Source organism: Ursus americanus, chromosome 23 (assembly GCF_024610735.1).
Source record: "Ursus americanus isolate L20-20 chromosome 23, mUrsAme1.1.p, whole genome shotgun sequence".
In the NCBI taxonomy this organism is placed as follows: Eukaryota; Metazoa; Chordata; class Mammalia; order Carnivora; family Ursidae; genus Ursus; species Ursus americanus.
In genome coordinates, this window is record NC_142149.1 from 4774341 (window position 1) to 4887821 (window position 113481).

Below are 113481 nucleotides of genomic sequence, written 5' to 3' on the forward strand. Positions count from 1 at the left end.
AGATCAGTGGCTGGATAATTATATACTACCTATCTCCGCAGTCTCGAACATTCTGTCTCTTATACCTTCTTAAAAATTATTGAAGATCCCAAGGAGCTTTTGTTGATACGCATGGTATAGATCAATATTCACTGTATTATTTTTAAAAATGGGGAAATTGTGAATTTTTGTTTAACTCACTTCAAAATAATAAATGCAATGCCATAAACTATTGCATGGAACCATAAGTCACATTCTTTAGTGAAAAAAATTCTAGTTTCCAAAACCACACAATCCTAGAGAAAAGAAAGGTACTGTGCTGCATTAGTGCGATTCTCTTCGATGTCTGGCTTCATCGAAGCCAGCTGGATTCTGGTGTCTGCATTTGTGGCCAGTTTCGACCGAAGTGTGTGAAGAACTCCTGCAGCCTCACAGGGCCCCCAGGTTGAGAAGTGCTGGCGCGTGCTCGCTCTGGCACCCCGGGCCCAGCATGAACAGGAGCTGTGAACCTGGCCGGGAGTGTGGGCGCGCCTGGTTTGAGCCCCCCAGGGACATTGTCAGGAGCACAGGGGTGGCCTTATACCGGGTCCCAGAGACAAAAGGAAGTGACAAGATGAGAGACAACAGGTCGGAAGGTTGATGAGAGAGGACAGAATCGACCCAGAAAAGCAAACTTTGATTTGCTAAAAATATCCATCAGCTAGGCAGCTGCCCCCACCCCCGCAACTGCCCCTCCCACTTCAAATCCACAAAAAGCCAAATGCAAGGCGCCAAGCCAGGATTGAGATGGCGCAATTAGATCATTTAAGACAAGCTTTCAAAGCTCAGACTCGCAGACATCTCAGGCACACAAAGAAAATGTGCACTCTGTGGACACAATGAGAAAAAATCCTTTTCCCTTTTTTTGTTCCCCTTCCCTGTCCCTGCTCAGAGGCCAGCGAAGGAAAAAAATAAGCATAATTCAGCACAGACAAAAGTTTAACCAGAAAGAGACCATCTTCTAGGAAAGTGATTCAGCCGCATGGGGGTGGGGAACAACATCCCCTGGGAACTGTATACTGGGGTGCCATCTGGCCCCCAAGTCCACAGAGGCCATGGGATGACAGGGGCCAGGTTGGAGGCAGACCTGAAGACCACCAACGGAAATCCAACCACTCTCTGGGAGGGATCCTTGCTGAAGCTGCAGGGATTGGTGGGGGCAGCCCCCCAAAGCTGGAGAGGACCTCTTTTCGGTCAGGGATGGGTGACTGTCCTCCCTGATTAAGCCTCCAAGAGGCCCTCAGGGTCTCCACAAGAACAGAATTTGCAATTGGCTATTGGAAGAATATGATCCAACCACGGTCCAAAGACACTTAGAATGGATCTGGCTCAGAACGGACCCAGTGCCTTGCTCTCCGTCCTAAGAGGCCACCAAATGTCAATCAGTTACTGACCCTCCCCCACCTCCAACCTCTGCTAAACAACAAGCAACGTCTTCCTAAGAGGGTGCTTCCTGGGGCGCCTGGGTGGCTCAGCTGATTAAGCATCTGCCTTCGGCTCAGTTCACGATCCCAGGGCCCTGGGATCCAGCCCTGCATCGGGCTCCCTGCTCAGCAGGGAGCCTGCTTCTCCCTCTGCCCGCTGCTCCCCCTGCTTGTGCTCTCTCTCACACTCTCACATGCTCTCTGTCAAATAAATAAATAAAATCTTTAAAAAAACAACAACAAAAAAAGAAGGGTGCCTCTCTTCCACGCAAGGGTTCTGGGCCCCAGCCTCCAACAGAAAGGGACGTCCTGTAACTACGCTGGATGGTTGCTCCCCCCATGCAAGGCAGAAGCTTCCAGAGGGACAGTTTGGAAGGCTCTCTGCTCAGCTGTCATGACAAAATACCACACACTGCGTGACTTAAACAGAAATTTACTGTGTCACGGCTCTGGAGGCTGGAAGTCTGAGCTCAGGGTAGCAGCGTGGTCAGGTTCTGATGAGAGTCCTGCCCTGGCTTCTCACTGTCCTCCCATGATACAGACAGAAAGCAAGCGCTCTGGTGTCTCTTTCACAAGGACATTAATCCCATCATAGGGGGCTCCATTGTCACGACCTCATCCAACCTGATTACCTCCCAAAGCTCCATCTCCAAACACCATCACACTGGGGGGTAGCACTTCCCTATGAATTTAGGGGGCCACAAACAGTCCATATCACTCTGTAAGGCTCCCTCTCCGCTAAACCCCCACAAGGGACCAGGGAGGCTGCTCCTCCATCAAACTCACTGCAGAGAAACAGACCAGGCTGTCCCTGGGGGGGGGCTCTATCAGCGCAGCAGGCCCCCCGCCAACAGGAGGTCCGGAGCGTCCACAGCACCACCACTTACTGGGAGATGCTCCAGGAGTAAAATGCTAAGCAGAGGACTTTGTTTTGGGGGGATGGGGAAAAGAGAAGAGAGAATTGACATTTCATGTGACCCTAATGTGTCTGTAATCCTGCCAGGCTCTGCATAAATTATTTAATCATCACACGACCTCATTAGTAGATGGTATTATCCCTATTTTACAGACAGGAAAACACAGTTCTTACAGCTGGGAAGGCATGAGGCCAGGATCCTAAAGGGTCTGTCCTATCCTAAAGCCATGTACTTTCTACCACATCACACTCCCAGAAGAACCAGAGACTTCCCCAGGTTGAGTGGGGCTCCCCCAGGGGGCAACAGATTATTGGAGTGGGGGGGAAGAGAAATAGAGTCTGACTGATGGTCCCAATCAGAAGTGGTCATTCTTGGGAGGTCCCCTTTTGCTGAATTGAATTTAGCATGCGCTGTGAATTCCCCGGATGCTGAGTTGCTTTAAATGTGTTCTTGTGGGGCACCTGGGGGGCTCAGTCGGAGAAGCATCTGCCTTTGGCTCAGGTCATGATCCCTGGGTCCTGGGATTGAGCCCCACGTCAGGCTCCTTTCTCGGCAGGAAGCCTCTGTCTCTGCTGCTCCCCCTGCTTGTGCTCTTTTACTCTCTCTGTCAAATAAATAAATAAAATCTTTAAAAAAATAAATACATAAACTAAAATGTGTACTTGTTCAGGAAAGAGAAGAGAGTGGCCCGATTCCTGCTCACCCTCCCTCGGTGGCCTAAGGAACTGGCGTGCTCTGCTCAGTGAGGGTGGCCCCTCTAGCCAGAGCTGAGGCTCGCCACATCATTTTCATCGGCGGTGAAAGTGGAGGGCATGCAAGGACCTTGACTCCACTCGGGTGAGCGGGATCGTGAGGATGTGTTCGAGCAGGTCTGGCCCAGCTGCCCTGGAGGACAGTCTCACTCAGCTGCCTCTCAGGCAGAGCCCCGTCTGCAAACTACAACCACTGGCAAAACACCTTTTCCTGCTGACATGTTACAGCTGGCATTTTCATATACACGCTGCTACCTGCTGCTATATATAGCGGTACTCTGTGGATTTTAACTGGGTGCTCTATCATAGACAGAAGCAAGTTGTTTGCAAAGTGTAAAATCTGATAAAGTCAAATAAATTAATAGACTGCAGAGGAGGCCTATCCCTTCCAGATAGCCAGAAAGAAAACGTTCCTGATCCATAAATGTATGGGTGTTAATAGCTCTCCCAACACATGTTGATTCCCACAGACAGTGCAGACTGTAGGAAGGCTCCAAGGTGGCCCCAGCAATCGTCACCTCTGTGTCCTTGTGGAATCTCCTTTGCTTGAGTGTAGGCTGGACCTAGTGACCTGCTTCTAACATCTGGAATAAAAGAAAGTGGTGGGGTGTCACTTCCAAAATTAGGTTATAAAAAAATCTGTGGCTTCTATCTTGCCTGATCCTTTCTTGCTGTCTGAGGGAGGCCAGCTGCTATGCTGTGAGCTGCTCTCTGAAGGGGCCCGTACGTCAGAAAACTGCGGGCAGCTTCTGACCAGTAGCCAGCAAGGAACTGAATCTTGCAGACAACCTTGTAAGGGAGCTTGGAAGTGGATCCTCCCCCAGCCTAGCTGTCGGATGAGAATCCAGCCCGCGCCAGCACCTTGACTGCAGGTTTCATGAGCTACGCTGTGCCTGCATTCCTGGCCCACGGAAACTGTGACACAGTGTTTGTCGTTTTAGACCTCTACATTTTGGGGTAATCTGTTATACAGCCATAGCTAACTAATACACAGATATCTGTACACGTACATGATATACGGTTAAGTACCGAGTCACAAGCAAGACCTACATCCAAAAAAAAACCCACATATGAGTACAGATGTTTACATCAAATCTTCAGGGTTAATTGTCATCTTGTTGTTAATATTAAAACTTTCCAAATTCTTCCAAAGTCAGAGGAATCATTTGACCTGAAGCAAGAGGAAAGGAGGAGTAAAGGCAGATATCACCTCTGATGACTCTCTCCCTCTCCTCCCCAAAATGTAGCCTGTCTGGGAGAACTTTAAGTGGCAGCCAAAGAGGTCTCTACCCTGCTTACCGTAGGACACATCACTTCTATTTCTAATTCTAGCTTTTAAGGATAATTTGAATTTGAATATCTTAAATGCATGAGAAGAATCAGCCTGCAAAACAGTCTCCTCAATATTTCATTAACTCAGATCCAAGGCAAATGACCCTGGACAATGCTCGCCTCCCCTTGGCCAGGCAGTTACAGGCATCAACACAGAGAGGGGAAAGCTGGCCTCACCCGCCCTGCCCAGACCCAAAGCGATTACCCTGCACCAGGTCCCACCAGCTCTGGGATTAACTCCATACCCCTGGCGGTGCATATAAGTGTTCATCATCCCGAAAGTAATTTTAAAAAAGAGAGAGAGAGAAGAGCATTAACATAACTACAGTCTCTTAAAAAGAGCTCCACCATCCAAGGAAAAGCCCATGGGGCGCTCGTTCACACATATGTACCTGGGCTCACCTTGGCTAAGTGTGGATCTCAGACACAGCTTGGAAACTAGCCCAAGGGGATGGGAAAGTAAGTGTGACAACAGTAGACCACGGAAGGGAAGACAAGCAGCCTTTAAAGAGAAACTGGACTCAGCAGGACTAAGGATCTGAATGCCCTGGGAGAAGCGAAAGGGCTGAATGAAGAGGGCACATGAGAGGGGGCTGGTCAGGAGCTAGCCACATAGGGGAGGACAGCCCAGCTCATCTCGAGAATCAGTTTTGGGACTGAAGGGCCATCCTAAGGATTCAGAACAGTGTCCCTGGCCTTTGAAGGTAGACAGCATTGCTCGGGAGGGGCTGCACAGCAGAGAAGCACTCCGTGAACGTGCACACAGACAACAGTCATAAAAACTCCCGCCGATCCTCCGCAGTCAGACAACCGAGCAACCCACAAATAACCCTGAGAGCCCAGGCACATACTGCCCAGAAGCCCATGGAGACCCGCACCTGCACCCAGACCTCCACCACACCCAGTGAATCACTGCCCCAGAGCATGGCTGGGGTGACAGCTGAGCTTGGGGGGGGGAGGCTACCTGGAAAAGGTGGGCCCTCTCCGAATAAAAAAGAAAGGAAGATGAGGCTCCGTGGGAGGGACTTTCTAAAGAGCTCCCTTGAGGACTGTCCCCATGAAGGGCATTTCCCTTCCAGCGTTAAAGATGAAGCTCACCTCTGATGGTACAAATGAGAATCGCTGAGGCTTCCTGAAATGAAGCTGTTCAAAGCCACAGAAGGGACCAGCTCCCCGCCTCCACCTCCCTCCCTGCCGGCCCGACCCCAAGCCCCAGGCTTGGAGCAGCACCCCCAAAAGAGAGGCTCTGGCACATCAATAATAAGACGCCGCAATGACTGTTTGCTCCCCTGGAAGCTGGTAAATAATTCAGGAGAAATGCTTTCTCCCGTTTTAATTAATCCACACAGAATTTCATCAGCAGACATGCACATTCACCCCGGTCAGGAAACAGCAGGTGCTGAGCCTCATTACCCAGCGCTTGATGCCCGGGTTGCAAATAGACTTCACAGGAAGAAACCCTCAATCGCACTGGAAGGATGCAGCTGCCCTGAGCCGGAGATCCGGGGGCTTCAGAAACACTGGGCTGCATCCGCCCCCCGCCCCCTACTGTCTCACCCTCAGAGCAGAGTGGGGAGAGAAGGAACATCCTGCTCACCTTCAGCTGGAGGACACCCCACCTGCAGAAGAGGCTCAGTGCACCTGCCGGTACACTGTCCCGTTCAACGCCTCCACTCTGTGATCGTGGCGCAGCTGAGCCTGCCAAGGCCCAGAGAAGACATGCCTCACTCAGCGTCGGTAGGCAGCTGGTGAGGGGTAGAGCCGAAACCCACCCAGGTCTGTTTACCATCGCAGATGTGAGAAAGGATGCCAGGCCCTCGGACGGACCACCTTTTAGGGAGTGCTGGTGATGTTGGAAACAAAGGCAGAAGAAAAATAAATGTCCTGACTACCTATAGCTCATTGACAAGTCCTTGAAACAGTCAGAGTGACCTTCCTCTAGGGACTCAGCTGCCTCGATGTTGATACTTTGCTAAAGGCAAAAGGCGATCTTATCCCAACTCCCAGGATCGTGTAAGTCTACTTTACCATATAAAAATTCCTTTGGAAACTTCCTTTATCTCTGCCCCCACAACCAAGATATATGTTGGCAATCACCCCCCAAGCATATGACCCACTGATATACATCTGAATGGTCTCATGACTAAGGTTTTATTAGACGGTAATAAAGGACCTTTTCCCCACATAGCTAGCCCCTCAAGGTCCTCGAAACCTTGCTTCCAAAATTCCTTAGACAGTCATGCTATTCCTAACCTCCTCCCAACTTGAAAGTATATAATAGGCCTCTCATCACCACAGCGCAGCTCTTTCTGCCCACCGGTCCTGTCCCCGTGCTTTAATAAAACCACCTTTTTGCACCAAAGGCGTCTCAAGAATTCTTTCTTGGCCGTTGGCTTCAAACCCTAATGTCTTTTCCTACACCACTGAGAAGGTGCTGGGAAAGGTCATCAAAAAAAAGTGACTGCCGATTAACCCTTGAACTGAACCCAGGCACTCAGAAGCTCCTCATCGCCACTCCTGTCCTTGGAATGTGGGTTCTGCTTGCCTTTCCCGCTCCCAGAGGCTGCTCCAAGGACATAGTCTCGAGATCGTGATGTGGTGCTGAGTACATCTGCACACTGTATTATAACTGAACCCAGTTAAGTATGGCAGGTGGGTACAGGGACCCATTCATCTTGCTGCCGCCCCAGATAAACCTCTTATGAAGCTCCCTTTGCTTACTAAAACTGCCACCTACCAACCAGGAGCAGCCTGCCTCCCTCTTCACTCTCCCTGCCCTCCACTTATGGGGCGGCTTCAGATTACATCCAGCAAGCTCCCTGGAGGACTTCAGATCAACAGAGGGAAGGGCAGCTCAGAAACAGCAGTGCCTACTCACCAAGCACGCCCACTCTGCGGATGGTGACCTCCCCCAAATTTGTCCACTCCCTGGAACCTGTGCATGTGTCCTCATCTGGAAAAAGTCTTTGCAGTTGTCATTAGGTCAGGGTCTCAAGATAATCCTAAATTATCCCACTGGGCTTAGATCCAAGGACAAGTCTCCTTATAAGAGAAAGGCCGGGGTAGATTTGGGAGGGAGGAGAAGAGGCCATGTGAAGACGGAGGCAGAGACTGGAGGGACTCAGCCGCAGGCCAAAGACCCCTGGAGCCACCAGAGGCTGGAAGAGGAAGGAAAGATGCCCCCCTGGAGTCTTCGGATGGAGCGTGGCTCTACTGGCATGTTGATTTTGATGGCTGCCTTCCAGAGCTGTGAGAAAATAAATTGCTGTTGCTTTAGGCCACGCAGTTTAAAGTACATTTTGTTATTGCAGCCCCAGGACACTAACGCACCTCCCAGGCTCAGCCACGTGAGAGGCCAGGAATGGCTGGACGGATGGCCATGCAATGGCACGGAGAAGCCCCCCTCCTCTGGCCAGCACCGAGAGAGAGGAGCCCACGAAGAGAAGGCAGGCTGGTGCTGGGCTGGGGAAACAAGAGGAGGGGAGGACCCCTTCGAGGGGGAGCCAGAAGGCTAGAGGCAATGCTGTGGGGAACCGACAGGATCCCAGGGGAGCCGGCGTGGTGGAAGGCCTGCAAGGCTGGGTAAAATTTAGATGAGGTGGGAGCAAATCAGCTCTATTTCGGGACCCACGGTAGCCACACCGGATCTTCTGGAAGCCATAGTGAGGGAAGAGCGGCGACAAGAAGGTGTGCGCATGCGTGTGTGCGTGCGCGCGTCCCGTGCGACTACGTGCGTGCGCGTGCGTGTGTGCACACGCAGGAAGGGCGGGGTACAGAATATCAAGGGTATCAGGGGAAAGTCTCGAAAAGAATAATTTGATCTTTTTCTGGAACTTTGCTGTACAGACTTTATTTTTCTCATATATTTTTGCTGTAAAATTTCAGTCTGTGGGAAATATTATGACAGTTCACCCCTAAATATAACAGCTTAAGTCTTCAAAATATTAGAACAATTTCATATATATAATCAATTAATAAAGACAATTTCGTATATAATCAAAAAACTGTAATCATGCATTAGACAGTTAACAATAATTTCATGATGTCATATAATGATCTACCTAATCATCTAATATCTAGTCCATAGCCAAATGTTTACAATTTTCCATAAATAGAAAATTTCTTTTTTTCTTTCTTTCTTTCTTTTTTTTTAATATGGGGCGCCTGGGTGGCTCAGTCGGTTAAGCGTCTGCCTTCGGCTCAGGTCATGATTTCAGGGTTCTCGGATCAAGTCCCTCATTGGGCTCCCTGCTCAGCGGGGAGTCTGCTTCTCCCTCTGCCTCTGCAGCTCCCCCTGCTTGTACACTCTCTCTCTGTCAAATAAATAAGATCTTTAAAAAACAAAAAACTGAGGACCCCAAAAGTTAAACCACTTGCCCAGGATGTCATCTAGGAAGTGGTAGAGTATAATTTGAAGCCAGGTTTGCCCCTGAGACCCTCCAACCAAGTAGAAGTCAACAACCTCCATTCCGACTTCCATCTATACTTTTTTGAAGATTTTATTTATTTATTTGACAGAGAGAGAAAGAGCGCGTGTGCACAAGCCAGGCGAGGGGCAAAGAAGCAGACTCCCCACTGAGCAGGGAGCCCAATGGGGCTCAATCCCAGGACCCTGAGATCATGACCTGAGCCAAAGGCAGACAGACACTCAGACTGATCACCCAGGCGCCCAGTCTGTACTTTCTAATTAAGTTCTCCTTTCTAGCTTCTCTCCTAACTTGGGCAAAAGACCCTGTGGGTAAAGTATCCAGTGGTGGGAACCAAAACTCAAGCCGCAAGGACTGCCCTGAGCCAGGAAGCCCCCGAGTGATTGACTCCTAAGACAATGATCAACCTGACCTTTGCTGCCCACCTGCACATACCCACTCACCTTTGTCCCACACTGTCCTTATGTAAACCTAGAAATGTATTCAGCACTTTGGAGACAGTCTTCGAGATGCTGTCTTCCCGGTACTGGCCTCACTGAAATAAATTCCTTTCTCATTTCCCACCACTCGTCTCTCTACCTTTGGATTTTGTCAGCGGCCAGAGGCCGAGCCTGGTCTGTTTGGGACCCTGGAGCCGGGTGCTCGTGCACCCCTGTGCCCCACTACAGTGGTGCAGGGTAAGGATCATCCCCTCAGCAGCCCCAAGTGGCCACACGGTGTATCTTCCTGCCCTCCTCCTGAACAAGGGGCCCTCTGCCACCTGCTCCCAGCAGATGCCCCAAAAGGCGGCTAGGCTCCCTGGGTGCCCCAGAGACTAAAGGCAGAATGGTTTCTGCTGGAGAAGCAGCCCTGGAGCCATTGCGATGGATGTGAGCAAGCTGATTTTCTCAGCTTATCGTTGATTGTGTCCTGTCCTTATATCCTCCCAGATGCCCCATGGCTGCACGCGTGTCAGGGACCCGCCCTCCCCCTAATAAAACCAATCCCAGTCCTACCAAGTGAGAAGTTAGAGACCATATCCATGGGGAGAGTCAATCTTGGAATCTTGGGTAAGAAGAGGCCACTGCAAGGTCAGTGTCCTTACTCCCCCACCCACCCACCTAAGTGCAGACACTGGATTTTGTTCAGGGAGTGAGCAGTTTCCTCTCACTGCAGAGAGGAGGAAGAAAGAGACTTCCAGGCACCTTCATCCTTCCCACGTGGAGCTCCCAGAGGAAGCTTGGGAGACAAGGGGAGGGTGTAAACTTCCCAAGACCCCTGCCCGGGGCTTTTCAGTCCCCTCCATTCAGCCTGTCATTTTCCACCCAGAGGAGGCATCTCAGAGCAGAAGGGATCCCTGTTGGCTCAGAACTCAGCCCCAGGTTAGAGCAGAAGGACAGAAGTCTCTCCTTCAGAGTGGGGCTCATCTGTGCCAGGGGACCCCCAGCCGGAAGCCAGCCCCCCTGGGATGAAGCTGCAGTAGTCACCCTCTACCACAGGAGGAATTAGCAGCTCCCGGCCCCTCTCCCTAACAGTCTGGGACCAAGCAGTTATGCAATTATGGCAGGCTGAGAAGTTATCCAAAGATAAGTCTATTTTCAGGAAATCAACAGAGAACTGAAGACAAGACAGGAGAAAACAACACAGACCCTCAGGGACTCTGCAGCTAATGACATATGCCATCAGCCCTCTGGGCATAAGCAGCCCACCCCGGTGACGGCGGGAGGAAGGGTGCACAGTGGGCCCCAGGGGCATTCCCTGGAACAAAGCCAGTGGACAGGCCCACTATAGGGCTCGGGGTGTATTCGTTTTTCCAGGTCTACCGTAACAAAATGCCACAAACTAGGGGGGTTAAAACAACTGAAATGTGTTCTCCCACCGTTCCGAGGCCAGCGGTCTGAGGTCAAAGTGCCACCAGGACTGGTTCCTCTGGAATCTCCGAGGGAGAATCTGTCCCAGCCTCTTGCCTGGTTCCTCAGAGTCACTGGCAATCCTTGGCGTTCTGTGGCTTGTAGCTACATCCCTCCCGTCCCTGCCTCTGTCTTCGCACACCTTTCCCTCTGTGGCTCTGTGTCTCAGATTCCCCTCCTCTCTCTTAGAAGAAACCAGCCATCGGATTCAGGGCCCTAAATCCACAGGGACCTCAACTTGAGAAACTTAAGTTCATCTGCCAAGACCCTATTTCCAAGTAAGGTCACGTTCACAGCTTCCAGGGGCTGGGATATGGAATATCTTTGGGAGGGGGACAACACTATTCACCCCACTACAGAAGGGTCACTGGCTCATCCTGGAAAAAGAAAAGAACAGGGAGATTCGCCTAAGTCCCAGTAAGGGCAGCTCAAGCTGGTTGGCAGCTGAGTCTTCCTGCGGCCAAGTGTTGGGGGGTGCCATCACTGTGGATGGGGGGGTGGGGTGACAAACTACCTCCGAATAAGCCTATGGGTTCCTGGGCTGTGTTCATGGAAGAAAGCCCAGAGGGCCTCAGAGAGCACTGAGGGCCAGAAAAAGCCACTGAATTCCTCCTCGGGGGAAAAGCACTCTGCCATAGGGGGGTGACAGTGGACCAGGACCCTTCCTTTGAGCCCACGTTTAGCCCTGTAGCCCCCTCGCGGCAATGTGCAGCAACATTAAACATTCCGAGGCAAAATACACATATTCCTATTCTCCTGTACTTTCTAGGAATTGTAGACCTGGCGGGGGGGGAACCAGACCCTTGGTTTAAAATGAGCTCATATATTGGTTTCAACTGTTACTTTCCAGCTTTCCCGTTTGTGTTTTCTTCTTAGGTCAAGGGCAACAAGAGCTAAATGAATCACCCCTACTGGAGCTTGTACGTTATTATGTTCTTAGGCAAAACCACTTTCAAAAGAGTAATATCTGGAAAGGTTTTCAATTTTCCACAAATTGAGTTACCAGCTCCTTCCAAGGAGGGAATGAAAGATACGGACAATCTGTGAACTCGGGCACTTAAATGGGAACATCAGAAAACGGCCACAAGCCGCAGGCTAATGAGGGATGCCTCACACCGACCCCGAGGAGATCGTGCAGAGGGAGCCCGGCAGAATCTTCGCGTGAAGGCCCAGTGGAAGCTCACAGCACATTTGCGTCTCCTACACCAGCTCAAGTCGTCTTCCTTCCCGGCCCTCCGTGTTAGCCACACCAAAGGAGACACGCGCCTCCAGGTGCACACAAGCCAAAGACAAGAGCAGGCCATCCAACGCAGGGCACCAAAGGAGCCCCATTTCTGCACCTGCAGATTTTTCTTTCCTGCAAGATTGCCAACCAGCACAGCAACCCCTCCACGCCCCCTGGCTGGAAAGAGACTAGGTCCACCCTCCACCCAGCACTTGTTAATTTTGCAGGTAGTGTAGTATTTGAGGGCTGGGGGGGGGGGGGTCTCAGCTGAAACTTTTGCACTGGGAATTAATCTGAAGCTACTAGCTAAGGGCTGGTGGTATTTGGTGACCAGGGATATGGAAACAAACAGAGGTGGACCTGGTCCAGTGGGGGCCTCCACCTGCGTACGAATCAGACTGTGTCTCAGCTCACAGAAACCCTCTGTGCCATCGTGTTCATGCCCTATTTTCAGATGAGGAAATTCGGTCTCAGAGTGTCCATGAGCTGCTTCCAGGCCCCCGGTAGGGACCAGAACCCCAGTTCCCTCATCTGCCCAGAAGAGTAAGCAACAATCTCAGGAGGAAGGAAGGGACTCGGGAAGGGAGACCCTGGCCCATGCTCCAGCATCTGGAGCTTCATCTGGGCTTGGGTGATACAGGACCTGCTAGGTAGCGCCTGCACCCCAACTCTATCCTCTCCTAAATCCTCGTGGGTTATTAGCCAGATGCCCCCTTATTCCAGCTGAGCAGAACTCATTTGTGTCCAACACTTGCCAAGCTCCCTAAAGTTCCAGGAGGGCAGAGCTCTATCACCTTTGCTCCCCACGTATGGCAGCTGCTTGGTGTTTGCTGAATTTATCCCACAAGTGGGCATGCCATAAACGTATATTCATAAAGTTGGGCAGATTTTCCGCTGACCTGGTTGCACCCCCTCACCTGTTCCTCCTTATAACAAACAATATAAATTTAACAGGTAAGTGTCCAGAGCTGCAGGTGCCGGGCGAGGCTGCCTGGGAATGACACCAAGTATCTACCTTCAGCACGTCAGGTGTGCAGTCCGCATTACAAAGGAACCGCACAATCCCCTAGTGATGGATATGGGCTATTGTGTGTTTGTCCAGACCCGAAGATTCCGAAGCACCCAGGGAACCCTAATGCTAACTGTGGGCTTCCTGCCCTGGTGACATGTCAGCTCCTGTTCACCAATTGTAGCAAATGCACCCCTGGTGGGGATGTTGATTGTGGGGAAAGCTGGGCATTGCTGGGGGGGGGGTATACAAGAACTCTCTGTACCTTCCACTCGATTTTGCTATCAACCTAAAACTGCTCTAAAAAATTAAGACTTATTAAAACATTTTTAATTTTTTAAAAAATTTTATTTATTCATTTGAGAGAGAGAGAGAGAGCACAAGCAGGGGGAGCCGCTAAGGGAGAGGGAAAACCAAACTTCCTGCTGAGCAGGGAGCCCAACGCAGGGCTCGATCCCAGGACCCTGAGATCATGACCTGAGCCGAAGGCAGACGCTTAACCGACTGAGCCACTCAGGCACCCCTATTTTTTTAATTTTAAAGTAAAACTTAATGAATTTATGAAATCAGGGAGTTTTTGCCCAACCCGATTCCCATGGTAGATGGGAGAAAGACCCCCACATTTATGCTGTCCAACCTGCAGTTAACAGACCCCTGTGGTGCTGATTCTCAGGAAAAAAAGCCCAAGGGACTCCAAGAGAAATGCTGGCTAATGGACACTTATGGCCAAGGCGCCACGAAGGGGAAGAGTGTCCAAGGCGGACCGTAGGCCCCAGGCAAGTCGTGCATTACTTTGCAGCCTGACTTCCGGTACCACAATCCTATCAGCCAACGGATTAGAGGTTACATCAAAATCCAAAACGTGAGCCCCTCCAGGAAAGAGTTTGTGGAAAGCTCTGGCTCGTCGGGACATAAGTACCCTCGCGAACAAACAAATGGGAGGGGTGCAGAAAACCAGGGTGCGCTCCCACCCTCAGAAGCACAGGCCAGCCAAGGAAGAACCAGGAATAACCCACTGGATTCATGTCTCGGGCTGCTGTGACAAATTGCCCAAACAACACACATTCATTCTCTTAGAGCTCCGGTGGTCACAAGTCCAAAACGGGTCTCCGTGGGCTCACATCAAGGTGTTGGCTGGGCTGCGCTCCTTCTGGAGGCTCTGAGGAGAGGGTCTGCTTCCTTGCCGTCTCCAGCTTCCAGGGGCGTTTCTTGGCTCAGGATCAGCAGTCTCCCTCTCTCACCTCTGCTTCTGACACCCCTCTCTCCTTCCCTGTCTCTGAGCCTCCTGCCTCCCTCTTACAAGGACCCTGTGATTACGTGGAGCCCACCCAGATCACCCAGGACAATCTTCCCATCTCAAGATCCTTCACTTCATGACAGCTACGGATTCCCTTTCGCCATATGAGTGACACGTTCACAGGTTCCGGGCATTAGGACCGTGGACATGTTGGGGGCCGTGATTCTGTGTGCCACATCCACCAAACTGTTAAGTGACAAGTTAAACGGAGATGACTTTACTCAAAGAGATGCATTTGACCCATTCTCAGCAAGGCAGCCCCTCTCAACGCCAAAATGCCTCACAAGCCTTCAGCCTCAGCCAATTTTGCCACCTCCGAGAACAGGGGCTCTCAGTGGGAGGGGTTAGGGACCACTTTGCCACACAGGGGACATTTGGCAATGTCTAGAGATATTTTTGGTTGTCACAACTTGCAGGGGAGGGGCGGGTGGTGGTGCTACTGTGAGGTCTGGCTGGAGGGTTCCAGAACACAGAATGATCCAGCCCAGATGTCAAAGGGGCCAGGGCTGAGAAACCCTGCTCTGGGCAAGGCTCTGGGCCATGAGAGGGCAAGAGGCATCCCACAGCTCTGGGCAGAATGGAAGAGATGCGCCTTCAGATCTGCCAGGAGACTGAAGACGCAGGGGCAGGGACAGCCCAGACCCGGCTCCCAGCACTCCCCTACCCTAAAGGCACATGGCGTCTCTCTGTGACTCTCACCTCACCAGCGCCCTGGGCACTGAACCCCCACACCGCACAGACCGTGCTCCTCCCTCTCATTTCCCTCCCGACACCTGTGACTGCTGTTTCCCTTGCCCAGTGCAGACACTTGAAGGTACATCGTTGCCGTGAGGTATTTGTAATCTCATTTTTCTTTGCATGAAATGAAAGCCACTCTGCAGGCCAACCCACCCCCACCCCCACCCCCCACCCCAGGGCCCGGGGTCATTTGTCATCCTCACCCCCAGGGACATTGGCAAAGAGCGTAGTGAGCTCTTCCTTCAGCAGCCTCTCTCATTTTTTTTCCTATTTCCAAGCCTGAGTGTTAATACTTGCAGGCTTGACTGGGTTTAAATTGGCTTTACTGTGGATAGCTTGCAGTTTCCAATAACGCAGAGAGACAAGTGGTAAAAAATCTGCACAGAAGAGCATAATTTGGGAGACGAAGCTGAACACAACTGACTCAGCAAATGCCGGACCCATGGACCCTCTGCACCTGCTCGGCCCCTCAGCCCTACGCTTCATTTCAGAGGCCCCTGGGAACTTTAAACCATTTACTCCTTCCCCAGTGCTTCTGAGATCTTCCTAGCCCACATTCCTCATTTGATGATTAATATGAATCCCAAACTCCACTGGACCTTCAATAAAACTGGGCCGCGGGGCGCTTGGGTGGCACAGCGGTTAAGCATCTGCCTTCAGCTCAGGGCGTGATCCCGGCGTTCTGGGATCGAGCCCCACATCAGGCTCCTCCGCTATGAGCCTGCTTCTTCCTCTCCCACTCCCCCTGCTTCTGTTCCCTCTCTCGCTGGCTGTCTCTATCTCTCTCGAATAAATAAATAAAATCTTTAAAAACAAATTAAATAAATAAATAAATAAACAAATAAATAAAACTGGGCCTCACGTGGGGCTATACTCCCCACATCCTGATAAGGCAATGTTTCCACAGGCTTCTCTGAGGTGCTAAGTAACTAAATTCTCCTGGACTGGATGGAAGAAAAGAGATGCCAAATGCTCTGAATTCAGCTTCTAGAATTCTAGTTAACCCAACAACGGGGTGGGCACCCGGGCCAAGCCCAGTGGAGAGAAGCCTGTCTTGAGCGGGCGGTACCACCTCCCTGCCCTCCTGGGCCGGCCCCCACCTCTCTGCGCTCAGTTCTGAGCCCTACTATGGGAATTCCTAGCCCTCTCTCCAAACGTCGGTGCTGAGTTCTTGGGAGGCTCAGGTCAGAATGTACTTGAAAGGGTTCTACGAAGTCAGGTGGTGTAAATGGGAAGTGTTATTCCACAGAGAAGGCAAGGGCAACAGAAAGGGCCCCGCGGCCTGACCCACACCAGATTCTAAGGAGAAAATGCAACCCAAACCTGAACTTGACGGCGGAGCTGGCGAGTCCTGACTGCGATTTTGTGACTTGCTCTTGACCTGGTCTACGACTTAACCTACACCATTTTGCATGTTCACATGATAGCAGGAATAAGCTTTGCTCCCTGTGATGAGGGAAACAAGGCAGAAGAAGAATTATTATATTTGCTTATGACCTACAGCCCATTCATTGATGGACAAGTCCTTCAAATAGGCAGAGTGACATTCCTCTAGGAACGCAGCTGCCTCAAAGTTAATACTTTGCTAAGGGCAAAAGGCAATCTTAGCCTGACCCCCAGGACCCTGTAAGTCTACTTCGACATATAAAAATTCCTTTGGAAACTTCCTTTATCTCTAAACCCCCCAAGATACATGTTAGCGATCATCCCCCAAGCATATGACCCACTGATAGACATCTGAAGAGTCTCATGACTTGAGTTTTTACAACCTTTTCTTAACACTAGCTGGCCCCCTCAGGATCCTGGAAACCTTGTCAAAATACCTGGGAGCCTTACGCTCTCCCTAACCCCCTCCCAACTTGAAAGCGTATAATGGGCCACTGCTCATGACCCCAGTGCAGCTCTTTCTGCCCATGGGTCTTGTTCCCCATGCTTTAACAAAACTACCTTTTTGTACCAAAGACGTCTCAAGATTTCTTTCATGACCATCGACTTTGAACCCTCACGTCTTTCCCACGTCACTTGCAGTTGGAGTAAGACGCGTGTGTTTTAGCAAGGATAACGCACGATACCAACGTAAGTAGGAGTGTCGCTTATATCTAACTCAGTCAAAACCTAAGTCCTGCTACCCTACCCTGTGGGTGTGTGGCACTCACCCTGTAACTGGGAGGAATGCCTTACTATCCCTCCATTACCAATATCGACATGAGTCAGGGGGGATGTCCAAATTTTCCCCCAGGTTACTCTTGGTTAGGATCAGGAAATGATGCATGTTTACAGGTCTGGGTTTAAACAGGCCAAAGAAAAGAAAAACAAACCTGAGGATAGGAACAAAGCCTGGAGAGGCCCACCATCTTGAAAACAAGTCCCATCTGTATTCATAGATACATACTCAATGGCCCAGCGTGAATTCCATCAATAAATGTCTGTGCATTCACTCCCCACTGTGCTCCAGGGAATAGATCTTCTCTTGGGGTCCTGAATTCCATTTCCCATAAACATTCTAACTCCAAAGACAGAGGAGAGTTTGCGTAGAACAATCTGCCAGTGGCAGTCATGAAAGTATCTCATATCTAAGTTCATTTCTTTTGCTCGTGGCTGTCCGACTGTCCCAGCGCCACTTGTGGAAAAGACTATCCTTCCCCCACTTGAATTATCTTGGTACCTTTGTCAATTGACCATAAATGTAAGGATTTGGGGGCTCTCAATTATTTTATATGAATCCATCCTTATGCCAGCACTGAACCGTCTTGGTAACACTTTCTTCAGAGTGAGTCTGCAATAAAAAAGTGAAAACACCTCCAACTTTGTTCTTTTTCAAAATTGTTTTGCCAATTCCAGGTTCTTTGTATTTCCCTACAAATCTTAAATTCAACATGTTGATTTCTATAAAAAATGTCCAGCTGGGATTTTGAGAGTGATTGCATTGAATTTATAGATCAACGTGGCGAGAGTTGACTTCTTGAATGAGACTGAATCTTCCAACCCATGAACATGGGGATTTTCTCCATTTACTTATGTCTTTAATTCCTCTCAGCAATGCATAGTTTTCAGCAAATAAGAATTGCATTTTTTGTTAAATTTATTACCATTTTATTCCTTTTGATGCTATTATGAATGAAATTGTATATGTTTCATTTGCAGATTGTCCAGTATTTGTATATAAAATACAATTGGTTTCTGTATAGTGATTTCGTATCCCAACCTTACCAGATATGTTAGTTATAATAGGTTTACTTGTCTGTATGTGTATTCTTGGGATTATTTACATATAAGATTATGTTATCTGTGATTGACAGTTTTCTTTGACAACCTGGGTGTCTTTTTCTTTTTTTTTTTTTTTTTTTGGCTTATTGCAGAAATGGCAAAAATGTACATTTGGCCTTGACCCTGTTGTTAGGAAAAGAGCATCAATCTTTCAGCATTAAGCATGATGTTAGCTGTGGATTTTTCCATTGATGCCTCTACTTGGTTGAAGAACCTCTCTATTCCTGCTTTAATGAAAGGTGCTTAGTATTTGTTTAAGCATGGTATTGGATTTTGTCAAGTGCTTTTTCTTTTCTTTTCTTTTTTTTTAAGATTTTATTTATTTATTTGACAGAGAGAGAAACAGCCAGCGGGAGAGGGAACACCAGCAGGGGGAGTGGGAGAGGAAGAAGCAGGCTCCCAGCAGAGCGGGGAGCCCGATGCAGGGCTCAATCCCAGGACTCTGGGATCACGCCCTGAGCCGAAGGCAGACGCTTAACGACTGAGCCAGCCAGGCGCCCCGTCAAGTGCTTTTTCTGCAATGTGAATGATCACACATTTTTTGCCCTTTATTTTATTTATATGGTGTACCACTGTGGTATAATAAGAAATACACATGGCAGGGGCACCTGGCTGTCTCATTCGGTGGAGTATGTGACTCTTGACCTTGGGGTTGTGAGTTCAAGCCCCACATTAGGTGTAGAGATTACTTAAAAAAAAAAAATCTTACCAAAAAAAAAAACAACTATACATACATATATATATATATATATATATATATATATATATATATATATATATATATATATATATAGACACACACACACACATATAGCCTTTGTCCCTCGTTCCTGACACAGAGCTCCTAAAACCCTTGGAATTTCCTGAGTGCTAAGAGCGTCTGTCATTACCATAATGGGCCTCTTCAGATCAGACCTGAGTTTATGCTAATGAGGTGACACTGGGTGGGCTCTTACATAGCTTCAAGATGGGGGCTATTGCCAAAAGAACCAACCACGTGATTAGACAATTGGAACTTCAGTCCTACCTCCTCCACCTCCAACGGGGGGAGAGGAGCTGGAGGCTGCATTAATCACCAACACCAGTGACTTATCAGTCATGCCTATGTAATAAAATCTTGATAAAAATTCTTGAACTTCAGGGAGCTTCAGGTTGGTGAACACATGGCTATGCTAGGAGGGTAGCATGCCCAGATAGGACACGGGAGCTCCATGCCTTCTACCCCACCTGGCCCTTGAGCATCTCTTCTATTTGGCTGTTCCTAAGCTGGGTCCTTTATAGTAAAACTGCAATATTAAGTATAGCATTTTCCTGATTTTGTGAGTTGCTCTAGTGAATTATCAAATCTGAGGGAAGGGCTGTAGGAACCCCTGAATTTGTGCTCAGTGTGGCAGCCTTGGGGACAGACACGACTTGTGGCTGGGATCTGAAGTGGGGGCTGTCTGGGACTGAGCCCTCAACTTATAGGGTCTGTGCTAACTCTGGGTACTTAGAGTCAGAACTGAAATGACTTGTATGACCTCCGGTTGATGTCAGAAAATTATTAGTATTGGGAAATGACACAATCATATTGATTTTTGGATGTGAAACTTATCTTGCATTCCTGAGATAAATCCCGCTGGGTCATGGTGTATAATCTTTGCTATATGTTTGTTTTACCTGGATTCAGTTTGTTAGTATGTTGGCCTTTATGTTCATGAGGAATGTGAATATTTGACTGTAGTTTTTCCTGTGATGTCTTTGGCTTTGGTATCAGGGATATACTGGGTTCATGGAATCAGCTGGATTCCCCTCTTCCTCTATGTTCTGAAATAATTTGATAATTTAAATATTTGATACAATTCACAAATGAAGCCATCTGGGCCTGGAGATTTCTTTGTGGGAAGAGTTTTAATTATTAATTAAATTTCTTTATTTGTTATAGGTCTTTCCAGATTTCCTAATTCTTCTTGAGTCTGTTACAGTGTCTTTCTAGGAGTTTGTCCATTTCAGCTGAGTGGTCAAATTCTCCTTCTCCTCCTGAAGTTAACTTTCATCAATAGGCCATGTATTTCATGCTGGAAGTTGCAACATTTCCTCTTTGACTCTCGCTCACCACTACATTTACACCTACAATTATCGATGCAGAGCCTGACCCTCCCATGTCAAGGAGGGAGACATGTCCTCTTCCCTTCTTAGTCCTTCTAACTAGACTAAGAACCAGATTGACATAAGACAGATTAACAGGAGAAAACCAAATCTAGTTTGGTACATAGGGGGAATCCACACAGACATGAGACTCCAAGACAGCCAGACAACATGAGGCTTAGATGAGCTAAAGAGAAGGGTAGAGTCTGGGGATCCAAAGGGGAGGAATACCACTAGAGATGTTTAGAAAACGAAGATTGCCCCGTTACACAAGTAAGTTTCTCAGGTAAAAAGGAACCTCTGTTAGTGGCCCTCTTCCTGATACAGTCTCTCCTTTCGGGTGTGAATTTAAGCAGTTGATCAGAAGTAAGGAGTTTTTCCTGAATCTGATAGGTTTTGATTGCTTTTAAAATAATGATTGATTGCATTTCAAAATAATCTTCATGCCAAAGTGGCCCATCTTGGAGAGACCTGCCCTTGGCCCCTACATCCATCACCCTACCATGCACTTGAGATGGGAATTTATAGAGGTACAAATACAGGAAGTTCGAGGTATGCATACCTTCTGCACTGGAACATAGAACACACTTCACTGCAGCTGATCAGCTCTGCAGTAATAAGAAACGTTTATAGACAGCTGTACACCGTATTCATCGTTCTGCAGCCAGGAAAACAAATAATGATGTACCACTAAGGGTTTTTTTTCAAACAGGTTATTATGTGTGTAATTTTCTTAAAAAAAAAAAAAAAGATCGGGGTGCCTGGCTGGTTCAGTCAGTAAAGCACAGGACTCTTGCTCCCAGGGTCATGAGTTCAAGCCCCACACTGGGAGTAGAGCTTACTTAAAAAAAAATTAATAGTGTTAAAATTAATAAAGGAAAATCTCACTAAAACGGAGTTGGGTTTACCACTGCAGAACCAACAGGAAGAGACCAACAGCGCAAGTCCTCAAGAAGGTTAGCTACTACTTTTCTGTGCCCGCAGGAGGAAGGAAGGTTTCCTCCTCACCCATCAACAACCCAGACAATGAAAGACAGTCACAGCTCAGCCAATGAGAGACAGTCACAGCCCAGCCAATGAGAGACAGTCACAGCTCAGCCAATGAGAGACAGTCACAGCCCCGCCAATGACAGACTGTCACAGCCCAGCCAATGAGAAGCCCCCATACGTCCAACTCCCAGTTTACTCCAATGGACTTTCTGGTTACAACAGCCCTCCAAGCGGCTGCTCTGCTCCATAAAAGGGCCTCCTCTTCTTTGTTCTGTGGACCTGCCTGGGGTTCTGGCACATGTCGTGTGTCCTGTAAAGCAATTCTTTACTCTTCCCAAATAAACCCATCTTTTGCTGGTGAAATGGCTGGTTGTATTTATTTTTAAGGTTAACAATAGCAGCAACAATCCATTGTGAGCTGGCTACTACCACCCACAGATGAAGAGCCCACCCAGAGACCACAGCACAAACGAGGAGGCTGCTTAATTAGAAAGGATTACATAGGTGACCATTTTATCAAGGCAATTCTTCCCTCTCTGTGCCAGAATGAGTGGTTTCCTACTGGACACTTAAAGCTCGCTTTTGACTTTTTACCTCCTTTAAGGACACGGCTCCAGTCCTTTGGCTCCAAGAAAATCCTTCTAGTCAGAAATTTGGCAAGAGAGAAAACAACAAAACTTAGGGCTGCAGGAGTGGCTCGAACAGAAAGAAGGCAGGCAAGGGAAATCATGGGCCATGGGGTGTGAAATGATGCATCTGATCAGATAATAAGGAGATGGACTGGGGTCCTGCACCCCAACAGATTTAGGTGACTTAGCTTTGGGCAGAGTTGGGGTGGGGATCAGTTTGCACCAAGATTTAGGATACAGAGGTGTGTTTCTGTGCCATAATTGGGAATTATGAGGACTTTTCCGTAACCGTGTCCTAAGTTTTAAATATTCTCTGAGGTTCCTTCCATGTCTACACTTTATGATTCCAGGGCTGCCCTCTGAATCTGCTACATTTCCATATTTTCAAAAGCATAATAGAGCAATAACTATTCAGTCGCTAACTACTTACCAAGAGTCACCTTATAGCTCAGATCTATACTAGTTGTAATATAATAAGAAATATATTTGGCCTTTGTCCCCAGATGTAGCACAGAGCTCCTAAAACCCCTGGGATTTCCTGGGTGATAGGCGTGTCTCTTGCTGTTCATATCAGCCCCTTTGAGTACTCCTGAGTTTATGGTAATGAGGATAATTAGGATGGGGCCCCTAGATAGCCTCAGGATGGGGCTGCTATCTGAAAGACCAAGTACTTACAACAGTGTCTGGTATAGTTAAAAACTAGGTATATAATAGTGAAGTCTGTAAACAAAGAAAATAGTCTTGGCAAGTCCAGTCTAGGAGGGCATGATGGTACTGTGTGAATGTGCTGGGGCTCACCTAGTATATCGGTATTTAACATGAAAGATGGATGGAATCATGCCCTGCTTTGGGTTATTTACCTTTCACTATTTACACTTCCACTTTCAATGATTATCCTGATCCAGAAAGGAATTAAATGATAAAGCTGATCTCTCAGGGAAGGAAACAGACTGTATACCAAACACAGTGCATCTGCAAAGTAACGAGATAGGCCAAAATGGTACCTAAGTCACAGGGTTTGCTGGTGCCAAGGTGATGACTGTAGAGGCTGCTTTTATGCAACAGGCTTGAGCACTGGAAAGTTGAACGAGGCAAAAGGGCCCCACAGTGACCACTGAGCTGATGCAAACAGGCTCATTAAGCCATAGGCCCTAACTGACCAATGGGCTACTTACAACCAGGCACAGTTCCTAAGGTTACCAAAAAAGGGGAAATTCCACCCATCCCTGTACTCCCTCACTCCACGCTACAACTATAGTTCCTCACCACCGCCTGGTGGCAGACAGTCTCTCCTTTGCTGTCCTGCCTGCTCCTCCCTTGCCCTGTATTCAATAAACTCCTCTCTCTTTTGTTCTGCCCTGGGGGAATTCTTTCACCTGCACCCCCATCCAATGGGGATGCCCCATGATGACCTTCAGTGTAAAGCAAGTTCTGGATGCAAAACAAATCATTTTCGCAGAAGAGCACACACATGGTGCAGATTTGGGTCCGGCCACCTTCAGGAGGAAAGGGAGCCCAGATGCTCCTGCCTGGCTCCTTCTGACAGCCACATCAATTCGACAGACTACTTACCCAACATGCCAGCTGACAGCATTTGCTGTACTCCTCTTTTATTTGAATGGTTGTAACAACATAAAAGAAGTAGAGAAAAAAACATCTGCTTGTTTCTCAATATGCTCTCACAGTATCTACAAGATGAGTCATCAAAAGACTTTGCTTTCAGTTCATGTGACAATTATCCCAAAAGATCCCTTTTAAAATGTAAAATAGAAGGGGAAAAAAATCAAACAAGCTTAGAATATAAACAAAGAAGATTGAAGAATTGGGAATATCTGACAACATTTTAAGGAAGAAAAGAAAATAAGAGGACCTATGAATTGAAATGCAGTCGGAAAGAAATGCCCAAATGAGTCTCTTTTGGATTCGGTGTCTCTAAAATGGCAATCAGTTTTTTCTTTAAATTATCTGTCTCAGTTCTCACAGAGTTAGGGCAGAACTACTCCTGATAAAAACATCAAACCTTCCAGATTTAACAACAGCTCAGAAAACCAACAGTCACAACCAAATGCACCAGTGCTCACAGACTGCAGACTATCTGTATACGAAGTTGAAAGTAACGTCAAATTTGAAAGCCACTGTAAAACATTATAGTTTCTTGGCCTACCAAATTAACAAAAAACATACTTCCTAATATTAAAATCTAATACATTATGGATCAACGACAAGAAATCACACTCAAGAGAATAATAAAATAAGCCACAGACAACTGGGAGAAAATATTTGCAAAGATACATCTGATAAAGGACTGTATTCAGAATACGAAAAAACAAAGACCCTAACAGACACTTCACCAAAGAAGTTAACAGATGGCAAATACGAAGATGAAAAAGTGCCCCACACAGTGTCTTCAGGGAGTGCAAATTAGAGCAACAACGAGATACTGGTACACACCCATCAGAATGGCCACAACCCACAACACTGACAGCACCAAATGTTGCTGAGGACGTGGAGCAACAGGAACGTCCCTGCTTGCTGGTGGAGAATGCAAAATGGTGCAGCTGCCTTGGAAAGCGGTTTGTCAGTTTCTTACAAAATGAACATACTCTTACCATACAATCCAGCGATTATGCCTGTTGGCATCTACCAAAGGAGTTGAAAACTTATGTCTATACAACAAGCTGCACAGAGATGTTTACGGAAGCTTTACTCATAATGTCAAAACCTAAGGTGTATATACTGTGCTGAAAGATAAACTGAGGCATATTAAACACGTTAAAAGTTTAACAGAAATGTGTTTGAACCGGGCAGCATCCAATCCAGCAGATAGAAAGGAGCTCCGAGGAGCTGCACAAAATGAAAGACTTTTATAGGCAGCAGGAAGCAGGAACAAGGGAGTTATACCAGGCAAAAAAAAAAAAAAGCAGGTTGGTTATTGCAAGGTTCTTTTCCTTTAGGGGATACCATGGGTCCATCAGGTGATTCCTGATCGACTGGCTTAAGATTCCATTTCTGGGAGAGCTGAAATGGTAATGGCGAAGGTGACTTGGGGCTTAGCATAAAGGAATTCATTTGGGCCTGGTCTTGTCTTGTTTTTAACAACCCAGACAAGGGAATATTATTCAGCGCTAAGAAGAAATGAGCTATCAAGCCATGAAAAGACATGGAGGAATCTTAAATGCATAGCACTAAGTGGAAGAAGCCAATAATGAAAAGGCTGCAGACTGTGTGTTTCCAACTAACTACATGACATTCTGGAAAAGGCAGAACTATGGAGACAGTAAAAAGATCAGGGGTTGCCGGGAGGAAGGATAAATAGGAGGAGCACAGAGCATCTTCAGGGCGGTGAAACTACTCCGTGTGACACTGTAATGTTGGATACATGCTACATTTGTCCAAACCCACAAATTGTACATGAAGCTCAACCCTAATGGAAACAACAGACTCTGGATGATGGTGACGCATGAGTGGACGTTCATCAATGGTAGCCAATGTACTGTGACCATAGCGGGGGACACTATGCATGAGTGGGGGCCGGATGTATGGGAAATCTCTGCACCTTCCTCTCAATTTTTTTCTGAACCCCAATTGCACTAGAAATTAAAGTCTATTTTTAAAAATCAAGCAGTTAATAATAACAGTCTATTTTTTTAATTCAATAAAGTAAAAAGGTTTTAAAGAAACAAGCAAAAAAAGAAATCACACACACTTTTAAGAGAGTATTTCCATGGAATGTGTTTCCATATTTCTTAAGAAAATACAGAGAGTTCTCTTCTTTAGAAATAAGAGTTGTAGAGAAGAGTTGTCTGTATTTTACTTGCTGGGAACTAAACCAAAAGAACCCAACCAAACAAGCCAAAGTAGTTAGAGTTTAACGAGACATTAACTTTTCAAACCCACTTATCTCTTCGCTAATTCATCAGTCCTACTCTGGCTGGAGTTTGATCCACTTTGCCCAAGACTCCTCTTTTCTTGGAGAACCAAAAGTAACAGATGTGGACACTTAGGTTCTATTGATGAGGGAGCAAAAGGCAAGCTGAGGACAAAGCACAAGGTGACACCCCACAACCTGCCCCCTCCCATTCCTGGGCAGGGGAAATGTGTTACAATTCCTCCAGGAAACTCCCAAATGTCTCAGTGCTTTGCTAGAGGGAAAAACAACCTTAGCTTGATAATAACCAGGCCTCCAGTATCCTGAGGGTCTTCTTTAGCATGGAAGTCCTTTTGGACACCTCCCTTTTTCCTTACCCCCCCCCCCAACTCTCAAGTATATAATCAGCCATTCCTCACAGCAGCTCTTTCTGCCTATGGATCCTGTCCCTGGACAGGCTCAGGACCCTGTTGGCTCAGGACCTTATCAACATTCCAAAATACTACAAAGAATATTTTTTTCAATTACAAAATGAGAGTCTCAAGGAACGTCTGGCTGGCGCTCAGTTGGTAAAGCATGTGACTCTTGATCTCAGGGTCATGAGTTTGAGCCCACACTGGGTATAGAGTTTACTTAAAAAAAAAAAAAAAGGTGTTGGGCGCCTGGGTGGCTCAGTTGGTTAAGCATCTGACTCAAGTTCTGCTCGGGTCATGTCAGGGTCCTGGGATCAAGCCCCACATCGGGCTCTGCGCTCAGTGTGGAGTCTGCTTGGGATTTTTCTCTCTTCCTCTCCTTCTGCCCCTCTCCCTGCTCATGCTCTATCGTTCTACAATAAATACAGTCTTAAAAAAATAAAATAAAATTTCAAAAAGGTGTTAAAAAAACAAAAAACCAAAACGAGTGTCTCAATTTGAGGAAATAAGGAAAGACATGCATATTCTATTTAAATGATTTATAATAAAACGATTCAAGAACAGCAGTGACAGTTTCTAGAATTGATGGGGGTTTTGGAATATAGGTGAAGTTTGGTGGGGTGAGGTCCGGAGCAGACGGCCAAGAAAGAACTCCTGAGAAGTCTCTGGTCCAAAATGGTGGTTTCTTAAAGCTCTGGGACAGGACCCCAGGGCAGAAAGAGAGGCTGCACGGGGGTGTGAGGGGTGGCTGATTATACACTATGGGGTTGGGGGAGGTGAGGAAAAAGGGAGGTTTCGGAAGAACTTTCATATGCTAAAGAGGACCTACAAGATACCTGAGGCCTTGCCATTGTCAAGTTAAGGTGGTTTTCCCCTCTAGCAAGGCATTAACATTAAGATCTTTGAGAGATTCCTGGAGGAAAGTCACACATGTCCCACCCAGGAGTGGGGGCTGGAGGGCAGGGGGCAGGGTGTCAGCTTATGCTTTGTCCTCAGCCAGCCTTCTGCTCCCTCATCAGAATCAAATCCTTACTATCCTGTTTTTGACATTTATTCAAATGAGGCATGCCTAGAAACAAGTTAAGGAGAGATCATCATTCTTGGGGAAATTCTAAAGTCCCCTGATACAAAGCCTTCCTGAGAAGTCTCAGAATGGAGGAAATTGGAGATTTTTACCTAGTAAAGTCAGGTATATAGTCAAGTACAAGCAAGGCAGAGCAATTTTTAAAAAAAAGATTTTATTTGAGAGAAAGCCCGAGAGCGAGAGAGCACGCATGTGTGCACAAGTGGGGGCGGGGCAGAGGGAGAAGCAGACTCCCTGCTGAGCCGGGAGTCTGATTTGGGGGGGGGGGGGGCTCAATCCCAGGACCCTGGGATCATGACCAGAGTCGAAGGCAGACACTTAACCCACTGAGCCACCCAGGTGCCCAAGGCAGAGCAATTCCAAGGATTGTGGCCCTAAAGGAAATGTCTGACATTAAACCCAGGGCTAATTCATTTCAAGACCTTTCCCTCTGTAGGCTTTTCTAGATCATCGGTGATGAGGAAGAACTATCCCAACCTTATTTATAAGACCCTTCTAAACACTGCTTTGGGCTTGTGCATGACAGGATTAACACAGCATGCCTGAGACCACCATCCTGGCCTGAGACCACCACCCTTGGAGGGCTGCTTGCAGACCTGGTCCTTGGCTGGCATGCAGGCTCTCAGCATTTAGTTAACCGCTAAGGGTGGCTCACTGTGCCCAGACTGTGGGGACAGACCACGTGGTTCACGCTACATAAACATCTGCTTTCTCTCCGGGCTCTGGTATCCCTGTTTGCACCAGGCAGAGAGAGCCCACTTGACCTGCGCCCAGTGCAAACCTTGGGGGCTGTGTCCCCAGTGGGCTCTCCTGCGCAGACACATCGTACACGGGTTGCTGCATTTTCCACACTGTGAATGATCCCTCAGGGTGAAAGTAGACATCAACCCCCTCCATTCTGACTTTAGTCGGAACTTTCTAATTATGTTCTCCTTTCCAGCTTATCTCCTAACTCGGGCAAAAGACCCATAGGGGAACTGGAAATACCTCCTCAAACAATAAGGATTGCCCTGAGCCAGCAAGACCTCACATGATTGACCCCAAGACATGATCAACCTGACTTTCGCTGCCCACCTGTACGTACCCACTCACCTTTGTCCCACGCTGCCCTTATATAAACCTAGAAGTGTTTTCAGCACTTTGGAGACAGTCTTTGAGACGATGTCTTGCCAGTGCTGGTCTCACTGAAAGAAATTCCTTTCTTGTCTCCCCACTACTTATTTCTCTGGCTTTGCATTTTGTCAGCAGCAAGTGGCTGAACCTGGTCTGTTTGGGGTCCCCAGGGCCAGGTGCTCATGCGCCCCAGCTATAAGGGAAGGGATTGCTTAAGGAAGCCTGTGCCTGGATTCCTCCAGACCTGCCTGGGTGTTCGTCCCCGTGACTCCTCCTTCCCATGTCACTGTAATAAACCTTAGCCGTGGGTACACTGATAAGCTAAATCCCATGACTCCTTCTAGTAAATCTTCCAATGGGTTAAGCATCTGCCTTCAGCTGGGGTCATGATCTCAGGATCCTGGGATCGAGTCCTGCATCAGGCTCCCTGCTTGATGGGGAGTCTGCTTCTCCTTCAACCCCTCCCCTCCTGCTTGTAAGCTCTCCCCCCTCCCCTGATAAATAAATAAAGTCTTTAAAGGACAAAAAACAAAATTCATCTGAGTACATTTGAAGACCCACTTGGATTTATTAAGAGATGCGTGAATCAGGCAGCATCTCATCTAGAAAGTAGAGAAGTTGTACAAAAAGAAAGATTTGCGTAGGAAGGAGGGTAGGAAAAGAAAGTTGTTAGAAAAAGGGAAAAAGAAAGGATTGTTTGAGGCAAGATCACCTTCCCTCATGGGAAGGGCAAGGGGTCTTACCACAGAGAGTCCCTCATCTTCTTTCGTGGTTCGGAGAAGGCCCATGTGACAGATAACCTCCTCGATGCTGATGAGAAAATGCCTTACTGACGGGTTCAGACTACACTGCAAGGAGCTTAGGTATCAAGTCCAGATTTGGCGACTTGGTTGAAGAGATGCCACTTTGGTTCTGTGGTTTTCTTTTTAACACCATTAAGCACACTTCCCTATTCTCCACCTACCCAGGCCCTGGCAATTACTATTCCACTTTCTATGAATTTGACCGTTTTAGGTATTTGACACACGTGGAATTGTAGAGTATTTGCCCTTCTGTGACAGGCTTATCTCGCCTAGCGCAGTGTTCTCAAGGCTCATCCGTGTTGTAGGTGTCAGCGCTTCACACCTTTGCGCGGCTGAATAACCCTCCACTGTATGGACTGGTTTTGCTTATTCATTCATCTGTCGATGGAGACTTGGGTTGTTGTCACCTATTGGCTACTGTAAACATTACTGCCATAAACGGGATAGTACAGTATCTCTTCAAGTTCCTGCCCTCGATGGTTTTGGGTATATACCCAGCAATGGAATTGTCGGATCATATGGTAATGCTAGTTTTAGTTTTTTCTGGAACCACCCTACTGTTATCCATAGAGGCTAAACTATTTTATGTTCCCACCAAAAGTTTTCAAGCCTTTGGGTACAGGAAAGCTCTTGGGGGGGGGGGGGAGAGGAGATCTTCATACTAGTGGGGAAGACATGTGTGGTTCAATCAAGGTTGTTCAAGGTTGCAACCAAATTTCAATATATACCTTATTAAATTTTCGATAAAAGAGCAGTGCACCCGTATTTACGCACACACACTCCCATGTGAAACCAAGCTAAGACTTTTACTACGCACAGATGTGAAGATAAAATTATTTGAGAGTGTATGAGACAAATATAAAAATTAAACTCTTTATTTCATTGTCACGTTTCCTTTTTAACTCAAATAGGAAAAAAAATTTAAAAGATGAGCTTAATGTTACCCGTCATCTAAAGGACCCCACCAAGATCGACACTATTTATGGACATAAAAAACCAACACCCCAGAAAACACAATGTGAGTACAGAACTTCAAGTGAGTAGGATTGCAGGTACCGGTGCAATGCAGCCCGGAAGTCACGTTCCTGCCCACGCACCACACCCTACTTCATTTCCTTCTTGACAGGGGTAACCAAGAATCCTCCCAGTGGGGATGAGACGCTATGGCTTTCTTGGAGGGAAGTATTCTGTGTCATTAACAGAAGCTCCTAACCTCCTCTGCCAGCCTCATTCTGCAGATCCATTGTGAGCAAAGAGCAAGAGCCCAGGAGAAGGTATGACGTGGGAATGCAGGGCCCAGTGTGAGCTGAAATGCAGGAGAGTTTAAGCCTGGTATGATAAGCCTCGTAAGACGGTCCAGAGGATCGCGGACTCCTGGCACTCCCCCCTTGTGGGATCCCATCCAGAACTACTAACTTGCATCCAACAAAGAGAAGACAGCACAGGACGGGATGCCACTTTTGAGATTAAGTTACAAAAGACTATGACTTCTGTCTTGCTACCATTCTCTGGCTTTTCTTACTTGCTTTCTCTGATGAAGACAGTTTCCATGTTATGAGCTGCCCCGAGGACAGCTCCACGTAACAAGGAAGAGAGAGGGTGACCTTCAGTCAACAGCCATGAGAAAAGAAGACTCTTAGCCAGCAGCCTGCAAGGAGTGACTCCTGCCAACAACCACAAGAGTGAGCCGAGCAGTGGTCCCTCCCCGGCTGAGCCCAACCCAGCCTTGTGAGAGAGCCTGAGCCGAGGACCCAGCCTGGCCACACCGATTCCTGACCCGCGGAAACTGTGAGATGGTAACTATGCGTCATTTTAAGTGGCTAAGTTTTGGGGTAATCTATGATTACACCAGGATGGAAAACTAATACACCTGGGTAAGCAGTCATGTGTTGAGAGAGACAGTAAGATCACTTATATTAATTCTGCCATAGTGTTTACAAATTATTTATACAGGATCAACAAACAACTGGGTTTATGTCAACTTCGAGAAAGAAAACCAAAAAGTTATCCGCCCTGGAACAAGAGCTTAGCGCTCCACACAAACAACATCTCTCTAAGATTCTCGCTAACTACACAGCTTCCTGACTCCCTGCAGGACGCGTGCCATCAAGTCTGAAAATCACACTCTACTGAATTTCTTCAAATCTGTAAGCCAACTATAAAAATCTACAAACTTCTAACAGGTTTAAAAAACACACACACACAATAGAAAATGAGGTATTATCTGTCCTCTTGGCTGAATTCACCTTGCCGTAAAATTCATCATTCGCACAGTTAAACTTCACAGGTAAAAGTTAGCTCTCCCATTCATAAGAAATGTCCAAACAGGCAAATCCATTGAGACAGAAAGCAGAGCGGTGCTTGCCAGCGCCAGGCCAGACAATGGGGAAGGACCGCTAAAAGGCATGGGGTTTCTTTCTGGGGGGATGAGAATGTTCTAGAATAACATCATGGTGATTAGCTGCACAACCTTGTGAATATACAAAAAGAGAAACACTAAACTGTACACTTTAGAATAGTGAGTTTCATGGTATCTGAATTATATGTCAATTAGAATTTGTAAAGCAAGCTCTTACGGAAGATTGGGAATGAGTCCATTTAAACACCCCTCAGACAGTTCTGCTGCATCCCCAGACACATGTGAGGAATGATGTTCCCTCTATGACAGACGGCTCACACGTCCCTTTCTCTTTCTTTCTTTCTTTCTTTCTTTCTTTCTTTCTTTCTTTCTTTCTTTCTTCACTGCATCTTCTAGGAAAATGCTAGCAAAAATCCTCCTCTGGTAAATGTGTATTGTTGTTGTTGAACTGTGTTTTTGGGGGCGCCTGGGTGGCTCAGTCGGTGACACGTCTGCCTTTGCTCAGATCATGATCCTCCGGGTCCCGGGATCGAGTCCTGTATCGGGCTCCCTGCTCAGAGGGGAGCCTGCTTCTCCCTCTGCCTCTGCCCCTGCTCCTGCTTGCTCTCTTACTCTCGCTCTCTCAAATAAATGAAAATAAAATCTTTAAAAAAAACCCTTTTTTTAAGATGTGTTTTTGTTCATTCACATGTTAAGATTCATTTTTAAAACTTTGGACAATTTTTACCTCATTTTATAATAATTAGCTGCTCCTTGCTACGAATGACAAGGTAGGAAAACTTACAAAACAAAACATTTAAGGAGGAAGAAAGTGCAAATCTTTTCAAAGATTCCACTTCAGCATCTCACAATTTATTTACATGTCGTTCCCAGACACATATGCGGGGTGGGGAGAGGCTCCCTGTATTACATAGTGGCACACACCCCACACCCAGCAAGAACCTTCACCTGACATACGGCCTAGTGTTCTGAATCAGGGCAGCATCGTTCAACGAGAACAGGAGGGCGAAGAAGACATTTACATTCTGTAACATGATTATAAGGAACTCGAGACAGAGGAAATGAAAAACAACATTTCTGAACGATTATAATTGACAGAACAAGTTTCCCTTATTCTGCTTGTTTTAAATAGCTAATGTCTGTAAACTTGAACACCAGCCCTGGCAGATTGAGCGGGCTTAAATCTTTGACTTTCCTTCCTGAGCATCTCCGATGCTCTGCGGGAAGGACAGGCGGCGTCCTCAGCCGAGCCGTGGTCCCGCCGTGCTGCCTGCAGCTGCGCCCCACCTCCCAGGCGCCGCGGGTCAAATACTTCGGTAGTCGGAGCCCCGCGCCACGACGGCAGCGGCGGCCCACTCCACAGAGAAAAATGAAATGGTCCCAAAGAATCCAAATATCACCATGACCAGGAGTTGCCAGTGGAGGAGAAGGTAGTTACTGTAGAAAAATGCCACGGCTGCACAAATGGACTGAGAAGAAACAGAACCGGTCAGAAGATGCGACGAGCCCACTGCTCCCCAGCGAGCCCCGCCACCCTCAGCGCTGCCCAGATGGGACTTCATCAGCCACCAGCTCACACACGTGCACCGTAAACTCCCACTGAGAGCCGGCGACCGTCAGGCAAGCGGCGATCTGCTATTTAAAATAGTATTTTGTGGGGCACCTGGGTGGCTCAGTGCGTTGAGCATTCCACTTCGGCTCAGGTCATGATCCCGGGGTCCCGAGATCGAGCCCCACATCAGGCTCCCTGCTCGGCGGGGAGTCTGCTTCTCCCTCTGGCCCCCCCTCTTTTGTGTGCCCACCTGCTCTCTCTGTCTCAAACAGAATCTTTAAATAAATAAAGTATTTTGTGAGAAACTGAGTAATAAAATAACATATACTCCAGGCCAGAAATGCGCTTGTCTATGTGATGAAGGGACTCCGGTATCTAAGGTGGGAAGCCTCTAACCTGAGCACTAAGACCAGAACGGAAAGTCTCTTACACAAGCGAGGGGGAGAAATCACAGCCCTCCCTGCTTCCTATGTCCGATCAGAAATACTTTAAAGGATGGCCCTGACTCTCATTTCACAACCATCAAGAAAACAGTGTTTAAGCACCTAAAAAAAAAAAGAGAGAGAGCCCACCTTAGCCCGGCCTGAAGGGGAGCTTACCTGCACAAACTTGAAGACTGCAAAGGCCGGTGCACTGTCTTCAGAGTAGAGAAAGCCTAAGATACTCAGCAGCTGGGTATTGAAGCAGCTGTCCCCAAGGCCCAACAGGAAACTGCAGAAAATGGCGACTTCTTTGCTGCATATAAAGGAAAATGAATTTAGAAAGAGCACTCTTTTTTTTTTTTTAATTATTTATTTATTTGACAGAGAGAGAGAGGCAGCCAGACAGAGAGGGAACACAAGCAGGGCGAGTGGGAGAGGAAGAAGCAGGCTTCCCAGTGGAGCAGGGAGCCCGATGCGGGGCTCGATCCCAGGACTCTGGGATCACGCCCTGAGCCAAAGGCAGACGCTTAACAACTGAGCCACCCAGGCGCCCCTAGAAAGAGCACCCTTAACAGTATTTGTTAGAGCCCTTTCTAATGTAAAAGCAACTCTCCTACAAGAGCATTTCGCTTTCAAGTTGTAAACACTATGAAACAAGAAGAAATAAACACTGGACTCCACAAAGTAAGAATTTATGCTCAAACGCATTCACCTTCACAGTCCAAGCAAACTCTGGTCTATGAACTATCTGGGAGCAGACACTGGGTTTGGCAGGGCCACCCCTGGATGGTGGACCTGGACATAAATGTCTACATCTATAATGGATCTGAGTTGAGCGCAAGAAAGTAAGATCCTCAAAGCGGACGTAACCGACTGTGAATGAACCGGAGAGCCTACCCTTTCCTCACTGTTCTTCACTGCTCAGAAAGCAGACCTACAAAATCACATCGGATACTTACATGCTCTTTCATAGGTCAAGAAAAGCATTTAGTGGGCTGAAAGGTTAAAACAACAATTACAAAAATAACTTGGGATTCTCTATAAGCTCCTATTTAAAATAATTCTGGCTCCATCAACATTTGACAGATGACCTTATAAAGAGAACAGACTTTCAGAAAATGATTAACTGCTCCATTCTGAGTATCTAGCCACCCGTTACCTCCCACCCTTCCTTAACTTACTAGAAAAATGACAGTCACTATACCTGGATTTGATGTAAGCACTGCTATCAGTTCCTTCCACAGGAGCAATGGGGGCGTCCCCGGGCATGTTGAGAAATATCAAATAAAAAGCTATAAAATGCACCAGGATGCCCAGCAACACAACCGGATTTCTACCAAAACGATTATTCTTGCTCAGGAGACCAAAGAGGCTTCCACCTACAGAACCAATGAAGTAGAGAACAGAAAAACACAAGGCTAGATTAATAAATCAAAACTTGGGTTCTTTGAAAAAAATAGATAAAACAGATTAACAACTAATTTAATCAAGCAGAAAGCAAGCACAAATATTAAAAATAAAAAATAACCATTGAAACAGAAGAAATCTTAAAAATCAGAATAGACTTCTAGGTCAGTGGGGTAATAGGGAGTGGATTTAGCACCTGCTTAGAAAAAAAAGTACAAAAAACATGAAGCAATAATCTTGAATACACGAGACATGAGACGACAAAGGTCAGTGATCTCCGAGACAGGAAGCAAAGGAGGGGAGCCCTGCTACTGCCCAGCTGCTGGTCTAGAGAGAGGCTTAGGCTGGGCTGCAGGGAGGGAGGGGGGGCGGGGGGGCGCCCACAGCCCCCCTGAGTGGAGGACACAGGGCTGAGAGTCTGGGGATACCTAGGTGGCTACAGAGTTCCAGAACAGGCTATCAGAAAGGAAAGCTGCAGAGAGAGACAATTCCAGAGATCTACAGAGGGTCCCTCTGAGTCTTCCCTAAGTGCTGATCAGCACATACTGTGAGTAACTAGCAGAGGCCCGAGAAAGAACTGTCCAAGAGGCTTACATGTATTAGATGTACTAGCGCCCCACCCTGGGCTGGGAATAGTGCCTCGTCCCCGCAGCCAGACAGGAAATCTTATGAGTCACAGGCACTGGGTGTGCACAGAAGGGTCTTCCCTCAAGAGCGAGGAATAATTAGCCCTCGTCTGAGCACTGCTCTGGTCCTGTCCAACAAAACTTAAAAGCAAGCCCTGAAAGAGTCATATTGTTTCCAAGTAAACGAACTGCAGCCAAGAACAAAGCTCAAGAATATTTATAAGAATACAAAGCCATCCAGCACCCCACAAGGTAAAGTTCACAAAGCCTGGTATCTCCGGCATGACCAGGCAAAGAAGCAGGAAAACAGCACCCATCATGAGGAGGAAAAGCAGCCAAATGTGGTTACCATATGACCCAGCAATTCCAGTGTTAGTTATGTACCCAAGGGAAATGAAAACATATATCCACACAATTAACTGTACACACACGTTCACAGCAGCATGAATTATAACGGCCAAAAAGTGGAAACAAACCAAATGTCCATGGAATGACAAATGGATAAATGAAATGTGATATATCCATACAATTAATTATCACCTAGTGATAAGAAAGGATGATGCCTGATACATGCTAGAATGTGGAAGAACCTTGGAAACATTATGCTAAATGAAAGAAGCCAGACCCAAGAGACCACATATTCTGTGATTCCATTTATATGAAAAGTCTAGAATAAGCAAATCTATAGAGAAAGTACATTAGCAGTTACCTGGGGAAGGGCAATAAACATGTTCTAAAATTAGACTGTAGGGCTGACTCAAAACCCTGTGAATGTACTAAAAAATACTGACCCGTACACTGTAAGTGGGTTACATATATGGCACGTGAGTTATATTTCAATAAAGCTGTAGAAAACTAAAAAAAAACCAGTACCATCATAGATATTAGAATGAGCAAAAACATTAAGACAATTACTCTAACTGTATTCCACACGTTCAAATACATATAAACACCCAGTACGGTTCCAGATGTGGGCAGCAAAGCAGGAAACAAAGCCACTGAAGTCTGCTCTCCCCATCGTGCTGACCACCGCCGGCCACTCTAAGGGTCGTATGGGTTTTTATTGCCTGTGCTCTTCCCCAAGCCAGAAGCTCCAGGTGGGCAGGGAGTCTCTTATTCATATAATGGATGCACTGTAAGTATCTGATGAACTGGAAAGTTCCTCCTATAGGACAATATTCAACACACAGCTCCAGGCATCAAACCAGCTTTGCTGACGGAGGGACACCTTGCAGGCGTTGTGCCGCGCACGGGGACGGGTATGGAAGTGTTCAATCACTACATCGTACACCTGAAACTAATATTATGCTGGAATTTGAATAAAAAAAGTTAAAAAAAAAAAAAAAAGGAATACCTAGTGTGGTACACTAAAAATACACATTGGTCTTTGCCTTGTCCATTCTCCATCCCACTTTCTGGCCCAGAGCTGCTCCTAGAACCTTGGGAATGTCCTCAGTGTCAGGCGTGTCTTCTGTTTGTTTTCCGTTACTCCCTTCTGACCACACCAGAGCTTATGCAAATGAGGTGATTCCTGAGGGGTTTTCAGGGTGGTCTAGCTAGCTTCAGGATGGGGGCTGGTTGCCAGAAGGACCAAGACTTACTTAGAGGGTTGGAACCTTCAGCCCTGGCCCCCAGGCTCGGGGCAGGGGAGAGGGGTTGGAGATTGAGTGCAATCATCATTGGCAGTGATCTCATCAACCCTGCCTCTGTAATGAAATGTCTGTATAAACCCTTAAACGGCAGGTTTGGGAGAGCGACCCTGGTTGGCTGTGAACACATCCACATACTGGGAGGGTAATGTACCCTGACTCCACGGGGACAGAGGCTCCTGTGCTCGGGACCCTTCTGGTCTTTGCCCTACGTGCTGCTTCACCTGCCTGTTCACCTGTATCCTTTATAATAAGTATTAATAGTAAGTACAGCATTTTCCTGGGGGCTCATGGGAACCTCCAAACTCACAGCCACGTCAGACAGAAGGTGGCTTGGGGACCCGGGACTTACAAGGGGCATCTGAAGTGAGGGTGTCTTTGAGGGACTGAGCCCTTGGACGTGTGGAGTCTGACACAAACTCCAGAACTTAAAGAGTTAGAAGTGGATTGTCTTGCTGGACATCCAGCTTGTGTCAGGGATTCAGAAGACACTTTCCCTAAAAATTTTTTTTTTTAAAGATTTTATTTATTTGACAGAGAGAAAGAGAGACAGCCAGTGAGAGAGAAACACAAGCAGAGGGAGTGGGAGAGGAAGAAGCAGGTTTCCCAGTGGAGCAGGGAGCCCAATGCGGGGCTCGATCCCAGGACTCTGGGATCACGCCCTGAGCCGAAGGCAGACGCTTAACGACTGAGCCACCCAGGTGCCCCACTTTCCCTAAGTATTTTAAGAGAAAAAGCTGGGAGAGACTATGTTTTCCTATTTATGGTTTTGATTGGGAATTGCATGGCAAACATCCCATGGTTATCTTAGAACGATGAGAATAAAAAAAACAAAGACATACCTGTCTGGGTAAAAATAAGCAAGGAAATTAAAATTCAAGGACAGAGAGGTGAAGTATACTTACAATATCTGTGACAACCACAACGAACTGATTTCACACAAAAACATTTTTTGAACCAACCTAAGATTTCTCCAATACCAATGAAAATGCCAGAAAGTCCAATGAGGCTTTTCTCTTCTGTTCCGAATTTATTTACAGCACCAATACACGTTCCATAGACACCAGAGAAGAACGTCAATTCCAGACCTTTAGGAAAAAAGCAGATTTAATTATACACTCACAACCTCCATTCCTGGTTTTTCTTCATGGCTGGTGATATTTGAGCTATACATACGTACACAACAGAATTCATTCAGCCTGACAGGTTACTCCCTGAAAGCAGAGCAGTTTTATGCTACGTAGCTGATGAAATGGAATTAACCACAAGATGGCAGTTGCCATGTATCTCAGACAAAAAGACAACTCAAATAAGCAAACTCTTTAACCCTTCTTTTAAAAACCGTCCTTCGGGCGCCTGGGTGGCTCAGTCAGTTGAGCATCTGAGTCTTGATTTCAGCTCAGGTCATGATCTCAGGATTGTGGGATCGAGCCCCGTGTTGGGCTCTGTGCTCAGCAGGGAGTCTGCTGGAGATTCTCTCTCTCTCTGCCCCTCCCCCTTGCTTGTGCACGTGTGCACAGGTACGCACACGCATGCACGCACACACTCTCTCAAATAAAATAATCTTAAAAACAAATAAAATGATCCTCTGTGTGGAGATGGGATGGACAGAGGACGGTACACATGTAAGTCTGTAATAGTGATTTCTAAAGTGCTTGTTACCCTTATTAATAGCTCTCCAAGGTTAACAGGAATGTAGGTTTGGAAAACCCATGCATAATCCACCTTTGCTTAAAGGCAAAATGTTTTCATTAAACTCTTTTTCCCAGAAAAAGAAGTTTTAAAAATTAGGGCTAAAAAATTAAGGTCAATCAGTAGAAGACCTCATTCCTTAATGCTACAAAAACTTAACAAATTTTAAAGATGTTTAACATTTATTCTATTTCTCAAAAAAAATGTTTATACCAATAAGGTAAATAAAGGCAAAAGTAATCACTGGCACATTATAACTTTTTTTTTTTAACATGATAGCACTTTTTTTTTTTTTTTAAGATTTTATTTATTTCTCAGGGGAGGGGGGCGCGCACACAAGCATGAGCAGGGGAAGGGGCAGAGGGAGAACCCGATTCCCCACTGAGCCTGGAGCTAGACTCAGGGCTCAATCCCAGGACCCTGGGATCATGACCTGAGCTGAAGGCAGAACCACCCAGGCACCCTGACATGACAGCACTTTTTAAAAGGAAATAGATTCCCTCATCATTCTGAAGATCTGACAGTGCTCCAGCGACTCAGGTAAGCCACAGAGCTCGTTCCATTTCAACAGAAAGTATATGAATCCGTACGAAGTCACAAGGACTTACTCAGGGTTATCTCCTGCAGAGCTCCATGCTGCCCTAAAATCACCGGCTGCAATGAACCATGCCGCCCAGGGTGCAACCCTTGTACAAAACCCTCCCACGCTGAATCGGGCCGGCCCTGTGATATGCTTTCACCAGTGAAATGCAGTCAAAGCAACACTGGGCCTAAGCCAGGCCTAAGCCTTCACAAAGTCTGGCTGTTTCCCCTTTTGCTCTTTTTGGAGGCCCTAAGCAATCTGGCCTTCCTGTTGGGTCAGAAGGAAGGGATCACTTGGGAGAGGGTCATGCAGCCACGGAGACTACTGTGAACAGAGACCCAGCCTTGCACTTGACCCCTTCAGACACACAATGGAAACTACTGAGATGTTGTGGCCCCAGCTGCCTCTAACAGGACCCAGAAGAGATCTCAACTAAGACCATCAGGAGAATCATTCAGCCAAGCCCCACCACTGCACAGAGCTGTGAGAAAGAATCACACAGTGGTTGTTTTCAGTCCTCATTGTCATTATGCAGCCACCGAACACCCAAACCGCCATTAACCCCATTACCTGTATAAGCAGTTGTAACGCTAAGGAGCAGCATCTCCTTGGTGACACATAACTTAAGAGATTTTCCTGAAAGAAAGAAAACAATGTAAGACTGCTTAATTAGATTTTAATTACCCCAAATTCTCATTTACTCAACCCAGACACCCCCTGTCAATAACACCAGTAGACAAATATAGTGGGACTGAGGTTAAGGATTCAGATGCTGAAGGGATGAGCTGAGTCTGCCCTGCAAATAAAACGTTTATTCCACCTGCTTCAATACATTCTACAGTGGTGTCTTCCCAACACACTCTCCAGCTTGAATCTAAAAAAACAACACGGAATGGAGAAAAGAAACAGGATCAAACCAAACGAGACTATGTCAACAGACCTGAGCAAAGGTTAGGCTAAGGGCGTCAATGGCTGGCACAGCGCTAACATCCCGGGGGGAAGGAGTGAGCACAGAGCGGCTTGAAGACTGGATTCCAGATGACAATTGCCACCCAGGGAGCTTGCTGACCGCACAGAAGCTGCCACACCACTTCCTGCGGTTCTCAGTTCTCTGGATCTGGGGACTGAAGCTTTAGTTCTGCGTAATTGCTTAGGACTACTTTAAAGTGTGTTTTTATGCTGTTCAATGCGGTGGCAATCTGCAATGGAAAATGCATGTCTAAAAACTGCATATTTTAACTGTCTTTCTGAACCTGCTCACATTTCATAATTTAAGGCCACTGATCTAACCTAGTCCTAAATGAATAGCTCCAGATTTTAGGTCTTACTCAACTGCTGACTACAAAAGTTACACAAGACACAAACGGTCTGTCCTGAATTTCGCCACAGGCAGAAAAGGATACTTTTTTCTCTTATCTCACTGAAACATAGTGAGAATAAATGCAGTAAGACATTTTCACCTTTTTCACGTATTTCCAGGAAAAAATATAGGATCAATATGAGGTTTAAAAAAGTATTTTTAATTTAAAAAAATGACATTAGCAAAGCATGTTTGTTTTTGAATAATCAGAAGATTAAACAAAAAGAAAATTTAAAACATAATCTGGAATGATACTATAACTGTGACTACATGTATGTCATTATACATTTGTCCAAGCACATAATACGTACACCACCAAGCGTGCACCCTCACGCAAACTGCGGACTCGGGGTGATGATGATGTGGGAATGCAGCAGGTGCGCCAGCCGTAACAGACGCGCCGCTCTGGCCGGGGACGCGGATGGTGTGGAAAGGCTGAGCATGTGGCGGTGGGGGGGCATAAGAGAACTCTCCTCCTTTTGTTGTGAACCTAAACAGCTCTAACGGGGCGCCTCCCATGGCTCAGTCAGTTAAGTGTCTGCCTTCGGCTCGGGTCACGATCCCAGAGTCCTGGGATCGGGCCCCAAGTCGGGCTCCCTGCTCAGTGGTGAGTCTGCTTCTCCCTCTCCCTCTGCCCCTCCCCCTGCCCCTTCTCTCTCGCTCACTCCCTCTCTCAAAAAAATAAATTTAAAAAGTATCTAAAACGGCTCTAAAAAAATGAAGTCTATTAAAAACAACAACACAATATCATCTATTTACAGAAATAGACAAACCGATCCTAAAATTCATATGGAAATTCAAGGGGCCACCATAGCCAAAATAATCTTGAAAAAGAACAAAGTTGGAGGGTTCACACTTTCCAACTTCAAGTCTTGACAGTCATCAGCAGAGCGCGGTACCAGCATAAGGACAGACACATGCATCTAGAAATAAACACTCACATTTACAGTCAACTGATTTCGACAAGGGTGCCAACACAATTCAGCGGGGAAGAACAGTCTTTTCACCAGGACACCTAGGTGGCCACATGCAGAGGAATGAAGTTGGACTCCTACCTCACAACATACACAACAATGAACTCAGGATAGATTCCAGACCTAAATGTCAGAACTGAAACTATAAAAGTCTTAGAAGAAAACACAGGAGCAAATCTTTGTGACCCGGGGCTAGGCAAAACCTTAGGACACCAAAAACACATGCAAAAGACAACACGGATAAATCAGCCTTCCTCAAAAATTTAGAACTTTTGTGCTTTCAGAGATACCATCAAGGAAATGAAAAGTCAACCTAAGGAATGGGAGTAAATATCTGCAAATCATATGTAAGAGACTTTTATCTAAAATATACAAAGAATTTTTACAACACAGCAATAAAAAGACAACCCATAAAAAACGGGCAAAGGACCTGAGTGGACAGTTCTCCAGAGACGTGATGCAGATGACCCCATATGTGAAAATACGCCCCGAGTCCTTAGCCATTAGGGAAATGCTGTTCAAAACCATGAGACGCCACTTTACACCCACGGGGACAGCTATCTTCAGAAAGACAGATAAGAACTCAAGGAAGTGGGGAAACTGGAACCTTCCCACACGGCTGGTGGGACCATAAAATGGTACAGCCACTCTGGAAAACATCTGTCCTCAGGTTAAACACGGCGACCACGGGACCCAGCAATCCTACGACTCCCAGGTATCTACACAGACACGTGCAGACGTACATTCACACAAAAACCCATGCACGCATGTTCACAGCAGCGTTATTCATGATGCCTACAAACAACCCCTTCTGCAGAACATGCTAGAACACGGATGAGCCTCAAAACCATGACCGTAAGTAAAACCAAAACCCTAAGTGAGAGAAACATGTCACGGAACAGCACTTACAGTACGATTCTATGTATACGAAATAATATCCAGGATAGGCAAGTCTAGAGACAGAAAGCGGATTAATGGATGTCCAGGGTGAGGGATGGGGGGTGGTGGGGAGGAAATGGGGAGTGAATGCTGACAGGTACAGAAATTCCTTCTGGGGTGAAGAATAGGTCCTATAACTGCCTGTGGTGATGGATGCCCAACCCCGTGAACGTACGGAAGGCCACTGAACTGTACACTTTAAATGGGTGATCGTACAGTGTGTGAATTATATTCAATAAACCTATTAAGACAAAAAATATCATCCAACAGCTTAATGGATCTCCTTCCAGACTTTAAACAAATTTTAATAAAAACAAGTTTCATTGTATATACTATTTTAAAATTTGTTTTCACATAATACGCCAATATTTTCTAACATCCGAGCTCATTTTAATGGCTAGGATAATCTATTGTATACATGTACTGATGCCTTGTGAAATATTTCAATTACTTTCAGTTATTCACTAATATAGACATCTTAGCCATTAAATCTTGACGAAAATTCTTAATTATTTCCTGAGGATAATCCTATTAGTGGAATTGTTGGGGTAAAGGAACAAACATTTCTAAGGCTTCTGATAACTTGCTGACAAATTGGCTCTTCAGAAAATCATACAAATATATATTCCTATGAGCAACGTGGTCTTATGCATATAAATACCTACTCCCCATAACACAGACAATTATTTTTTTATCTTTTGAAATTTGATGGAAACTTTCCAATCTGCATTTCCTATGCTTCGGCAGGTACCTTCCCTGCCATTTTAACGCTATTAGGTTGCTTTGACAGATGAAGTTCTACAGCTTAAGCAGTGAAAGGGCACTCTTTTCCCTTACTGTCTGAGTGACCTGCTTAAAAGGCTGTTCTCCACCCAGTTTCTTCAATTACTTTTCTAGTTTGATTTTTGCATTGAATCCACCTGGAATGCTAGGAGATATGGCATTTGAGTCTATTTTCCTACACACTCTACTCCCTAACTTTGCTCATTTAAGAGTCTCTTTTATTGTATTTATTGTATTGTGGACGTAGGCTTGATTCTAGAATCCAGTTCCACTGCTCTTTGTATTCCAAAGTGTTCAAATGAATTCACAATCATTTACTTTACTATTTATTAGAGCAAGTCCTTATCCTTTTCAAAAATTCTCTTGGCTATTCTCATTTATCCTTCCAGATGGACTTCAGGATTATTTAAAGACAAAGAAATAAATTTTAAAAAATTTTCTAGAGGGGCGCCTGGGTGGCACAGCGGTTAAGCGTCTGCCTTCGGCTCAGGGCGTGATCCCAGCGATCTGGGATCGAGCCCCACATCAGGCTCTTCTGCTATGAGCCTGCTTCTTCCTCTCCCACTCCCCCTGCTTGTGTTCCCTCTGTCGCTGGCTGTCTCTATCTCTATCGAATAAACAAATAAAATCTTTAAAAAAAAATTTTTTTTCTAGAAACCCATTAAACATATACATTTGGTTGAGAAATGAAGTGCTTTTCAGATAAGCAGGAGCCGGGGCACCTGGGTGGCTCAGTCGTTAAGCATCTGCCTTCGGCTCAGGTCATGATCCCAGGGTCCTGGGATCAAGCCCCGCATCAAGCCCCACATCTAGCCCTGCATTGAGTACCACATCCGGCTCCCTGCTCAGCGGGAGGCCTGCTTCTCCCTCTCCCACTCCCCCTGCTGGTGTTCCCTCTCTCGCTGTGTTTTTCTCTGTCCAATAAATAAATAAAATCTTAAAAAAAAAAAAAAAACAGATAAGCAGGAGCCTTTTCTGTACAACATGCGTCACAGCATCAACAGAGGGAAAGTGATGATTAAGAATAAAGGAAACGGGGCGCCTGGGTGGCACAGCGGTTAAGCGTCTGCCTCCGGCTCAGGGCGTGATCCCGGCATTATGGGATCGAGCCCCACATCAGGCTCCTCCGCTATGAGCCTGCTTCTTCCTCTCCCACTCCCCCTGCTTGTGTTCCCTCTGTCGCTGGCTGTCTCTATCTCTGTCCAATAAATAAATAAAATCTTTAAAAAAAAAAACAAAACAGATAAGCAGGAGCCTTTTCTGTACAACATGCGTCACAGCATCAACAGAGGGAAAGTGATGATTAAGAATAAAAGAAACGCAGCACCCCCCCTAAGACAGATTAAAGCTTGGACTGTCTTCTGCCTTCCTATCTTCTCTTTGGCTTCCTCGCTACCTCATTACCTCACGTTGCTCCCCAGGGCCCAGCACCAGCTCCGAAATCTGCCTACCACGTAGCATCTTACATGCCTTACCTTTTCGGCCGCTCCTTCTTTCCCCCCAAACTAGACAGCTCAACATCCTATTACTCCTGCAACCAACTAGTTCTGTGATGAAACTGTGCAGCCCCCATTGGGTTAGTGCCTCATTTTACAGAGAAGCTGAAGCAAGGTTTGTACATTGAGGAAGGACATCCTGAATCTGGTTACTATCAACAGGCACCCAGGGAGAGCAGGGGTTCAGTGATGGTGCAGGGAGGCTGCATCAAGCCTCACTGAGGCTGGAGGGACCATGTCATAAGCCTGGGGGTCATCAATCTTCCCTTTCCTTGACTCCAAGGCCCACCAAGTAAGCCAATGTGGCTTTCTAGGCCAAGAAGGGGACAAGAAGGGAGTATCTATGAAAGAGCTCACTCAAAAATATTAAACATCATCATAAATGGTTGAAATGAGGGGCGCCTGGGTGGCTCAGTTGGTTAAGTGATTGCCTTCTTCAGCTCAGGTCATGACCCCAGGGTGCTGAGATCAAGCCCCACATCGGGCTCTCTGCTCAGCGGGGAGCCTGTTTCTCCCTCTCCCTCTGCTGCTCCCCCTGCTTGTGCTCTCTCTCTAATAAATAAATAAAATCTGAAAAAAAAAATAAATGGTTAAATTAAGATTTCTGTGGGTTTCTTTAGCTTGAATCCTTTCCCCTTTGGTCCCTCTGATCAATAATGGGAGTTGTGACAAACGAGTTTCTAGGCCTGCAAAGCTGAAAGCCGGACCTTTAACTATGATGACCTCCCATCTTGCTGGGGCACAGTCAGGCTACATCCTTTTTAATTATAGTGTATCATTAAGAATATGTTCCTGAAACATAAGAAATACATGTAATAAAAGCCTGACTAAATAGCCCTAATGATAACATACTATATATTTGAAACTCAGGCTACCACACCCATAAGTCTTTTCTAAAAAAGAGGACCACAGGAATTCTTGGCTAGAAGTTGGGTGCTTTGTGTTATCTGACTCAGGCCATGGCTGATTAGATCAAGAATTTGCACCCTAGCCCAAGGCAACCTATAGGTTACCCACAAGCACAGAAGTGTATAAGGCCCAGGGGCCTAACTGAAACAACATGGCCCCAAAAAGGCTCCTCCCCACTAGACAGTGGTCAGATTCTCTCTCCTTGGGCGACAAAGAGGCTGAGGGAGCTATAGGCAGAAGCAAAGAACTGGCCCACATCAGGCCTTACAAGAACCGGAAGCCATGTTTGCTAGTTTCTGAAGGAACCACAAGATGGCCATTTTGGGATTCACTGGCTTTGCCTCTCACACAGTTGGGACTCGAATCCCAGCTCAGCAATATACTAGCTATCGGACCTTGGGCAAATACTTTCTCTAAGTCTCAATTCTCTCTTCCAACAAATAGAGAAAATGGTAGGTATGTGTTCTAGGATACTCACAGAGAGGTTGTGAGAATAACACAAAAATAAACACGCAGGGAGGTGTTACCAGGAAGAACCCTCCGCAGACAAGTCCAACTGTTCTTCCGAACTCGGTTCTGAGAAGATGGTGTGTGTGTCCTCACTGCCTTGTGTAAAGCACCAGTCCCTGAGCTCTCTGCACCTCCCTGTGCCTCCCTCGCACCACACCGGGCCGGGCAGTCAGGTTCGCGTGCATCCCACACACCCCTCAGTTACAGAGACACTGGCTGAAAAGACTACTGGACCTCAGAGCCACATACCTGGAAAAACGAAAACACTGGAAGATCGTCAATCCAAAGTTACCAGGGAAAGGGGGAAAGGCAAATGCTGTAGTTGTTCCCAAACAGCTCTTGCATTTCAGACACAGAAAATACTTACTGAACGCATCTACTGCTTTTCCCATAGTGCTCTGGGCAGATCTGAAAAAAATAAAATGAAATATCAACGTGCTTTCCGCTAAAAGCAGAAAAGAGGAGAAAAATGGTATCACATTTTCATTGACGTTCGTCAAAGCGCCGTCCTCTCTAGGGTCTGGCAAACATTTCCATTGGCCGAGATGCTCCTCGCTCCAGGGTGTCCCTCTGGGACCCCACCCTTGCTTCAGAGAACACGCAGAAAGCACCACCCAGGTGACCCTTTAATAACAGCCGAACCCAATCCTCTCATACTACGTTGAAAGCACACATCCCCGCATGTCCTTCTCAGAAAGGGTACGTCAGGCAGGACAGAAATCTCCACCCTTCTGTTCACATACTGTAAAATCCACTTGTAAGAACTCAATTTCCCTCCACTCTGACTCCTTCAAAACGAAGTCGTGCCGTGTGAAAACTCTGCAAAAGCAACACCAGCACCTGCGCCGCACAGCGGGGTGCAGGAGAAGCGAGGGGTCAAACACGCGGGCTTCAGAGTCTGCACTGTGCCTTGCCACTTATTCGTTGTACGGTTTTAGGCAGGTTACCTCATGCCTCCAGGTTTCACTTCCCCTTTTACAAAACAGGAGCATTACCACTTACCTGAAAGAATTTAATGAGACCATGTAGCTAAAGTATAGTTGTTCATTGTGATTATGGGAAAGACATTTTTAAAAGATTATGTTTCTTACTCTGCCGGGCAATAGGGTGATACCTACTCGTCCGCCATCTTTAAATAATAACATTTACAAAAAAAAGAAAAAAAAAAGGAACCTCATGGAGATCTAGTTGACTTACATAAATGAATTAGTGACACAAAAAAGGGAGTCTGTTCTAACCAACAGGAAAAACCTTTTTTCCTCACCATAAGGACTCATGTCTTCCCTGGAAGGAAAATCTCTTCAGACTCCAAGTAACTGATCGTCTTCTTGTAGTTGGACAGGATCAGGTATAGGATTCTAGCATTTTACATTTCAAGCCCCAAACACGTAGGAACCGATCCATCCACCCTACAGACTATTAAAGTACAATCAAGCCAGTCAGCACTCAGGTGCAAGTCATTCCCCATTCAATTCAGTGAGGTATTAAAGGGAGCCATTTCTAATAGGATTCTAAAATAAGGCGATCCCCGGGTCCTGCAAGGGTGGAGGGCGCACAGTGAGATCACGTTCAATCTCTCTCAAACCCTCCAGTACCCTCCCATCTCATTCCTAGCTTACCCAAGGTCTCGACTTTGAAGGCTAGGAGAACATGCCACCCCAAAACTTGTGTTAGTATATTGATTATGTTGAGCTGTAGGCACTCAAAAAATAGCAAATATGGGTACAGGCTTTCTCTGAACTCCCCTCATCTGCCTAAAGACAGATCCTCCAAAAGGAACTCAACTGTTATAAATCGGCTCTGGGAGTTTCATCAGACAGGGAAGATTGGTTCTTGTCACAAGAGAGCCCAGACATCAAAATATGTCCCAAACCATCCTATCTCCCATCTACTCTTCTAAGGGTCCGTTCATCTTTCCAAAAAATCATTTAGTCTCCTGTAAGAGGCCTACATCCCTCCTCCCCTTCCCCTATTTAGACAGTACATGAAGCCTAAATTCTAAGCCATCCTGGGGATTACTCATTTTCCCCTGGGTTTCCTTCATGTATACAGGAGACATATGTGTTAATAAATTTGATTGCTTTTTTTTCCTTGTTAATCTTTATTATAGGGGTCTCAACTAAGAACACAGGAGAGTGAAGGGAAAATTATTTTTCATCCCCTACTACTTATATGTTACCTTCTCAGCCTTCCCTGGCAACCCCATCTATAATTTTACGTATACAGTATACGTTACATATAAATAACTATTATAATATCAAGTTGCAAGCCAGCCCCCCACCTCCAGCCCACATTTCTGTACCTTGCTCTCCTTTAGACTTCTCCTATTCTAATATCAGATGGCTAAAAGGTACAGAATTCTTTTCGGGGGTAATAAAAATGCTCTAACATTGGTTGTGGCGATGGACACACACTTCTGTGAACACCCTGAAAGTCACTGAATTGTACACTTCTATTTTTTTTTTTTTTTTGAGAGAGAGAGAGAGAGAGAGAGAGTATGAGCATGAGTGGGGGGAGAGGGAGAAAAAAATCTTAAGCAGGTTATATGCCCAGCACAGAGCCCGATGTGAGGCTCAATCTCAGAATCCTGAGACCATGACCTGAGCCAAAATCAAGACTGAGACACTTAACCAACAGAGCCACCCAGGTGCCTCTGAACTGTACACTTTCAATGGGTAAACTGTACAGCATGTGAATTATACCTCAATAAAAACTGTTTTAAAAAAATGCCTATTTCTCTTCTCTCTCACCCACTAGAAAGCTCCATGAGTGCACGAACACCTGTGTGTTCAACGAAACACTCTCCAAACAATGCCTGGAACAGACACTCAAATATAGACCGAAGGGAGGGAGGCCAGAGAGACAACTGCCAATGAAGAAATTCCTAGAGATCGCCCAGCTCGCGGGGCCTCACACATACAAATTACACACACGGGGACCACTGAGGTAGGGCGCTGAGCTGCCTTCTCGCATCCTCAAATCATCTTCTGTAACGCCTTCAGTGGAATCCCTTAAAATTAGATCCTACTCTTTCCTTCAACGGCTTTTTTTTGAGGGGGGGGTGGGGGCAGGGGGAGAGCGAGAATCTCAAGCAGACACCTCCGCCAACCCCCCCAGCCCCGTGCCGAGAGCACAGCCCGACACTGGGCTCGATCTTAGGGCCCTGAGATCATGACCTGAGCCCAAACTCCAGAGTCGGATGCTCAACTGACTAAGCCAGCCAGACGCCTCCCCTCAGTGGCTTCTAACCCCACCAAGCACGGAACCTGCGCTCCTGGCACAGCTCCCAGAATCGACTCCCTGCTACTGCAGACACTCCCACTCCACTCCCTCCCTGCGCCGAGTCCCACAGGCCTCCCTGCAGCCCTGGCACCCACCGCACCCCTTCCCACCACCTGGCCTTGGCAGTGGCCATCAGCCCATCTTCCCTCCTCACCAGTCAGGCCTCAGGGAGCCACTCGGCCCTTCATCACCTCCCCCTTTCGCTGCCTTCCTAGCACTTACTTTGCGGTTTCACACGAGTATTGTCTACACCCCCTCTAAAATTAAGTCGCACAAGAACAGGGACTCGTCTGTCTTGTTCACTGCTGTACACCCCTCAGGTTTAGAAGGGGGCTGGCACAGAGTCTGTGCTACTTATAGAATAAAGACAAGGAAGCTTTGAGTTTGGAAGACAATTCAGGGAGAGAAAATGCTAAAAGGACTGAGTAATACTCCTCAGCACTGCACCTTATCAGTTATACAAGCCCGTCTATCCACGGAGTTCCTTGAAAACAGGATGGGCTGTATTTATCGCACAGCACCAACATCTGACATTTGCTAAATGGACAGGTGTTTTAATTTTTGCTGAATCTGTGGTATTCATCCTCACAGAATCCTTCTCCAGGGGCGCCTGGGTGGCTCAGTCATTAAGCGTCTGCCTTTGGCTGAGGGCATGATCCCGGCGTTCTGGGATCGAGCGCCACATCAGGCTCCTCTGCTGGGAGCCTGCTTCTTCCTCTCCCACTCCCCCTGCTTGTGTTCCTTCTCTCACTGCCTCTCTCTCTCTGTCAAATAAATAAATAAAATCTTTAAAAAAAAAAAAGAATCCTTCTCTAATATGTTAGTTTATGATTAAAAATATATACGCATAGTTGATGTTATATATACGCATTACAGATACATAAACGCATACATACATATTCAAATCAGACGTAACACCTCTCTCTTTTGCTTTAAACAAACTTAGTGAAATTTTGAATGCTTAATGATCCTCTGGAGAATTTTAGGCCTTTTTGGGATAAACAAGGCAGCACAGAATGCTCAGTGCCGACATTTTAACAATAGATAAAAAGCTATACGTAACCTTCACGTTTGACTGTTCGAGAAGCCAAACAGAACAAGACTGGTAAAGATTTCTCATTTCCCTTCCCTCAAACCTGGATAATACCTGCGGAGAAACTGTCTGTGATGTTTTAGTGTTACTTCTAAATGAAACAGGCTCAAGGTAATTTACAGTTTTTAGAAAAACACAGGACGATACACTTGTTTCCCCATTTGGACTCCTCTGGGGAAGAGCACGCGTGTCGGTTAGTGCAAAAACCCAGCTCTGTGCGCAGGAGCACGGGTGTGACTGAGGATCATCGAGGACGACTGCTGATGGCCTTGCCACTCACATGCGCCACAGGAACGGGAAAATTTTAGGGTTGGGTCAGAGAAATCCTAACGGAGGGCAGAGACTGTCTTCTACTTAACTTTGTAAGCCCGCATCGTGGTACACTAAAACACAGGGGATGCCAGCTGAACTGAAAGAGGAAATCGAGGCCCAGAGAAATAAAGGGATTATGGCTACTATCCAGGGTCATACAACTTGTCAGCCACAACCTGGGATTAGACTCAAATCCCCTGTAAACTTTCCCCTGCCTCTCCTTTCCTTTCCCTTCTTCCTCCCCACTGCTCTCCAATCGGAAGAGATTGGCTTTAAAACCTTTCCCTTGGGGCACCTGGCTGGCTCAGTCAGTAAAGCCTGCAACCTTTTTTTTAAAGATTTTATTTGAGAGAGAGAGAGAAAGAGAGAGAACGCACGCCATGTGCGGGTGCACGCGTGCAGGTGCAAGCACGTGTGGCTGAGGGAGGCAGGCAGAGGGAGAGGGAGAGAATCTTCAGCAGACTCCCTGCTCCCTGCTGAGCGCAGAGCCCAAGGTGGGGCTCAATCCCATGACCCTGAGATCATGACCTGAACTGAGATCGAGAGTTGGATGCTTAACTGACTGAGCCACCCAGGTGCCCTGAACTTGCGACTCTTGATTTCAGGGCTGTGAGTCTGAGCCCCACGTTGGGTGTGGAACCTACTTTAAATAAATAAATAAACACAAATAAAACTTCTTCCTCCTGTCTGCGCAACGCTGGATCTCAGTTAGGGCTATGCAAAGGTTGGAAATCTCTAAACCACATCCCCACAAAATACATTTTCAAATAAAAAGGAACATTGCCAACTTCTTACTCGTTGACTTCCAGGTCCTGGTCATCAGAAGACTCATCTTCTCCCAGGACATTTTCAGAATCTGGTTGCCGAATGAGAAAGAAAAGAACTGTCCCCACAAGGCTAATCACTGTCAGGGCAATAAACACCGTTCTTCGGTCACTCTCTAGAGAAAAGAAAGAAGAAGGCAGATAGCACTGGCCACGCAAACAATTCGAATTAGTGTTATGTTCAGAAGTTGTTTAAAACCATCCAGACATTTCCTTGTTAAATATTTACTGCATTCGTGAAAATCTCAAACAAGAAACTCAGTAGAATACCTCCACCTTTGTCTTTCAGTTAAAGAAATAAGCCAAAAGAAAAAATGCACAAGAAACTTTAAAGGAAGCACACAGACAAAATGAGGGCTCAAAAGTCTAACCAGTGACTAGTATGCTCACACACAGCATAACCTTCTCCTATACCTTGAGCTGCTGCTCAAAGCATAGCCATAAACTAAAATCCTGGCTTAATAATATAAGGAAAAAAGTGGCTAAAGACTAAAATCTGAGAGGACTTAAGGCAGCAAGGTTCATGAGAACAATCTGAACAGAGCAATAATAGATATTTTTATGAAACTATTATTATTCTTTGAACACGTGTGAATAAAGCAAAGTGAAGAGCACCAACCTGATATCTGAGTTTTCCCTTGCCAAGCAAAATATATGTAGAGATTTCCGAAGAACAAGCTGGGGGAGGAAAAGGGAGGACAGAATGTTGAGGATTTATTTCCATATTTATGGTTTTAGAGCAGTTTTTCCATTATTTGTTTAAAAGAGAGAGAGAGAAAAAGAGAGTTCTAAAGCTTATATAATTTTAAAAGTATCTACCTGCCCTAGGTCATTTAAAAGTATCGACTCCACCCTGACTCCTTCTGAAAAACTAACTGACACAGATGGAATTCAATCTCCTTCCACGTGGCAGTGACCTGATTCAGAACCAAGACTTGACTCTCTTTGAAACATGTGACTTATTGGGACTCTGGAAACGACTACTGGGAAACAAGCTTATGCTACTTCTCAAATTCTGTATTTCAAAGGATCTATGGGGGGGGTGGGAATCCATGATTCAGTTACCTGCATCTAATGCATCTAATACTCTAGCACCCTTTCCCAGAGAAGGAGTCACTCGCCTACACTCTGGTATCTTAATATACACCCCCTTACAGCTACACATCTGCATTTAGGAAGACTTCTCAACACCACAACTTTAGGCAATACCCACAAGGGTAAATTCTCAGGACAGATTCCACGACAGAATGACCCCTTTTGTTTTTTACTTAGGAAACATATAACATGCTGTATCATTCAGCACTGACATAATTAGTCTCACTTAAAAAAAAATTCTTTTAATTCACTTATTTTTAAGTAATCTCTACACCCAACGTGTGGCTCAAACTCACAACCCTGAGATCAAGAGTCACACGCTCCCCGGACTGAACCAGCCAGGCACCTCTCACTTTTGAATTTTAATATATTCATTAATACCTATCAGGTGCAGCTCAGTGGGAAGGATGTGGTCTTTGGAATCCAGATAAGGATGGTTTAAATCAGATCAGTTACTTCACTTTTAAGCCTCTGTTTTCTCATCTGTAGAACACAGATAATACCTTCTGGTCTCATGAGGGGCTAAGGATTACTGAGATGTAGTAACGAAGCCAACAGTCCCTGCCTGAAATATAGCAGGTGCTAAATACATTATGGTTAACACGATTTTCTCTTTACTAATCACGAGTCCCAATGAGGCAGGTCCATGCATTTCACGCAATTCTATCAAACGTTAAATCCGCACCACATGGAGCTAGGAACTCAAGCCGAAGAACACAGAAGATCGGAATTTTCAACACGACAAAGATCTAAAAAAATGGTGTGACAAAAGAATTAAAGGAAAGACTGAGCTCCAGAAGGATCATTACCTAGATTGTAAGAGTGCCCAGAAAATTCCACTGTTTCTCCCGATAGTATGCTCATCTGAGTTTATTGTCAGGCAATTTCCTTGTGCTGTCCAAAGCACTGAAATTCAAACCAAAAGTTTGTCAAGGGAATGAAATCACTTGGCTTCACACACGAAACACATGATACTCTTAAATAAATCCCAGAAGACAGAGAAAATAAACATCAAGACGCTTACCGGCAGCTGCAATTCCAATGAAAACAGAGGCCGTGTAGAAGGACCACGGGAGAGGCTGGATAAAAACGGCAATGTACATGCTAAAATGTAACAGGTCAATGCATTACGGTCAAACAATACCTCATACAGGAGGCCAATTATGCCTTCTAGGGATCGGTTCTGAGGACTCTCTTTTTTAAAAAGTGAACCTGTAAAGGACTTCGCCAGCGTTGGAAAAAAAGGGACAAATGTGACCTACTCATTTATTTACTATTTCGAATTTGTAAGATCGGACATTGAATGAGGGTTTATAATTGGCCTTTGCCAATAGCTCAGCACATGCTGGGATGGTAGTTCTACAACCCAGAAAAAAACCTTAGTTATCTCGGTTGAATTCCTGTTAATCAACTTGATCTAAGATAAGATTACTTCACAGGAAGTTCTTTTCAACTCCCACAGAGAGATCTGGGGTACTGTTTTTATGTATAGTAAGATGAAAGCATGTATATGCACACACGCCGTCACGTTAAAACAACATGATGGGCGCCTGGGTAGCGCAGTCGTTAAGCGTCTGCCTTCGGCTCAGGGCGTGATCCCAGCGTTCTGGGATCGAGCCCCACATCAGGCTCCTCCGCTGGGAGCCTGTTTCTTCCTCTCCCACTCCCCCTGCTGTGTTCCCTCTCTTGCTGGCTGTCTCTCTGTCACATAAATAAATAAAATCTTTAAAAAATAAATAAATAAATAAATAAATAAATAAATAAATAAATAAAAATAAAACAACATGATATCCCGGGACGTCAAGGAGAGAACCAAATCCCTAAAATACTGCCTGTATTCTAGTCAGTCCAAGTTGGCAAAAACCTTTTTTTTTTTTTTTTTAAAGTAATCTCTGCACCCAATGTGGGGCTTGAACCTACAACCTGGAGATCGAGTGTCACATGCCCTTCCAACTGAGCCAGCCACACACCCCCAAGTCAGCAATTTCTTGTTACTGGATGCTTGAAAGGTGCCGAGGGTGCTTGGATTAAATGAAAGAAAACCACACTACTCACCTGTAAAATAAACCACTTGCAAACATAGAGAGCTGAGGACCTATAATGGCAACCACTGACGGTGTAATCAAATTTGAAGCGGAGAACACTCCATAAATAATTGCCATGCTGTACACATAACAACACAGAGAAGGAAAAAACAAAACTCTTGAATCACGGTCTCAAAAATGCATTTTTTCAAATCTACTTAGAGTCTATAGATTTTCGGGGGCACAAACGTTAATTTCTTCAGCTGGAATTAATAATAATCCTATCATTAAACTGAATCCTACAGTGAGGTTTTCACTTACACAAAATCTTGACGTCTCGTCAAATTTCCCTTTGAATCAGCTTGCCTTGGACAATACGCCTTTAACGGACTGGTAAATTATAACAACAGCTAACATACAACACGTAACAGACACTGAGCCAAGCGTTTTATATGTTTTCCTTATTAAATCTGACAGCTCTATAAAGATAGTATTATTATCCTCACTCCACAGAAAAGAAAACTGAGATGCAGAGTGGTTAAGTTACTTGCCAAAAGTCCAGCTAAATAGCCGGTGAGTGGTGGAGCCAGAATCCCATTCCTGGGAATCTCACTCCAGAGGCCCTCGTCAACCAGTCTGCTCTACAAACTTAGTTAACAACTCCTGGCAACTGCATGAAATTTCACTGTTACAAATAATAAGCAGAGTTCTCAGTTGCTTAAACCAGAGTTGATTTAACTCAATCTAATGGTCTCACTTGAACATTATTCAGCCACTATAGACCCAGCCCTAGTACATACGCCTTGCGGCAAAGTGTGACTAAAACCATTTTGAGGGTCCTGAATTCATTTACTAGACGCTACTTACAAACCCAAAGTAAATTATTCTTTGGCTTTTGTGATCCTCTCAAACAGTAAACGTTCTCTGGAATTGGAAGACAAAGCTCTAGTGAAAAATGTGGTATTGCTAGTCATGTAAAAAGATGGACATTAGCACCCCTTTATTCTCAAATATATATAAGATCAGGTTTAGGATAGGTAAGAACTAAATAAGAAGAGTTGTGGGGGAAGAGGGGGGCTGTTGGTCAGCATCTAAGAGTTCACCACAGAGACATTAAGAAACCCGTGTGTTTACATCCATGCGTGCACTACACTCCCAGCTTCAATCACAATGTACTAGTGACTCATGAAGGTCTTTGCACTTTATTTTCTCTGTAAAAGTGGGACTAAACACCTTAACAAAAACCTAAAAGCTCCTGATGACACTATGCTGAACATTATCAAATTACAAAAACAGGAGGACCGAATGTTTCAAGAATCACATAAAACATCCTCTGTTTAGGATTGAGAAGATGTAATGATGACAATATTTGAGTGTTTATTAAATGCCAGGCACTGTGCCAAGAGCTTTACACGCATCATCAGAGCAAGGAAACTGGGCTCGTAGAAGTCACTTGCCTAACATAACGCAGCGTTAAGTCATGAAACCAGGATTTCAAACCCAGTATTTAATTCTACATGAAACCTAAACTCATCACCTTTATTCTATTATGTTCTCCCAAACAGACCAGATACGGAGAAAATGCAACCACTACTAATTCAATCACAGTATTATTGCCGGAGATTCTGGTAAGATTTAGGGAACCACTGTAACATAGGGAGTAAAACCAATCATACGGTACAATACCTGGTATATCCACTGCCATGAAAATCTGTGCTATTTAAGCTCCTGATGACAGTTTGCTGCATGGAAGATAAAGCTAATCAATGAAAACATTTCTCAGTTTCCCTCCCCATCCCCACCAAAGTTTGTCTCCAAGAACTGAGAATGAAGCACCCGGTAAAGTAGAATTCAAGACACTCAGTACTTCATATTAAAAATCAACTATGAGACAAGAAAAAGGACTACAGAACAGGAAAAGGCAAACCGATGACAGGGAAAGGGGGAAAGATCAGCTGTAGCTATGCCTTGGGGTTCTTTTCTCCTCAATTCTCCCAGTACTAATGGAGACCTTAATACAGACAACAAATAACAGGTCACATACAAACCCCAAGTCAAATCAGAGGAAGAGGCAGTAGTTTAACTCCCCATCCCGATAAAATATTAATAAGAAACATCTGACACACGAAATTAAACTGAGGCATAAAAAACGAGGAAGGTGGGTGGGAAAATACAAGGTGCAACTTAAGCGCGCTGTTAGGCACAATTACTGTTTATTATCATTTTTGGAATCGGTTACGAGAGGCACTTCAAAGGAGGGAGAACAGATCCCGACTCACCGCCACATTTCCACAAGTTTGAAAGGCGGTGAACATAAACATAAAGGCAACTCCTAAAATAATAATGTTGAAAAGCTTTTTAGATTCCGGGGACATTGTGGCTCAACTCTGCCGGCGGTCAGCAGCGGCCCAGGGCGGTCAGCTCTCCTCGGGGCGAACCCACTGACAATCCTGGGGAAGGAAATGAGATGGTGAGAAGAGGTGGCAGATCCAGGAGCAAGGCTGCCAAGCTGTCAACTTCCAGTTCTTGGATCAGAATCGCGGGCCGAGAGTGAGGTTCTCCCCACAGGCAGTTAGGACATTCCCAGGGTCCGATCCGAGCGGGGAAGGGCCCGACACCCGGAAAAGCGCCAATAACGTCGTGGCTTCAGGTTGAGGGGCCCGCGAGGGGGATTAGGGGCCAAGGCCGAGGTGCAGCGGCCGCCGCGGCCCCGCCCGCCGGGCCCTGACTCACCGCGGGTCAGGCGACCGGGTCACCTGACCGCAGGCTCGGCGCCGGCCGCTCGACCCGCTGGGAAATGTAGTCCTGCGCGACCCGAGACGCGCAAGCGCCTTGAGGAGGGGAGCGGCGCGGAGCCCGCGCGCCCCAGCGAAGGAGGGGCTACAAAGCGGAACCCAGCGTAGAAATCGGGAACTGCGGGAGAGAGCCCGGAAACGTCGTAGCGGGGCCTGAGAAGGCTGGAGACCGCGGGGCAAACGGGGGTGGGGGAGGAGTATCCCCTCTGATAGAAGCGGGAACGTTCTGCTGAGGTCCGAGCAAAAAAGCTGCGTGGAGCTCGAATATTGGCACGAAAAGAAGGCGGGGCCTGGAAGGGGAGCGCTTCCTGTACCTCCTGCGGGAGAGAACCCGTACGGCATCGCTACCGGAAAGAGCGTTTCGCGGGCTTTCCAACTGCCCTCAAATTCCGCTCCCCCCTCCCAGCAACAGTGACTCCGCGCATTTTGGCCCGCCCGCCGGGCTCTGCGCAGGCGCGTCGGACAGGGGCGGGGCGCGTGGCCGCGGCGTTGCGGGGCGGGGAGGGGCGAGCCAATCAGGGGATTCATTTCCGGGTGGCGCGGGCGCCATTTTGTGAGGAGGGATATAAATGGGTGCTAGGGCCGGCTGCCCGCCCAGTTGTTTCGCTGGTGGGGTCGGCTGTTGCGGTGCTTTGGTCGCGTTTTCCCCCCTCCTACCACGTCCGGCCTCTCCCAGCGTTTCCACGCGGAAGCCAACTGCCAGAGGCGCGGCGCGGCGTCGAGCCGGGCTAGTGTGAGGAAACCGCCGCCTCAGACGAGCGCGCGGGCCCGCCCAGGGCGTTAGTTTGTCGGCGCGCAGTCGCGGCCCCCGGCCGGCTCCCCAGGGCCATGAGTTACGGTCGCCCGCCTCCCGATGTGGAGGGCATGACCTCCCTCAAGGTGGACAACCTGACCTACCGCACCTCGCCCGACACCCTGAGGCGCGTGTTCGAGAAGTACGGGCGCGTCGGCGACGTGTACATCCCGCGGGACCGCTACACCAAGGAGTCCCGCGGCTTCGCCTTCGTCCGCTTCCACGACAAGCGCGACGCCGAGGACGCCATGGATGCCATGGACGGGGCCGTGCTGGACGGCCGCGAGCTGCGGGTGCAGATGGCGCGCTACGGCCGACCCCCGGACTCGCACCACAGCCGCCGGGGCCCTCCGCCCCGCCGGTACGGGGGCGGCGGCTACGGACGCCGGAGCCGCAGGTAGACGGGCCGGGGGATGCGAAGGGCGGTGGGCGAGGGGCACAAAGGTCCGCGCGGACACGTGGCGGCGGCGGGCGGGCGCGGGGCCGCGGCGGGCGGCGGGGAAATGGCGCCCGAGCGGCGGGCGGCGCGGTAATGGCGGCGGGGCGGGCGTAGCACGCGGGCGGGGCGCGGCCATCGGGGCCCTCGGGCCGCCCTGACGCCCGGCCCGTCCGCCCGCAGCCCTCGGCGGCGCCGCCGCAGCCGCTCCCGGAGTCGGAGCCGGTCCAGGTCCCGCAGCCGCTCCCGCTACAGCCGCTCCAAGTCTCGCTCCCGCACTCGCTCGAGGTCGCGATCCACGTCCAAGTCCAGGTCGGCGCGAAGGTCCAAGTCCAAGTCCTCGTCGGTGTCCAGGTCTCGCTCGCGCTCCAGGTCCCGGTCCCGGTCCAGGAGTCCTCCGCCCGTGTCCAAGAGGGAGTCCAAGTCCAGGTCGCGCTCCAAGAGCCCCCCCAAGTCTCCCGAGGAGGAAGGAGCGGTGTCCTCTTAAGCGAATGGTAATGTCAATGGGGATCCGAGACACATGACCCGAACTCAGAGATGGGGTTTGCAGGAGCTTGTTATATCCGTGTTAATATAAAAGTGGCTCCTGATGTCGGGAGTGCGGCTGTGAGCTAACTCAGCTTTGGGAGTAATACTGAAGAGAGGGGTCTGCAGAAAGGATGTGCATAAAGCTTAGATAATAATGGCTGTTTCGTAAACTGTTTGAGACCTATTAATGAAAATGACTATTTCTTGCTGTTTTTATCCAACGTCTGCATTTTCCCCTTTAAAGCTGCGGTCTCCTGTTTGATAAAAGAATATTGGCCAGTATTGCAGATTTTAACTGATTTGGCTGATCCTCCAGGGACCAGTTTCTGTGGGCGTGTATTGGAGCAGGTTTGTCTTTAAATGTTAAAGATGCACTATCCTCTTAGAGAAAACGATCAGTTCAACTATTGTTGTACTGACTGGGACTTCATATTTAATGGATGTGGCAAACGAATTGCAAAAAGAAGCAATGAACTTTTGGAACCCCCAAAAAGTTTACAGGTATTGCACTGGGTGGGGAAAGGATAGTGTGTCTTTAACTCTCAAATTGTTTGGTCCTATTTTTTAAAAGGAAAGGGCCCTAAGTAGCTCAGATATTAACGCTTTATTCTCAATTGCCAAATGTTTCATTTGAGAACTAAAAAGTTACTTTAAAATAGACTGATTTTCTGATTTCGAGTTGTTTTTGTTTGGATACCGTCCTTTTTTTATTTTTATTTTTTTCTTCTTTTTCTTTTCCCCTCCCTTATCATTTTTCACCTTGGTTATTTGGCCAAGATTGCATAAACACAAATTTGTAAAAGTGGATGGTAGCCTTTGAAAATTTCCTAATTGGGCCTTTAAAAATCTGAGAATGGCTGGGTGGAACCTTTCTGTAACCTACTTGTTTCACCAGAGCCTTAGTACGTACATGCCTGAAACTGAAACCATGTGCACTTTCGGTAACTTCATTGTAATGGAAGGTAAACTGAACTTTTTTCTTTTCAAACCTAGATGGGTCAACAAGCAACATAACAGAAGACTTGGGGGAAAAGGACAACACACCCAGTCCATCGAAGAGTCCTTGGAACAAGCAACTGGCTATTGAAAAGGTTATTTTGTAACATTTTGTCTAACTTTTTACTTGTTTTAAGCTTTGCCTCAGGTGGCAAACTTCATTTTATGTGCCATTTTGTTGCTGTTATTCAAATTTCTTGTAATTTAGTGAGGTGAACGACTTCAGATTTCATTATTGGCTTGGATATTTGAGGTAAATTTTCCTTTTTGTTTATATAGTGCTGACTTTTTTTGTTTGAAATTAAACAGATTGGTAACCTAATTTGTGGCCTCCTGACTTTTAAGGAAACGTGTGCAGCCATTACACACAGCCTAAAGCTGTCAAGAGATTGACTCAACATTGCCTTCATTCATTAAAATTAAAAACCTACAAAAGTCGGTGTAAATTTGTTTGTATATGTTATTTACCTTCAGATCTAAATGGTAATCTGAACCCAAATTTGTATAAAGACTTTTCAGGTGAAAAGACTTGATTTTTTGAAAGGATTGTTTACCAAACACAATTCTAATCTCTTCTCTTGTGTATTTTTGTGCACTAGGCGCAGTTGTGTAGCAGTTGAGTAATGCTGGTTAGCTGTTAAGGTGGCGTGTTGCAGTGCAGAGTGCTTGGCTGTTTCCTGTTTTCTCCTGATTGCTCCTGTGTAAAGATGCCTTGTCGTGCAGAAACAAATGGCTGTCCAGTTTATTAAAATGCCTGACAACTGCACTTCCAGTCACCCGGGCCTTGCATATAAATAACGGAGCATACAGTGAGCACATCTAGCTGATGATAAATACACCTTTTTTTCCCCTTCCCCCCAAAATGGTATATCTGATCATCTTCATGTATGAACTTAAAATATGAAAAATGTTAAGGAAGCAAAATGGTTTGTAACTTTGTAAGTACTTATAACATGGTGTATCTTTTTGCTCATGAAAATCCTGTACTATAACCATTGTTTCTGTAGTTTAATTAAAACGTTTTCTTGGTGTTAGCTTTTCTCAGAATATGTCTTGGTCTTTTTTCCCCCCCTTTATTTGAAAGACCTGTGCAATTACCTTGTGAATTGTTACTGACTGTACAGTATGAAAGTGAAATGTGTAGTAGTTGACTTTTTCCTAAGTTAAAAAGTGGAAATGCCATTCAGCATCCATAACCCCTAAAATCAATGCTCTAAGGTAGCACTTTCTTGAGGTTGTGGGTATCCCCTCCTCTCAGCTTAATTTATGCCGTTTTTAATAATTTTTTTTTTTTAAAGAACAATCCACATCCCGTTTATTAGAGGTGTGTTAATTTTTGTTTTCATGGCTTTGTAACCCATGAGTATTGTCTAGGTGACCCATCACAATCTTTAAGGCCGACAGATCGGACCATTTTCAAATTCAATGCTTATACTCCCAAGAAGCTATAAAATGGTCTGAGTCTTAGTTGGCATGCCAGGTTGCTAATTAGTATTGACATTGTCCCAGAACAGCCTGTATGTAGGTGTAATTCAGAGACTGTCCTTTGCAAAGGAGATGACCAGCATTTCAACAGTATGTCTTCCTGGAAGGGCAGATTCTGCTATATCTTCCTTGTCTGCATCAAAAGACTCCAGAGGAATGTGGACACATTTCATATCCCACTTGTAGAGCAAAGCTTCAAGTGACCAGTCAGCACTGAAAAAGAAAAATAAATTGTTTTTTAAAATTATGCTTTTCCTGTTTTGCTTCAGATACATTTTCATTTTACCCTTAAAGTAGATATTGCATGAGGAGTAAGGATTTAACTTTTAATTGAGAGTAAACCAAGATTATTCAGGCTTACCTTCTTACCTGGTAAGTGGACCACAATTGGACTTTAGGATTTTTTTGCATCAGAAAGTAGACTGTAGTTAAGATGTCTTCAAAATCTGGGAAGAAAGAACTCCTTAAATGGACTCGTACTTAATTCATCTCTCCAGCCAAATTTGCTATTGAAGACCAAAAAAAGTTTACCTTCTGGTTCAAAGAACACATCAGATGCAAGAATAATATCTTGTGGTGGTAGAGCCAGAAGATTCTGAGATACGTGGCCCCATGTCAGTCCTATGACACGCACCTGTGGCAGGTTATTCATTTCACAGCTTTGCCGGCAGATTTCTAGACAGTAGGGCAGCTCCGAACTGTCTGACAAGATTACTTCAGCACCGCATTTTGCAGCTATAATGCCTGGAAGGCTCACTCCAGCTCCAATCTAATACATTTAATAAAAGATAGTATTTCAAAGTTCTGCTTACCATTGCAGGGCATTTAAGGACTTAGTTTCCCTAAGGGAACATCAGGGTCAATGATGAGCTTGTCATATCTGCAAAATGTACCACAATTACATTGCTTCACTATATGAAGCTTAAGCTTTTCAGTTTGTAGAAATTACTTTCCTCTTAATTGGGTGGGAAGGTTAAGCCCTGTACAGGGCCCTGTATTCTGCAACTGACAACTGCTTCCAAACTCCATGTGTATTTGGCAGGTTCATTGCTTAATCTGCCCATGGCAGTTTGAGACACTTGTTCTGTCATTTTCAGTTCTTCGGTCTATAAAGCAGTTCCTAATTATATAGGACATTGGGTCTCTAGAAGCTTGATGGGTGACTTGAACACCTGGCCATTATGGTTGTTACTACCAATTTTTACTGCTTTTATGTGGCTATAACCTGACAGGTCTGCAACATGGCTTCCTACAAAAGAGATTTTCCAGTTGGGCCTTCAAAGTGACAAGGTCTTAAGCATGCTAAGGAATAACCAAGGAATGCCTTTCTAAGTATTGAATCTAAAAATAAATTTCCCATTTTCCAGTTCTCAGCATGAGCTTGGAGATTCTCAATCTTTTCTGAATGTCTACAGATTGCCACTGTTCAGGGCCAGGAGTATGCCAAGTACCTTCACACCTCTCATTTACATGGTTTTGGTAAGTTTGGTGTTACTAAGTTGTGGATATGTCCTCAGCCTTCAGACTTAAGCCTTGTACCATTTCTGCAAACATGACAAAAGTTTATTTCTCCAAGCCTTTAGCAGTCTCATGTCAAGTGGAGTGATGAGAAGGAGTTTGGGATACTCTCAAGATTTCCAAAAATTGAAAGGGCTATTGTATGAGAAACTGCATGTGTCACAGTAGACCCCGGATGACCCTGTTGGGACACCCTGGAAAGATGGTCTTAATGATTGCTTCCATGCCAAGATTCTACAACTAGAATTAGTCAACCGGCTCCACTTAGAATAAGGGTCGGCATAATGTAAAGGGCCAGATGATATTTTAGTCTCGGTGGGAATCCTGTGGTCTCTGGTACATGTTCCTTTTTTAAACAACTTAAAATGTAAAAAGTATTTTTAGCTCACATGACTTACAAGCTGGCCAAATCACCCTATTTAAAAATATTTAACAAAAGTCAGTAACAGGCACGTAGACTTATAGCTGAACAGAGCATTTTAGGAAGCTTCAAGGGCACTTGTACCTCTAGGACAGCCTTGCCCAGCAGAGATCTTCTGTGAAACCATAGGTACTGAGCCAGGACCACCGCACAGGGCCAAACATACATTCCATATTGGAGATGCAGCACCTGAAAAGAATTTTTTGTATGCCAAAAATAACTCATCTGCTGGCAGTTGTATAATATTTATTTTTATAGCAATCAGAGTGCCCGACACTGGCATCTTATTACAAAAACGACAGTTCCCTGCTGTCCAATTCACATCCCATGGGGTATATAAAACTGCAATACTGTGTGATAAGCACTCTTCACTCATTCACTCAAAAAGCATTTATCCAGGGACTGAGTGGCTTCGTGGGCTAAGGATAACTAGTTTATCATGGAATACACACATGGGCACACACGTACATACCTACCGAGAAAAAATTAGCCACAAGTAAGCAAATATATTTTCAGTTGGTGATAATGCTAACAACAAAACCGGGTGATGTGAGAGTAGTGGAGGCAGGGAGGGGTGGGGAGACAGGGACCACAGGTGGCTGTCCTAGATAGGGAGAATGATTCAGGCAAGGGTCCTGAAGCAGGAACTAAAAGGCCTCTGGCTGGACCACAGAAAGCACTGACAGCAGGGGCATGGGGGCTGGGAGGCAGAGTTGTGGTGGTACAGAAGTCAGTGGGAAGGCAGGGACCAGCCCTGCGGGGTCTTGTAGGCCGCAAGAAGTTTAGCTTTTATTTTAAGTGCAGTTAAGAATGTATCAGAGGGTTATAATCACAGGCATAACTTGGTATGCTAATGGGAAACAATGACGCCAGGAAGACCTCTCAGAAGTTTTGAGTGCAGCTCGGTCCTTGAGTTAGGAAGGCAGGCAGCTTACACAACCTTTGGAAAGATACAGAATTGTGAGAGAGCACAGTACTTAGGGAGGCAAAATAATGGCACACACCTTCGGAATGAGCCTGAGTTCAAACAGTGGATGTGTAACTTACTGGTTGTGTGACCTCACCCATTAACCTGTCTGTGCTTCGGTTTCCTCACCTGCAAAATACTTTCTCATAGGATGACTTGGAAGCCTCAATGCAAACTACTTAGCACAGCACCCCGCACAAAATAAGGAAAGCGAGCTGTTATTCAACTGCAAAATTGCAAGTCTGTTTTCTAGAGCAGAGGGTGCTGCTAAGTGGACTGCTTGGAAAAGGGGGCTGAAGCAGTGAAAGTATCAAAGGCAAAGGAACTAAAGGTCTGAATTCAATCATTCAATTCACTCAACAAAAATATTAGTACCTAGGCACTAGTTCTAAGTGTAGGGAATGCAGTGTGAATAAAATGCCTGCCCTGGTAGATTTTACCCAGTATACCATAACGGATTTCTGACCACAGCAGTGAGTTTGCAGATTTGGGTGTAAAGGGGTCTTTATTCTCACGGAATATCACCTCCTAAACTTGGTAGGAAATCTCAGTGGGTATTTCAACACGAAGACATTTAAAAACTATCAGAAATGGGTTTCACTTGAGACTTTACCTCCTCTTAGACGGTTTTTCATCTTCAAATTGTTTTTGCTACTACCTACCTCACAGACTGTTGTTAAAATCAAAACACTGGGGCACCTGGGTGGCTCAGTCGTTAGAGTCTACCTTCCGCTCAGGTCATGATCCCAGGGTCCTGGGATCGAGCCCCGCATCAGGCTCCCTGCTCAGCGGGAAGCCTGCTTCTCTCTCTCCCACTCCCCCTACTGGTGTTCCCTCTCTTGCTGTGTCTCTCTCCGTCCAATAAATAAATAAAATCTTTAAAAAATAAATAAATAAAATAAAAATAAAATAAAATAAAAACACTGCAACGTCCAAGTGCTTTGAAAAACCGGACGCATAAGGTATTACTTGTTATTGCTGTTTGGGGACAGCCACCAGCTGAAAGGAACAAGGCAGTGGCAACCCAAGAACTTTATTTGGAAAGTGTGGGTGGAATCCCCGGTCCTAGATAAAGCTGAATTAAGAAGCCCTTCAACCTTTCAACAAGATCAAAGACAATATTTGGTATCAAAAATGCCACCTTTCAGGGGCGCCTGGGTGGCTCTGTCGTTAAGCGTCTGCCTTCAGCTCAGGTCACTATCCTAGGGTACTGGGATCCAGCCCCACGTCAGGCTCCCCGCTCGGCTGCGGGCCTGCTTCTCCCTCTCCAGCTCCCTCTGCTTGTGCGCTCTGTCAAATAAATTTTAAAAATCTTAAAAAACAAAACAAAAAACACGCCACCTTTCTGGCAGGAAATACTCGATGTGGAAGGCCCTCTTCCTGGCAGGGCCCCCAACTTTCTTACTAAAGACTGCCAAGGGCTTCACTCCACAAACCTTCCCGCCCTGAGATTCATCCTAAGGCAGGGTAGCCGCCAAATCCCACCCCCACCCCTCCCAACACCCCCGGGTCGGCTGGGAACGGCTCTTGCCCGGGGCGCCACCGCAAAGGGCTGGAAGCGCCTCTCAGCGGGTGCCGCCGCACGCACCTGCGGGACGGTGACCTCCAGCACGGCCCCCGCAACCCCCAGGCCCGGCTCCTCCGAGAACCGAAAGCGCTGGGCCCGGACCTCATACTCTCGGAGGCTACGCTTGCCCAGGGGGGAGTCGGGGACCCCCGGACGGGCCGGGAACTGCGAAGAGCGCCGGGCTGCCAGGCTGCGCGCGGGAAACCCCAAGCCGGCTGAGGCCACCTAACCGGCGCCGCGTGGCCCTTCGCGGCCCTGCCGGGTCGCTGCAACTCGACAGCAAGGGCGGGGAAATCACCCGTCGGCCGATGATGTGGCCGCGCGGTGAGAAGACACCGCAGGCCCGGCAAGAGACACGGAAGACAGTTGGCCTCGGAAACTCGCACGCCGGAAACAGGCCTTGGAGAAAGCGGCTCACGCCCGGAAGTGACGCAGACACCGGAAGCGGGCGCGGGATAGGCGGGGCCGCAGTGAGGCGGCTCCTCGATCCGCGAGACCTTCCCAACATGGCGGAGAGCCGGCGAGTGTGAGGGCGGATCCCGGAGGTGGCCAAGCCAATGGCTCACCGCGAGAGGCCGGGGGGCGGGGAAGACTGCAGCCGCGTGCCCAACCCGAGGCCCGGGAGGTGGTTGGAGAGTGAATTTTCTGGAAGGCGACTTTAAAGGCGCCGGGCCAGAGCTAAGGGCGTTTGGGTGCCGCCTCCGCCGCCGCCGCAGCCGCTGTCCGGGCTGGGGAGGGGGTGCTTTGGCAGCGGGAAGCGAGGAGCGCCGAAGTGGTCGCGGGAGCAGCTGGTGACCCCCGGAGGATGAACCACAAGAGCAAGAAGCGGATCCGCGAGGCCAAGCGGAGTGCGCGGCCGGAGCTCAAAGACTCGCTGGACTGGACCCGTCACAACTACTACGAGAGCTTCTCGCTGAACCCGGCGGCCGTGGCGGTGAGTGGGCCGGGGCCGGGCACGGGTACCTCCGGGAGGCTCCGCACCTCCCCCGGCGCCCAGCGCGGCACCCCCGAGTTCCGATGGACTCACTCGCACCCCGCGGGGGTCGGGGTCATAGGGGCCCGGGTTCCAGGGCGGGCCTCCTTCCTCCCGCGCCGCAGCCGCCGCCTGCCCGGCCACCTGGAGGCTGGAGGCTGACGCCTTTGGCGATCTCCACAAGAAGGACTGCTGCACCTTAACCCCTTTGGGCGATGGGGCCCCCGGGGACTTGACTGTGGAGGCCCACGAGTGGGAGATGCGAAGCCCTCTTCCCTTGGTGGGGCGGCGCCGGTTGCGACGTGTCAGTCCACACGCAGGTCCTTGTCCCCCTTCTCCCTCCCCCCCCCACCCCCGGCCAAGATAAACCAGAACGAGAATCTGGCTCCGTAGGTATGTCGTTGCTAATTGGTCCTGGGGGACGCCCTTTGCTGCCGCTGTACTTTTTTTTTTTTTTTTTTTAAATAACTGGATAGGTCTTTTCTGATTCCTTTAGGATAACGTGGAAAGGGCAGACGCATTACAGCTGTCGGTGGAAGAATTTGTGGAGCGATATGAAAGACCGTACAAGCCCGTGGTTCTGCTGAATGCCCAAGAGGGTTGGTCTGCGCAGGAGAAATGGACCCTGGAGCGCCTAAAAAGGAAGTACCGGAACCAGAAGTTCAAGTGTGGTGAGGATAATGATGGCTACTCCGTAAAGATGAAGATGAAATACTATATCGAGTACATGGAAAGCACTCGGGACGACAGCCCCCTTTACATCTTTGACAGCAGCTATGGTGAACACCCCAAAAGAAGGAAACTTCTGGAAGACTACAAGGTGCCCAAGTTTTTCACTGATGATCTCTTCCAGTATGCCGGGGAGAAACGCAGGCCCCCTTACAGGTAAAGTACCTGGCAGTGAAGCCCTTACAGTCTAATGTAGGACAGTATGTGTCACCTGAGCTCCGTTGGCTAATCTTTTTCCATAACAGTGAGTGGTTCTCCTTGGCTGCACATGGAACTTACTTAGGGGGTTACTGCCGCCTGCCCAGGTCCTATAGCCACAGACTGGTTTCACTGATCTGGGTTGCCACCTGGGCATCAGGATTTCTAAGGTGACTCAAACATGCAACCAAAGTTAAGCCACTGATTTTTAAAGGAATCTTTAATAGTTAAAGCCCAGTAGTAAGCCACATCAGTGATTTTTTTTTTCTTCCTTCTGTTGTGGAGCATTTCAGGCGTGATTCATTTAATGTTCTGTCTAGTGTTCTGTGTAGGATTTATGTAGTTTCTGAAATAAAGAGTATAATGTGTAGGGGCGCCTGGGTGGCACAGCGGTTAAGCGTCTGCCTTCAGCTCAGGGCGTGATCCCGGCATTATGGGATCGAGCCCCACATCAGGTTCTTCTGCTGTGAGCCTGCTTCTTCCTCTCCCACTCCCCCTGCTTGTGTTCCCTCTCTCGCTGGCTGTCTCTATCTCTGTCGAATAAATAAATCTTTAAAAAAAAAAAAAGTATAATGTGTAAGACTAAAAGCTCACTATTTGGTAGTGTGTGTGTACAGTTAAATTACCTTTCATATCTTGGACGTTTCCCTGCTTTAGGTGGTTTGTGATGGGGCCACCGCGCTCTGGAACTGGAATTCACATCGACCCTCTGGGAACCAGTGCCTGGAATGCCTTAGTTCAGGGCCACAAGCGCTGGTGCCTGTTTCCTACCAGCACACCCAGGGAACTCATCAAGGTGACCCGTGAAGAAGGAGGGAACCAGCAAGATGAAGCTATTACCTGGTTTAGTATCATTCATCCCCGGACCCAGCTTCCCACCTGGCCACCTGAATTCAAACCCCTGGAAATCTTACAAAAACCAGGAGAGACTGTCTTTGTACCAGGTATAGATGAACTGAGAGAAAGTACATTCTTTGATTTCAGTTATGTGTCATTTCGGAGCACAAGTGTATATAGAAGGAGTCAAAGAAACCTGTCTGCATGCTGACTAAATGAACAGACTGCTTCCCACCTTGGACAGAGATGTGCGGCTATGTGGTCAAGTGCTTAGGGCGCCGCTGTCCACATTTCTTGTAACCTAAACACATAGTGCCTATTGATAAACTTCCTGTATGTAAAGATCCTACTCATCTTTATGCCTAGTGGTTATCTGGTGTCTCTTTGTGCATGTACCATGATTTGTGTATATTTCTGTAAATTGGGTTTTTATTTTATTTGTTTTATTTTTTAAAAGATTTTATTTACTTATTTGACAGATAGAGAGTGCGCACAGTAGGGAGAGGTGAACAGGGAGAAGCAGGCTCCCCACTGAGCAGGGAGTCCCATGCGGGGCTCGACCCCAGGACCCGGGATCATGACCTGAGCAGAAGGCAGATGCTTAACCGGCTGAGCCACCCAGGCGCCCCAGTAAATTGGGTTTTTAATACAGTGCAGCATTGGCTGGGTTGAGCCAGGAAATAGGAACTTGGGGCCAAGAGGCAGGACGTCCCATACCTGAAAACTACACTTTGCTTTGATAGGCTAAGTATTGAGAGTGAGGGTATTTAATATTGAAGATAGGTGTTCTCCTCCTAGGAGCTGAAGAACTTGCTGCCTTTACAGTTTTGATCACAGTTTTGGGTTAACAGGGGTCAAAACACTTTTTCTGTAAAAGGCAGAGAGTAAATATTTTCAGTACTGTGGGCCAGACAGGGTCTGTTCCAACTGCTCACCTCTGCCTGTGGAGCAGGAAAGCAGCCGTGGATAATCCGGAAATGAACAGGCATGGCTGTGCTCCAGTAGAACTTTCCACCGTTAGGTTGCAATTCCTGGATCAGGAGAAGCATTGACCAGTCTGGGTCACATTGAGTCTCTACCTGTCTCACCTGTAGATAGGTAGATAGGAATCCTCTATTCCTGAAGCTTATGTTATTTGTGATTGTGCACAGAACCAAACCCTGTTTAACTGTTTATATGTTGGATTTCAGGAGGCTGGTGGCATGTTGTCCTTAATCTTGACACCACCATTGCCATCACCCAGAATTTTGCCAGCAGCACCAACTTCCCTGTTGTATGGCACAAGACGGTAAGAGGGAGACCAAAGTTATCGAGGAAATGGTATAGGTGAGAGACATTTTTTTCTTACTTTTGCCTTGTTCCACTTCCTACCCCAGAGGTGAAATGGCAAGAGTCCGCTGCCGCAGTAACGTGTGCTGATCTTAGGCCTGGGAGAGCGGGGGCTGCAAAACCTCACGGGCAGAGGAGAGTGGGTCCAAGGTCAGGGCTAGTTCTCAGGATGCGTGCCAGCCTCCAGGTGACAGGGTAAGACTCTGCATGTTTGATCAGTCAGTCAAAACACGGTCATAATTGGGATTGATTCTCATTTTCTGCTTTTTTTGTTTTGTTTTATTTTCTGTTTTGGTTTTTTTTTTTCCCCCAAAGCTAGCACTAGCAAAGGAAGCCATTTTGTTTGGGTTTTATTTTTGTTCGTTCTTTTTCTTACTGAGAAGCCTTATTCCCCTTTGAACTTATTACCTTCAGTTCTTGTGAGTGAGGTGACTGCCCTGGAGACTTAGCTCCTCTGTTTATCCACAGAACAGATACAGCACGGGCAGCGGCAGTGCAAGCCACCCCCAGCCACCCCGTGCCACTGTGTCCCAACCCTGACCTGGAGGGACCAGCTCTCGGGGTAAGAGAGGGATCCTGGCTTGGTCAGTGCTCAGCCTCCCTGCTGAGAGGGCCAGCAAGGGTGGTGGCTTTGTTCTCCCCGGACTCTCGGGCACCTGAGGCCCGCTTACTCCATCCCTTCGGCCACTGTGTGCTGTGATTTGGTCATCTTAAAGGCCTTACCATACAGCTGGTCTTTTGTCCCTGGTTAGAGTGGATGCCAGATCAGGTCCCCAAGGGGAGGGCTGCTGCCTCTGAAAGTCCAGTTCAGTTTTATCTTCGAGTGAGGGGGACCCTCTCTGTTGCTTGATACTTCTTATTTCTTGCAAGCCTAATTGTTGCTACTCTTAAAAATGGAACTTAACCAAGCCCAACTGCAGTCACTCAGTGCTGTGTTGTGGACAGGAAGGGTTTAAAAAAATCAGCTAGGAAAGGTTCAGGGAAAAAACACAAGGAAGAGAGACTCTTTCTCCCAGGTGGCAAAAAAAAAAAGACTAACTCGGGGCCACTTTGCCTCCCACGTCGGCAGCACGGATGGCTCCTTTGCGAAGGTCATAGGGACTTGCGTGGAGCTAGTTCGCCTTTCAGAAAAGCCTGAGCAGCATGTTAGGGCTTTTGTTCCCAGCCTGTGGATTCGTGTGTCCTCACCACTGTCCAGCACCCACTCTGAGCCAAGGCACCTGACATTCCCAGGTGCTTCTGAGAGAGACAGGCCTCAGCTTTGAGTCCAGGTTATTGTGCACGGGCATCACTGCTGGTCCCAGCACTGGGAACGATGTTTCTTGTCTCTCAGGATCTTGAAGCAAGAACACCCCGAGTTGGCAGTCCTGGCTGACTCCGTTGACCTTCAGGAGTCCACAGGGATCGCCTCAGACAGCTCCAGCGACTCGTCCAGCTCCTCCAGCTCCAGCTCGTCCGACTCGGACTCAGAGGTGAGGCCTTGCTCCCTCCCAGGCCTCGGGGCAAGTCACCCCGGAAACACCAGATGTGACTCTCCCTCCTCCTGTCCAGGAGGAAGGAAGATGTGAACATTTTCCACTTTGTTCCAAGAACTACAACTATCACCTTTCCTGCTGGGTGGTGAATTTTGCCCATGTCATAGCTTTGCACGTGTGTGTGCGTGTACGCACGTGTGACTTGTTACAATGACTTCAAGAGGTAAAAGGAGTGTTTGGGGATTTTGTTACGTGAACGGCTGGGGATCCCACAGCTCATGAACAGCAGTATGGGGACTCAGACTTTGAGCACTATCACCTCAAAGGCCACGTTGAGAATTGTCCCAGCGGATGTAAATTGTAAGCCTGGAAGCTCAGCGAATTCAGTGGCTTGTTAGAAGCTCACATCATTTTGGGGAAGAGGAACTTGGGCCCTTACCAGATGAAATTTCTGTCCTAGCACTTTGCATACTCTGTGGATTGGTGTTTGCGGGGGCGGGGGGGGTATGAATGTTAAGTGCTATACTTCCTTGCTCCCCCCTCGCGGTCTGTGGGCTTCAGTGCAGTTGCATAACGCAGTCTCAGAATGCTGACTGTAAAATAGTCTTAGAGCGCGTGTCTCGATGTCAGACAAATAACGTTCCCGTTGGAGAGCCCTGGAGGGACAGCTGGCGGTTGAGGGGAGGAGCAGTGTTTGGGATCCAGAAGCGGCTGAGGGAGATGGTGATTCGGACCTCCTGGTGGAGCTGTCGTAAATGGCTGCTCGCTTCTGGGAGCACTCCGGTGACGTTTGCCCTGTCTCTTGAGGTCAGAAGTTTATTTACGGGCAGAATGGGTTGCATCTAGTTGAGTTCCTGTTTTCTTCCTCCCCTGTCCAGTGTGAGTCTGGGTCTGAAGGTGATGGGACGATGCACCGCAGGAAGAAGCGGAGAACGTGCAGCATGATGGGAAACGGGGACACCACCTCCCAGGACGACTGTGTGAGCAAAGAGCGCAGCTCCTCCAGGTGACCACGCACGGCTGTTGTCTGTGTAGGAGGACGTGCCCATGGCGAGGGGCAGGGCCCTGGGGAGGGCAGCCTTTTGGATCTGCAGACAAGGGGAGGGCCAGAGAAAGCCAGAGAACGAGGACACCCTTGGAATAGGAGCCCGTTCACTTAGCTTTTGCTGCAGTAGCTTCTTTCTCTGCTACCAATGCAAAGTAATGTGGCTTATTTTATGCGTAAAGGCAAGAATCTGTGTGGATGGTGCCAAGGAAACCCTTAACATTATTTAATAAAAATTAAATACATTTTATATCTTTGCAACTTTTGTCCTTTGAGAATACCAGAACCTCCCCTTGTTGCTGTTCCTATGGTGTTGGGGAAAGCAGTGACTCCACTGCTGTGTGCCCTCGATGGGGAAGTGGTGGTTATAGCAGTCAGGGGTCAGCCCGAGAGAAGGTGCCCGGTGTCTCCCCAGAGCCTGAGGGGTGGCCTCCTGCTTTTCCTCCCACTTGCACTGTCGCTTTGAGCGCTCACACCAAGTGAGGCAGCCGTGAAGAACTCAGGTTTTCTGTAAGGTCTTCTCACGTCTCCCACGTCTGTGTTTACCGGATTGGGTCGAAATAAGGTAAAACTTGGCATCAGAGTCAGTAAGGTAATCTCTTTGCCAGCGCGAGCCTTCGTGGTGGGCACGTAATGGGCTTACAGTGAGGTTTGGATCCCAGAGCCTCTTCTCACGTGCAAGCTGCAGTGCGTCTGGCGGCGGCAGTAAGCGGGGAGGTCTCAAGGAGGTGGTTCAGTAGGTAAGGTCGGAGGACTGTGTCCGAAGGCTGGCCTGCCGCGGGTGACGTTGCTGTTGTGTTCTTTGTATCTCTGAGCAGCTGGGTGTTTTCTTAACACGTGTTAGGAAAGTTTAGGACCCACAGGCCTTGCCGTGTGTTTTCCTCTTTCTCTGTAGTCAGACTGAAATTCCAGAAGTCCTAGTCACGTGAACTTATGGGACTAGAATATGCATTTCTCAACCAAGGTGTCCTCTTCACAGCCGTCGTTAGATTTCTCTTCTGGCTTTTCTAAGGTGTTTCTGTTGCTAGTGACTGCCACCTGCCCGTGATGTGTGACTTTGTCAGAGAAAGTCTTAGGGACAGCCCTGCCCTGAACTGCACGTGGGGTCCTGGGGTTCTGCTCTAACGTTTCCTTCCAGCTTCGCGCCAGTGGTGCCGTCTACATGCTGATTACAGGCAGTTGTACTTTCCTTGGCAGGATTAGGGACACTTGTGGAGGCCGGGCTCACCCCTGAGCCGATAAAGAGACTCTCTCCCTGAGGTGGCTCCCGTGTACGCTGTTGGCGGCCACCTGACTCGGTTTTCACGTCTTCTGCTCCCACCTTCTCCTTTGTCTTCTTTGAATTTGGATACTCCTTCTCTGGTCCAAGCTTCTGTCTTCGGTCAAATGCTGTTTTTACTGCTTACTAAGAATAGATGGTCAAGAAGTTTCAGAGCTCAGCAAGCTCGGTGAAGCGCGCAACACGGAAGGCTGGCGAGCTGCTGGGCGAGGAGGTCTGTGCTGTCTCGTCTAAGCCACGCTGCTCGACCTCGAGGCCACAGGGCTGGGATCCCTTGAGTGTCTCGCCGCGTCTGACACTCCGCGACGTTGGTGAGGAACCTCTGCTGTCGGAGAGCCGGCTGCGCACAAGCAGGCCCCGCGGGGTGAGTGGACTCGGATTTGTGTGTGAGCCAGTTACACGTAAAAAGTGCCGCGCACGCGCCACCTCCCCGTGTGTCACCGTTTGTCCAGCGCCGCACTCCGTGGCCGGGACCCAGCCCACGCGGGCAGCACCGCTCACCGGCGCGAGCGCGGGCTTAGGCCGCGTTACCTTCTCGCCACCGCCAGAGAGGCTCTTCAGCTCCGGCAGCGTTTTCGTGTGGCGTGTTTTGGGGGAGGGATGACATATCAGGGTTTTTGTCTGGGAGCAGAGTGAGAAAGGTGTTCCATGTGTTCGTATTGCAGAATTCAAGTTGTGAGTAGGGCCAGCTTCTAACAGATGTGTCCTGTTCTTTCCTGCGCGTGATCTGTAAGGCAGACGCTCTGACTCTGTAAGAGACTTCACGATTCGGGTCCCTGTGTGTTTGACCAGCAGACACTCGGTGGGCGGCTTGTGCTACGTGTCTGGGATACATCCATATATGGTGCTTCTAGTCTTTGGGACCTGTTTAGGCTTCTGAATAACTCCGGTATGAATCCTTGGGGATTGACAGCAGGTTCCATCTCTTGCCCTCTCAGTTCACCTGCTTGCCTTAATCTGTCCCTAAATTCAGCTAAATTTAAATAAAAGTAAGAGTGGGCTTGTCAAGGATGTGCCCAGTGAAAAGCACTGAGCAGCGTGCCCTGTTCTGGGCCGGGGTGTAGGGAAGGGCGTGAGCCGCCAGAGGGCAGCAGGAGCTCTAGCTGCAGCGTCCCAGGGGGGCAGAGGCACGTGTGCAGAGGGCCTGGGATTGTATGGTGTTGCCTCCCCAGATCCTCCCTAAACATGGGTGTGACCTGGGGAATCCAGGGCTCTTCTGTGCAAAGGCTGTATTTTTAACAGAGTGATGATCATTTCTTGATACTGGGTCGGTCATGTGGCTTTCCTCTAGGAGGCTGGTCCCCTGCTTTGTCTTAATTTTCTGCATTCTCAAATGCCAGTCCCAATACGTGGCCGCATTGGATGGAGAACGTCCACCACGTTCCTCGGTGTTGGCGCCTGTCACCTGTCCCTTGGTGCTGCTCCCCTTTCCCACCAGGCCACCCGGGCTCAGGCAGCCCTGCTTCCATTCCAGGGTGTGTTTGGGTGTGAGTAAAGTCAAACCCTGAACTACGTGTCGTCTGTGTTCACACCTGAATGGGGTTCCTCCGTCTCCTTTTTAAAATGTTCTTGCCATCTTCTAGAATGCTTTTTTCTTTACCCCACTATTGCTACCGGGCTATCACGCCTTCCTCTCTAATTCATATCAACTTCTCTCTAAACGTCAGTGTAAAGAAAAAAAAAAAAAACCAAAAGGCTGTTTGCCGCCAGGGGGCAGGATAGGACACTTTTGTGTGATGACGGTAGAAGTTTGAATGGGAGAGATTAGCCTTCCCGAGAGGCCAAAGGTGATTCTCGTTTGACAAACAATATCCAGAAATCAGGGATCCAGCCCACCTGAGAGCCCGCAGTCACCTCACCGGAAAGCATCTGGATCACACAGCTTGCACGGTGCCGTTTGGCTCTTGCCACCCCATGAGTGACCATGGGACAGTCTTTGTTTTAGCCAGGCCAGAGATTCAACACCCCCCGCTCCACCCCTGTTACTGTCACTGTGGGCCAGCCAAGCACACCGTTGTGGAAAGAAAGCAGGGATGAGGTGGGGAAACCATGAGAGAGGAGTGCTGTGATGGCTGGGTGCCAGGGACAAGATAGGAAGTGGGGACCACGGTCCATCTGTTCTAAAGTTAACCCTTCACTCCACCTGGTTTGAGCTCTTCTGAGTGGTGTCAGCAATAGTAAGGGCAAGGACACGACCTGAAACTTTTTTAGGGATTCTTCTCCAACTGAAAACCAGCAAGCTGGGTCCTGGGAGAAGGGTTCTTGGACCAGTAACTACTGACAGGGAGGAGCAGAGTGGAGGAAGACAGCGTGGGGCTCTGGGGCTTTGGGAGTGAGCACCAAAGACTTTACGGTCAGCCAGAAGTATCCAGTGCCACACACGGGCGTCTCTGGGGTCATTAGTAGTGCTGGGATGTTCAGGGTGACACCTTTGAGGGGAGAGCCACCAAACACAGGGCTGTTGTTCACAGTTGGCTCTGGCTTCCAGATGCCCGTTTATGAATCATGCAAGTGATCAGCCTGTGTTCGAGTGCCGGGCACTGTTCTAGGTGCTGGACATGCAGCAGTGACGAGCCCACGTCCCTCCCCTCGTGGTGCTGAAAGACAGCGAGAGTGCCATGCACGGTTCCCAAGGGTCACTGGTCAGGGTAGGTAGAGTCAAGCACATCCATTTTCACGACCAGAAAAGCAAGGTCAGGCCTTACTAAATTCAAGTTTATGAGGTCTTCATAAAAGAACAATTAACGTCATAGTTGTGTTCTTAGCATTTGGTTTCTCTCTAAATTAGCTAAAGATATTTAAGGATTGGCAAGAAAGTCGCCAGTATAAGTGCTTTACGAACTTACTAGAGGTTCAGCCTGGATGTGATTTAGGACTTTAGACAACAGTGTGGGACAGAATAGGAGTTTTGCCGTAAATATTGTAAAAACAGTGCTTTCTAGGACGTAGGCGTGTACGTGCACAGCTGTAGGCTCCCTGAATTGTGTGTAGTGTTTCCACAAATAAGTTGTCTGTCATTGTGTGCTGGGTACTGCCGACGGTTCCCTGTGGAGTCTGGTCTCTCCTCACACTCCCCCCTCCCTCCCTGCCTTCTGTCAAGATGTTCCGCTGACGTTACATTACATACAGCAAAACTAGGTGAACCTCGTGCCCTGGCCCCCTCCGGTGGTGGCTCTTGACTTTCGTCTCATCGGTAGTTCAAAAACTTGAGACGTCGAGCCCCCACCGAATGTCCCGTGAGAACTGGCCCGGCCTCCTGTGTCCAAGGTGACTGGACAGTGCAGAAGAATGGGGACCGGGCAGAGTCCTCGTGCCTCCTGCAGCTGCCACAGAGACACCCAGCAGCCCGCTACGTCTGCTTTCGTCTCGCCGTGGGCTCCGCCACGGGATGCCTGTGGCTCCGCCGTACGATGGGTATTTTTAACTTCCACTTGGATGAAACTTGTTCATCATTTTAAATAAAGCAACTTGATTTGGAGTTGGGGTTTTTGCATTGTTTTGTTCTTGTTTCCTGATTCATATCTGATAGTGGGTGCAGAATGTAGCCGAGTTGCACGGTGGGCCCTCTTAGATGTATACTTCCAAACAGTGAAGGAGCGAACAGAGAAGGCCTGCTTTGGCGGAAAGCCCCCCTGGGGGTCAAAAGCCAGTAGCTGAGATAGGAGCCCCTCTCCACATTTTATAGTTACGGGGCATTTTTCACCAACCACCACTGCAATTCCTTTTGCTGGCACCCCTTACTATTACGTGAAGCAGCAGGACTAACCTTCCCGTCTTCTGGAAGCCTGCTGGTCATGACTAGAGCTCAGGAAGAAGCCTGAGCACATACTTAGGTCTTCCCTGTAAACAGCACTCCATCTAGCTACTGGCCTTGCGCCAGGTACCAGCTCAGAGGCTAATTCTTCCCAAAAAGCAATAAATGTACCCTAGACAAAAACTGGCACCCTTTTTTTCAACTGGTGCCTGACAGACTTTACCCTGGGTTTATTGGGAGTGGTAAAGACACAGTTTTTTGGTTACACCGTTATCTGTCTGAAACAAATACAGCAGAAGGAAGGATCTGGAGAAACAAAAACAGTAGACTTCCCTTCATTCCACCCTCCCATACACTGGAGAATTACTCCAAGAGGAAAAGTCAGTAGGGAAGAAGAGTTACCCCCAAGGCACCTGGAGCTGAATTCCAGAAAGCAGCCTTTGGGGGCCAGCCACGTTACGGTGAGGCCTGTGTTGAAGGCTGCTGGGTCTCCGGCAGGAAGGGGCATTCACTGGCCAGAAACTGGAAGTGTTCCCCGAAAATGCTGTGGCCGGGTCTGGAAGTGGCCGAGAGTAAGCGGAGTTAACGTTTGCCTTTCATCGTCTTACAGGCAGCCCAGTGCCACGGTTTAGGTAGCCTTCCTGGCCTTACGGGGCCACAGCATTCCCCAACCAGCGGTTCCAAAGTGCTGGACCTTCTATACAGGGCGGAAATGATGCTGAAAATGACAATAACCTAAGAGCGCCTGAGGAAAGAGCGTTTCAAGCTGGTTTTCAAAACACATCTAAGCGCAAAGCGTCAGGCCTGCCCGGTGCAGGGCGGGGTTGGCCCTCCTCGGGACTCGGGAGCGCCGCCGCAGGGGTCACGGCCCTGGTCCCCTAGCATCCGAGCCACCCCCCGGGGACCCGAGGGGGCGGGGCGAGGGCAGGGGCTCCGCCTCGGGGCGGGGCGCGGGCGGGGCGCGGCGGGCTCCCTCGGGGTCCCCGCGGGCGGGCACTCGGGCGGCCGCGGCGCGATGGAGGCGCCGGCCGAGCTGCTGGCCGCGCTGCCGGTGCTGGCCACGGCGCTGGCGCTGCTGCTCGCCTGGCTGCTGGTGCGGCGCGGGGCGACCGCGAGCCCGGAGCCCGTGCCCCCGGCCAAGGCCCCCGAGACCCCCGCAGCGCCCGGCCCCTGCGCTCCAGAGCCGGCCGCCGCGCCGGAGAGCCCGGGGGAGCTCGAGGGGCCGGGGGAGCGCGAGGCGGCGCCGGCGGTGGCGGAGGAGCAGGCCGCCGAGGCCAGACAGGTACGGACCCGACCACCCCCCCGGACGCCCCTTCCCCACCCCGGGGCCCGCCTCCCCCTCTCCCCCCGGGAGCGCAGAGCAAACTCGCCATCCCCCCCCCCCCCCCAAGTGTCGGCGAGCGCCCAGCCTGTCGGAGTTGTGTAGTGTGTTCTGGCGTTCCACTTCCCGGCCCCCGCTCCCTCCCCCCCCCCCCCCCCCCCCCGGCTCGGGTCACACCCACCCCTCGCCCCGCACCCCTCCGGCCCAGGGCTTCCCGGATCCACGTGCATGTGGCTTATTTCAAGGTCCGCAATAATGAGAGTTGTCTCGATAACGAAAAAATAGTCATAGTTTAAAAAAAAAAAGCTGATTTTTCTTGTTAAGCCAATGTGAAATCCAGACTCCAGAGCCAGTGAGGTCTCGGTTGGGAAGCGCATAGGGCGGGGCCGAAAGAAGACGCCTTGCACAAATGCAGTCATTTCTATTGTCGTTTTCAAACTGCACACATGCTTTGGCACATCTCCCCTGGGCTTGCAGATAAGCCTGGCCCGGATGGAGTGGAGGAGTGAGATAAAGCCCTCCTACAGCACAGCCTAGCACCCCCAAACCCACAAAACCAGCCCTCCTGTTCTGCCCCAAGCCCACTCCCTGCGGTCCATCAGCTCTGTCCTGACTACACGCCTTGCTTCAGGACATCCAGAGAGATGTGCGCTCATCCCACCAGCCCCACACACTTTTTCCAGTGCGTCTCTTTACATTGGAAACCTACTTGCCAGGCATGAGACAGACACATTGCCAGGATTTCGGCAACCTTGACCCTGAATCAGGAGGATCAGAATGCCTTGCTCTTACTCCCAAGCCCCTCTTCCTGCATGGGAGGGTGGCTGGAACAGTAGAAGCCGTGAGCAAGCTGCTTGGGTGCCCCGTCAGTGTATCTGCAGTGCCCTTTTGAATTTTGCTGGACGCAATGGTTTACACTGAAGAGAGCCCTTGAGGGGAGAAGGCAGTGAGGCTGGGCCAAGGCGTTTCTCTTTGCTGAGTAAGTGTGCCGGACCCCTCTGAGCAGGCGCGTTGTTTGACAAGTGGGTGACTAATTGTGTCAGGAGAGCGGATTCTCACCAGCCTGGGGAGGGCTGTTGTATTCCCCCCGGGGAGGACAGAGACTCCGCTTTAATGGAGGCCCAGCTGCTCTTGCCAACCTCACCTGTGATGATGGCAGGAAGAGTTTCGGACCTGTGCTGATGTGTTAGGTTGGCTCCCATCTTTGGGATTCTTTCTGCACTCACAGGCTCCTGGGCACAGGAGAGACCTATGGGCCATTCTCAGCCTGCTCCTAGCTCTCAGCCAGCCCCGCTCCTACAGCTTACACAGGGCCCTTTATCCCCCAGCAGCAAGTTCTAGACGGAAGTTCGCAACGCCTGTCAGTGGCGCTCAGTTGTGTCTTGATTCTCTGGGTGACAGCACCTCTGAGAGAGCTTTCTGCACGGGCTGAGAGCCCTCAGCAATCCGAGATCCGAGATCCCGGCGGGGTGGGTTCAGAGTCGTTGGTCCAGCTCAACCAGAACATAGTGTGCCTCTGTCAAGAAAATGCTCGTCCTGCGGGGCTGAGGGGGCGCTTTGGAGGACAAAACACATCATAGAGGTTCACCTGCGGGGCAGCTGCCCCATGACTCTGAGAGCTGAGCCTTGTGTCTGTCCTGCCTGTGCGACATCCTGTCCCGAGATGATCCCAATGTAAGGGTTCCCTCGAAGTCAGTTTCCTCACTCAGGGCTCTTGCCCTGCCCGTGTGGGTTCAGATCCCTAAGCCTTGCTGAGTTGCTGCACGAGCCCCCCTCAACTCCAGCTGGCAAACACTAAATCATGACTGTGCCTCAGGCCTTGGGGTCAGGTGCTGGGGGAGGGGACACATATCGCTGTCCCCTGCTCTGCCTTCCCAGTGGTGGCATTAGCCCTGGAAGAAACTGCTAAGAAATTGCGTACGGACTGGGGCATTTTCAAGATCTGATTATCATATTGTGGGCCCGGAGAGCGGGAGAAGGACCCTGGGGAAATGAGGCCGGGTGGGGGTGGGGGTGGGGGGCGGAGCAGCCACCTTGCCTCACTCATGGTGCTTCTAATCCAATCATCTTCCTGCCCTGCCAGGCCCGGGAGGCCCAGGGCAGCTGCTGCCTCTGATTCACAAAGCTGATTGTTGAGAAGGATCGGAGCCCAGGGAAGCAGCCTCCCACTGCGGCTATAGGTCACGGGGAAGCGGCCCGGCGGAGCTGGGTGGGAAAGTAGAGTGATGGGCTGAGACACCGGGCAGCCACTAAAGAAATGGGGGGTGATCAGCCGGCCGGGACAGGGAGGCCAGGCAGAGGGCAGAGCTCTATTATTAGAACCTCTGTCTTGTCATGTCTCCTAGGGGTGAGTGTAGGGGTGGGCAGCGGAGGAAGCATGACAGGCATGCCGCACCCTCACAAAGAATCGCGGCGAACAAGGTCACAAATAAGAGTTGGTCCTTTTAAGGCCTGGAAACAGTGCTTTGCGGGGCTGAGGTGTAGGTTGCAATTTTAGGATGGCTGGGCTTCTTATCAAATGGAGGTGTGGATTCCAGCAAGGCTATGTCATAGGATTCCCAAACAGTGGTCAAGGTGAAGGTCAAGGGTCACCCGAATAGTACTAGAGTTACGTCCGTGCCAGAACTCAGGCTTCTGGGCACTTGGGTCCTCGCTCTGCTCGGCCATGGAGTCAGGAAAACGTCACCAAACACAGAACAGGCAGGGAGACTCATCTCCACTCAAGACTAAAGAGACAAAACAGACAAATGCGATGCCTGATCCTTGATTGGATTCTGGATTGGGGTGGGGGTGGGGAGCTATAAAGAGCATCTTGCAGATAACTGGAAGATGTTTCAAATGAACGGCTTATTAGATCATTTTATTGCATCGATGCTCAATTTCTTGCCTGTCATGCTGACATTGTGATTATGTAGAAACATGTCCTTGTTCTTAGGCAGATGCATGCCTGGGACACCGGGATGACTCAATCGGTTAAGCGTCTGCCTTCAGCCCAGGTCATGATCCCAGGGTCCTGTGATCAAGTCCCACGTCGTCAGGCTCCTTGCTTAGCAGGAGGCGTACTTCTCCCTCTGCCTGCCGCTCCCCTACTTGTGGTCTTCCTCTCTCTGACAAATAAATAAAATCTTAAAAAATAAAATAAAATAAGAATGAAGATGCATGCCAAACATTTAGGGATGACTTGTCACAATTCTAATAGTTACACATATACGCGCACAGGAGAGAATGGAAAGATGGCAAAATGTTAATAATCGGTGAATCTAGGTGAGCGGTGTATGAGTGTTCATTGTTTAATTCTTCTGATTTTTCTGTGGGTTTGGAATTCCCCAAAATACAGTGTTGGAGAGCACACTTACCGCGATGAACACTGAGAAATGTATAGAATTGTTGAATCATTATATTGTACACCTGAAAGTTTTATAACACTGCGTTTTAATTGTACTGGAAAAAAAATACGGTGTTGGAAAAAAGAAACCCAGTGGGGGATTTTCTCAGGAAAGGGCTTGGTTTTTCAGACACTCGGGTGGTGGTGTCTGATTGGACTGCACAGTCTCCTCCGGCTGCCCTCACTGAGGAGCTGGGGCCTGGTTCACCTTTTTTTTTAAGGTTTTATTTATTCATTTGTCAGAAAGAGAGAGAGAGGGAGCACACAAGCAGGGAGAGCGGCAGGCAGAGGGAGACGCAGGCTCCCCGCTGAGCAAGGAGCCTGATGCAGGACTCAGTCCCAGGACCCTGAGATCAGGACCTGAGCCGAAAGCAGACGCTTAACCAACTGAGCCACCCAGGCTCCCCGCTGGTTCATCTTCTGAAGTTACCCTGCTGTTAGGTCCATGCTGTGTCCCCTACCCTCACCATCTTCGTCACCACAGGTGTGCCCCTGTGCCCCCCACCCCCTGCAGAGGCCACAGAATGATTTAGGAGCAAGCGAATCCCCTCCCCCATCATCTGTCCCGACCTTCATGATGTCAACATGGCCCCGCTTTCTGTTCTCTTAACAAAAACACAGAAGCCAGCTAGCGGAGGGCCAAATAGATACTTGGCAGTTGTTCATATCACTTTGGAATCTTGTCTCAGTCAGCTCAGGCTGCTATGACAAAATACCACAGACTGGGAGACTTAAACAGTAGACATTTATTTCTTACAGCTCTGGAGGTTGGCAAGTCCAAGATCAAGGTGCCGGCCGATTCAGTTCCCAGTAAGAGCCCGCTTCCTGGCTGGCGGACAACCGCCTTCTGGCTGTGTCTGCACATGGTGGAGAGGGAGCTCTCTGGTCTCTTCCTCTTCTTATAAGAACAATAATTCCACCCTCGGGGCCCCACTCTCTGGACCTCATGTAACCCTAATTACCTCCAAAGCCCCCCCCCAAATACCATCACACTGGGGCTTAGGGCTTCAGCATATGAATTTGGGGAGTCTATGACAGGTCTAGTGGTTTGCTGGGGAGGAAACTGGAAATAGTCCAAATGTTCATTAATTAGGACGTTGGATTACTTAGCAAGCTGGTAGAACTAAGTAAGGAAAAGTGCAGATCATGAAACAGTGTGTTCACAGTAATGACAGTTTTGAACACCCCCGAACAGAGGACGGTGCCCAGAGCTGCGAACAAGAGTTCAGTGTTCGGTAGTGCAAGAGCGTCTTTTAGGCAGTCATTCCAGCTCACAGGTTTTTTTCCATGTGAGAAAGAAGTCCGTGGACTTTCCTAATGGCTAAACTTTGTTCTTCCTTCCAGAGATAGTCTTGTTGGCACACAGAAAATGTAGCTGTCGGTTAGAATTTCTACTCAGTGGGAAGTAGTAAATTTTTAAGGAACGTATCTTAAGAAAAAAGCTGCCTAGCTTTGGAGGGTTAGAAAGGAAGCACAGCGCGTGCGCCCTTTCCGACAGTCTCTGTGGCCCCGTTCTTTCCCAGACCGTCGGCCTCAGCCACAGTGTGGGAGGGCTGAGACGACCGGAGACCATGGGCGGATGTGCTTCCTGAGAAATGCCCAATCCCTGGTGGCTCAGGCATTTCTGGAACAACCTGAGTCCGACCACACTCGCTTGGCCACTGATAGGGACAGATGAATGAAGCAGGACTTTGATGGGGCTCAGAAACCTCCTCTAAGGGGTGCCCTGCACGGACGGAGCGGCTTGCTGACCGTCCTGCTGCTCCGTCCGAGCCACGAAGGAGGTCTGGGACACTGCAGCGGGCTGTTCCTGCCCTCCTGCCCCGGAGGGAGAAGGATCGGTCACGTCCTCCTGGCCACAGTGGCTAAAGAACAAATGACAGTAACGGGCGCTAAGGAAACCCAGTGTGAGAATTCATGGTACTTGTTCACCTAATAGTTTTGCCTCTGAATAGCCATAGGACTTGGGGGAAGTCCTATAACTTCTGGCCTCCGTTTCCCCACATGGAAGGGGTTGAACTAAAACCACTTGGGATCTCTCCTAGAGCTCTTAGCGATGCATGGTCATCTGCTCGCCAGTTACCAGCTCCTGTTTCGTGGCCTGTGGGGGGGAGGAGTGTGCATGTGTGAGCCCGTGTCTAGCATTTGCAAGTAAGAACTCCTTGCACTCATTGTTAACTCTGTCCGGCCGACCTCTGGTTGAGACAACCCTGGGCATGTTCTCAGCAAGAACCTAATTCTGTGACCTTGGTATGACTAGTGTTTCTCCTGGCCGGTTGCCTATGTGCCGACGACTCATTCTGAGATCGATCCCAAGACTAGCAAAGACCTCCAGCCCAGTGGTGTCCTGTGAAGATCAGTAAACCCTACTCCAGGGTCAAACCATTCTTATCTTTATTTTTCATGACGTCTCACCAGTTCCTGTGCCGGCGGTTGAGGCCTCCTTAGAGACTTTAAACACAAAACCCCTGTCTTCTGTTACGATCTTTAAAGTTGGTCCTGGTCAAAGTTCTTCAGCCTGGTTGGTCCCCAGCAGAGTGGTTTCATTTCCTCCCACCCCTCTCGTTCTGGTTGTGTCAGTCCACGAGCTCTCCTCCCTGCGCTCAAGCGTCTCTGTTTATCGCCTGTCCCCCCCCCCAAATGTAGACACAAAAATTCTGCCTCATCTTTGCTGATAAGGGGAAAATGGGCATTTCTGCCCCTGGGTGGTTTTTTTTTTTTTTTTTTTTTTATGAAGCTTTTGTTGCCCTCCAAATCCTCTTTGTAGGAACAATGCCAAAAACTGTTAATCTGATAGGATTGGATCTGGCATGCTTGGCCATCTGAGCCAGAGTGTGTGTGTGGGGCTTATGAATGTGCCCTCATTTGGGATATGAGGTCGGAGTCCAGGATGGCCGTTTTAGTCTGGCTGGTTGAACTCCCGCTCCGCAGCCCGGCTCCTCCCTGCCCCGGGGCATTGTGTGCTGGGCCCTGAACTCTAGATCTCAATCTACCACCCTCCCCCTCTCCCCGAGCCCTGCCTCATGAGTCAGTCCAGTATTCGTCCTTTGTTCTTTGTCTATGCTGGAAAAGCTCATGCCCATATCAACTGGAGAACTCACTTCTAGACCTGTCTTCCAGAACATGCTGCCTACCGTCATCCCCCTGATCAATAGCTGATGATGCCCAGCCTCTCCTTGAACTTGACCCCAGGTGGCCGGCTACCTCCTCAACGCTTGCCCGAGGTTGTCCAGTGAGCCCCTGAGACCACTGTGTCTGTTAAGAGTTCTTGACTTCTGCCCTCGGCCCCTCCCTGCCCCCACTGTTCTTGGTCATCTGCTTGGAATTCCTCCACGGGCCCCCGGAGCTGCTCAGGCTGAAAGCCCACACAACATCCTTGTTTTCTTATTTTCCGGCCTGAAGTCCCTCCATCAGCAAGTCCTGTCACCTCTGTCTGCAGAATACCTCCTGTTTTTAGGCTGTCCTCTCCACCTTCCTGGCTGCTACTGTGGTCCACGGTTCACCTGGGCTGTGCTGTTCCCTCCCAGTGGCTCCCCCCACCTCCAGCCTGCCGCCCACGTTCCACCCAGCAGCGGACACCATCTTTATCACATGGAAACCACACCCCAGACTCTCCTGCCCCAAGCCCTGCGGTGGCTCCTGTCACAGGCAGAATCAATTCCGAACTCTCAGCACGGTCCCCGTGGCCGGCTCTGCCTCTGGTCCCCGCTGTCCCCGCACTCCCTCCGTCGCGTCCCCGAGCTCACACACACCAGGCCTACACCTCAGCTGGAGCCTGGGATTTGCTCTTCACTCTGCCTGGCAGACCCCTCCTGGCCCAGACTTCCAGACGATGGTTCGTCTTCACCTTTCTAGCGTCTGTGTCCCCCGACCCCTACTTCAGCACGCCCCCTCTCTGGCTTTCTTCACGGCACTCCATGTGGTCTGGGTCGTCCTTTATGTCCGTGTCCATTGTCTGCCCAGCAGAATGTCGGCTCAGGAGAATGGGCCTGGTCTGCCACGTTCACGGCCACGTCCGCAGCTGTTACAGCAGGCTCAACACACAGCAGCACCCAGTACGTGCTTGTTGAATGCGATAGCTTCAAGAACAACGAAGAGAAGGAACACTGGCAGCCCCTGCCACAAGGCAAATGCTGCCTCCTCGTAGCACTGTCCTGGGCAGCAGGCCAAGGCCATTTCTCTTCATGCCCCAGGCCTCCCACCCAGGGCCTCGCGTGTTGTCTGCGTTCGCTAGAGCCGTGTGTCATGCCCCAAAGGGGCAGACTGCTCTGTAAGGTAGTGCGCTCCCCGAGGCTAGAAGTGTTCAGAGACTGGATAACTGGTAATTTATCAAAGGTTTTATCAGCTAGGGTTTTGTCTTGGGTCAAAGCCACATTAGATCAGTGGTTTTCTCACATTTTTTAAAGTACTAGATACCATTTTTCTTCTTCAATCTTAGATGGAAGTCCAGTGTGTAAAGGGAAAGCAGAACTGCTCTGTGTGTGTGTGTTGGTGGGGGGGGGAGTCTTGGCCCCTCTATTCCCGCCTCCCTCCTTACAGCAGTCCCTTCTGTCCTCCCCACGGAGCTCCAGGGCTCTGCCTGCCGAGGCCAGGACAAAAACCCAAGCTGAAAACCATTCTTCCCAGATCCTGTGACCTCAGAGGACCCCACGCACACAGAGGAAGGACGAGCACTTAGAGGTGAATGGAGAAGGGCAGACCGTGTGCCCAAGGCCTTGGTTCCAAGGGTGACCCCAAGTTCCTGCCCACCCTCCCATGGCACACACACACCCCCCCCCCCCCAAAGGCAGGAGAGGAGAGCACTTCCCAGTAAGCGTTACAGACTGACCTCACTGCCTCTGGAAGCAGGAGAACCTCAGAGACTGGGGATTATTTGAATTGAGCACAGCCGTGGTGATTTTAGGGTTTTAGTGGGAAAAAAAACATCATAAAGCTGGCATTTGAAGATGTTCTCAGAGCAAATGAGTTGGAGGAGAGTGAAGTCAAGGACACGGTGCCGTGTGGGGCCCCGAGTGATTGGCAGGAGCATGGAGAATGAGGGTGAATCCCAGGGCCTGTTCGAGGGGATGGTGGCGGTTGAGAAGTGGAAAGGAACCCACAGCCTTGGATCACCATTCCCAGGCCGTGACAAAGTGTCAAAGATGCTGTGACCACAGAGAAAAACTGATGAGAGGGGCCAGTTGAGGATAAGACGTCAGTTCATTGTCTCCGGGGATGTGCCTTATCCAGCTGCAACTATGGATTTAGAGTGTTGGCCCGGGCGTCCTCTGCCTGGAGCTGTCACTGAGGCGCGCCGTGGCTGAGCTGTTTAGACTCGAGGGCGGAGAGAGCCGTGACCTCTGCCGGCCTGCCCTCCCCACCCAGCACGGGCGCTCTGGGAGCTGGCGCCAGCTCTGCGCTCTCTGTTGGCCCGCGGCTGCTCCCCCCTGAATGCAGGAGATGAACAGCCCGATTACCTAATGGAATCTTTCTGGGAGGCGGGGAGCCTTGTCAGACCCGCTCTGCCTGCGGTGGGAGCCGGGAGGCAGCCCCCGCGCCCTGCCTGGTCTCGGTGCCCGCCTTGGAAACCTTCTGCAGACGTGCTGCCGGGGATGGGCCTGACCCAGGCTGCGGAGAAGTGCATGGGGAATCGTGCTCGCCCTCGCCTCGCTTCCCGCTCTCCGTGCTGGCTACTGCAGGGGAGGGAGGGACAGGCATCCCCGTGGAAGTGGACCTGTGGTCCTACACAATCAGCCTGGATTGACCGCGGGGCTTGTTGTAGCCACAGCCCGAGTCAGCTCTGGTGGCTGGTCACACAGTCCCAGCAGGTCCTGAGTCCTGAGTGCAGGACCCCAGGGCAGAACCATGTCCTGGGGCAGACAGAAAGATGACTGTTTCTCTCTGTGTGTCTGCCTCGTCCTCACCGCCCCCCCCCCCCGTCTCTGTCTCTGTCTCTGTCTCTCTCTCTCTCGGTCTCTCTCTCTTCCTCCTCTGCTTCAGCGCTGCGCATCGGGCTTGGATCAGCCAGGGCAGCCATAAATGGCAATGTGCTGCCTGCAGGCTCACACTGGCTCCGAGAAGCCTCCCTCCTCAGCCTCCGGGAGACCCTGGTCCCTGTGCTTTGCCTCCCCCCCCACCCCGCCGCCGAGCCATCCCTCCGCTGGAGGAAAAGGTTGGATTGGAGAAGTGTCCCGGGACATGTGAAGTTAAACCGTGGGCTCTATCCATCCAGTCGTGGAATGCCGGGACTCTGGTCAGTGAGGTGAGGGGGTTGGGTCCCAGCCCGAGACTGCTTTGGGGACCAGCCAGGATGACACCAGCTGTCTGTCCCAGAGGGCGTCGCCAATTCACAGCTGTCACGAAACTGATTTACTTCCATTAGAGCACGGTGTGTCGGTTTGCTGGGGCTGCCGTAACGACGTACCACAGACTGGGCGGCTTGAAACACAGACGTGTATTTTCTCCAGAACTGTGAGGTCCCGGCGCGGGCAGGGCCGCTCGCTCCCAAGGCCTCTGTCCCTGGTGTGCAGGTGCCGCCTTCTCGCCGCGTCCTCACGGGGTCTTTCCATGAGCACACGCACCCCGGGGTCTCTTGCGTGTGTCCTTTCTTACAGATTTCCTCTTAAAGGGACACCAGTCAGATTGGGTTGGGACCCACCCTCATCGGCCTCATTTTAACTTAATTCCTTCTTCAAAGGCTCTCTCTCCAAATGCAGTCACAGTCTGAGATACTCGCAGTTTGGACCTCAACATATGAATGTGGGGAGGGACACAGTTCAGCCCACAACACACGGGTACCATGCAGCACGCGTGGGACCAAGGGCGTTGACCAGAAACCCACAGGGATGGCCTCTCGCTGGCTTGCAGTCGGCACTCTGAGCTCTGTCGGGTTGTGCGGCCCCAGGCGTGGTCCTAGCCCAGCTATGTGGGGAAGCAAGCCCAAGGGTGGGACTCAGACCTCGAGAACGAGAACCCCAGGGGATTGCCTTCAGCCAGAGGCAGCCAGTCCTTTGCTGATTCATTCAACAAACACTGAGCTGGGGGCCAGAGTCCCTTCACCTCTCGGTTCAGGCCCGACATCTCTCACCTGTGCTTTGAACCCCCTTCTTGGAGTTCTTCCTGCCTCCAATCTTGCCCTCGCCACGCCATTCCACTTCCTGCTCCAAAAATGCCGGTCTCCTCCCGTTTCTCCCCATTTAAAAGCCGCGGGGGCCCCTCGTTGCTTTGTCCCCTATAAGATTGCCCGGGTCGGAGCCCTGCTTCCTGACCCCCGCGATCTCCTGCAGCCACACCAAACTCCAGCAAGTCCTTGCAAAAGCCGAGATGCGTCCCCTCTGGGGCCTCGCCCGACTCCTTAGACTCAGCCGAGCTGCCCTCCTCGGGGCCCCTCTACCATGTGGCTTAGATGCTTCCAGAAAACATACCTTCAGAACTGCACGTGCCAAAGCAGGATGGAAGGTGGGACGTGCTGTAGGAAGGACGGCACAGAGGTACAGCCCTTACTGACGGCTCACGCTCCAGCATTTCGTGCTTGTGCCGTATTGCCCTCCTTCGCTGTCACCCACACAGTTCCCCATCTGCAGGCAGGGAGCCCTGGAGGGAGGCCGAAGGGCCACCACGTCCAGAAGGATGGCCGTCTTTGTCCCATGCGCACTTTGTACGGGACCCGCCCATCTTATTACCGGTATCACCACTTCCGTTTTTCTGTCGTGTACACGTTTTTTATAAAATACAAGCAAAATGCAACAAACAGTGTTTTGTTTTGTTCAATCATGGACTCCTTCCCAGGATGGGGATGTCATCTCAAAGCTCACAAGGTAACCTAGAGAAGCCTGCGGGCTGGGGCTGCTCCCTGCAGCGCTGTGGGAACCCCCCGCCACCGCCCAGCCCTCAGCGGCTGCGCCACTGGTATCCGACATGGGCAGCCCTCCCCGCGAGGACCTGACCTGCTCTGGGCTTGCAAAGTGGAGTGTGAGCAGATGGTGACGGGGTGACAGCCACTCGGCTCGGTCAGCTTGCACAGAACCGGGAAAGGTGGGGGTGGAGCGACCTCCGGGACAACCACAGCCAAGGGCCTCTCCACCCACAGGCCCAGGCTCACAGCTCGAGGACCAGAGCTTCCTTCTCCCCCAGCAGAGTTGGGCCATGGGTCCCACCTGCAAGCTGGTCTATTATGGGAGGGGTTTTGACTGCCCACCGGGCCCACGGGCTTCAAGAGGCATCTTCCAAAGGAAGGAGATTTCTGCACAGACAGAAAACAGTAAGTGACCAGTCCAGCACTGCTTTCCGGACTTCATGAAGTCTCCAGTAAAAAGTCTGTTTTAAATTGCATCCCTGTATATAAAGCCACAGCATGCCAGAAATTTTATAAAACGGTATCTCTGTCTACCACACACGTAACATTATTTACCTTTCATTTAATTCCGGGATACGGGGGTACCCCCAAAGCTTTAGTGCAGTTTTAGGTTTTAATAGCTTGAGAAGTATAAATGCTACGAAGCTACAGCACACATCCGCTGAGTATTTACTATGTAAATTCCTCGTCTACTTAGCTTCCTGACATTTGAATGCCGAGTTCTCCATTTTAATTCTCTGTGCGAGCGGGAGTCTGGCTGGGTGGGCAGGTGGACGAGTCCTCTCCCACGGCACCTTGGTGAGCTGGTCAGCCTCCCTAAAGTCATGTCCAGGCGGTCAGGTACGCATCAAATCCTCGTAAAATCGACAGGCTCGAATCACAAAGGCAATCCCCCGGTCGGTGAACCTTGGGCCATGAATATGTTTTTGAAGTTTGAAAATCAACTAGAGGGGCTCCTGGGGGGCTCAGTCGGTTAAGCGGCTAACGTCAGCTCAGATCATGATCTCAGGGTCCTGGGATCGAGCCCAGCATCAGGCTCCCTGCTCAGTGGGGAGCCTGCTTCTCCCTGTCCCTCTGCCTCTCCCCCTCCTTGTGTTCTCTCTCTCAAATAAATAAATAAAATCTTTTTTAAAAAATGGGGCACCTGGGTGGCTCAGTTAAGCTTCTGCCTTCGGCTCAGGTCATGATCTCGGGGTCCTGGGATCGAGCCCCACATTGGCCTCCTTGCTCAGCAGGGAGCCTGCTTCTCCCTCTCCCTCTGCCACTCCCCCTGCTTGTGCTCTCTCTCTGACAAAAAAATAAAATCTTTAAAAAAAGAGCGAAAAGAAAATCAACTAGAGGCATGTCTAGCACTGGACTGGGATAATTACATGAATTTGAATGAGAAACATCAATATATTTAAAATGTAAATAACCTTTCCAAGGTCATTTTTGGGTATGTTTATAGCATTTATGCTTCTGAAATTATTAAAGCTGAAAATGACACTAAGACTTGGGTTGCACATTTTTATTTTTTTAGATTTTATTTTTATTTATTTGAGAGACAGAGAGTGAGAAAGAGCATAAGCTGGAGGAGGGGCAGAGGGTGAGGGGGAAGCAGGCTCCCCGCTGAGCAGAGAGCCCAATGCGGGGCTCGATCCCAGGACCCTGGGATCATGACCTGAGCTGAAGGCAGCCGGTTAACCCACTGAGCCACCCAGGTGCCCCTGGGTTGCACATTTAAAAAAAATATCAGTAGCAACCTCTAAATTGCTTTCCAACCTGCCAACGGGATCACAAGTACGGTTTAAGAAACAGCACACTTCAGAAGTCAAGTGCAAGATTCAAATGTATACCAGCCTCTCTCCAGGCCAGTGTTGGCAGGCCACCCTTCACTGTGTCCCTTTGGGATGGTGGGGTCTGCCTCCGCTCTGGACAGCAACTATTTGTGTAGATGTCTTCCCGACTGGATCATGAGTTCCTTGAGGAAGGGACTGTGCTTATTTCTCTTTTTTCTTGGTGTCCCTCACACATAATGGGAGAATCAGCCTCCTCTCCAGTCTCGATATTGGGCTGATTTCTGGGGTCCAGCCCTGAATGGGTTAATGGCTGTTTGTGTCTCTTTTTTTCTTTTACTCTTCCTTTAAAAAAAGAAAAAAAAATCAGATTTCACAGTTCAGAGACCCCTGTGTAGCATTTTCAAAATATGTTAGGAGTAATTAATGCATATTCATGCATCTTATTAGAAAATCCAAATATACTGAAATGTATCAGATGAACACAGAAGGCCTGTCTCTCCCCCAGCGGTATCCCCTCCCCCCATGGTCCTCACCCCCAAAGGTAATCACTGCTAAGGGTGCCTTGCGGGTCCTTCCAGAAAACCTTTCCTCAGCGTTGATGAGCATGTATGTGCATTTCCATCTTTATTTACAGCAAGAAGATTGCCCCTCTCACACTGTGCAGCCTCTTGTTTTTCCCCTTGGTAATTGACCCTGATGCATTTCTCACATCAGTTTGTATGGTTGCCTCTTTTTTAAAGCCCAGTGTTGCGTGGCGTGTGCACACCGTGATATATTTAACCCGTTAATATTGTGGTTAACCAAATCTATTTAACTGTAAGATATTTAACTCTAAGGATGAACATTTCCTTGTTTCCAGTTTGGCGTGTTTTCTGCTTCACACAAGCAGAGTTCTTGCATGAAAACCTGAACAGATGATTTTCCCGTCCAGAGCAGATCCCTAGAAGTGGGTTTGCTGGGTCAAAGGGTTGTCTCCTTTTCCTGCCTCCCCCGAAGAGTCCTGCCCCAATCTCCACAGCCACAAAGACGTTTTCCTGTGCAAAACCGGGGGTGAGAGGGGGGCATTTGGACAAGCCCCACGTACTGACCAACGGTGCTCCGGGCAGCACGGCTCCCCTCTCGGTGGTGCTGAGCAGAAGTCCTGCTCCTGCCTCCCGCCCAGCTCCTCCTGGCTGCATTTTGTGTGGTCCTGAGACCGAGAAAGTCACAGGAAACTCGGCCCTTCGGGGTTTGCCACTCATGACCGGCTGTTGGGCTTGTGCAAACTTGCAGGCCAGCTCTGCTCGCTCTGCTCTGTGAGGGAGCCTGCCGCCAGCCGCTCCGTGCTCCTGCCCTGGGAGCCGCGTGCCAAAGGCCTGGGCGTGCTGCCCTCTCCGCCGCGGGCGGCTTCCTCCTGTGCGTGCTTCCCTCTCTAAACCGGGGGGTATGTCCGTATTTGCCCGCCGGCTTCCCTCCGCAGTCCCCTGGGCCGCGTGTCCCCACTGCCCTAAAATCCCTGTAGCTGGAGGATGGGCGCATCCTGGTCCCCCCCAGCATTCCTGCAAGTTGAAGTCACTCCTTCCTCCCAAGAAGGCCATCTTGGGACACTCCTTCCAGCCATCTGTTTATTGAGTCCATTCGTGGGAGAGCGCCGGGCCTGAAGGAGGCGGAGCTCCAATTTTGGAAAGATGGACATGGAAACCGTTAGGGGTTGAAACGAGGTGCCAGGAGGCAGGGATGGAGTCTGCGCCCGCGAGCGCCGCTCCTCTGTGACGCCCGCCAGCCATCCTCTCGTGCCTTTCGTTCTACTCACTGGAGCAGGGGCAGGGCAGGGGGGTGGGGGTGGTGGATCGTGGGAGTCCCCAGTCCCATTACCAAAATGGCATCCAAAGTCTTTGACAGGCACCCACCCGGAAAGGGTAAAGGGACTGAGTTTCAAAGGTCAGAAGCACAGCTCCTCGGCCCACAGCCTCCCCATTGTCATCTTGGCCACACAGCGTTTGCACAGAGGTCATACGGACTCCCCCCGCTGGTTGACCGCGGCCCCAGAGTCAGGTGCCTTTCACCAAGGAGTCAGACACCTGGATGACCGTATCCGTGTGAACCGTCTCAAGCTCCGGGCGCCCGGGGCTGACTCTCTCCTTGTCTTGCAGGACCAGGAGCAGGACCAGGACCAGGACCAGGACCAGGAGCAGGATGGCCAGGAGGGCCCACCCCAAGCAGGGCCTGAGGAAGAGGATGGTGAGTGAGACCCAGCCTCCAGGCCGCACGCCCCTGGCCCTGTCGCTTCTGCTCTTTCTGTCCCCACTTTCCTGTCTCTAAACTGTGAGTTGTCTTCAAACACGGAAGGCCCATCTCGCCAGTAAACCGAGCACTCCGACCTTCCATTTCCTGCCCTGCCTCCTAGCTCCCCTCCTGTCACTGCTTGTGCATTTCGGTTTCTCGCCAAACGTCTCCCAATCTATCTGATGGAGACGGAAGCCGCTCACAGCGCCGCTGCCCAGGTGTTCTGCACAATGGAGGCCCCAGGGGAGGAGATGTCTGAGCAGCTCGGGCTAACTGGCCGGACTTCCCTGCCATCAGACTCTGGCCGGCCAGGAGAAGGGAGCCGGAGTGACGGGGAGCATTAAGAAAACTGGCCACTTCGAACCTGACTGGGTGGAGGGCGGAGGCTTTGCCCTGGGCACCCACAGGGGCCAGTGCCCCAGACAGACAGAGACAGAACCACACGTGGTCTGCGTGTCTGCTGGGTCTGTCGTGTTTTATTTCTTAAAAACAAACGAAAGCAACATGTCAACATTTGTTAAATCTATGTGGAAAGTACATGGAGGGCTTATTACTTGTACTTCTGTGTATGTTTGAAATAGTTCATCATTTTTTTAAAAAGCCAAACTGTTGCCGTGACCGACGGCTGGCAGGGGCAGTGGAAAGAGTGGGTTGCAGGAATGCCGTGACCGCGGCTGGTATGGGCGTGTGGGCCGGCAGCAGGGCAGCGCTGGGGGGGGGGGCCCACAGCTCCTCCCCTGAGGCCCCACAGGGCTGCGGCTTCTGTTGGTACTGCCTCAGAGGAGCAGGGAAGGGCGGGCAGCTGCGGAGGCGGGTCAGGGGGACCTGCTCTCCTTGGCGCGGTTGGTTCTCCTCCGTCATCTGCAGGTTAGAGACGCACGGGAACTGTGGCCCTGTGTCCCTGCCTTGTGGCCCCAGGCAGCTGCAGGGATGCTGGAAGTCAGGATCCTGTTTGCGACTCCGGGACACAGGAAGGGGCCGGAGCCAGAGGCCCCTGGCCAGGACAAGGGGAGGCTCACCAGCCTTACAGCCAGCCCTGTGCCTTGTCACGGGCCCCCCTCCTTATCTGACTGCTGCCTCCTGGACATCCCCCATCCCCCCGCCACCTCCTGCCAGCTCTGACAGGGTGAGGGAGGGGAGGTTTATGGCCGCAGCTGTCGGAGGATAAGAGGAACAGGCCCCCAGCCCCTCTGCAGTGAGCAGCTCAGCTCTGGGGCTAATTGATTAGTGTCGCTCAGACGCCCTCCCTAAGCGACCTGGTGATTCACAGAAGGCTGCAGGAGGAAGTCCTGCTCCCAGGAGGCCCTCACATCGAAACCTCCCGGTCTAGCAAAATTAGATGCGACTGTGTACCCCTTGGTACACCACACATGATGTGATTAGGTGAAATCCTTTTCTAGTCGTCCTGCCTGGCCCGGAAAACATCAGACTCATCAGACCTGCCCCATGAATGAAAACCTTGAGCCGTACCCAGCTGGCAGAATTTTTTATGTTTTATTTTTCTAAAACATAGCAACACAATGACCTTGATGTTGAGGTTGATTGGTTTTCTTTGTCTGTTGCCTCTTCCTGAGGTCCAGAATCGAGCGTTGCTTGTGAGCTCATCCTGAGGCCGTAGCCTCTGTGTGATCCCGCCCCTCTGGCAGGCTTTTCCGGCTTTCCTGATCACCAGGGACCCAGGCCCCTCAGACAGCAGCTCTGAATTACTCAGCAAAGTACCCAGACCCCCAGATGCAGGCAGTGCACACCCGGTGCTGTTGGAAGCTCCTGATTCTGTGGGCCCACAAGGAATGGTCCTGTCCAGCCTTTGCTTGTCAGCCTGAGCTCAGCTCAGCCTGGAGGAAGAGCCGGCCCATGGGGGCTGGGGTCCCCAGTGAGGAGGGGTGGGAATGGATTCCCCTGTCTCTGCGCAAAGCCCCATCTCACCTGGAGGATGAACCAAGACTCCCCCCCCCCCCGCCCCAATGATGACCTGGCCCCTCTCTACCATCCAGTGCCACTGGCCTCCTCTCTTTGCTGCACCTGTCTCCCCGGACACCGCAGGGCTCAACTCACCGCACTCCCTCAACTACCGTCTGTAAAACCCTCCCTGATGCCACCCCCACCCCACCCCCATGAAACTTCAAGCGGCCCCCGCCCTGCCTCCCACTCCCCTGTCCTTTCTGCAGAGCACTCATGACCAACTAAACTGTATTTGACTTGTCTTTGCTTGCTGTGTGTTTTCTTCACTGCTAAGGCCCCAGCCCCTAGCAGAGTGCTCACTAAATATTTGCAGAAAGAATGAAGAGCAAAGGAATCCTTGTACAAATGTAGTCACTTCTTCCTAAGGCAAGGCTTCAGCCCCTGGGCAGCTGGCCAGGGTGAGGGGGCCACAGGAGGGCTGTGGAGCCCGCCAGCGTCCTCCTCCTGGGCGAGGTTTTGGAGAGAGCACGGCCCCCATCACATCACATTTGGGTTCTGAATTTGCATCCAGAGCCTTCTTCCTTCAGCCCAGAGAGAAGCCGAATCCGAGGGCCCGAGGCATTTTCCTCCCCCTGGGCCCACATCAGCCTGTGTGATCAAACGGGGACAGCTGCCAGCTGGAGGTCAGGGTGGCCCGGGGCAGGATGCGGAGGTGTTTGAGATTCCGGACGTTGGAGTGACAGAGAAGTAAACTCTCCAGAGAACCGAGAAGGACCGTATCTGTGTGGGAGGGTGATTTGCGGGCCTCCGCATTTCCCTTACTCAATTCTTTAGGCCTTCATGGGAATTAGACAAGATAAGCCGTTGAGTCTTTGTCCCCGGGGGTGGCGGGGGGCTGTCTGCCCTACACCTGCTGGGCTGAAGGACCACTTAAGGGCATGGCTTCCTCTCTGAGGCCTGGCAGCACCTGTGTGGGCATTGGGGGGGAGATGGCCCTTTTGAAACTAACAAAAGGGGAAGAGGACCCGGAGTCTGGGGGAGGCCCCCAGCACTCAGACCCTCGCGCCAGCTCTGACCGAGTCTCCTCTCTGCAGGGGGAGAGGTCTTCTCCTTTAAATACAGCCCCGGGAAGCTGCGGGGAAACCAGTACAAGAAGATGATGACCAAAGAGGAGCTGGAGGAAGAGCAGAGGTAGGGACCACACAGCACCCGCGAGCCCTGACTGTCCTGCCCCTGCGCTCGGGTGCCAGGAGACAGGGCGAGCCTGCGGCAAACCGCTGCCCCAACCCACTGCCACTCCCCCATTTTCTGTTTAGGGGCTCTTTCCTGTCCTGGCTCTGTTCAGCCAGGCTCGGTTTCCCCTGAAGACAGTCCCTTTGGGGTGCTCCGGCATAGCTGGGGAGGAGGGGAGGGCCGCAGAGTCCCTCCCCTGCCCCTCGCCCCCACTGAAAAGGGAGAAGCTAGACGCCAGGGAAGAGCCTGGAGCAGACCGCTCCCTCACCCAGAGAGTTCATGACAAAACCAATCTATCACTTCGGGACAGGGCGCAATTCTTCCTGCTCATCCATTCGGCAGCTCCCCTCCCCTCCTCTCCTGCCCCTCCGGCCCCTCCCAGCCTGGCGTCTGCGGTCGGTTCCTATCTGTTCTGCTCCACGGAGCTCCCACAGCTGCAGCTGCCTAGCTTCTCAGCTTTAGAATCGGGCCCCCGCCCCCGCCGGACACCCACTGCACACCCGTGGGCCTCCCTCCATGCCGCTAGGGTGCTGAGGAACACTCTGGAAGCAGCAGGACAGCTGGGGAGGGAACCGGTGGTCAGACCCCCAGTCCAGCTGTCTCCTGCACGCCTCCGGCCGGCCTGGAGCCAGCCGTGCTCCGGTTCAAGCAGGAGTCTAAACGGGAGCCCAGGGGGGGGTTCTAGGGTCACAGAGGACAGGAGGGCTTATTCGAATGCATAACTCAGCCACTCTTTCATTGCCGCTGGCCACACCACCCAGGGTCCCTCCAAAGTCAGAAGCTGCTTTGCCCATGAGGATCCCCATTTCCCCTCCCGCAACTGTCACCAGCTCTTCCAAACCTGGCCTGGAAGGCTCTTCCCCTGGGGTGGAGGGGTGGTGGCAGGCCCAGCCTGAGGAAGACTGGGAGCAGGGGAAGGTGGCCTCCAGGGGAGCCACCCCTCGGTGCTGGCGACACTGCCTCTGGGTGTGATCTGGTTTGCTGCCTTTATATTTCAGGATTGAGCTGACCTCTGACCTCACTTCCCTGTAGCAAGTTCCTTAGGTCCTGAACCACACATAGTCTTGCAAATCCTTTTGGTAAGGAGATTGACTTCTTAGACCAGTGGTGCATCCCCCCTCCTGTCTGTTGATGTGTCCTCAACGTGACTGACACGGTCGAGCCCTCCCCTCCTCCGCCACCTTCATAACCAGTTGATACATTCCATGCACCGAGTGGCCTCTTTCTTCGCCAGCACGGGAGATGCTGTGTGACCGCCCCCCTCCCAGGGCTGCAGAGTTCTGGGACCCAGTGGACCTAAGTTCCTGGTGGGCCTCACGGACCAGCTGGTGGGGAGCTAGCGCCCCCTTGTGAGGCTGGGGCTGAACTGTCGTCCCCCTCTGGGACCGCTGGGTGTCGCCCTGCCGCTTCGGCCCGCCCTAAGAAGAAAGCCTCGTGTGGCAAAAAACCCCTGTGCTCCCGAGTGGTGGGACAGGCAGGTTTTCCGGGTCAGGAAGGGGTGGCCAACTGCAGCCCTGGTCAGTAAGCTCACTGTGACTGGAACACGGCCACTCTTGTTTTCCCGTGGTCTGTGGTGGCTTCCGCGCCACTGTGACCGGAGTGAGAAGTTGCAAGAGAGCCGCGTGGCCCACAGGGCCCAGAAGAGTCAGAATCGGGCCCTTTACCGAAAATATTCGCAGCCTCTGGATTAAGGATGGGGAGGGCTGGATGCGCTTGGGGTCCCGCAAAGGTCCCTGTGGACGGAGCTGCGGTCAGGACAGGCCTGATTCCTTGGGCTCGGGCAGGTGCTCCTGGTGGACGTGAGGAGTCACTGGAACAGGAAGGACAGACAGTTAGGGGACGGATGCCAGGCCTCAGGCTGCGGGGTCAGATGGCCACTGTCACTGGGCTCCGAGCCAGGACCTCAGGAAGAGGGAGGGAAAGTCTCTTCTCTGTTATGTTTAGACAGCCGACTCTGCATCGGCCGCGTGGGGGGCAGAGGGTCTTTCCCGACAGGGTTGTGGGGCCTCTCACGCACTTGGCTATTCCGTGGGGCGGAGACCGTGCCCCAGGGCTGCTCTTGGGGTGAAGGAGGAGATCTTCCCTCCTCATCTGCAGGCCTGTGCCCCAGGTGGAGAAGGAGGGGCTGGTGGACTTTGAGGCACTTAAACTCGGTCCTCGCTCAGGGTGGAGCTGGAGTTCACGCTCATTTTCACCCCTGCCCTTCCCCAGCATGCTCCCCGTGGCTGCTGCACGCGTCTGCCTGTGCCGTCTGCCTGCTGCCTCCTGCCCCTGCATGCGGCCAGCCCACGTGGCACTGCATGGGGCCCCTTGACTCGCACCCCTCTTGCAGCTGCTTCTGTCCCTCTCGTGGTGATGCTTGGGGTTGCAGAGGCTGACGAGTTCGGCTCTGTCTCTTCGTCTCCAGCACGGCAGTTCCTGTGGTTCCCCTGTGGCCCGGGAGAGCTGGCGGGTGCAAGTTCGTTCTGGTCCCCGCTGAGTCTAGGAAACGGCCCTGGGATTCCAGTATGAAAAAGAACATGCACATTATCGTCAAACCACTAAAACTGCGGGCCAGTGAAGTGTGCTCTATTCTTTGCCTGTCAGATTCTTTCCGACCAAACTCTGCCTGTTTCTAATCCCTTTCCTGGCCCTCGGGGTCCCAGCTGACTTGCAAGCTAGTTAACGAAAAAAATGCTGCAAGTCCCTGACTTTAAATTTATCAACACAGCCAACAGAACAGTCGTATGCAGAGCCCAAGTCCTTAGTGGTCACATGAGCCAGCATCCCCTAAAGCGTCACTTTACAAATTTTCAGGGCACAGCACTTAGGAAGCAGGGCTAAAATCAAGAGCCCAGATCGTTCCTCTGCGTGTTTAAATGGACCTTCCCATCCTTGGAACTGCTCACAGGTCAGCTTCCTTCTGCCCAAGGGGCAGAAAGTGGTCAGGTTTACAGATCCAGAGCTGGCTGCTGCCCCAGGAGGACCCTGCTCTGTCACGGCCTGCCCCCTCCTCCGAGGCTTCTCCTGGGGCTCAGGGCTCACGGCATCCTTGGCGTTGCCATGCCTGGCTGCTGGGGTGTGCGTTCCCAGCGCAGTCTCTCTGGGAGGTGCCACATCCAGCTTCAGTGTGGCTGGGACAGTGGGCTTGCAGGCTGCCCACTGCTCCTCCGGCTCCCAGAGCTAGCGAAGCCAGCGAGCTTGGCAGGAAAAAGAAAAAGCACCCCTGCCCACTCCTGTCCTTGTACGCCATCTGTTCCCACCTTCTGGTCCAGAGCAAAGTGGCCCAGGCTGGCTCGGATAGGCGGGAACCTGGGACCCCAGCACCCACTCCCTTCTGAAGGTCCTCAGAATGTCCTGACCTTTCTGGAAGGGGACACGACTCTGGTGGAAGGTGTTTTGTACGGCATAACAGGCAGGGGGGAGTGGAGAACCCAGGCTGTGGGATATTCTGCTGTCTGCAACCTGGTGAGTCCACGAAGGATTTGCCGGTGTCAATGTCTAGAAACGCGCGTGACTCTGACTCCAGAAGAGGGCGCCGGAGGGACAAAGTCAGAGCCCCTGTGGAGTCTGTGTGCTTCTGGGTGTCCTTTAGAAAAGGTGGGCAAGCATCCCTAGTGTGCCAGTGTCCCCAGGGGGACAAAACAGTCGAGCGTGACGGGATGGCCCCAGTGAGGCACACAGCCAAAGATCAGAGGCGCCCAGTATCTGACCTACGGTCCGCCCTGCCCACGGGCCGAGCAGTAGGGTCCTCCCGGCCTAACTAAATGCCTCACGGACTCCGGACTCAGAATGGGATGCGGCAGGCTGCTGAGGTCCTGTGCCGGGTCGGGCCAGCTCTAGGGAACATAGTGTCCTGCTGCAGGTGACGAAAAGCAAACTGCACCGTGTCTGAGAAACCAGTGTCCAGCCTGGCGTCTGCAATCCCAAACACCCTTCTCCTCATCCCCGTTCCCCAGTTCCTCCCCCACAATACTTGTTAGATGGAAGAAGTAAAATAAATGATCTTTTCTTCCTATTTCTCTTTACAGAACTGAAGAATAATGAAGTTATCCTTAGCCTCCTGCTAAAGGCTTTTCTTTTGGCATCTAAAAAGCTTGAGAGATAAAATGGAAATCCCCAGAGCGGAGCCGTGCAGGCTCCCAGGTGCCTCTGGCCTGCATAAATCCGCTGGGACCCAGACCCTCCATCAGGACCTGTCCCTCGGCGGGGAGGGTGCCGGGAGTGCCTTGGGCCCCGGGGTAGAGGTGTTCCTCCCCGTTGGTGCGGATTAGCTTGTTTAAGCAAGGGTTTCGTAGACTTTGGTTTTTCTTATGCTCTCGACTCACCCTTCACCCCTGTGATGTCACCAGCGACAGCCACCTTGTCATTTTAAAACCACCGTGTCATTTAAAACCACCAGTGTCATTTAAAACCAGCTTCATTCCAGTGCCCCCCACCCAGCCACCCACTGGCCTTTCCCTTCACTGGAGCCAAACCGTGAGAGACTCTGAGGCATTGCAGGCAGCCGAGGCAAAGCTCCTGTCCGTTAGCTGCCTCAGGGATGGTGGACGGCCCTCCTTCCCCTGGGGGCCCACTGCCCTCTTTCTGTCTGGCGGGCTTGGGTGTTGCGGGTCCCCCTGGGGGACACCAGTCTGATGGCCCCACCGCAGGGAACCAGCACCAGCTCTAGACCCTCAGGTAGAGGAGGCCGGAAGCCAGGCCTCTGCGGCTCCGAGGCCTTTTCACTGATGCTCTTACTGGCTCAGCCGAGTCTCCACCTTCGCTTTGGTGGGAGCAGTAAGAATAGTCTGCTTGAAACAGATTTCTTGACTATGCCGTTTCCTAGAAGGTGCCGCAGAGAAGTCAGGATTTCACCAGGTAATGAGATCAGTCCCAGATCCGTTTCTTGGAATTTTATATTGGGCAATATTTATACTATAGCAAACTAATCTGCAGCTTTTAGATGTGTTGGCTAAAACATTTTTTTAAAGCAGTAAGTTTATAGAAAAAATTTGTCCGTTTGAGAAGAAGGCCGGGATGCCAACCCCTAGGGCATGTTACGTTCCCAGTGCCCTTCTCTGGGCCTAAAGGCTTAGGATTAGGGTGTAGTGCAGATCGGGCAATAGTGGGCCAGCCGCGTGACAAGCAGATGTACCCTTGTCGCCACACATGTCCCCACACAGCAATAACAGCCGTGTCCAGGCTGGGATCTTACTGATACAGTAAGCAGGCGACTCTCTCCAGGTCCGTTATCTAACTAGTTAGTTGTCTGGAATCTTCCTGCACGTGGCTTGTAGGCACCAAGCCTCACGTACTCCTGGCAGCTTGGATCTGTATATTCAGCCTGTGTTCAGCCCAATAAACGTTGAGTAGATGATCTTGGTTATTGTGTGTTTTTTCAGTTTTGCTTTGTTTTTAAGAAATAATCTTTGAACCCATTAAAATTTGAGCTCTCTCTCATACTGGTGCCTGTTACTCTCTAGCAGAGTATAAGTCATAGGTCCACCCTGTTAAAAATGCCCAAGTGCCACAACCACCAAAAATATCTGAGAATTTGTGTTCGCTCGGGGCCAGCGGGAATGTGATTCCATCCAGGGAGCTCAACACACACCTTTCAATCCACAGTGCTGTCTTCGGACTGCAGGGTACAGAACACCTATGGCAGGCTCCTTCGCCTCCAGATGGGAAAACGGACTGTAGAAATCACATTCCCAGGGTGACAGAGAGGCTGGGATTTGGGACTTCAATATTTCAGTTTCTAGATGCTGCTGTAGCCAGAAAACCAACTTCCGGATGGGAGGTATGGGGTCCCACTGAAAGAATCTGTTGCATAAGACCAGACGCTCGGACCCCACCCCACCCTGGCAGCGTTCTGGGTGGCCAGAGGTCATGCCAGAGCCCAGCCACGCGGGACCTGCTGTGTCTGTAGCATTGCTGGCTGCAGGGAGGGGCTGAGAGGGCCGGGGCGCAGGGTGTGGTGGCCCAGAGACAGCACAGAAGCCAGAAGTCAGCCCTGCTGACAGCCCCGTGCATGGAGCAGAACAAGCAAGCCCCAGACCGTCCCTGCTTTGCGCTGCAGTCTTGTCCCACCCTTTCAAAATGTTTGCGCTCCTGGGAGTTGTCCCGTGCTGGTCAGATGGTGTGGCCGAGCCTCCCGTCAGTCCCAGCTGCCCAGCGTGTGCAGGCCGGTTCTGTGGTAGGAGGGGCAGGGCCCCGCTGGCCATAAGGTCTCTGTGCACATCAGGAAAAGGCGCTCCTTCCTCTGAGCAGTGAGACCCATGCCAACCGTGCCCCTGGGTCAAGCCCCCGTGTGCACCTCCGCGGGCGCCCCCAACTTCTCGCCTGGTAATGGTTTTTGTCCTCATCCCTCTAAACGGAGGCTGTCAAGAGCCTGTTTCTTCCTGGGCTCGCTCTCCAGTCACTTAACAGAACGGGCCTCTCCCCATTATCTCCCAGGAGGTGCGAGGTCAACACTAAAAGGGGGCCCAAGGGAAAACAGAGGCACGGGAACCCACAGGGTCACTTGGGTCCTCCCCAGACCTGCAGGGAACAGCCAAGACGTGGATCCCGCCTTTAGAACCTTCCAGCTGAGGTCATTCCGCCACACGAGCTCGTGGGTGTTGAGTGGGTTTCGCTTCGGTTTGATTTTCTTCTTGTCCTGGGAAGCAGACACGGCAGCAGCCGAGAGAGCGGGGCCCCAGGCCCGGGCGCGCGTGGCGTCCCCCCGCTGTGGGCTTGGAGCACCCTTTTCCTCTGTGTCCTCTCTTCCCCGCAGAGTGCAGAAGGAGCAGCTGGCGGCCATCTTCAAGCTCATGAAGGACAACAAGGAGACGTTTGGGGAGATGTCCGCAGGTGACGTGCAGGAGCAGCTCCGGCTCTACGACATGTAGACGGCCCTCGCCCCGCCAGGCCCTGGCCCTCACGGCGGACGTCAGCGGGCTCCTTCCCTCTCCCATACGTAGCCATAGAGGAGGATGACGCACGGCTCGCGCAGCTCCCACAGTTTAGGCCTCACGTTACAGGAATCAGGATCGCTGTCGTCAGAGGTAGACCTGTCGGCTAAGACAATGCTCCCCTGCCACTTCCTCCCATGCAGTTACGGAGGCTTCCAGAAAGCCTTCTGAGGCAGCAGGAGGAGGCAGCGTTGTTAGACTGGACGCCCAGGCAGCAGGACCTGTGACCCGTCTTCCCACAGCATCCCCGAATCCTTGCCACACCAGCTGCGGGGAGGGGGCCCGGTGCCCGGGGGTGCGAGCTGCTGCCTGCCCCGGCCTGAGCGTCCTTCTAGCAGCAACCCTCAGCCAACACGCAGCTTCCACGCGGGCACAGATCAGTGTAATCGGAGCCGAGACCCGCGAACCGCTGCTCCCATTTAAGCTTGAGACTGACTTCCCACAAGGGAGGGAGGCTCGTTGGAGCGCTTGTAACACACCCAGGGGAGGCTCGCTGCTGGGGAGAGACATCGAGGGTGCGACACGGTGCCCACCCGTAGGGAGACGAAGGCCCTCCAGGGGAGACGGCCGGGTGTGCAGGGAGAGGGCACCTGCCCAGACGGCATGCAGGAAAACACCGAAATGACCTGACGGGGCCGTGGCTGGGACGCCTCCGGGGCTCCTGGGGCCTCAGCCGGCGCGGGCCGAGGCGAATATAGCGGCGCCTCCGTGCTGCACGGGCCCTGCTTCCACTCACCCGTAGCAAACGGAGCTGGGGAGGGTCTGCTGAGGACAGAGCTATGAAGTTCTTATAAATATTGTGTATTTGCCGAAATAAAGCTAAGTCAACACCGTGAACTCAAAGAAGCGGTGGCCTTTTGTGCACCTGACATTCGGGTGGCGGGGGGCGAGTTACTCTCCTTCCTCTCTGCTCGCCACTAGAATTCTCCTCGGGCACCTCTCCTGTCTGTTGCTGTGATTCCTTTTGCGTCCTTGCTGACAGTCTGCACAGGAGGACGGTCTGCTGTTCTAGCCCAATGTCGGTGGTTTTCTTTTTTAAAAATTATCTTTTTGTCACTGCTTTTTAAAAAAATTCTGATTTGAGAGTTCTTTGTTCCCTTTGTCACCTCCCAGGGACCCCTTCCCCATCGTTTCCTCTCCCTACCCACTGGATGTGAGCGGCGAGCAGGGCCACCTCCCCTGGGGCTGCCCTGCCCATCGCGTTGCCCCGATGCCGGATGATGGGCCTTCCTCTTCTCCTGCCTGGATCCTTCTTCTCTGATTATACCGAACAGGAAAGACCCGTGCGTACTTGAGTCAAAACTGCCATGGCTGTGGGAAGTAAACTCAAGGAACTTTCGTATCCTTGGACCCACTAAGATGTTCCAACAGCAACGAGCAGAAAGGTCCAACTCCGCGGGCTTACACCAGAGAGGAGCTGGGTCACGGAGGAGCCCAGGAGCAGAATGGACCCAAGTGGCCGTTCCTGTGGCTCAGACTTGCTCGCGTTGTGGGCTCTTGTGGCCCATAGCCCTCCTCGGGCTTGCAAGACGGCTGCAGGGGCTTGGGTGTCACATCCAGATGCAGGACAAGAGCCGTGTCTGGCTTGTGTCTCTAGGAGTTAGGGAACCCATGCACCTGCCCCCCCCTTCAGCTCCCAGTTGGCCAGAATAGGTCATGTGTTCAAGCCTCACCCAATCTCCAGCAAGGAGATGGGCCGACCATGGTTGGCTGAGGTACGTGGGGCTGGGGCAGCGTCCCCTCAACACAGGGCCGTTCACGGAAGCAGAGAACAGGACCCCATCAGGACTCTGTGAGAAAGGGATGAGGGAGGTGGTTGCTGCGTAGACAGCGGGACCACTCGGTCACCTGGTGGGGACTTGGGAGCCTCTGAAGGATGCTGCGTACAGCACCCTGCACATGTCCAGGGTGGGGGTCCTGTTGCCCAGGTTCCACACTGGGCCTCTGATGCTTCGAGGAAGCACTGAGCACTCTGGGACTGTGGGGGTGGCTCTGCTGCCATTTCCACCTGTGTTTATACCATTCCTGTGCCCTCACCTGCCTCACTGGGGCACCCTCGAGTCCCTCTGTGGCCAGAAGAGTCCTCTCAGAACCCACTTCAAACTGACACACACGAGTCCCACCAGATAATCAGGACTGCTCTGGCTCAGGAAACTCAAAGTGCCTGGAACAAATGGACCTGCAGATTCAGAACCGGTCCTCAGAAGTTTCCTGGAGTCAGAGGCGATGGCAAGATCAACACACACACCCACAAGGTGCCATCCCACCCTCCGAGCCAAAACCAAGAGGAGACCCCATTGCTCCCAGTGTTGGGCGGAAGAAAACGACCTTGATACCATTAGGGCCGCTGAAAAGCGAAGGTACGGGGGAAGGAGGCAGCAGGGCGGGAGGGAGAGAGCAAACACGGAGTGAGACTTCCATAAGGCGTGCCATGGCGGGCCGCCAACGACATGGCTCCACCGACGTGGCACCACCGTGCAGGGCCCGGAGCCACAGGGGCTGACGGAAGCCAATCTGAAGGACTCTCTCCAGTCTGGGGCTTGAGAGACTTTCAGAGGCCCAGAGTCTCCGCCCGGCAACTCTCAGTCCCTCCCCCTGCGCCCCCTCACCACTCTGCCTTGGAGCCCTGAGCACAGGGTGGCCTCGATGAGGGTCACAAATAGCAGTGGCTTGTCACCCATCACACCCATCACATACCCGCAGTGCACTAAAAACCAAGTCCACAGACAATTCATTTCTATTTACCAAACTCTGCTTGCTAGAAACTTCAGGATTATCTTCCTCAAAATGCCCATTGTAGGGGTGCCTGGGGGGCTCCGTCGGTTTGCATCTGCCTGCGGCCCAGGTCATGATCCCAGAGTCCTGGGATCGAGCCCCGCATCAGGCTCCCTGCTCAGCGGGGAGCCTGCTTCTCCCTCTGCCCCTCCCAACCGCACCCCACCCCCCGCTTGTGCTCTGTCTCAAAAAAAGAAATAAAATCTTTTTTAAAAATGTCCATTGTAACTGCCACCATCCGGACAAAATTAGGTGTCTCCTCACTTCCTGCACTAAAAATGGCTGTTTAATAAAACGCGAGACCTAAGCAGCTTTAAGGGCAGCCTAAAACCTAAAACCTGTAGCAAACTTTCTGTGAACCCCTTGTGCATACAGCTCTTTTCCTCCCTTTTTGGATGATTTGTACTTGCTCTCAAATTTTTTAATTACTCTCTACACCCAATGGGGGGCTTGAACTCACACCCCTGAGATCGAGTCGCACACTCTACCGACTGAGCCAGCCCCGTCCCTTGTTCTCAAATTTTTAATGAAAATAGTTGCCCTAAAAACATCACTTTGAGGTTGTTTTGTTCCTCTCAATTTGATTGTGAGAAAACACATTTGTCCACAGGACCTCCCCGAACTCAGAGTAACAGTTTATCCTCTGGGCCTGGAAGACCTCAAGTGTCAGCACTCCACAGGCCACGTGCCTTCTGAAGGCCACGGCATCATTTCTCTGCAACCAGGCAGCACTGGAGAAGGGCCGTGAAGAGCTCGGTCTCCCTCTGAGCCACACCCGCAGGGTTGCCTGGGCACAGAGAAGCCCACAGTCACCTACTGGGCCCTTCATGCTGTCCACCTCCAGTCTCTACTTCTCACCGTGGACCGGAAGTTTGTATTACCTGGAAGCAGGTGAAAGTCATTTTCTTTCTGTCTTCAGGCCCTGGAGGAGCCCTGGAGAGGGGCAGGATGCCAGGAACCCTTGGCCCCGTCTACAGTGCGGCCCTATTACAGAGAACTTGAGGCCCCTCCAGCCCAGCAGGCCTGTGCTTTCAGGATCTAATGCTGGGTCCCAGAACAGGGGCCAAGCTTGGCAGATTTCCACGGTCACAGATTTTGTTTTGTTTTTCTTTTACTATTATTATTACCAGCACTTTATTATTTTTTTCAAGATTTTATTTCTTTGACAGAGAGAGAGCACAAGCAGGGGGAGCAGCAGGCAGAGGGAGGGGGAAAAAGCAGGCTCCCCCCTGAGCAGGGAGCCCGATGTGGGATTCGATCCCAGAATCCTGGGATCATGACCTGAGCCGAAGGCAGACACTTAATGGACTGAGCCACCCGGGCGTCCAAGTAACACTTTATTTTTATTCTGTTTCCCCCCTAAGGCTCCCACCAGATGCACCACCACCACCTCTAACCTTGACGTGCAACCATTTTTCTTAGTGTTGGTTTCGCCCTTGCGGCATCTTTTTGCTACAGGCAGCGACCTGTAGGTCTCTGGAGATCATGCCACAGAAAGCGCCGCTGGCTTCCTCATTCTCTCTAATGCTCCCTGGTCTCCTACATAATGCTCCTAGCACTGACGACCCGCAGCCTCTTCAACCATTCCCCTGCTGACGGCCATTTGTGGGGTTTCCCATCCTAGGCTCATTCAAACAATGGCACTGTGAATAAAACTTTGTGCTTACGGAGTTCCCTGTTCGTGGGAGCGTATTTTCAGAGCAGATCCCTAAACATGGATCGCTGGGCCCGAGGTGCATGAATACATGACATTTCGTTAGGCCCCCACCCACGCTTGGGGCTTGGGCCAGTTCGCACTCCAGCGGCCACACACGAGAAAGCCCGTTTCTGCAGGGTCCTCAAGGCAGTACCTCGTCAAACTCTGAATTCCTGCCAATCTGACGGGTCAGAAATGTTAGCTCAGGGGCGCCTGGGTGGCGCAGTTGTTAAGCGTCCGCCTTCTGCTCAGGGCGTGATCCCGGCGTTATGGGATCGAGCCCCACATCAGGCTCCTCTGCTGGGAGCCTGCTTCTTCCTCTCCCACTCCCCCTGCTTGTGTTCCCTCTCTCGCTGGCTGTCAAATAAATAAATAAATAAAATAAGAAAGAAAAGAAAGAAAAGAAAGAAAGAAAGAAAGAAAGAAAGAAAGAAAGAAAGAAAGAAAGAAAGAAAGAAAGAAAAGAAATGTTAGCTCAGGTAAGTTTTAATATGCATCGTTCCTATTATGAGAAAGGCTGAGCATCCAAATTTTTAGGGCCTCCTTGCATTTCCCCCCCCCCCCCCGCAAACTTCCGTTCTCTTTGCTTCCTGTTTTCTACTGACTGTCGCCCACTGAATCTTCGCTGTAATTCACGGAACACGCACGTTTCCGGGGATCTCGGTGATCAGTGCGGGCGCAGCGCCCGTTTTTGTCCAGCCCTGATCCTGCATGTGGAAGGGGGTGCCTTATTAAGGGGTCCAGAAAATCTGGGTAATTCCGGGAAAAGCCTACCAAACTCAAGAGCCCCCGTGAAAGCCTCAAGTCTAATTCAAGAAAAAGCGGTAGGGGCGCCTGGGTGGCACAGCGGTTAAGCGTCTGCCTTCGGCTCAGGGTGTGATCCCGGCGTTACGGGATCGAGTCCCACATCAGGCTCTTCCGCTATGAGCCTGCTTCTACCTCTCCCACTCCCCCTGCTTGTGTTCCCTCTCTTGCTGGCTGTCTCTATCTCTGTCAAGTAAATAAATAAAATCTTTAAAAAAGAAAAAAAAAAAGAAAAAGCGGTAAACTCGCCACAGCATCATCCCATTTATGCTTTAATTACGCGCCCCATTTACAGACTACGAGGCGCCCCGCACCTGAAAAAGTCCAAGGTCCACCACCAATCACCTGGCAGAGCCGGTAACCCTCCGCGACGTCTCAGTGGCTGGAGCATCTGCCAATCTCTCGCGCTGGCAAAGAGCTTGACTGCTACTGGGTACCGCATCCGCCCATCTCCCCAGAGCCCGTCTCCTCCCGAGGTGGAAAAGTCGCGGATGTCCGGTCGCAGTTCCTCAGTGATTGACAAGGGCATTTGTCCAATGAGAAGTGCGAGCTGGCCCGTCCCACCCACACCAGGCCTCGCGTTCGTCACAGCTAGCTGCTGGGTGCCGGGTCTGGGGTCTTGCTTTTGCCGGACCGCGCAAGGTCGGCGCCGTTACCCCTGTGCTCGCAGTCCTGTCCGGACGCCGCCCCTCCGCGGCTCAAGTCGGGAGGTCGGTCCCCGCGCCTGTACTCCGCCGCGTCGATGTGCGGCCTAGCGAGCCGGACGGCCAGGAGCCGGCTCCCAGTTCCCTCCAGCGACCCGGCCAGGAGCCCCCCCCCCCCCCCCGGCTCGACAGCCCCCGAGCAGTGCACGTGCTAGACCCCCGCCTAGGGAGATGAAGCGGGTCTGTCCCTGCACCCAGGAGCCGACAATCTCCACGTTCATCCCTGCACTCCCCAGACCCGCCTTGCAGTAGGTTCGAGAAAGTGGGCCAGGGTTTCAGGGTTTCAGACCCGGTCCTGCACGGAAATCCAACACACACCCCACCCCCACCCCCCACCCCCCGCAGCTAAGTCCAACACACACACACCCCTTGTTTTTCACATTCCTGGTTATACCCTGGCCTGAGGTTAAATCCCAGAGCCTTCTGATCACGCACCAGGATTCCCACCAGGGTGCCTTTGGTATTGGCCTGACCTTCAAGACGATGCAAGGTGAAAGAGACGACTTGTCCCTCCTACGCTTGACCTTTTACGTTATGCCCCAGGCAGCTCAGCCAGGTTTACTGCTCAGCCAGGTTTACTGAAGCGCCGCTGAGTCAGCCGCAATCAAGCAGAACTCACTGGGAGTTTTCCTGTCCACACCCAAGCAGGACCCCCACCCTCGAATCTTTGGGCCGGCCAGTGGCCTGGTCCTCTACAAATGAGAACGAGGGCCATGCCTCAGACCAGACTGGGTCGTTAGGGGTCACTGAACTGTTAAATAACCGTCAGTCTGCAGTCAGGGTTTTTTAAGAATCTCAGTTTTCTCACTTCTGTAATGATTTTAATGACTTTTTGTTGAGCTCTCTGAAAGGGGACAGGTTGTATCGACAGGCTGTCAGCCCTTTAGCTCCTTCAAAAGGTTCTCACATTCACATCCGGCCTGTTGGGTGGTGTCTGCTTGTCTCGTCACCAGCTTCAGCGATACCGCCAGTTAAATTTCAGGACAGGAGGCAGCTGGCAAGGGGAATAAAATTAAGAAAATTGTTCTCAGAAGAAAAGGTTCACTGAAAGTGATGGGAGCAAGGGGGCGAAGCACATAAGATTCCAACGAGAATATTGAGGGCTGTGAATTGGCATATTTAGACTTTCAGACGCCTGTCTTCATGCAAAGCACTGCGCTGGGTGATGTAATGCTAAATGAATTTGACTTGGTTTCTACTTTCAAGGCAAGGTGAGGTGAAGGTTCGCTAACTTTTTGGAGCGCATGCGAAGTTCGGAGCACTGGGTGAAATCGGCAGGGCAAATCTGTGGAGGACACAGTAACCTTCTTTTATAGAAGAGGGAAACAAGATTCAAAAAATATTGAAGACAGGAGTGCCTGGGTGGCCCAGTCAGCTAAGCACCGGACTCGTGGTTTCTACTCCGGTCATGATCTCAGGGTCATGAGACGGAGCCCCATGCGGCACTCCACCCTTGGCGGGGAGTCTGCTCGGATTCCCTTTCTTCATCGCCCTCTGTCCCTTATCCCACTTGCCCGCATACATGCTCCCTCTCGCTCTAAAATAAATAATTAAACCTTAAAATATATATATATATATATTGAAGATAACCCAATTTTAAGATAAGCACAGGATCTGAGTAGACATTTCTGCAAAGATCTGCAAAGACCTACAAATGGCTGATAAGCACGTGAAAAGATGGTCCACATGCAAATCAAATGCAAATCGAAAGCATGAGCCCCAACTGCACAGCCATTGCACAGGGCACGTTAAAAAGACAGATGAAAAGGAGCCATCGGTGAGGACGTGGGGCGGTTGGAACCCTTACACTCACGATGGGACTGTGAAATGAGGCAGCTGCTTTGAGAAACAGTGGCCATTTCTCCAAAAATTAAAGAATGGCCATATGATTCAGCAAATTTTACTCCTAGCTTTATAGCCAAGTGAAATCAAAAGGTATGTCCACACTCACCAAAAAACCCCCCAGTGGTCATCACGTGACGTGACTGGAGGTGTTGGCTAACACCGTGGGAGAGATCATTCTGCCGTGTGTGTCAAATCAAGACGTGCTGCACCTTCGGCTTGCACAATGTTATCTGTCAATTCCAGCTCAATAAAGCCGGGGAAAAAAACCGAAAACCTATGCCCACAGAAAACTTTTACATGAATGTTCATAGCCGCGTTATGCATAAGAGCTAAAGGGTGAAAACAACCCAAATGTCCATCACCTGGTGAATGCATAAATGAAATGTGGTCTAGCCACGCAATGGAATATTATTCAGCCATAAAAAGGAACAAAGTGACTACAGCATGGATAAACCTTGAAAATACTATGCTAAGTGAAAAGCCCAGACACAAAGGAGCACACGTTGTATCATTCCATTTATAGGAAATGTCCTGAATAGGCAAAGTTATACACACAGAAAGTAGATTGGTGGTTACCTAGCGGGGGGGGGGGGGGTGGAAGGAAAGAGCAGTCACCACCAATGGGCACAGGGAATTTTGGGGAAGTGATGAAAACATTCTAAAATTGACTGTGGTCATGTTTGTACA

At 49.9% G+C, this 113481-nt stretch overlaps 5 protein-coding genes across 21 annotated transcripts; 3 read left to right on the forward strand and 2 right to left on the reverse strand.

Moving 5' to 3' along the window:
• Positions 1-17137: 17137 nt before the first annotated feature.
• Positions 17138-58412, reverse strand: MFSD11 (major facilitator superfamily domain containing 11). Of its 3 annotated transcripts, none has more exons than XM_045813832.2 (14): positions 58323-58412; positions 57493-57663; positions 56900-56955; positions 55245-55352; positions 54214-54293; positions 53999-54095; positions 52714-52772; positions 52066-52210; positions 46951-46991; positions 40183-40248; positions 38300-38425; positions 34860-35034; positions 33833-33968; positions 32512-33150 (listed from the first exon to the last, which is right to left on the reverse strand). In XM_045813832.2, the coding sequence occupies exons 2-14, from the start codon at positions 57586-57588 to the stop codon at positions 32986-32988; spliced, it is 1350 nt and encodes a 449-aa protein (XP_045669788.1). In that variant the 5' UTR covers positions 57589-57663; positions 58323-58412; the 3' UTR covers positions 32512-32985. The 3 variants fall into 3 exon arrangements, with proteins under 3 accessions (XP_087710188.1, XP_045669788.1, XP_045669789.1); XM_045813833.2 differs by lacking the exon at positions 58323-58412 and adding an exon at positions 57947-58286; XM_087854062.1 differs by lacking the exons at positions 32512-33150; positions 58323-58412 and adding an exon at positions 17138-17804 and having other exon boundaries at positions 57493-57940.
• A 183-nt stretch (positions 58413-58595) lies between these two features.
• Positions 58596-61808, forward strand: SRSF2 (serine and arginine rich splicing factor 2). Of its 8 annotated transcripts, none has more exons than XR_006782691.2 (4): positions 58596-59198; positions 59421-59731; positions 60010-60113; positions 60759-61808. XR_006782691.2 is itself a non-coding variant. In XM_045813840.2 (3 exons), exons 1-2 carry the CDS (start codon positions 58837-58839, stop codon positions 59722-59724), a joined length of 666 nt encoding a protein of 221 aa, XP_045669796.1. In that variant the 5' UTR covers positions 58596-58836; the 3' UTR covers positions 59725-59731; positions 60010-61808. The 8 variants fall into 8 exon arrangements, 3 of the variants coding, with proteins under 3 accessions (XP_045669796.1, XP_045669794.1, XP_045669795.1); XR_006782692.2 differs by having other exon boundaries at positions 58597-59198; positions 59421-60113; positions 60759-60856; positions 61361-61808; XR_006782693.2 differs by lacking the exon at positions 60010-60113 and having other exon boundaries at positions 58598-59198; positions 60759-60856; positions 61361-61808.
• Positions 60445-67118, reverse strand: METTL23 (methyltransferase 23, arginine). 4 transcript variants are annotated; one of them, XM_087854065.1, is made up of 6 exons: positions 66741-67118; positions 66294-66442; positions 64270-64374; positions 62778-63015; positions 62608-62692; positions 60445-62459 (listed from the first exon to the last, which is right to left on the reverse strand). In XM_087854065.1, the coding sequence occupies exons 3-6, from the start codon at positions 64351-64353 to the stop codon at positions 62294-62296; spliced, it is 573 nt and encodes a 190-aa protein (XP_087710191.1). In that variant the 5' UTR covers positions 64354-64374; positions 66294-66442; positions 66741-67118; the 3' UTR covers positions 60445-62293. The 4 variants fall into 4 exon arrangements, with proteins under 4 accessions (XP_087710191.1, XP_045669799.2, XP_087710192.1 ...); XM_045813843.2 differs by lacking the exon at positions 66294-66442 and having other exon boundaries at positions 64287-64374; XM_087854066.1 differs by lacking the exon at positions 66294-66442 and having other exon boundaries at positions 62778-62944; positions 64279-64374.
• Positions 67119-67255: 137 nt separating this feature from the next.
• JMJD6 (jumonji domain containing 6, arginine demethylase and lysine hydroxylase) lies at positions 67256-78062 on the forward strand. 3 transcript variants are annotated; one of them, XM_087854063.1, is made up of 8 exons: positions 67256-67653; positions 68189-68577; positions 69277-69563; positions 70647-70744; positions 71259-71347; positions 72119-72257; positions 73139-73266; positions 74503-78062. In XM_087854063.1, the coding sequence occupies exons 1-8, from the start codon at positions 67525-67527 to the stop codon at positions 74537-74539; spliced, it is 1296 nt and encodes a 431-aa protein (XP_087710189.1). In that variant the 5' UTR covers positions 67256-67524; the 3' UTR covers positions 74540-78062. The 3 variants fall into 3 exon arrangements, 2 of the variants coding, with proteins under 2 accessions (XP_087710189.1, XP_045669790.1); XR_006782688.2 differs by lacking the exon at positions 74503-78062 and having other exon boundaries at positions 70647-70782; positions 71254-71347; XM_045813834.2 differs by lacking the exon at positions 71259-71347 and having other exon boundaries at positions 70647-70782.
• Positions 78063-79317: 1255 nt separating this feature from the next.
• On the forward strand, positions 79318-105807 carry MXRA7 (matrix remodeling associated 7). 3 transcript variants are annotated; one of them, XM_087854067.1, is made up of 5 exons: positions 79318-79620; positions 94789-94876; positions 97918-98014; positions 99055-99135; positions 102067-103394. In XM_087854067.1, exons 1-4 carry the CDS (start codon positions 79354-79356, stop codon positions 99086-99088), a joined length of 486 nt encoding a protein of 161 aa, XP_087710193.1. In that variant the 5' UTR covers positions 79318-79353; the 3' UTR covers positions 99089-99135; positions 102067-103394. The 3 variants fall into 3 exon arrangements, with proteins under 3 accessions (XP_087710193.1, XP_045670171.2, XP_087710194.1); XM_045814215.2 differs by lacking the exons at positions 99055-99135; positions 102067-103394 and adding an exon at positions 104793-105807; XM_087854068.1 differs by lacking the exon at positions 99055-99135.
• The last annotated feature ends 7674 nt before the right edge of the window (positions 105808-113481 follow it).

Bases quoted from the DNA above. Each gene is read 5' to 3' on its own strand.
- MFSD11 (XM_045813832.2), bottom strand. From the start codon at position 57,588: ATGTCCCCGGAATCTAAAAAGCTTTTCAACATTATTATTTTAGGAGTT. The intron at 52,773-53,998 runs GTAATGATCCTT...TTCCTCCCCCAG, and splicing joins TGGGCACTCTTACAATCTAG to CTTGTTCTTCGGAAATCTCT. The intron at 33,151-33,832 runs GTAAGCTCCCCT...GTTTCTTCTCAG, and splicing joins CAGTCTTCAAGTTTGTGCAG to TCCATTTGTGCAGCCGTGGC.
- SRSF2 (XM_045813840.2), top strand. From the start codon at position 58,837: ATGAGTTACGGTCGCCCGCCTCCCGATGTGGAGGGCATGACCTCCCTC. The intron at 59,199-59,420 runs GTAGACGGGCCG...GTCCGCCCGCAG, and splicing joins TACGGACGCCGGAGCCGCAG to CCCTCGGCGGCGCCGCCGCA.
- METTL23 (XM_045813843.2), bottom strand. From the start codon at position 66,826: ATGAGGTCCGGGCCCAGCGCTTTCGGTTCTCGGAGGAGCCGGGCCTGG. The intron at 63,016-64,286 runs GCAAGGCTGTCC...TAAATGTATTAG, and splicing joins TCACAGAAGATCTCTGCTGG to ATTGGAGCTGGAGTGAGCCT. The intron at 62,460-62,607 runs GTAAGCCTGAAT...TTTCTTTTTCAG, and splicing joins TCCACTTACCAGGTAAGAAG to TGCTGACTGGTCACTTGAAG.
- JMJD6 (XM_087854063.1), top strand. From the start codon at position 67,525: ATGAACCACAAGAGCAAGAAGCGGATCCGCGAGGCCAAGCGGAGTGCG. The intron at 69,564-70,646 runs GTATAGATGAAC...GTTGGATTTCAG, and splicing joins AGAGACTGTCTTTGTACCAG to GAGGCTGGTGGCATGTTGTC. The intron at 70,745-71,258 runs GTAAGAGGGAGA...TCCACAGAACAG, and splicing joins CTGTTGTATGGCACAAGACG to ATACAGCACGGGCAGCGGCA.
- MXRA7 (XM_045814215.2), top strand. From the start codon at position 79,354: ATGGAGGCGCCGGCCGAGCTGCTGGCCGCGCTGCCGGTGCTGGCCACG. The intron at 79,621-94,788 runs GTACGGACCCGA...CTTGTCTTGCAG, and splicing joins AGGCCGCCGAGGCCAGACAG to GACCAGGAGCAGGACCAGGA. The intron at 98,015-104,792 runs GTAGGGACCACA...TCTTCCCCGCAG, and splicing joins GAGCTGGAGGAAGAGCAGAG to AGTGCAGAAGGAGCAGCTGG.